The sequence below is a fragment of the Solea senegalensis genome, linkage group LG13 (assembly GCF_019176455.1).
Source record: "Solea senegalensis isolate Sse05_10M linkage group LG13, IFAPA_SoseM_1, whole genome shotgun sequence".
In the NCBI taxonomy this organism is placed as follows: Eukaryota; Metazoa; Chordata; class Actinopteri; order Pleuronectiformes; family Soleidae; genus Solea; species Solea senegalensis.
The window spans coordinates 13158485-13280380 of NC_058033.1; the positions used below are offsets into that span (position 1 = coordinate 13158485).

A 121896-nucleotide genomic window follows, 5' to 3' on the forward strand; every position below is an offset into this window, starting at 1 on the left:
ATTCAAAAACATATTCAAGTAAAAGTAAAATTACAATTTTTAAAAATGAGTTTAAAAAGTACACAAAACCTATCCAATTACAGTAACATGAGTAAATGTAATTTGTACTTTCCACCTCTGGTTTTGACCAACATGCCTGAATACATCAAGTAGCTGCAATGTGATTGGACAAGTGTATCTAATAAAGAGACTGGTGAGTGTATATAACACACACAGCTGTCCACCCTTCACTGGTGACAGAAAACTCATGTAATCCTTCCACTCAACATAAAATGAATGAAAATGTGTGTATATTTTAGGCCTCAACACACACACACACACACACACACTACAATCTGTGGTTTTACGTATTGATTCATCTTTATGTCATAGTCTCACACAACAATGATGGCGGCCACGGCTCGCCACACAGCCAGGCGAGCGTGCACCTCCTCGTCTCCTGCCACGCACGCCGAGCAATGCATTTTCTGGAGGGGAGAGAAAAAAACCTGAATATACAGATGTCTCCGTCCCTCACAGGCTCAGTGGAGCCTGCAGTGCACACAACACACACACACACACACACACACGGCTGCTGCTGGTGCTGCTGCTGAGGCCTGTCACACACACATCCATCAGCACAGACAGAGGTGGAGGAGTAAATAGCAGCCACTGTAGCTCCGTCTCATGGATGTGAGTGAGTGCAGAGGAAATACTTGTGTCAGAATTAGCAGCTACAACAGAGAGGACAGGAGCTGCTGTGTTCTTGCTGCGGTGAAGCAGTGAGTGGAGCAAAGTTCTCGTCTGACACAGACATGGAAATACTGCAGGACACGAGTTTGACATGTTTTCACAACACACGCAAGTGTCTTGTTCAAATTTTACTCAGCTTCATTTGATAAAAAAAACAAAAACACACGCACAAAAAAATAGAAATATGAGAGTAACAGTGTGCAGCAACATCCTCAGCTCTGGTAAACCACACTGTCTGCTGATTGGGTGAAAGAGCTGCACCGCTGTCTTGAAACCAGAGAGTGCTCTGGCGCCATCTTGTGGTGGACTTGAGCATATCAAGAGCTGAATAACATTTGTTTTGTTTCCTACGTGAGATGATTACTTTTAAAGAGACCAATTCCTGCAGGACTTAAACAAAACTGTTTGATTTCACAAGAAAAACACATTCATTTCGTTTTTAAAGGTGTTGTTAAATGTTTGTGTCACACTGCCAAAGGGTCTGCCAATTTCCTTTTAATTTGTTTAATGAATGAATTAAATTAATTAGTTTGTTTAACAGCCAAAAAACAAAGAAGATTCTCATGTGGTTTCTCGCTGAAAGTGGAGGTTGTTGAGTGACAGCCATCTTCATGTCATAGATGCAAGACAAGAGATTATAAAGGCAGTAATTAGGAGTTGCATAAAGATATTTAGGGCTGCAACTAATTAATCTTGATTAATTGAGTACTTAAAAGTGTTGATGAGTGTTTACCAAACCTGGAAATGATGATGATGATGTTCTCGAATGTCTTGTTTTGTCCACAAACCAAAATGATTCAGTTGTAATGATGCCAGGATATATTCACGTTTAAGAGGCTGTGAAACCAGAAAGCTTGTTTTAATTATTGACAAAACACTCAAACAATCAATTATCAAAATAGTTGATGGTAATTTTTTTACATTTTTTTAATTTTTTGCTTAAAGCGCTTTATAAATAAAGTTGAGTTGAGTTAATTTAGTAATTAATTAATTGAATAATAGTTGTTGCACAAAACTCCTTTCATCTCCACAAAAGCCTTTCTTTTTTCCTTCCTTCCTTTCTTTCTTTCTTTCTTTCTTTCTTTCTTTCTTTCTTTCTTTCCATTTTGACATGTTATAGTAACAATAGTACTATGAAGGACCATAAATGACAGTATAATAAATAAATTAACGAATAAATGAAAGAATGAAGATGAGATAAATAAATAAATACAGAAATAAATAAATGTATAAACAAATAAAATAATAAATACATACTTAAATACATTTACGAAACATCTGTATTTATTTATTCATTCCTTATATTTATTATGTCATTTATGGTCCTCCAGAGTGATCTTTAAAAATTGCTGCTGTTAAAATAGCCGCTGGGATGAAGAAGGACATGGCGCGCCCCCTTCAGGCCAAAGCAGATCATTGCACTCTACCTGAAGTCATCAGAAAGCTAAATTAGCAAAAAATCAGGAGTGAAATGTGGAGTCGCGTCACATTAGTGGACTAAGCGTCAAAGGAAACGTCTCTGCTCAGCTGGTAAGTCAAATAAACAGCTGTGTGTGATGTAAATACATAAATTGTATTGTCTTGTGGAGTTTAAATACGCACGTAAATACAGGTAAATACAGCGAGCTGGACTTCACTGACATTCACTTGTTTCTGCACAAACCCTGGACACGTCACTGACCAAAACTATATATTTTTTTATTATTATGTAGAAGGCATATTCTATATATGGCAGGACTAAGCACAAAGTTATTGCAATGGACTTGTTTACTTTATTTGTTTAGAACCCCATTAGCAGCCACTAAGTTAGCTAGCATCCACTCTTCCTGGGTTCCACATACTGAACATAAACTGTAAAACTTTTTAGTTAGTTAAGATTTAGTTTGATGTGTATGTGTAGTTAGTAGTCTTTAGAGTGCTTTCGTGGTCAGAATGTATAGATTACATATGTACACATGGCATCTATTGTGGATCTTTGTTAAACTCAGTAACAACAATTATGTGTCCATACTAGTCTTGTTTAAAGTACCTAAAAGAGAATTAGCTTTGGTAGAAGTTGAAGTCACTTTTGTATTCCTTAAATAAAAGTCTATACAGTATATGACATTTACTGTACTTAAGTATCACAAGTCATTTTCTGATTTAAAATGCACTTAAGTTTTAGAAGTAAAAGGAAAAAGTATTGAAAAAGTTTGTGATTGCGCCATAATGGTAGGGCGAGTAGTCTTTCAACTGGAAGGGTGTGGGTTCAATTCCTGGCTCTGCTTGTCTATATGTGTCCTTGAGCGAGACACTTAAACACATGTTGAAGATTGTGAATGGATGAATGGCAAAACTGTAGTGTAAAACAGCTCATCAAGACCAAAAAAGACCATTACCAGCTCTTGAAATACAAATAACAAAGTAAAGTACAGACACATGAATTTTGTACTTATGTACAGTAACAAAGTATTTGTACTTCACCTCATCCCACCATTAATAAAGCCCCGAACTTTCCCTTGCAGTGCAATTTTGAGTTCCTCCACTTGATAACTTCACCACACTACATTTCCAGGGGCATGGTTGTATTTTAGTCAACGGCAACATTCATTTTACAGCTATAATTAGATTACGATAATACAACACAGATTACATAAACACAAAATGAACAGGGTCTGTTTTGACTTGTGCTTTGAACCTTTAAGATGGGTTCGTTCAAGTAACACTCGAGGCCAAAAAAGTAGGTTAAAAATAATCCAACATTTTCCATTACAGCAAACATTCTGGCTAAAGTCCAAACCCAAAAGGATTTGGAAATGATTTTGTGCAGCAGAACTTTATTCTGATTGATTTTGTTTCCCTGAACTGCAATAAGTACTGTAGGAAAAGTACAGGTGACTCTTTTGGTCCCTTGTAATGATTATTTTGTGAGTACAATTACATGTATATACAATATGTGCGTGCTGGTTCTCTGTCCTGACAAACATGAAATGAACAGATCCAGGCTTCTGTTTTACTTTCACAGTCAACGGAGAACTTAAGACGTACTGTATAGCCACCATCTGCTTAGTGTTTACTGTAATCAGGGTTCCCACAGGGCCTTGAAATTGAAAAAAAACCTCACATTTAAAGGCCCTTGAAAGTTTTTGAAAATCACCCAAAATAGAAATAGGTAATTGAAAGTGCTTGAATATTGATAAGAAAGAAGTTAAGTTGATTTTTAGGTAAATGTTTGTTATGACACCACCTACTGTTTTATGCTTTATGTAAGTGGACTAGGCCTAGGCAGAACAAACGTGATGTCGAAAAGCGAGTTACTTTAAGAGATAGCAGATGGCGTGATGTCTGGGAAATGCAAATTCCAAGATCTCTGGCTCACACAAGAAAATCACAAAGACTGACTTTGACCAAAATCCCAAGGACAATCATTTGGCCAGATGTAGAGCGTGCTGCAAATCAATAAAAGAGGACGCCATGGGAGAAGCAACTCTTACAAGTTACCCTCCCATGTTAAGCTGTGTCAGCATGTTCAGTCCTTGAATTTGAGTTATGTGGGAACTCTGACAGGTGCGCTTTTCTTACTGGGACATAAAAAGTGTTTAGTGCAGGCTTTGTTGGCCGTTGCATGCCGACACCAAGCTTAACCAACATTATAAATATGATAAACTTAATTCATACAGAATCTTCCACAGCAAAGTTACCAGCTGCTTTACAGAGGTGATCAAGTTGGAGACATTTCAGTAAAAGAAGAGACAGGAAAATATGGAATAATTAACAATAAACACTTACAACTTTCGCAGACAATACAATTCAAAGTTGTAAACAGATAATAAAAAAAATAATAAAAAGATGTCAATCAAACACATTCTACACCCACACAAGCAGAATGACACAAGTATTCAGGTAATAATGAATCTCATTATTTGGTTGTTAGGACAGATGTTCTTTACTGTTGTTGCTGGGTCAGGTGGAGATAGTTTCAGCTCAATAGGCCGTTTTCACAGCAGACATTTTGACATTTGTTTTGGCAGGAAAAGCACGGGGCGACACTGATGACATTAACAATGTCAGGACAGGAGCTGCAGCGCATGACAAGATGAAGGATGCAGAAGTAAGTTTGTGCTACACAAATTCATTTCCAGTTCCTTTTCTGTTTGGACTTTAGCCCGAATGTCTGCTGTAATGGAAAATGTTGCATTGTTTTGAGCCTATTTTTGGCCTCGAATGTTATTTGAATGAACCCATCTTAAAGGCTTCAAGCACACATCAAAACAGACCCTGTTCATTTGTTTATGTAAATCTGTGTTGTATTATCTTAATCTAATTACAGCTGTAAAATGAATGTTGCAGATGACTACAATACAACAGTGCCCCTTGAGATGTAGTTTGGTAAAGATATCAAGTGGAAGGGAAACAGTGGAGGAACTTTGTACTGAAAGGGATAGTTCATGTTTTTTTGTTGTTTTTTATGGTTGGATGAGGTATCTTACATGTATCTCCCTGAGCTTAGAAGCAGCCAGGAACTAGCAGGCACACTCTCACTGAAAACGCCTCCAGGGATGCCATAAAAACACATTTTAGCCACTGGTCAAATGCTTCACTGAATAAAATAACAGTATGTTAATAACATGTCACGTTCTCTCACCATTAGACCGCCTTTTCTTACTGAAACCTTTGTAAAGCGGCCCCTCTCCCACTCCAAATCATATATTATAATCTGTGTTTGTTTGTGAGGTAAATCTGAATGGCTGTTTTAAAACACCACTGAAACAAGAGAACACATTTGAACTCACTGTTGGAGGCAACAGTGGATGAGCAACTCCAACGTGCCTTGAAGGCAACTCAGACAAAAGACTGATCTGCTCTACTGTTTTTGCTGTGGAGGCAGGAATGACACACAACGTGTCTCGAATACTTGCACAAACAAAGATAATACCATCTGTGTGTGGAGGTGAGGTGACGGCGTGTGTTAGTCCCCCGAATACTGTCAGTACTTCACAGACTGTCTGGTTTTTTTCTCCCTTTTTTATTCAATATTCATTATCATACAGCAAAAAACTTATTTTGTACTTGCCCTACAGGAAATGTACTTTACTTCATCTAAAGCAGCAGTGAGTGAACAATCGGGATGGAATTGTAACCAGCAGTGTAACCACAAAGCTGTGTTTCTTTTAAATGTTGAAGCTCAAACTTCAGTGGCAGCCAGTGCTGTCAGAATCAATTAATGACACTGCTCGTACCCACAGAGATCCACCAGTCGGTAACAGAGGCCTGATGCTGGGGTTGGGCAGTAATTCAATATTCTTCAATATAATAAAGGTTCAAAATCTATATATGGTTACGTAAACACTTTGAGACACACAACCTAATTGCAAAAACGTCACATGTTAAATGTGAAATGTTTCCATGTTTTGTGTCCACAGAGACGTTTTAAATTGGTTAATTAACTCACTAGTCTAAAGTACTTTTGGGCCGTATTATGCAGCCCTACCTGACAGGCTGCAGTGTTGTGAGAGTGTCACTGTAGATGTTTTTAGAGAGTTGCTTTTTAGGGCTGTAACGATAATTGATTACTAAATTTATCATTAATTCTTTTTTTTAATACTTTATTTTTCAAGTTTATGTCTTTGAAATAACTGGGCACAAATGTGTTGACCGTGCGTATTGCTGGCGACACATTTGGGCACGCTGTAATTACGTGCTGGTTTGTGCTATAGTAAACATTTCTGAAAGCTGAGAACTTGTCTGAGAGATCAGCGTCTTTCCACACACATATAGCATGAATTTTTCGAAAAATTCCATTGGAAGTATGTTTTATACTGGTCAAATTTCCCTGCAAAATCTCTTATTCATGTACAACTACAGTGTTTTTTTCTAAATAAGCTCATTTTTTTGTCTTTGAACTATTAATACACTCAATTCAATTGTAAGAAAACGTGGTATTTTCCCATTCCTACTATTTTCCTACAATTAATCCGTTTGAGTGTTTTTAAAATAATTAATAGAAGCTCTCTGATTTAGCTTCTTAAATTTGAGTATTTTCTGGTTTCTTTGCTCCATATAAGAAAGAAATCATTAAAGCTGAATCATCAATCATTTTGGTTTGTGGACACAATAAGGCCGTTTGAGAACATTGTTATTTCCAGGTTTGCAACATTTTCTGACACTTTACGGTCCAAACAAGTACTCTAGCTGCAGCCCTAGTTGCTTTATGTAAGAACGTTCAGCCTGATGAAGACGCAGCCCATTAACTTAGTGATCCATCATCACTGATGTCTTTTCTGAGAGCAGCCTCTACCAAGTCTGGTTCAGAATCAGCATGCGATCGTCAGCACAGGCCCAGTAAGAATGATGTGTGTTCCCGTTACTTCACACTGCCCCGAGTTTTCAGTGAAATGAGAAAGGACAAAGAGCTTTTCCAAGTTGAATCAATCAAGCACTCCAAGAAAGCGACAAAGGCTCAATACATCTGCAGTATATGTCTATAAAAACTGACTCCACAGCCTCTTTGCTGTAACATTTGTTAGGCACTAATGACGTGGCCCTATAGAGACTACAGCGTTTATTGAAATACTGCATCTGAAGGTAATTGGATTGTCACCAGAATTTCATATTTTATCGTGGCTTGATGATAAATTTGAAAGGGCTTTGGTGTCACGGAGAGAATGAAGAAAACTTAAATCCTGCTTCCATATATTGAAGGCCATCCATTTCACAACAATTTTAACAAACTGCTTCACTATTTGGTCTCGGCAATGACCAACATTTTCTTAATAACCATCGTAAAGTTAACAGATGTTTCTCAATCAATCAGTTTTTTTTTTATTTCAGACCCAAATGTGGACATCTCTTCCAAAAACATATTTAGCACATACTGATTAGATTGTAAAATTTGTACAAGATCCCTTACCATTAGACTTATAGACCATTAGACCTTTGTGATTTCACTTACTGCCAAGTTTCCAGTGTACACTATTGACACTAACATAGGAATTGTTAGTTTGCATATTAACATGTTGATATTATTTTTTGCAACCACCTGGAGTTTAAGGCTAGTGTTGCTGCCACACAGGTGAGTGATTATGTTAGTTTGACTTTATCTTTTCAGAGATGTCTACTTAAGTGAATAATTCATGTTTTGCATTTTTAGGTAAGAAGGGAAATATCACCAACTTTTTGTTTTTGTGTCGGTGTGGAGCAGTAGTTTAGCTTAGAATGGGAGAGGTGAAAGGTCAGACTGTAGGAATGTGGAGGATTAATTTTTATGAAATAAGTATGAAAGTTATTTGAAGGTATACAGGACTTTTCCACACTTTAATCCTGCTGAGGGCTGATGGGAATTCAGAGTAAAAGGCCAAGGTGTTAGTTTGAGTTATTTGAAAGTGTGTGTGTGTGTGTGTGTGTGTGTGTGTGTGTGGGGTTGTCTGATATCCAGCTCACTGGAAGAAGAGTGTACAGCTCAGCGCCCGGTCAGACATGTCATCATCAAAGTATTATAGTGGCAGTCCAGCTGGGAGATGATACTTGAAGCTACAACACCGAGGATCAAGTCGGAAGGTTTTATGACCTATTTCTCTTCTCTTTGGCTCAGGCTGTCTGCACAGCACCTGCTGATTTATATACACAACATAAAAGAAACAATAAAAAGAAAGGTGGGGTTGCTGGGGCATGGTTGCATCTAACAACACGCCATCATCTCTCTCTACAACCCCTGGCTCAGTTGGTCCTAAAACCTGGCTTTGCTGTGGCTGTCATATTTTTCAACGAGGCTCATATTTCTGACAAAGGGCCGGTTCAGACAGAAGCTGTAACATATTAGTCCGTTTTTTTATATACGTTTAAAAACCAGTGCTTTCATTTTTGCGGTTCGACACAGTTATGGGCAAACGGAGCAGGTGGAGGATCGAAGATACAGCAGCTCCTGCTGATGACAGGGGAGGAAGTGAGATGGCTGCAGTGGATTTATATTGAATAGTAATTCACGTATCTCAAAATCAGAGCTGTGTGAAGAAAAAAAATCTATGTGGCAGAATGTTGTGAGGTCCATCTGACCTATGATGTGGCACCAAATGCTGTGATGGTAGTTTTGTCGGGCTGCAAGTAATGATTATCTTTGGTCTGTAAATGTCAGAAAGTGTTGAAAAATGTTGATCCGTGTTTACCGAACCTGGTGACATGTTCTCACATGTCTTGTTTTGTCCACCAACCAAAATTATTCAGTTTTAATGATTTATTTGTTATATGAAGCAAAGAAACCATTCACATTTAAGAAGCTGAAAATTATGGGAAAAAACACTCTAAGGTGCAGTGTGGAATCAAGCCACTGGGTGGCAGCTGAGGTCACTTTATATTATGCTGCAGTGCATAATTGTTTCAAACATGCACTGCTGTTCAAAGTTTATAAAGCAGCTTTTATAGTACATTCTGAGAAATTTACTTTTTGCTTCTATAAACTAGAACTGTGGCCACTGCAAATGTTTACTCACTGTTTACTCATTCAAACCACTGATGCTGATTAGTGTGTTTTAAAGCAGCTCAAAGAAACTGGTCAGAGGAGTCGTGTTTTGTCTTTCCATAGACCACAATGTCGAGCTCTGTGAGTGCGATCAAGGGTAAAGGGTTAAGACACTCTAAACTAAACAGTCCCTGCCGGTTTCACACACCAGGCATCACTACTTCATGTCTCCTCGCTTGAGTACATGATTGTCTTGGAAATATTTTGATGATCACAGAATCGATGTGTTGTTGTCGTGGACCATGTATCACGTATCGTATCGTGAGGAACCCCGTGATTCCCACCCCTAATGCCTACAGACATCCAGCTAATATGAGGGTCTCCTCTAACTCTTCTCAGTGTTAAAACTACAATCAATGACAGTTGCATAAACGCTATGTAAAAAAAAAAGATGTAAAAGTATGCTGGACTACAGGAGGCAAACACAGAATGGAAATAAATTGATGTTTTATCAGTGGAACACTTAGGTATGTGTGACAGTAATACACTGAGGCAGTGGGTATTGCATGGATATTGGAGCAAAGTGTTCCACACGCATTTTCAAATATGTAAAGTATCCATCTGGCCAAGTCAATTTGAATTATATAAAAGCAGAGACAGCGAGAGCAGGAGGAAAGAGAACATAACTCAGTAATAACTATAATAATATTGATTGTAGCAGTGGGTGTTAAAAAGGAGCACAGCAGTCACAAATGCCGGAATGCCCGCAGAAAGTAATACATGGAGAGAGACGAGAAAGCACAAAACTACAGGAGAGTGCATTAGCGGTACGTGAGTGCATAGGAGGAGGAGGGGAGAATAGGAGTTTTCAGACAAGCCTCAGCCAGCCCTAAGGCTTTGTCAAAGAGGAAAAGTTTGGAGTTTTATCTGAAATGTGGAAACGATGTTTGAACTCAAACTGGAAGAATTATCTCACAGGAGATGACCACTCAGGGATTTTAAAAGATGGGGAGGATTCTAAATTCTGTTCAGGATTTTACAGAGAGCCAAAGCTGAGAAGCTAATAAAGTCGAAATATGATTTAAAAAGAAACGTTTCTGTCAGTACTGGTGCTGCAGCACTTTGGATCAACTGTTGTTGGCCCTAAAACCAGAGACATGTACAAGTTTACTGCATCTTTATGACACCGGGAGGATGATGACGATGGTGCAGTGTCTGTGAAAAAAAAAGGCTTTCCTCTAGTTTTATGTGGGAAAGACAAATGCTGATCCAAGATAATTCTAAACTATTGCTGCTGAAGGCAGTAACTAGCATTTATCAAGTGTTTCTGATAACTTCAGTTTTACACTGTGTTGTTAGGTTTTCATGGTACCACTGCAGTTTCTACAGGGTTATGGAATTAGGTTTGTGTCAATATTTTTTCAAACAACACTTTTCACGAAGGGCCACACGGTGGGGTAGTGGTTAGCACCCGGGTTCGAGCCCCGATTAGAACAAGGGCCTTTCTGCATGGAGTTTGCATGTTTTCCCCCGTGTGTGCGTGGGTTCTCTCCGGGTTCTCCGGCTTCCTCCCACAGTCCAAAAACATGCAATGTGGGGATTAGGCAAATTGAACACTCTAAATTGACCGTAGGAGTGAGTGTGAGAGTGAATGGTTGTTTGTCTCTAGTTGTGTGTGGCCCTGCGATGGACTGGCGAACTGTCCAGGGTGTACCCCGCCTATCGCCCGATGTAGCTGAGATTGGCACAGCACCCCCTGCGACCCTCTGGTGGAGGATAATTTGTGTATTTTGGTTTTGTGGTTCATATTTGTTGATATAAGTGTTGCTTGCTTTGTGAAACGTGTTGTTTGAAAATATTGACACAAATCTTAATTCCATATAGGGTGAGTAGTGAGTAGTCGGCACTGGAGTCAATTTAATAATCAAGTGAGGAGTCTCTGCCTCACGGTCGACCAACAGTCCTGTATTGATTACGCTAGCTCTAATTTGTCCCGGTGACACGGAGTTGACCTGCGTTGCCCTCGAGTTCATATGAATTCACAAGAAACAATAATTACAGTGGGAATATCACTTTAGTTTTAATGATCTCAGTGATGGAGCTGCTGGTCAACACGCACAGCAACATGTTTTTAATCTCTTTTCAGTGTTTGATTGCTTGCTTTTTTTTTCTAATTAAACTCCCAGGACGAAACGGAGGGACGTCACCTTCACATCTGACATATAATTACCATTCACTCTGCTTTGTGTGGTGAGAATTATGATTAACACTGAAGTTGATTACTGTCAAACAATACCATTGAATCAAACTGATGCTAGCAGAGGCAGTAATAGTTAAATATTGTAATATTAGTGATAGTAGTAGCTGATACAAGTGTTGTGATTATGATATTTGAAGCAGTTTCACAAATGTATGTTGAATAAAGTCGGTGTGATTCATGCTACATAGCACATATTGATCATCAATTCACACTAAATACCAGGGCTTCAACTGACAATTTTTTTTTTTACCATTGGTTATCAGTCATTTCCTTGATTAATTATAGACGTCTTTGACGTCTTTGAATGTTTAATTTTGTTCACAGACCAAAGATTAAAAAACGAAATTAAAAACTGTGTCCAAGTCGAGGGCCAGACGAGGTCAAATAATATAAAATTCCGAAGGAAACAAGCTTGTAGATTAAACAGAGAAACATTTTTGAAATTAAAGATGTGACAATATATTCCAAGATACCTTTTTCATAAAATAAAATTAATTGATTCACCCACTGAATAGCATCAGAGCGGCTAAATATCAACATTGGACGGCTGTTTCAAAGTCATATACACTCACCAAAGAACATTAATGTAGCAGAGCAGCAAATATTGTTGAAATGTATGTAAATGATTTTTACATTGAAATCAGCAGTATAATATTAATGCAATTTCCATTTGTCTTAAACTAATTTCCTCTGCTGTATTCCAGCATCTTCGTGGCCAAGGTAACTTAATGTGTGGCCCTAATAAGTGTGTCAATGGAGCAGGAAACATATCTCGCGGGTCCAAATACAATTGTATGGCGGGCTGGATTTGGCCCGCGGGCCTTGAGTTTGACACACATGGCGTAGACTGTAAAGCCTTTACAATGGAAACAGCTGCCTGCTGGAGCTAGTGCTCTAGCACACATACCTACTCCAACATTGAAGTCTTTTTTAACACGATGAAAGCGTTAAAAATTCCCTCTTCTACCATCCATTGTGAAAGAAAGTGAAAAATAAATTTCTATATCACTGGATCTGATCTAATTGGATCGGTTTCAAAAAGTTAAAAGGTTTCTCCTGTGGGCTGTAACCACCAAAAAAACCTAAACCGTTTCAGTAGCTTTTGGGTCATCAAAAAGATGTGACAAACTGGAAATTGTGAGCTTTGGAAGTACAAAACAGTTAAAAGATGCCAACATGGTCTAAAGACATGAGCAGAGCGGCTGAATTGGGTTTCGTTACCTTTCACACACCTGCATTATCTATCTATAATCTATAATCTATAAATGCAAGGACTGCCTGTCTGTTGATCGCACAACTGTCCAAAGACTCACTTCACAGGCTTCAAACTTGGCAGGTGACTTACTGAGGGCACCAGTGTGTGCAGTACTAAATTGACATAGTTAAAACGATGCACGAGTTAATCTAAAAACAGCTATGACAGTGTTGTGATGACCCTAACCCATTTATAAATGTGGTTGTTATTATTGAAGTCATCCTCTAATATCAGTCACAATTTTCAATTTTCTCCCCCTACTCATCATCACAAACTGGGAAAAGAAAACCCAGTTTCAAATGCAACCAAATGATAGTCAGGTTGTTGTGATCATTTGTAATCTTTGTTAATATAATTGTAAGAAAATATAGACGCTCTTTTAAGTGATGAAGTGCGAGAGCCCAGTTTGAAAAAACTGATTCCAAATTCCGTCTAGTCCTCATTAGAGACATCAGCAGCTGTTATCTGTTTTCTCCCAGCATGCACTGTGTTTGATTTTTCTGAGAGTGAAGGACTCCCAGGACTGATCACTCAGTTTCTCATTTTGCTGATTTAATTTGAGCTTGCAGTTTGAGGCAGAGCGGGCTGAAGTGACCGCATTTCATAAAACTGATGAATGCGGTTGCACTGACAGATGACCACATTAATTTCAAGCGCCACTGTCCACCTAATCACACATGAGGGACAGGCTGATTAATGTGTTGCACTAAATGATTACAAAACCTAAAAACGCCTGCAGGCTGTAGTTCAGTCTCTGCTCTGCAACAAAGCTGAATGAATCAGGTGTTAAAACACACACACTTTTTAGGCTTTTGTCACCAGACAAGTTCCGCTCTGAGTATTAGCTTAATTTGATGATGAGATGTGGGAAAACAAAAGAACAAAATAAAAATGTCGCAGTTCCTTTTTGCTGTTAATTGAGTTGTCATTTTTACGAATGTCTGTCTCCCTGTCCGTGTGTGTGTCTGTGTGTGTGGAGTGAAAATAACATGTTTTGATTACATGATATACCAGCTTTGATCACCGGGTGGCACTGTCACCTAGCAACCACTAGTTTGAGATGTAGCACCCTTAAATATAATAGAACACAGGTTGCTTATGACTTTGCATATTTTAAAATACTACATTTTACTAATAAAACTGTAGATTTTTTTTATATTATTTATTATAACTCCTGAGCCACGGAGGATGCAGGACGCCAATATCAATGCCCAATATCATTGGCTTTAATTTGAGATTCATCACTTTAGTTTCATTACACCTGCATTTCACATGGAGTTTTGCAGGGGTCAGAACAGATTACCTACTATAATCAAAGCCGCTATCCCCCCCACTCTTTATCCTCCCTTCAAAATGCAATGAAAGCCTTATTGGTATTGACATTGTGTGTCCTCTGAGATTTCCTATGAGCTGTCATTCAGGGAAGAAACACGATTTCTGTCCATGTGACAGACAGATAGAGTCTACCTGAACCATATCTGCAGTCTGGTGTCATCCTTCAATTCTGTACTAAACCTGTGTGTTCTCAGTAGAAGAGTCATTAGAATAAGAGGCCAGTAAAGCGTCATTCTGACATCACATCCTGTTGAAATAGATGGTGTCTGATAACCTAATATGTCCCAGACTCATATGTCCCAGAATTTAAGATTAAATATTGCATTTGTGTACTTATACACCCATCAACTAAAGGGCAACAGTATTGTTTATATGTAATCTTGTTTCTGTCCATCTGGCAAAGTGGTCATTTTCATTTTAGCTTGATTTTGGGAGGCAACAAGCCAACATATCTGTCTATGTGGAGGCCCCACAAAAGGCCCCACAAAACACCATCAATAAACAAATGCATTCTGTTCATCAAATACAAAACATACCAACAGGCTAACAGAATATGTTTTATTGTAGTTGAGCAGAGCTGTTTAAACAAACTCTGACAGTCACTTGACAAGAGAGTGTTATTTCAATGTTATTTCTAGCAAGTCCATAATGGCCGTTCAATTTGCTCCGCTTTGCTTAATCTACAGCAGGTGTCAATGGACTCATAGCGCAGCCTTTTGTTTGCGAAAGGGCAAGTTGCTGTTGGAAATTTGTCAGAAAATCCTCAGCGTAATAGGCATTTTTAATTGGTTTTCCGAATGGACTCGCAGTGAATACAGAACAATGGTGACAAGATGTAAAGCGTTGGTTGATAGAATGTCATATACATAAAAAAAATACCACAAACGAGTGTCATGTGTGGAGGTAATGTAGCCTATGTAAAGTGCAGTATATCGGGTATATGGGGGTGGCGGGTGCAATGTGTATAAAGTGAGATATGTAAATAGTTCCTTATTTTATTATCTGGCAATATAAGTTGGCAACCCTATGAGATTGACATGATATAATAAACTTTAACTCCATTTTTCGGTGTGTCTGCCAGCTAAATGAGTTGGCACTCTGTCCACCACCATCTTGTTCAACATGATTATTACGTTGGACCTTTGCTTTTGCAAGAATCATGTCCATGAGCATAGGTCTCTTGATTATAACACCAGTGGTGCAGCAGCACACTTGCATTGCATCTGACGCACATGTGTGTTTGTGTGTTTGTGTGTTATGAGAACCAGCTAAGGGTTAAGAATCCGCTCATCCATCCAGGAATCGCGTCCGCTTCTGGGGATTGAATTTTGGTTTGACATTAAATCTTGACATTTGTAGCTCGAGGAAGACATTAACCTTGTGGCTTGTAGCTGAAATCGCAGTTTTGTTGCATTTCTGTCACAGAATGTAATGAAAACCTGTTCAGTCTCGTACAAACAGCCTTGCAATGAATCCCACCTTTATGAAACTGTTCCTCTTTTTTTATTATTGATTTAGCTTTGGTTTGTTTACTATGTTGCGCTGCAATTTCTTCAAGCCTCCTTGATATTTTGTATAATATAACCTGATGTGCTGAAACTCTCTGAACCACAATTTGAAAATTGGTACTTAAAAGCATTATTATTGTCTGTTTGCACACCGCTGTTGACATTGAGTTTCTTTTTGTACTTACATGTTGCCATAGCACTCTTCTCTTTTGTTGTTTTTTTATTCGCTATCTTATTTAAGTATTATTGAGTCTTGACAAGTCATTAAGAATTTCAAATAATTCTGCCTTTTTCTTATGGTCTTGTCATCATATTTTTTCTTTCATTTATGGTGGATGAAATCAGATTAAAGAGTTGAAGTGTGTTTTACTGCAATATTTGCAATTCAGCATTGGGGGGCACTGTTATTCCTGTGAAGGAATCAATGTATTCTTTCTTAATTTTCGTGGCGAGTGAATGCAGCAAAAATCGCTAGAGACTAAAGGCTGAGACGGTGCTTTGTGCATTAGCTCGCCCCATAAAAGTGAAAAATCAACGCAAGTCAATGTAAATGTACTTCCTTTAATTCCAACTGAACTGGTTTAATAAAATAAGGAGGTCATAAATGAAACACCTTGGATCAGATCCACTGCAATCAACATATTTTTCCTCATGTACCGTTTGAATAGAGTCCAGACATAATTCCCGCTTTAAGGCTTTCATTCGTCACAACCATGACACGTAGCAAGCACTGGCCTCCTCCATAAACACTGTACCGTCAGAGTCATTCTTCTGTGTCCATCATCTGTGTTAGTATGACAGGTCGTTCTTATTAACACGCTCGTCTGCTAGAAACATAATATGTACTAAAGTGAATTTGTAAAGAGTCACAGGAAAAAAAAAAAAAACACCCTTCTTAACCAAAATGAGTCCAACCAGGATTCACACTCACATTTGTACAGTCAGACACTTTGCTGGATAATCCCGACGCTACAGTCCAACAAATCTTGTCAAATCCTGTCTGGGATATTTGTCATCTTTGCCGCTCGCAGAGAGGCAGTTCCCGGCCGCGAGGCTTTCATCACTGTTCGCCATTGGATCGCACAATGAATTGTCGTATTTTCTCCCGTGACCTCTGCCGCGTTTCCATGACACCACAGCCAAACACAGTGTGCCTGGCTTATCAAACAGTCAGGTGGTCCACTTTCCATCAGCCAGTGTGTGTGTGTGCGTGTGTGTGTGTCTGGTCCCCACAGAGCACTCACTAAAGAACTGTCCTGCTGAACCAGGCATGAGTAACCTTTTCAGATCATCATCTGGGGAGGTACTCCTGTGGAAGTCCACTCAAGTTCCTGTTCTGCAGAGCCTGGTCAACGCTATGGATAAAGGAGTCAATCATGTGTCTCATGTCAGGGGTGAAGGGGTCAAAGGAGGGCTGCTGGGTCCCCGAGCGTTTGAAATGCCCGTCCTGGTTGCTCTGGGCACAAAGCAGCCTCTCCTCCGTCATGGTGACATTTAGGAACGCAGTGATGAGACGGAGCTGAGGGAGAAGAGCTCTCTGCAGCTCCTCGTAGTGCACCACCAATAGACGGCGTCCAAATTTCAGCCAGCTCAGTGCGTGGGATGCCCACCAGGGGGCATAGCTGGAGACGAATTCTGGCCAGTCTGCAGGTGAAAGAGAGTAAATTGAGCCAATTGTGACACGGTGACTGTGATTATTTCTAGTAAACCTTGTGTATGGTTAATGTCAAAGATTTGTGTTTAAGTAAGAGTTCAAAATTCGATTTCTAGAACAGTTTTTTTTAATCTTATTTGTGGAAATCCTCTTCATATCCCCGTAGTTTAAAGTGGTGTTGGTGTCTGTATCTCTTGCAATACGTTTCCTTCTTTTTGGGGAGGGTCACCAATTGCGACATTTGTTTTTAAAGCCTTTTACTTGATATTTATTCAATAACACATGCATTAAATTCAGTCACAATTCATTCATCAGACACACAGTCTGCTGGAAATGTCATGTGTTACAGAAATGGCAGTACAACAAGCAATAAACTACCATAACTATGTTAATTTTTTAGTGTTTTCTACATGGATTCAGATATGATGATAGTAACACTGAAGCTGTCATCGCAGAATGAGGATTATGGACTGATATTACAACTTAAAGGGGCATAATAACTAATCTACAGCTGCTACATGAATAAAATCAACATAATATTCATCGGAAATGACTAGATTGATCTATAATCACATACAGTCAACAGTGTCACCAAAATAGTTCCCAAAGGAAGCTTTTATGATTGGTACTCTTTGTATTTCCGCTTAGCATTCGTGTTTCTGAACATATTTTGTCGTCTCCTTGTATCTTCAGGAGTTCAGATAAACTGTAAACCTCTGTTAAAGATGCTGATTTTAATGTTTTAAGAACCTACAGTGTATTTACCGTATGTTACAGCTCAGTGCAGGCTTCACATAAATACCCTAAGGTCCACTATAGCTGTAACATCAGGAGCAGGACATTATTCAGCAATAAGTACAGCATCTGTCTGCAGAGCCGTAAAGCACTGAACCATTATGTCTGCGCGTGGATAGCGGACTGCGTTACCTTTACTCTTCCACTGTGTGTCTGTGGCGTGTCCCAAGTGTCCGGCGCACTTGCGATTGAATTCGGCCATGAGGGAGCGATAAGGGTTTCGAATCAGCAGGATGCCAGAATCGAACATCTCAATCTCCTTCTGACCGCTCTCGTGGGTCTTTACGCAGATGCTGCGGCCGCTCTTCCAGTAATCCTTCTCACCTTTGAAGCCTGGCACCGATGAATAAATAAATGGACAGGGTCAGCTGCATGGCAACTCACTCAAACGAGGATTTCAGAGTTCCACTTTTGCATTTCTGCAAACCACATATACAGTATGTCTGAACCAGAATTATATGTTTGTTTGTTTTTTACAAATGTACAGACCTATATATCAACATGAGTTTAGCCACTTGTAGCTGAAATGAGGAAATGGAGATGATAGATTTAGCATCTCCTTGGGGCTACAAAAACATCTCCATTACAAACATGTTGTGTTGCTCCATGAAACACACCGACATCTTGCCTGGAACATACATTGTATGAACTCCTGTTGTGAAGATTCGCAAAAAATTTGAATGGCGTCATGTCAGTTTTTGAAACTGGAATTTCACCGATCCAGTCACACTGGTGTCCACTCATAAGTGCAGTGCTTTGTCATTTATTTTGAGGAGCTAAAACTCAGTTAATCAATTTATAAATGTATCATCAACTATTTTGATAATCGATTAATCGGTTTGAAGCTTTTTTCATGATTAAGACAAGATTTCTGATAGTTTCAGCTTCTTAAATGTGAATATTCTCTATTCTTTGCTCCATACAGCAAAGAAATCATTTAAAAAACTGAATCATTTTGGTTTGTGGACAATACAAGACATTTGAGAACATAATTTCCAAGTTTAACAAACATTTTTTTAACGATTTTTGACATTATATGGACCAAACGTATACTCGATGAATCGAGAAAACAATATCGACAGATTAATCGATTATGGGAATCATCGTTAGTTGCCGCTCTTTTGTAGAGATTAGCTCCTCTGGAAAAGGTTTACCGATGATATACAGTAAATCAAGGGAGAAGTAGGCTAATTCTCTTATAGATGATCAAACAACAACAAACAGCAGAGTCAGCCATGGTGGAAAACCGCAGGCTAATTCCATTTTTCTGTACAAAATATAGTCTGAAAACATCGTCTGCTGCTTTCTCGCAGATGTCTTGCTGTGTTACATGCCGCCGTAATCTATAGACGTGTGCATATGATACTTCTACTTCTAATTTTGCCAATACAAACATTTTATCTGTACTGGTTTGCAGAAAGGAATAATGGCAACGTTTTCATTCCTGTTAAACCAGGCTGCGCAGTGCCCTTCACAGCTCACCTCTGTTGTACAACATGCCATCGAAATAGAAGCTGCCAGTGTAGTAGCCGGTCACAAGCTCGATGAGATGCCGTACCCAGGTGTTGCCTGCACCAGGAAAACTCGACAGAGCCACCAGGGAGCTGGATCTCTGAGGCAGAAACATTCTCTCTTTGCACCTGGAGTCTAGAGGGACAGCGTTTTGTTTCCCTGTCAGTTTCAGTTACATATATTTACACAAGATCAGAATTACCACGGTGCGGATTACTTTTACGGACAAAGGTGACGCAGAACTAAGTGTAGAGGATCGGAGGATAAGAGTTGAGAAAGCTGCAGTCCGTTCTGAGTCTGAGATGAACACTGCTTACAAGGCAATTTCATCCTCAGTCATGCACTAAGTCCTCTTGCTCGCCAGAAAATGGCACGGGATTCACTGACGGTGTCGGGGAATGGAATCATTTAGAGTATGTTGTTTTTACAGGGCCATTTTACAGGAGACAAGAGAGGCTGCAACTTTAACTGCAGAGTGTGTGTGTGTGTGATCAGTAAAAAAATCCTGACAAAGCAGAAGGGGGATCTGATTAAAACAGAGGCACGGTCTGGTAATTATTACACTATCAGAACGGGACGCGGTTAGAATTTTAAACATGCGGACGATTGACACAAATTTCTCACCAAGCACGGGCGTGTGATACACCAGGTAGTGGTCGTGCTCGGTGGATGCACTGGGTGTGGAGTTGCTGGTGTCGTTGAGAGCTGAGTTGAGCGTGAACACCGGCGACATCCATGTACAGAAACAGTGAGGCTTCTTGAACACAGCCAGAGGAAGCTCCTGCAAAACCAAAAAAAACAAATATTGTTTATATAATTCACCTTGCTTTCCAAAATGTGTCCCCTCGCTTCTTTTTTTAATTTGTGCGCAACAATTTTTGTCCCTTTTCCAGTTTTTTTTTTAGAAGGTCACAACGCTCAATGTGAAAGCACAAGGACAAATACTGCAGTGGAAGGGAAAAAATGACTAAAAGTTATGCATAGTCACTCAGACATACAGCACACACAAACGCAAGGCAGTGTGCAAATTAATTACATTGCGGTTGCCACCATATGATGCAACATTCCTACTACCAGCCATTTCTCTTTTTAGATAGAGACACAGCTGCTTCAGTTAGGTCTGAGTGCAGCATCCGGACTACTTCTAATTAGAGGCACATTAAACCTTAAATATTCAGCAAAATTCAAGGAGCTCTGTGAACCCACATGTGATCTCCTGGGAGCGTGGAAGGAGAGCCACGAGATGATGTGCTCTGTAATTTCGGAGAAGTTATTCAAACCTTATCGGTGCAGGTCTCGATGCAGGACTGCGTCGTTGCGTTGGGCTGAGAGACGGAGACGGGGAAGGTGTCGACGGTGCTCTTTGGCAACTTGAAGCAGCCGCGATAGTGAACATTTCTGACTGGAGAGAGAGAAATTAACGAGGGAATAGCTGCATGAAAGATAGTAGAAAAGTAAATTTGTCAGTTTATTTGGTCAAAAATGACTTACTTGGAAATAAATAGTACAACCTGTACAATGGTTTCAGGGTCAAATTGAAATAACCAGCCAGTCTTAAGTGTTCCGGTCTGTAATATATTGATGCACTTGACTGAATTTGAGTATATAATACATTCAAAATTCAGCTGCAAACCTCCTGAGACACACACACAACCATCCAATCATGAATATTAATACCATATATGAAATAAAGTCCCTCCATAATAGATTTGACCTTGCCAACAACAAGAATGGAATGCATAATGCAAACATGTTCGTGGATCGTCGGCGTTTTCATGATGAAATCCAGAGAGAAAGTGAAATAATAATAAAAATGTATATCTGGAATTCAAATGGCACAGCAGTACATCTTTACCTGAAAAATACTTTCAGATAAACCATTATAGTATATTGAAACACGGCACATCACAACCTCTATGCTTCGTGCAAAATGAACAAGCGGGGCGTTGTGTGTATCCTCCGAAGAGCTCCACAGTCACTGCCTCAGATTATTCTTAACTGAGAAATGTTTCAGCAAATGTCATAAATCAAACCGAAGGCTACACTCAGCGCGGTTTTATGCAAATATATGCATTGCTTAGTCAATCAATAAACCATGTGTCCTCATTGCATAATTATTTTATATGTTTATATATCATATATGCAGTATACACACACACATACAGGATACATGGAATTATGGAGTTCCCACAATAAGGAAACTGCTGCAGCAGCCTGTTTTACCACATCTTCATTTCATTGTTATTAAACTGACGTGACATTTACACTGACTACATTTTCCAGTTACATTTATGATAAAAAAAAAAAAAAAAGAATCCCAGCTAATGTTGCAATTGTGCAGCAGTTGCTGTAAAAACCTGCTGACGCCATCTCACATTTTGTTTGACCTCTTCCTTTTCTGGAGTTTTTCAGATGCATGTCAGCCTGATATGGTGACTGTCAGCACGGATGGAAGAGTACTGGTTAAATCTGTTTTCTGGAAAATTAGGTTCTTAGCTCTTAGTTCTCCTCTGCATTTAACCCATTCTGTTTACACACAAACAAGCCATGGGGATTAGATGCCTTGCTAAGGGGCACCCCAGCCCTTGATCTGTCCCAGTATCTAAACCAAGCCAATCCCAGCTGACCGAGGCAGGTTCATACCCTGGACAGGTCACCAGTCCATCACAGGGCCAACACACAGAGACAATCCACCATTCACTCTCACATTCACACCTATGGTAAATTTCGAGTAGCGGTCTCAAACTCAGAAGGTCTGGGGGCCAGTGAGCATCTAGTCTGGACATTCGAGGGGTTTAGGTGAAAAAAATTGGAGGAAAAAAGCAACATTTGGGCAATATGAGCTTAAAATTATGGCATGATTTTTCCTTCATGATATATCGATGGCAATTTTTGTGGTGATAGTTCACAGAATTTCAAAATAAAAGCATTTTGTTGCTATGGAAATGATGCATAGTTTACAATAAGAAGGTATTTATGATCTTAATAGTGGCGGGCTGCATGTGGCAGTTTGAGAACTCTGATTTACAGTGTCCAATTCACCTCTGCATGTTTTTGTAAACTCCGCAGAGAAAGGCCCTCTTGGTCAAACGGGGATCCTAACCTGTGACCTTTTTGCTGTGAGGCAACAATTTCAGCTGCAAATATGCAGTATTTGGGAATGTTACCAATTTGGGAAACGCACACACACACAGAGTGTGTTTCTCATAAAAACAAAGAATAATAACTGTTGCTATGAATTAATAATAACAATAAGTGACAAAGGGATGCTATGTTTTTTTAATTGTTGGTAACACATGCTCTAGTGATTCTGGCAGCAGGACATAGGTTATGTATGCAGGACTGTGTCAGAATAAACTGCTTTGTCCTGGATCATGGTGATGAAAGAACACGACACTTAGTGCAACAGTGAAGCACAAATGATTTTGGTTTGACAGGTGATCTTTATGTGAGGGTAGAATGGAGTTGTGGATCTTATAAGCAATGCAGACTTGTTACTTTTTTAAGGGGCACAGAGCATTGAAGTTATTTCTCCAGAGAAAAACAATCTCATTTCTTCCCCTAGGGGAGGTTGACTTACATTTTCTGTGACCTGGCAGCTGCTCCTCCACCTTGTAAATGGAGAGTCGACCCACACCGCCACACGGTGACCCTCTCTCACCCCGACACACCAGACTACAATCCTCCTCGGGAGCCCGCGCACTACTGATGCGATTCCCGCAGTGGCATTCAGCTCCAAACTCCAGACCTGCAAACTGGTAACCACTAACACACACACACACACACACACACACACACACACACTGTTATTGATGTAGCCATGGGCAGTCCATAACCTGAAGCTATTGCCTCAGGCTAAACCATCCCTTTGGACATCGTTAACATTTCAATTTTTATCAATTAGCTCAAACTTCCAGGCATTTAATCAACAGAATGCTCAGTCTCCCTGTGATATTTGTCAGTACTTTACCCCCTGCACTCATCTGACCATGTAATGCCTTTTCCCAGCTGAACTGCAGTCACCTCTGATCTGTACTTTACATATCAAAGCTGTTGTGACTCATCCCTCTCTTCCCCTGCCTCTCCGGGAAAAGATAGAGACCTCATCAAAATTGACCTTTTCATATATGTCCTTTTGAAGCTTCCTCGTAAATTGCCTTGACTTTTAACTTTTTCTCATCGCTGTAATTGGCCCGCTCAGGTAACGAGCACGGTTGATTTTCATGTGGATGGCGGGGGTTGGGTATGTGGGAGGTTAATGCTCAGTGGGCTTGAGATGTAAGCACCGACTCTCAGTCTGACTGCGTCCATATGTGTGCTCTGCTGCGCTGCTTCAGTGGGGGCTACACTGCTTTCTTTCCGCCGCTAACATACAATAATTCAAGTGGATGAGTTTGCGCTCAAAAGTACCCCCTCCCCCCCCGCCCGCCCACCGGCCCGCCTGTCACATCTGGCAGGTTTAAGGAGTCACGTCAATGCTGCTAACTCAGCTCACACTGACCCAATAAGAGATTATCACACCGCAGCCACAGGGAAGCACACATTTAGCCACTGATTTATTCAGCAACTGCTGTAGTCAGCTCATTAGGCTTTCTGACACACACAAACCCACCTCTCCCTCCTTCCTTCTTCTGCAACAGATCAAGCCTTCTGTCCGGGCCTGCTCCTCACTCACTCTCCCCTTTCTCACTCCCCCTCATCTTTTACTGTCACCCAGCCACCTGGCTCTCCACTGCCTCCAAACACAGGAGGCATTCATGGAGGAGACCGAGATCCAAAGCATTTACTCAAACAGCAGGCCTTCTGTGGTCCCTTCACAGAGACATGCCACAAACGCATTACCTTTCTGAGCAGGTGTCCTGACACAGAGAACTGGTCATTTTGCGCAGGTCATAGAGCATGGTTCCTCCCAGGGCTCGATCACTGGCATTGTGCAGAAAGCAACCCATGTAGGTTCCTGCGTGTGTCATACAAAAAGAGAGAATGCAGTCGGTTTGAAAATATGTCTGACGTGTGACAGATTGCTTCATTTGTTTTTTACGGCTGTGAATGATCAAAAATGGAAGTAGTTATTGGTTGTGGCCCCATTACATGGTCACACCAAATAATACAGGTTTGCTCTTTAAAGGAATACTTCACCAATTTGCATTTAGCTTTGTATAATCTTCTTTCTTCTTCTTTCACATTCACAAATTAGCAGGTATGTTTGGATTTGTGAATCTGGCTAAACCCACTAAAAGATTCAATTAACACCAATCCCATTGCCAGTGGTTGTTCTGCCATGTGGTGCTTTTTTTTTCATCCCTGCGCGCCCCTGCATGAAATGTGACGGGACATGTGCGACAGAAACAAAATTGGTGTCGGAGAAGGAATAAAACAACAACACCGGGGGTCTCTGCATGTGACAGTGTCATTTATGGTGGTTACTTTTTATATCTTTGTGCTTTACTCCCTGTTTGTGAAGTTGTATGCTAAGTTGTAATAGTTTGCTACAAATATTTATTGCTATTTACATGCTAACTGCAGTATGATTGTAGTGTTGCGCCGGAAAGAAGAAGACATTTGCGTCTTCACCCAGGTCTTACTTTTCTTCCTATTCTGATGAGTCATTTGACCTGGGAGTGAATGCTTTTTAAGTGCATTTCTCATGGTTTTCTACGTTAACTACCTGTGGACATAAAACATCGTCCTCTGGCAGGGTCAAAGCGGTGCCTTTACATCATCACTTTCTCAATTTACATGACATATCATTCAACTTCGATAGTTTTTTATTCCCATGAATCTATTTACCTGCAGAAGAATAAAAAATCATGTTATGATTAACAGACTGTAATAGACTATGATGGGCTGACAAGATTAAGGCTCCCATGTAGAATGTCGCCTAAATTCAGTGTTTGATGTTATCCTGCTCTTTGCCACTCTGCCACATCAAAGCCTGCTCAGCTGTCACATAAAAGTCTCCTTTATACCCTTTATAAATACCTGTATGGAGAGGAGCATATGCATTTCTTTTGTATGCTGGCTTCATTTACATCTTTGCCCCTCGGGTCTGTGACTGGAATATTTTTAGGTCGCACTGTAAAGCTGCATTTTTCATTGTTAACGTTAATGTTTTTGCTCATGATGATGTGTCCGTGGCTAATATGTCAGTCTACGCTCTGAGGTTTATTTCCCAAAAACGCTGGGCAGTCATGGATGTCTTTGAAGGTCTCAAGGACACCGCGTGTTCAAAACGCTTAAAAAGCTTTAAAAATAGACCGATACCAACAGGTCAAAGAGAAGATTTAAAGGGGGGTCGTAAGGGACTGAAAAGCTGTGTCAGCAAATGCTCACAAACATGTAACAGGTCAAGCATCACCATATTGAATTCACGATTCAATGAGTCTGCTTTGTCTCGTGAAGCTCATCCAGCCTGTTGTGCTGAGACGAGGCTCGTCTTCACAAGACCGATGCCGGAGAGCGTCGGCGGGCTCCACCCGAACGCTGCGAGAGGTCAGCTCTGTCAAATATGTAGCCTCTCAAGAGGCATCACTGACACAGATCCCCTTCCCCCCTTTACGGAGCAAGGCAGGTCATTGCTTTAATCAAAGTGAAAGAGAAGCTCCAGGCAGGTGCGGCTGAGTGTTAATGGAAGGAAGGAGCTTGAATTCCCATGTGTGGTAGAAATGAGTGCGCTGAGGTTTGACACTGTGGCGTTCTTTAACACTGAGACATATGACTTTGCTGGAGCTCATTCTTCCTCACAGGAGTGGATGGAGGAGTCTAATGATGGAGAGGGCATGAGGACATGTGTCACTGCCACAGTCGAGATATTCACTCTGTGTGTGGTTGTGTGTGTGTGTCCATTAAAAATGGGCCGAGAAAGGTTGATGTGCTGTGTCCTAATCGAGGAGCCGCTTCCTCTGAGAAGGTGTTGTTTACATGACGTACACAGATGGCACTTTTCGTTCCGGCACGGCACAGTGTGGTTATTTTGCTTTTCCATTGGCTCTGGCGAGGTTCCAAGCGTGCTGAGCCGATACTATGCGTGACGTTGTCAGACTACCGGGCCACTGATTGGTCCGAGTGCCGTCATTGGAAGGAAATATCTAAAATCTCATCATTTTTAGCGACCGCACTGCCGAAAAGCCGGCGATCACCAGCCGCAACACAAGCCCTGGTCATGCAGGAAGTACTGAACGAATCTTTTTAATTAAAGGATTCTAATCATTCAGTTACACTGAAAACAACTACTTTACAAGTCACTAGTTTGTGTGTGTCGCATAAACAAAGTCACAGGCGGTACTGTGTAGTGGAATAGCGCCATTAGACTGTGATGTTGCAACAAAAACATTGGCACTGTCTCTTACTAACAGAACTGCAGCTTGAATTGCGATTATTTTGACTGAAATTGCGGATGCAATATGATTCACGATATGAGAGGTAATTTTTACATTGTTATTCTCATTTTCATTTGAGTAACATATTTCAAACAATTACTGTGTATATATTTGTGCAAATGTGTGATGTCTCTTCAGTCTGTAGAATAAGATGTTTATAGATCAGGACAATATTTAATCTAAAATGCTAATTTAAATATTGCACCTCCTGCGAATTTTAAAAGTAGTAGATTAAATTTCGATTGATTGTTCAGCCTTGATTTTAACACTAGTTGAGTTCAAGCCATGGTGCTTGTATTTAAATGCTCTGTATGTGATTTTGTTGGCTCGGGGTCACATGCTGCTGTGATGACGGAGCTGTGGTGTGAACTAGTTGTAGTTGTGTTGAGGGGCACATTTGACTCAAGACGAAAAAGGCAGCGTTTAAGTGTTGCAAATTTTGTTTAGTCTAAAAAGTAGCAGACTTATCGATGGTTGTTCAGCTCTGATTAAAATGTTGAGCCACATCAGATCCACCCTAATTGAAACATTTGTGTGCCATAAAATCACACGGAATTAATCATTTTTTATCCTGTTAAGAGGGAGCCACGGGGGAGACACCGCAGCTTGATACTGAGTATTTACTATACGAGATCCATCATGTGTCAGTTAGAATTAAGACTGAGAGAAAGGACAGAAAATAAGTAATGATTAAATCCAGAGGAAGGTGTTAGTGCAACCATACAGACACCAAACTGCTGCTAAAACAGCAACAACCGTGTATCATCCGCACGATTAAATCACCTGTAATATAACTTACTTACTGCAACTGACACAAATGATTATGCATCCTTTATTATAACATTTTAAAATGGCAAGTTCTTGTTACAACGTAAAGATACTGACCCTCTGTGTAAGAGATAAATCGGTGACTAAAGACGGACTGAAGATCACGAAAAATGAAATGGCGAAAAATAAAGATTTAATGACAAACTGTAGACGACGCCAAGATATTACAAGGCCAGTGAAGATGACTAAAATCTATCCATGTAAAGTGATGATACATAAAATTTGCATCAGCCAAATTAACTATTGCGTAAAGGTAATTTAGAAACATCGTTGCCATAAATTTATTAGCTCTGACAAGTTTATTTTTACACAGTAAAATGTGGGACATGTTTTTAAAAAAATTCAAATATCACAAGTGTATCTGCCTCAAACATCTGGTTTCTGTTGGACTCCACTCAGAGGCGAAGTTGTGTCGGATTAATTAGCGCTGTTTCGCGGCTGCGGTGCCATTATGTTGTCCTGATCGTCCCGTTTTCTCCCCATCGCTCCACCTTTGTTCCACCAAGTGAGAAAGAGCTTTTTTTTTTCCAGAAATGAGTGAAATATGTGACATTAGTGTGACATTGAAACTGTGGCTGCAGCCAAAGATAGTTTCATTAAACTCATTCATCCAAAACACAAGGCAGTTCATTTTACAATTACGTAAATCGCCGAATGGGAAGAGGAATACGCTCAAGTTTGAGACGCTGTGGCCAATAGATTGAGTCATTTAGTGAATTGGAACCAAAATAATGGTTTGACATTTCGGGGGGGGAAATATAATTATTCTCAATTCTGAGATGATTTGATGTGATGATTCTCATCTTTATCTTAGTGGAGCATAAAAACTTCAAACGAGGAACCAAGGGAAATTGAAAAGCTCAAAAAATGTTTCTTTTCTCTGAAAACCTTAATTTCTTTCTCCGGTACACGTGATTCAACAGAGCTGGGAGTTTCAATTCGGTGTCTTGGCTAATACTTTTCGACAGGAACCTTTGCCAGATGGCTGCGACTGAAACTGATCCCATTCCTGGCTCCAACATTTTTCATCTTTATTACCCTGCTTAGTGACTGAGTGGTTATGTAGTGTCTGTTTAAAAAAGGGATTAAGAGCTCTTATAGGATGCTTTTCAAAAAAAAAACGAGCTGCAAGAACAAATGTCCCACTGAAGGTGATTCCACTGTATTTATTATTTCAACAAAATAGCAAAAGAACAGGCTCCGTTATACAACTAAGTACGTCTCCGGGGAAATTGCCACGCACTCAAGTCATGATAAGGGCTCTTGAAAGGAGAATACACATCAGGGATTGTATTATTTCTATCTTCATGATAATTTATTTTCTAGAAACTTCTTCTTTGTATACCCGCCTTTTTTTTAACTCCCTGGTTTTGAGAAGATCAGCAAGCGCTCTCTCCCTCACCTGCAAAATCTGAAGCACTCACTCGTAAAATGTCATATAAATGTGTAATGAAGCCCCTCTGAATATGCGAAGGTCATGCTCGTTGGTTTGTAAAAGTAGGATAAAACCCTGATGTGAACGTGCTGCTGCGTTACCTCACCTCCAGGCCTGTTTTTCGAGCAAAAAACACAGAATAGAAAATAAACTTTGCATATTTGCTTCTTCATATATTATTAACCCGGAGAGCCACAGCCCCACATCTTCAGTGGGATATTTCTGTCTCGCAGATCGGCTTCCACAGGTCTGTTACAGAGACGGCAGGATAGTGTCAGCACTGAGAGCGGTTTCATTGACTCTGCAGTGATATCTGCTGCAGTTTAATGGCAAGACAGGTGCCCAACCTTGGCTGCAGACACACCGAGGCAGTTCATTATTAGCAAAGCCACGTTAGTTGCTGTTCAGAACTCGTTCAGATTATCGGAACTTTGTTTGTTTTTGTGCAGTTTTTGAATAATAGTTTGGTTTATCACCCAGTCGGCCTGAATATTTGGGAATTGATTTGATTTGCAGTATATCATACACAGAACCTCATGAACAACATGTAGTATGTTGCACCTGCACCCATTATAAATTGCCGTGGCAATAATACACAACTCCTTATGTGGACATCCTGGGGTGTGTGGTCACATAAGTCACATATTCCGGCTTTAAAAAATTTGTTTTTTTTCGTTGTTGATTGACAGTTATGATTAATTTTATATCGCAATTTTTAGTTGCGATATAAAGTACCGATAATTGTGCAGAAGTCACAAAACTGATTTTGTGAACTTTATTTCTGTTCATTAAAACGAGCAAAGCAAGCTGAGCTGTGACGTATTTCCAAATTTCAGAAATTTAATACAATTTGTGTACATTTTGCTCAGGTGAGTTTATATAGTTGCATTTTTTGTGCTGAAAAAAGCATATAAGACACTCTCTTATTACAATATTCTTATAGCCTCTGTATATACTGTACATTTTAACATAGTCATGGAAAAAAAAAAGCAGCTGAAATGCTCAGTGTTCGAAGGGTTAACTTGTCGTCGAACAATAACAAAACAGAAAGACTGAAATGCAGCATTTGCTATGTGCACAATGCATTGTTTCAATTAGTAAGTAAAAGTAATTGCTAAGCCCTAGTGCCCAGTTAACTATCACATCCATGTTGTTACCACCTAACTCCGACTCTAATTAATGTAATTAGGACACTCTGTGCCCAGTGGTCACATGTTACGTTAGCACTTGTGGCTGTGCTTTGTTTTGCCTGCTGGCTGGCTGTTTGTCAGGGAAGCTCCAGCAGTGCTTATGAAACCACAGCCCTGAATAATTGAGAGTCGAGAGCGCAGGACTAAACATACTGAACATTTGTTTTACGTGTAAAAAATCAAATATATCAAATATCAAATGTAAGGAAACACCGCTACACTAAAACATTGTGAGATTTCGTGGCGTGATACTGTATCGGATATGGAAATATTCTTCACAGTGGTTTCTAAATGGTTTAGTGTCGTGTTTTGGTCACTGACCACTATTTGGAGCAGGCTTTCGTACAGTGATTAAAAAATTGATTAGACCACCACCAGCTGCCTGAAATTAGCATAATTGGTAATAATCAAAATCAACAGTTATATACCAGTATGTAGAAGCTCTTTAAGTGAAAATTATATTTTTAATGCTAAAATATATTTTTTTTCTACAGAAAACTATACAAATTATAATGCACATTATTATTTCCTTATTAAGACGTCATAATTATAGTTATTTACTGGCATTCCTGAATAGAAACATTAGTTTTGGTTGAATGTTAACGCTTGATTCATTTCTGACTCAAATGTTGGGTATAAAAAGGGTGAAATAAATAACAATAACATCACAATTTCTAAAATATTAAAGTTTTCTTGTTTTTGTGACAGGTGCTCTAATATGTTTGTTAAACTTTATCATCATTATGACGCCGCCGTGTTTGTTTAATTCACATTCTATTACTTTTTACTCATAAACCTTGACAGAAACACAGAAAAGCAGAGTAGGGCTTTAATTTTCTTTGAAGGAAATGACTTTGACGTCGACTTTTGTCAATGTCGTTGTGGGAATGAGACACGTATCTCAGATCCACTGTCTGATGATCAAATAACACATTTATCTCTCGAAAAAATATGTATATCTTTTGGGTGAGGTGGCCCTTTAAGCACAATATAGCACCTTGCTAATAGTATTGTGATCAATCCCAATATATTGTATCGTCACTCCTGTGTGGGATATGTATCGTATCATACAAAAAAATGTATAGACTTAATGTATTCGCGGAACAGCAAAAGCTCATCTGTATAAATATTTACCCTTGTGCCTGCTGCTCCTGTGGAGGGAGACTCTCTGCTCTGGACTCTCTGGCAGTAGACTGTGAAACCAGCGGCGATGCAAGTGTTGGACCCCCGGGCTCCGGGAAGCGGGCCATTGTCGCCCTGCCTTGGCTCCGCCACCGGAGACGGACTGAATGGTGGCCCATCTGGAGCGCGCCCTCACGGCCAGCCCTGCGGTCCTGAGGGCTGTGGGAGGCGCGGGGAGGGACAGCATGGGCGGCAGGCTGCCAGCGAGGTGTGACTGGGTGAGTCTGATGCTGGACCGCTGCAGGAGCAGGATGCTGCCCGCCATCAGATAAGCGATGCCCAGGCAGAGCAGCAGCACCTGGGCTCGCTTCAAGAGACATTGCAGCCTGTAGAGTGGCGCCACCATCATTCCCCACGCTGTGTGCGCTCGCTGACCTCAGTGGAAGGCCTTTTCATAAGGATTAGGAGCAAGGAGATGGACATGTAACCTACTTACAACATGGTTTTTGTGAAGTCTGGCAGCGTCTGGTAATAATGTAGACTCTAAGTCGAGATCCTTCATTGCCACGTAACCAATAGCAGCAGAGAAAGGATGAATATGTTAGGACAGAGAGGGGGTGGAGTGTCCAGTTCTGTGGTCACTGGCGTCAGGATGATCCGTGAGGAAAAGCTGAAGCACAAAATCAGAGAGAGACAACAGCTGGATTTAAAGCACAGTAATACTCGGAAAGAGAGTCATATAAATGCCTGGCATTTTAGATGCACAGCTCATGTTAATATACAAGCTTGTGTGTTTGTCTTTCAAGTGGTTCTGCTTCATTGCTTTCATCTGAGTTTGTGTTCAGCAACTCCTGTTTATACACTGTGATGCAGTTGTGTTTTCGAAATTAATAAATGACCTTAACTTTTATCAAAAAGTGAATAAAAAAGGAGAAAATAGTCCCCCACTTCTCAGATTTCATTTGGGCCTAATTCCTGCACTGTTGGATAATATTTGATTCAACACTGGCAATATCTCACAGCTTCACAATTTGAATCTCACTTATCGCACCAAAATGACATGATGTGATAAAACAAATTGTCTGGGGATCGCATTAGGGCTGCTTATGAAATGGGGATTATCGTAGCAGCAGCATGGAGATTCATCTGTGCAGAGATGGATGTGTGGTGGATGAAATACTAAAAAAAACATGCAAGGATTTCAGAATAATTAGGGTGTAAAGCTTCCTGATGATCAGTGAGACATGGGAGCCTGACAGAGGGGCAGCAAAGTGTAGCTGTGTCTTTGCCTGTCTTCTTTAATGTCATGGTCTGACCCTGATACAGCTGGTTGCAATTCTCCAGAATATACAAGTTCCCATGTATCACCAGTCTATACAGTATATGTACATCCTTCATTAGATGCCTCACACACACACACACACACACACTCTCTCTCTCTCTCTCTCCACTGGTGCCTCTGTTGTGTCGGTGGTCGTCACACGCAGTCTTTGCCCTTCAGCACTACTTCCATCAGGCCTGTCTTGGCAAATGGACTATAATGTACATTTCAACTCCCTCACCCTTTTAAAAAACTAAAAGTAAGGGTGCGGTATAGTGCTCGGGAGGATCGGAGCAACAGTTTGCACAATGGTCAAGTCCGAGTGCTCAAGTTATTCTCAACTCCAAACATCTTTACGCACGGAATTACTAAAATATCCCGCGACGGTGTGACGACGGCGAGGTCGTAAGGAGACGCGCAACAAAAGCGGCGAGATTAAACATATGCTTCACCTATAATGCAAGAAGCCGAGGTCTTCCATCTTAAACACCCCCACTCTCACCTCCACCATTTACAGTGGAGAGAGGAGGAGGAGGAGGCAGCAGGAGCGGGAGGCTCTTACCTTCAGCGGCGGAGAAGCGAGCACCGCATCCTGGCGTCCGTGCACTCCTCGGGTTGTGGCCGAACGTGAGCCCTGTTTTCCTCGCTTGTTATCCGGCAAACGTGTCGCCCCCGGTTCTTCAGCGTTTTTTCCCAGGGCTGCAGTTATATAAGCTCGCTCTCTCTCTCTCTCTGCCAGTGTCGTCGCTCTGAAAGACTGGCACGACCGTATAAAGAGCGCAGACTGTGTTTTGTGTGCGTGTGTGTGTGTGTGTGAAAGAGAGAGAGAGAGGGGAGAGAGAGATGTGGGGGCGGGGAGAGGGGCGTCAGTCTCATTTGCATTGGTGATCTTAACGCGTCACAGCTCCTCCTCAGTGCAGACGCGAGAACGGTGACCACCGCCGGGTCCGCTGCTTTTTCCACTGCCTCACAATAAACACAAGCGCCATTAAAAACATGAACATGGGCTCAAATATGATTTATCTTTTATTTTTTTAAAAGGACAAATAAACAAACAAAAGCATTAACATCATGACACGACATGTACTGTAGCTCTGACTGAGCCCATCATTCACAGCTCAAACTGTATGTCATTGGTTGTTGCTGCTGCTTTGACGTCCCCTGCGTTTTCAGCACCACGAACAGCTCCTCACTTGCGCGCACGCTCCCTTTTGTGCAATGTAAAAAAAAATTGCTACTACATTTTAGCCTAATTTCCTGTGTATCGAGACAGAAATGAATGTGCAACATGTGTGTAACATGTTATATTTTAGGGATAGCATGAAACCACTTTTTTTGTGTCCGATACCGATATCACAATCTCGAGTATCTGCTGATACTGATACCAGTCCAATATCATTTTAGGCAGTGTCATTTCATATAATTTGAAAGACATAATTCTCAAACTGTGTAACTTGGGGGTGACGGAAGCTCAGTGGTGGAGTCTTGCATTGTCTTGCAACTCAAAGGTTGTGGGTTTCATTCCCAACTCTGTGAGTCTACATGCCGATGTGTCCTTGGGCAAGACGCTTAACCCCACATTGCTCCTGACGGCTGTGCCGGTAGCGAGACTGATTTTTATTTTCAATGCTATATGAATTATTTGGAGCTATCAGATTTTAAATTTGTATCTGTCCTATATCCGGTCATTTTGACCAGTATCTGACCAATACCAATACTGAGTATCATATTGTATCGTACCGCAGAGTATCGGCTCATCCCTATTATATATAACTATTGTTAATGGACAATAGAAAAATAATATTAAATACTAAATCCAAATGTCAAATATACATTTTAAATCTAAATCCAAATGTTAAATCTACATGCTTGTTTAATTTAAATCTAGATGTCAACACTAAGTGTTCAGTCCACATCAGTTGCCAAGTGTAAAGCTAAATGTTTTTTAAAAAAAGTTGCAAATCAGCGATGCCACCCCTTTAGACCACACCCTTTAAAGTACACTCAGCTCACACGGTAGATTTAGAAATGTATACATGTATATTTAGATAAAGATTTTAAAATTCACATGCTTTTTGAAACAAATCACAGGAAAATAAGCAAAATAGTTAACAATTAGTAGCAAAGAAACTAGACCCAGATTGCGCCATCTGGCATCCCATATCCTGATACCTTTTTGAAGCAAATGTAACGACATGCAACAAAGCAAATGGACCAAAGCGCTGGTGTTTTCAAGGGTTCCACGGATTCTTTTTTATTTTGTTAAATCTGAATCTCAAAGTAAACAAAAAAACACAACAAAAAACAGATGTTCTGTTTCATTAAACATCAGAAGGAAATCTGGGAGATCTTTTGAAACACACTCACTCTTTTATTCTAGCACCAGTGACGTGTCTAATGATACATAAAACATACAGTGCATGAATGGATGTGACAGAATTGTCTTCATCCTTTTTTTGGGTCTTAACCTCCATGTAAATGTCCTCCAGTTCTTCATCGAACTGGGACACGAGTGCGTCACAGGGCATTGAAGTATGGTATGTACTTTTTTTATGTTACGAGTGGTTTAATTGTAGATGCAAAGGAGAAGTGCGGAGAAATGTGCAACCTGCTGCTCCAACAAGTAGAGCATATCAAATGTTTACTTTGAGCAATGTCATGGATGTGATCCTCAAAATATTGCAGCCAGTTTGACCTTAATAATTTCAAATTGAATAACCTAAGATATTTTTTGCCACATTTTCATTTATGTACTACCCTCTAACTCTCTCCCACCAGTTGCTAATTCACCGTGACTGAGATGTCTTGTTGTCAGTGTTGAAGGACAGATGAGGATAAGATGAGTTAGCCATTCCACATTTATAAAAATGTTGATATTTTTTCTCTTCCCCCTTCTGTGCTCACTCGCTCATCTCTTCTGCTTGGTTGTGCTCGACTGTGCTGTGATTCCGCCCGCAGGCGCTGAATCTAAGTGCACTGAAAGACCAGATTTGGGTTCGCTCTTTATTCAAACAGGAATCTGCCAACACAGACGTGGTGTTTCTGCATAATCACTCATGCGAGGAAACATCTGGGACTTGGGGGGCTGAAGTAGACGGTGTCCTGTGAACGGTGCACGGCAGGCCAGGCACCTCAGGAGTGGCCACCGCTCACTACTGTGATCCAGCAAACCAAGGTGGCGTGAGGACACGGTCCCTCAGGTTTGTAAGAATTGCGGGTTGGCCTATAGATAATGATTGTTGGTGTGATTAGGTGTGCTGTGACGGACATGTCAACAGCAGTTCTTGTACTGCTGTAGAATCTAAGGTTCTTGCCCTGTTATTTCTAATTCTGTGTTAGCTGCAATGTTATGTATAACTGTCTATATACTGCCTGTTTTACAGTTGTAACAACTAGGGAATCTCAATAACTGAAAAGATAGAGTGAGAGAGTGTACAAGGAGCACCAAGAGGTACAAAAAATAAAGTAAAGGTTAACTCACTATTTCAGTTACAAGTCAATGAAAAGAGAATACACAGAAAAATAATAACAATACAACAAATGATCTGCATAGTGATATGACATTCTGTTGTTTAACATTTGCTTAAAGGACACTTTTATTATGAGTGCCACAGTATATAGTTGCCTAATGAGTCTAATAGAAAAAATAAACAAACACATATGTAATAACAAAAAGAGTAGGGCGAATGATTTTATATAAAAATCAAATTGTGATTATTTTGACTCAAATTGCAATCATAATTATTAAAAAATGTTCTCCTCTCTCCTGCTGAGGTCAATGATGTGTTTTTTAGGTCCATTTGTTTATTTTTAGTCCCCTGATTAACATTTCAAACGTCGGACAAAACCTTTGCCTGCGTTCTTCTCACCTCTGTTAGGTCACTCTAAACAAACGACAGGAAGCCTCGGGATCATACATAATGCAGCGTCTTCATAAACCCTGGCAGAAACCAACACATTAGTCCACTTCTTAAATCACGCTATTGTCTGCAAGTGTAATACGCTTCTACTTATAGCCTTTAATTACCGAATGGGTTGGCTTCCCACTGCACATCTGTACTGCACAATGATGACATCCTCTTACTTTCTCCCTGCAGTCATCCATGCTGTTCCCATATTTGATAAGTGTTGGCAAAAAAGGATCTCCCGCAGCAGATGCCCACAGAGCACAGCACTTTTTTACTCCTGTATTACACAGATAATTAACAGAAAGCAATGTTATTGTCGCTGTAACACACACACTAAAGGTCAGCAATTTATCTTTAATTTGGAGGAATTGTAGGAGCCATGTTTCCACCACATATGAGCAAATTACAGATTCCCCCTGACCAGTATTTCCACAGTAACCATCACGACACCTGCTGACTGGTATTTCCATGGTAACAAGCAGTGACACCTGCTGTCCAGTGACACCTCTTAGCTAGCGGCTTGCTTACAATGTTGTGGAGTGAGTAATGAGTGAGCAAAGTGGAGTAACCTGTCAGTGGTTTTCATGGTCTGATCTGACTGGTGTGTTTGCAGAAGCACAGGCAGAGTTTCTGCTGCAGGTCTGCACTGCACTGTGATTCTGGAAGAGCTTTGTTTTGTCACTTGTTACTGGATTCCTGGGTAAAAATTGTTCTGCTGCTGTCGAATTCTGCCAAGAGGAAAGTCGGGTTTGAAGTCACACCTCAGTGTGATTGATTGATTTATTGTCGGGCTGTCAGCATTAACACATGAATTGCAAATTGTAGATATCTCTAATCCCAGTTTCAAATATCTGCAAAGTCATTATGACTAGTCATTATTCAAGTTTGAGATATCTTTATAATTGAAGATATTCACATCGTCCTTTTTAGATGTCTTGAGCTAACCGTTTAACACAAAGTGCACTTACACGGGGGTTTGTGCTATCGGAAAAATTCCAACGATTTCTGACAATTCTCACCCCTGCTGTTTCAGGAAGCCGATGAATCAGCGCCTTTGTCGCTGTAGTCAAAAGTAGTAGTCAAAACTAAATCGCAGATATCTGAAACTTAAAGTTTTGACTCGTAAGAATGACATCACAGATATCTGCCATTCACACTAGACACAATGAAATTGTAATGAAATTACAACGGATATCTGCAATGGTAATTCCAGACAGTCAAACTCAGTGATTAAATTCTCCTCCTTAGACAGCTCAGTTGTCAAAAGTAACATACACCTTCTGTAAAATGTAATTAAATTGTCAGACTACCGACAAGCTAAGCGTACAAGTGGATGGCAAGTTCCTCAGTTTTTCAACTAAACTCAAAGAAAACTGAGCGTCTGCTTTTGCAGCCTTTCTTTCTGTTAAACGCAAGCTATAGTTCAGAAGTAGACACTGGGAAATATAGGAGGGAAAAAAAAGGATAATAGCATTGTGCAAGAGATGAATTTCAACAATTAACCAAAACCGTGTTCTGTAGGTTTTTAAAATATTCCTTTTTTTCCCTTGAATTGTTTTTGACATAGCACACTTGCTCCTCTGACGCAAAGCACAGTGCATTTCCCCCCTCTAATGAAATGTGCCATAGAAATAAAATTTCCTTCTCCTTGCTTAAAAAAATATTGCGAGAGCTGCCTGGGCTCCGTGTGCTGCCACGTGGGAGTAAGCTGCAATTGGCTGTTACCTTGCTGTCATCCTCGCTTGACAGATGCCGCGCTATAGGTTTGTTTCGCATTCAGTTTATAAAGAGTGACTTTGCCGTCGCCGCTAAATTTAAGACCTCTCTTATTAATACACTCAGCGTCTTTTTGGGGGCTTTTGTGTGAAATGGCCTCTTTGCACATGAATAACACTGCAGCTAATCCAGTGGAGTCCTCTGAGAGAGAGGGAGAGAGAGAGAGAGAGCGAGAGAGAGGACGGAGTAGATCCACACCACTCTGACTATTTGCTTTTATTACTTTTCCTTCACAGCAGCCTCATCTGTCTTTCCCTCTCAACCTTTGCTTGCCTTTTTGGATAGACATGGGAGTGGAGTGGGGGCGGGGGGCAGTTCTGTCCCCCAACAAAATCATCACTTCTACCTTTTAGGCCTGGCGTGCACTCTGAGACCATAGAGACAGGATGCTGGAGGATCGGTGGGGATGTGTTTACAAATGGCTGCAAAGCATGTGGCTTTTTATTGGCTTTTGCTTCGATTGACATTAGTGTGAGCACAAGGGGAACATGCTAATTTCTTAGATATCGCAACCTGGTGCTGGACTCGGTAGCGTTTATTTCATCAATTGAATGATCGATTGAGAAAGAGACAAAATGTTCACCACCACGACATTGTCAATGAGCTCGATATACAGTCGTTTTTTTGTTCTATCTTTTGAAGTATTTTGTTTGTGATGATTCACAAACAGGTGACGCAGGTTTAAATAAACAACAACAGCACAAGGTAGAGCAACCACAGAACAAGCAAGCTAAATGTTACAGCCAGGCCTAGGGGAAAACTTGATCGCAACATGAGTAAGGACACTACCTCTTCCCAACTCAAGTAAAACAAACAAAAAGGTTTATATTAAACAGAGACATGGACAGTGCGGCTAATTATATTAACGCCTGACAGGCCCAGTGGACAGAACAACCACATGATATTAAGTTAAAACATATCAAATTAATTTTATTATTACATTTAATTAAAAATTCAAATATAATTTGAATATTAAAAATAATAAGGAATGGGATTATAGAGGAAAATTGACAGCCCTCCATAAACAGCTTATCTGTCACTTTGGTTTTTTGTTATTTAAAATGATATCTTTGAAATAAAATCTGCAAGATGAAGTGGCGCAGGATACTAACATTAATAGATAAATCGCCTCACATACTGATTTATCAATCCTACCTCACTTTAGTGTTTCAAAGCTACAATTCCATCCCATACTGCTTTGGAGAAAATGTCATTTGAAAGGACGACAGAAAAAAATCAATAGACATCTGTCCATTGTGGAAGAGGCACCTGTGCTGAAGCGACCCATATCTGCGATGTTTGCTCATTAAAGTGTGATTCGTCGCTTAAGTCATCCCCTTACACTGTCACTTACGCTACGTTCCCACTGCTGCTCCTTCACTCTGTCTCGCTACCTAAACTTTTTCTCCGATCGACACACACACATCTCTGCTGAGATGACATCTGTAGCTGCTTTTTCTTTCCCGCCCCATCGATCTCAGCATTTTTCCCCTTCTTCGGCTGCCTTTAGTGGAAGCCCTTTGGTCTCACTGACAACACCACGCTGCCTGTGCTGCTCATGCTACGAAAGAATCTTGATGCAAATGCACACAGCGCAACCACCTGCTCCTCTTTTCTTGTCCAAATTCTTAGTCGTCTCTTTCTCTCTGTACTACCACGACTCTCTCCTGGCTGGACTCCCAGCGGACCTTTCTCTCGCCTCCACTACTCATACAGGAGGCCTGTCTCATTTTCATCCACACTAAATTCTTCTGTTTCATCCCCTGCTCACCAGCTTTCCAGCACCTCATTTTGAATTCAACGCCTCGGCTCTGCACTCCCCGCTTTCCCAGTGGTGCGCTGACCTCCCCACGCCCGACAGGACTTACGCAGTCTTTCTCTGTCTCCAAGGCTGAACCAAAAACTCTATCCAATCAAAACATTTCACATCCACATTTCCCACATCCTTTGTCACTTCATCTGATCTCACTCCTCCGACTTCAAAAACTCTTCATGTTGGACTTTTTCCTCTCCCACGTTTCTTTGCCAAGTCTCTACATGAGAACAGTGTGCACGTATGAATATCGCTGCATGTCTTGAGCTTTAGTGCTGTACATAATACATCTCGTTTCTCTGAGGAGTCAGACGCTTTAGGACAACAATGGCACTTAAGTAAATGTTGTATGGATCTGTTGCAACAGCTTTTTAACTCCGATCTAAGACAAACAATGCCTGTAATGTTTGTCCCTGTGCTCTCATGCAAGTCATTCAGCGGAAATAAAGCTGTTGTTCTTCATCGACATCGTCCACAATATGCAGTCTGCAGTTATGACGTTAAATGCATGATAACTTATAAGTTATTTGCCAGATTCTATATATAAATACTCTAAATTAAATCTCACATTTTGAAATTCTAGTGACTAAATTAAGACAGTGTGTTTCAGACTCCATTGGTTAATTGTAGCTTTCTTTTTAAACACAGAACTACACGTAGAACTATGTGGTTTCAAAGAGACTTGGGCCTACCATCTTAAAATAAAGGCCAACAAGGATGACTGCCATCCTGCAATTAGTCGCGCATGTGTCTTTTTTTGACAGTCAAAGAAGGCAAAGGATCGCAACTTCCAGTCATTGTCAATAAATTGTGCCGTCACTTAATTGTGTCACACATCTTTAAATCCTGTAATCCTGCGTTTAAAAGAGCGAGCCAAAGTTTATCATCGTAGAATTTACACCCTTTTAAACCTGGGTGTAACTTCATATGAGTCAACAGTGGAGAGAATGTATTGATCAAAGGCAAAAACCATTTTGTTCATATCATTTCTGCTTTAATGCGCACACAGTGCTGTGTGATGGGACCAGCATTCATTTACTGGATGTTTGGTGGGGCCTAGTTTATTCTGGGTTACATCCATCCATCCTCCTCCCCTTTAGGGGCCTCACACTTGTTGCAGCAGGGATTAAAAGGCAGTGAAGCCTGAAATGACAAGAGGTAATGAATAGTGGAGGCCCGTGCTCTTAAAGCTGTCGACTAATTGTAGAAAAAAGTATCCCTTAGCGATGCCTCAGCAAGCAAACGCTGTGTTTAAATGACATACTGTATACCCAAGAAAAGACGCCGTTTATTTCATGGACTCTGCATGAAATGACAATAATTGTTTTGCTCTTTTCTTATGGTAAACACACAAGCTCATGTATAGAGATGGTTTGTTCTCTCGTTGTATCAGAAAAGACAGTCTCACAACTCTTATTAGAGTGCAGACAGAGCAATAAACCTGCAGTGGCAATGAATTTTATGTCCCCACCCATTTGCCACCTCATTTGAACCTCTCTGCTCGCAACTCGCTTTGGCATTCCCGTGTGTGGGCAGAATGTGCCTCTGTAAAGCAAAAGCAGCTTTGGCAAGTGCTCCATGCAGATGGCTCCCCCATCTTCACACTGTTCACCGTGCCGTTAAATATTCCAAGAGCTTTTTTCTTTCCTTTGACTTAGAACTGGTCACCAAAGAGGGGATGCATTTTCATTCTCTCACCGTTGTGTTTCAAAATATTTGACCAAGTATGCATCGGGTGGTGATTTGAACGTACTTGGGAAAGCCACGTATCCCAGAGAAAACACATAAAAACCTCAAATAAATGTTTTTTCTCTGTCCCGGAATGCAGTTTTAAGATCATTTGAGGTGAGAAACGAGTCATTTAGAATTCAAAAATGTGTTTTTTTTTAATTAAGGTATGACGTATTTATAGTTTGGCAGCAACACTGTTGGAGATAAACAGCTCAGCATTTTATTAAAAGCTTTCTACTTGTTCATTTATCAACACTCTGTAGGTGGCGGTAATGAGGCTTTAGTGCCATTCAAACAGTAGAATAAAGAAGTATGTATACTAGTACTCCATTCCCACTGAAAAAGAAATGTCTTTATTCCACGTGTATCTGATCTAACCCAGCATGACTGGGGACTCTCGAAGCCTCTGCATTTTATCAGTGTCACAAATAACCCCGGCACAGAACTGTGAATAATTCAGAAGCCAATTTCGATGCGCCGACACACTTCACGTTAAGTGCGATGTGAGTAAGCAAGTGAATTGTACGTTTGGTCACTCTTATAAAGCTGCATATGTAGCGAGATAGCAGCGAGGATACAGATGCTTTTCCCCCGAGTCGGTGATGTGTTGTTTAATAATCAGCAAATACCAGGTGGACACTATTGTCTGCAGTGTTCTGGATTTATGGAATAACACGGTTCCTTTATGATGACTCGGGGGAACCGTGGAAAACATAGTCAAATTAATGGTAAAGGAAAATGTCAATACATTATATTATTTTTGATATTTCATAGGATAATAATACTGAATCGATTCTTGGAAGCACTATATTGATCAGGAAACATTATAATGGTTTGTGTTGTATTTAAGTCCTGACTGTTTGTTGGTAGCAGGATTCCGGCCATTTGAATCCTTCCACTCCTCTCACTCGATCAGGGGTCTGCAAGCTGCGGCTCTAGAGCCACATGTGGCACATGTTCAACACCTATGCATTGGCTCCCTGTAGCTATGAAAAAAAACTATCCAATCCAACTGTATTTATAAAGCACATCAGCTAAAACAAAGTGAGAATCAGAATCAGAGATAAATAAAACAAATACACTGTGAAAACATAACACACAATAGACCTAAGAACAGTAAAAAGTATAAATGCAACGTATCCTAAATTATGTTTATCTTTCTTTCTTTCATTATTTCTTTCAAAATGAACACTTATTTTTTATGGATCAGGCGATAAATGAAAGTGGTATTCATATTTCGTCCACTGAAATATGCGTCACATTGAAAACGTCCCAGAACCCGACAAACTTGTGTTTGAAATGTAGAGAGACACTTCCCAGCACTTAAATGAAGACATTTGGACATGAAGAAGTACACAGTAAGAGTCCTGTCCATCGTTAGATCCACACAATTACGCCAGCAGGTTTTCTCAAGCATGAACTACTATATATAATACAAAACAAGAGGTTTCTTTTTCTTACTTTCATTAATGCAACAAACTTTGTTTTTTACATAAAGTATAGATATATATAAAAATGATATGCGACGTAATGTTCATGTTATGGATCAAATAAGTTTTGCAGCTCCAGATTACAATCATTTGGGTGGAGAAGGGACAAAAATGGTCCTTTTTAATACTGAGGGTTGCAGACCCCTGCGCTAGAAAAAGACTGCTTTGTATCCCAAAATGCTGCAGTATGTCATATCATCGCCCCTGTCTTTGGATTTGTGTAATATCTCCAGATTCTTGCCAATACTCTGAAAAGACAACAGTGTGTAAACGGAACCACTACAAAAGTGGTTGGTTTTTATCGCCATCGAAAATGTGCAACCAAAAAGTCTTCTAGCCTTAAGACACTGTTTCAAACATACATTATAGTTATATGTTCTGCTGTTAATAATTGACTGCTGTTGGTTTTATTTTTTTTATCCCTCTGTATCCAGCAAAGCACTGCAGTCAGGCTGCTCCTCTCTGTCCACCTCCAGATTTAATCTGAAGGTTTTACTTTTAATCAGGGAATCGTTTTTTTCTCTCTTCTCCATAGGTGGCCATCTCTTTGACCTGGCTCTGCCAAACAATGGTCTGAGCTAACCAGGCACTCTGATTATGTGCTTGCTCAAGGTCACCCAACAATCAAGAGATTGCCTATGAGCAAGCTTGCTGTCTCTGACTCAGAGGGATAAACTGGATTATGGCATCGGGAGGGCTGCACAGTTAAAGCCACAGAGATGGCAAACACAATCAGAATGCCCCTACATGCCTCGCCTCTTTTAATCATTCACAAGCAATCGCAGCACGGATAGAAACCCACGTCCTCTTTGCGTATCGTGACATCGAGACAACAGCAGAAGATAATATGATTCCTGTATTAAGGCCTCATGTGCATCTGTGTAATAGATACATGTATGCACATTCAAGTGAGTGGAAAACACCAACCATCTGACACTATAGTATTCTAAAATCCCGTTTTCATTCAAATTTGTAGCAAAATTACTTGGGATTCTGTGCTATGGAGTTGTTTTCTCAGTTTTGTTTACGGCCTCTCCATGACCGCATGCACAGGCAAACAAACACCACAGGGCAGAACAGGCACTGGCAATGGGAATGGTGTTAATTGCCTTTTTTCAGTTTCTTCACCTGCTAATTTTTGTGTGGAAGAGGCTTAAATAGCTTAAACCTTATTAACTGCAAAAAAAGAAAAGAGACTAAAAATCCTCGCTCTCGTTGCTGTCTTCAGGTTTTACAGCACATCACGCTGTGGGATATTAAAAGGGTAAAAATGGAATTATATTGCTTTTAACTTCTTCTCAACTCCTTCCTAAAAAAGACATATTTCACTCGGAGGGATATGTTTTCAATCCAAATGAGATGCGTGATGGTAATTGAGTTACACGTTTAATGAAAACATGTCCGAGCTGTTAAAATCCTATTTGAATTTCATTTTCATCACGATAGATGCTGTTGCAGTATTTACATCTACGATATGGGGGCAACACACCCAATTCCATGGCCTGGAGTAGCCTTATGCAACTCTAAATGTCTAAATGTAATTAGCTTGTAATTTCCCAGGGGGAAATCCACTTTGGTGTGCTCACCAAGTATAAAACATCAAAGTGCAGATCGAACCAGAGGCAGGTCCACGAGCAAAAGAGAGAACTGTTGAAACCCAGCGCAGGCGAGTGAAGCCATCCACACAGCCGCCACAACAACTCACCGGTTGGATTGTATAAGCAGTTATCAGTGGTCTTTTCATTATACTGATGAGTGTTGGTGATAACTCATAAGGTGTGCATCTGTGTGTGCATGTCTTCATGGGACTGGCAGTCGCTTCTGCTCGGAGGTAACGATAGCTTTTGGCGTTTGCCATAACCATAAATAAAATCGAACAACCGCCGCTTCAGTTTACTCTAATGGCGTTTTTTTCACTACATAGTACCGCCACGTCTTCGTCATCTTTGCGGTTGTCACAGGATCTTTTTCATTAACGCCACTTGTTTTTGTGTGTAGATCAAAGGCTAATTAGCAAATGTCAGCGCTAATGCATAAACTAAGTTGAGGGACATGACATTAAATGTAAATTCTAGTTTCATATTGTTGTTTCGACCTTGATATTGTACTTTTTTCTTTTTTAAATAAATGTCTTTCTTTATTTGGTCCCTTCAGGCAGACATGTTATAATTGTGCTGTCATCTCCCATTCAATATTTTTAATTTCAAATGAACACACACACACACACACACACAAAATATTGTTTTATAAGATTTAGCCTTTAGAAATAAAAGAATCTAGAGCCGTGGACCCACTTAAAAAGCAAAACTTTTTTTAGTTTTGCCTTCAGGGCAGAGTTTCAACAGTAGTTTTCTGCTTCACTAGTTTGATTATTCCCATTTTGAATGGGAATATTGATACTTGTGCAGAGGGATCGTCTGCACCAAACCAAACCTGGGGTTGTAATCTCCCTGTAATAGATCTTAAACACTGCGGATAAAAATAAACAGGAAGCGCTTATAGACGTGGGCCTCAGTGAGCCGCAGCATTTTAATTTTGAGTTTCATTATCTTTATTATCCCTGAAGGAAGCAGTTCATGGACAATCTCGGCAGATTGTAGGGATAATTGATTATGCTACAAGAAGCACATCAGTCCGTTCTTGCTTCACAGAGTGTTGGCAGCGTACAGAACTTATTTATCCCACCAAGTCTTGAAACGGCCTTCTTTTTTTGGGATGATGACAGAGCGACCTGTTTGGCTTTCAGAGTCATGCTTTCACCTCTTGAGATAAATCCAAAGGGACATGTTTTGAAGCATGAAGTTTCATCTCTCTGTAAGGCCTTTGCTCTTTTATCTTTGCCGCGCACTCCTCCTCAGCGCGCGCCGCAACGACAGCCTCCAGTGTTTACGAATCATACCGCATGACTTATACATGAAGAAGCCGCTCTTTATTCATCTTCAGGACTCCCACTGTGTGCGGGGCTCCTCGCCGTCTGTATCATTTCAGCTCTTCTGTCTGTCTGTTCTCTTGCACCTCTTGGACTTTGTACTTTGTCTGTGTACTTGTGAGATGAGTTTAAATAAAAAAAGAAAAAGAAAATGAAATATGTGCTCAAAATGACGTTTCGTTCCGCACTGCATTGTTTGGACTGAACCTCTCCGAGCCAGACTAATTGTCAGTTGGATTGTCAAGGTCCTTAGACGATGAATCCTAGTCCCTGACTTTTTTTTCTCTGCTCTAAATGACATGATGACGAAAAAGGACATTTGTGTCAACTTTTTTGATCTTATCACTTTTTTTTTTTAATCTCAGGCCATCGTCTTCATCTCTTGTTCGTGACTGAATATTTGGATAGTTAATATCACTTTGTGTCTCGGCATGCTAATATGCTAAATTAAAGCCATTTTCAGGCGTGAATATATGGATAATGTCTGCCGAATTAGGTCTAGACCAGCGGACTTAAACTTGAGGTGTGGCCCACCAATCGAGTACAGAGCAATAAATTCAGTTACAAAATAAATAAAAGACATAAGGGAAAAGACCTCTGTGAAATACTACCTCAGATATTGTTATTGCAATATCATGATGGCATATTGTTATCGTTTTAAGCCCTTTTCTACTGAACAGTTGTTAGGCATTTTTTTCCACTTGAGCGACCCTTTACTGACCAGAGTTAACACTCAGTGGCCCCCAGGTCATTTGAATTTGAGACCCTTGGTCTACATTAAGAACAGGAGTTATGCTATGTTCTTACAGAGGCTCACTCAGTCTCTATCAGGACATTCAACTTGGGAAATGGCAGATGGAGAATTTGGGAGAATGTATACACGTGGATCTGTGGACATTTGTTTTCTCACATAGAGGATGCCCTCGGGACAATCCCTGGACTGGAGTGTGTGTATGAAAGTAAACTTGACCACAATCAATAGTAGACTGAACTCACAATGTAAACTTTTGAACGTGAATAATTATTTTCACATCATTGTCTGTCTCCTCCGCGGGCACTTTGCTATAATTGATCCGTCTATACTACATCAAATAATAAATATCCAACGCACTGTACACAGAAGTGATTTTCACTTAGAGCCACCAGCCTTCCATGATAAAGGACTTCAGACTCGCGATGAAGAGAGCATTTTGAAAACCTCTTTCCCTCGGACCATTAACTCAGTTCGGTTCTTTTATCATGAAGCCATTGCAGTAATTTGCCTCCAATCTAATTCTGCATTTCTGTGCAAACTTGATTAACACTGAAGTTCTAAATCTTAACTTGTGAGATTGTATGTCACTTATCCTGCCTTCTGGGATGAAATAAGAGCAGTACAGAAATGGGATGCATTGTCGTTTTCATACAATTTTTGTTCCCATTCTTCCATTTTTTTGCTCCAATACGCTCATGCAATTGTGCGTATGTGCAAGAATATACTGATAGTTTAGGCTTGAAAGTATGCATGGATGTGATTCTTGGTACTTTGGTGCCGATTCAATTTGAGATTCCATTTTATTGTGATTCTATAAATTGAGATTAATATGGATAATTGCAGTTTTCTTTTTCTCCTTCATCCAAAATCAGTCATCAGTCTGGCCTTTATCTAAAATGAATGGGACAGTGAAAGACTACTTTACTGCTACATTTAAACTAGATAAAATCAGGCCAAGTTGAAAATAATAATTGAATAAAGTGTTGGGTTGTTTTTTTAAGTTTTCCTTCTCAGTGTTCACTGAGCTACTGCTGTGAGAACATGAAATAAAATGCTGGACCCAAACCTGGCGCAGCACAACTTCAGTCTTCAAATGAAACTGCAAAATGTCTCTTCAAATACAAAATACACTACTTTTCTTCCTCTACTTTTTAGGTAGGTAAGCTGGCAACTGCTAGTTTTAGTACTGCAGGTACGATTCATAACATTAGTTCCATCCGTCTTGTGTTTTACTGGTAGAGGAGGAAGAAGAGGAAACCTGGCTCCATGGCCGATCTGAAGTAAATCGGAGTAATCTACACCATTCTTGCTTGTCTTTGACGTGGCTGGTTTGGTTTGAACCACCAGCGTCCCACTCCAGAGGTGACCGTGTCGTTTTTGTCAGGCTTCCTTCTTCTTATGAACGATAGATGATGAGTTGATGATGCAGGAAAAGACCCCACTGACACAGGACTTGTACATACATTTAAGTATTAAACATTAGCTGTGTTAAAGTGTTCTTCTTAGTTCATATACTTCAACCGCTCCAACCACCAAGCCTTCTGGGTACAATGTGGAGCCCTGTCTTCCTTTTCTCCTTCGTTGCATGAGCTCCTTTCTCTGGTCGTAACTTTCTGCACACCTCAAGACAGTTTATTGTCTCACTGAAGCTGATGAGATTGAGAAGTTTGCACGCGTATCGGTTTGACAACGAGCCCGATCTGCAGGAAGCATCACTCTTTAACATCTAGAGATGTTGTAGTTAGAGTAAAATGCTGCGTGAGGGAGTAGAAAATTGTCACAAAATGACATATACATACAGTTTAGGTTTTAGTTTTAGATAATGAGAAAGCATCGGCCCTGATTTACATAATCAATTTCAGCCATTAAGACGACAAACAAGCACTGTGATCACAGTTCAGCGCCGCCCCAATGCAGCGAGCATTAGAGCTGAGATAGAGTCAGTGCAGCTTCGTATACGGGTGCAACGATTAGTCCCGGTCAGGGTGTCGTCACCCTGTTTAATTAAAAAGCCGCCTCTGGCAAACATGGAGTGGAGGGCACATGGAGTGTGTTTTGTTTTTATTGTCGGCCGTGATTAATTGAAATTTGTACTGAAAATGTGCGGAAAAAAATGAAGCACATCGTTATGAAAGCCTGTGTGTTTTTAATTGCAGTTACAGGTCGAGTATGGGCGGGTGCGATATTGCATTACACATTATGACAATTAACGGTCAGTGCTGTTACGGAGCTTCACTCTGAATGTCACGATTGACCAGTCACAATCAAGTATTCAATGTTTTTCTTTGTGTCAATAACGTTGTTTATTCTGAATAAACAGAAATCATCGCGACTAATCGGAAAAAAATAATCGTCCGATTACTTGCCGTGCCAAAATAGTTGTGCGTTGCAGCCCTAGCTTTGATATTAAAGAGCAAATATCCAGGTGCAAAAAAAACCTGCATTTTTACCCCAGAATCTCATTTCCTGAACATCTGCAGTTATTTGTGATAAAGTGACAGCACTGTCAGTGCTTTGTGCTGAGCTTGAGAAGTCTCGTCCCAGCCCGGTAAGACGATAGCTCTGTGTTATTGTGCCCATGGAAAAGCACAGACTGAGTTTTTCTTGATGTGTAGGGAGCAACTGGGCTCAAGATGTACTCCATTTTTATGTCACTTTTATGACTATTTGTCATTAGGTGTCCTCATGTGAATTGCTTCCACACCTGTGTGTGTGTGGAACTCATGCATGATGTGAGCGTGGCTATTTTTATCTGCAGGTTTTTCCTGTAATGAGTGCCATGATGTTGAAGGCTGAGCGTGTGTGTGTGTATGTGGGGGGGGTGGGGGGGAGGGCTCTTCGGTAAGAAGCACAGAGATGATGATAACGATTTTAATTTGTTTTTCATTTGCAATTGTAACTGTAACATATCAATTTTAAAGACAAACCAACATCAGTTACCGTCAAATGAGTTCATACAGTGCTGATTAAGCCCATCAGCTGCACTCTGCGGTGTCGAGGTCTCATGTTGCTCGGCAACATTCCCGCGCTGCACGCAGGAAGTGATTTGTTTTATGTCGAGACAGACAGATCGGCAACAAAGTGCTCGGAAAGCGAGACAAACGTTTGATTGAGCCCTCGATTGATTGCCCACAAACACTCCCTCAGATGGTAGTATTGCTTGACAGAGCTTGTTTTCAGATGAAGGACGCAACATGTAAATAAAGTTACATCTTCTATACAAATAGAGGCAGAATGATATACAGTATATATATATATATATATATATATATATATATATATATATATATATGTGTGTGTGTATGTATGTGTATATATATATATATATATATATATATATATACATACATATATACATATATACACATATAGTCCAATTATGTCCTACTGTAATAGATAATACCAGCTAAAATAATATCCCCATACCTTGCCCACAATCCCCTGTATATTTCCTGGTCAAAAAGAACAGCTGCTCATTATAGCTGATGTTGACTGTCACTCTTATCAAAAACTACTGGTGGTAAGCCACATCAGCAGCTGCTCATTAATGTGAGTTTCTTTCCTTCATGACAGAACAGAAAGAAATATGTGTGTGCGTGTTGTTTGGATGGTGTTCCCATTTTTGAGAGAAAACTCAAACTTTTTTTTTCAAATTTTTAAACTATGCCCCTAATGTTTGCAGGAGGAGAAGCAGATGTTGAACAAATTCGTTTTAAAACAAAGATGAACACAACTGGGTTGTGTCGTTGACACGATTGAAATGAAACGTCTGACGGTGACGCTCATCAGCTCCGATGAGAGCACCTTTTTTTTTCCACCTTTTGTTTTGACACCATGGGAAACTTTTATGTTCAAAGGCAAATACGCCAGCAAAGCTTAAAGAGGAACAGTAACTGTAACTGCCACAGGGAGAGGAAAATGGCAATGTGAAGGAGTCAGGAACACAAAAGTATATTTATTTCCTGTCTGCTTTTATGACCCAAGCAAGATTTTATAACTGTTGCTAAATCAGCCTATCATCTGGGGCTACAGCAGCTTTTTACTCCAATAGACATTTCAATTAATCAGCCAGGCTCCAGTGCACAGAGCAGTGTAGAGTGAGGTGCTCACTGTGTAAGTACTTTTGTTAAGTACTTCTGAGTATCACATATGAACTAGTAGCCCACTGAATTGCCACCTGGTGTAGGTTTGCTGTACTTTCGTCACATGATCACATCAAACCTGATGCCAGATTCCAGTGATGCGACTGTATGGAGGCTGAGTAATTTAATTTTGGTGGGTCCATTCTTGTTACTGTGGGCAATGTCGGGAAGAAAAGACCTTGATGGTATTCACAGGCACCTCTTTCATCTATTCAACCGGTGTTTTCTCCATCCTTGGGCTGAAGCCGCCTGTGCAAAGACATTGTATTACTTGTCATTCAAGGGGGCAATGACTCACCATCCATTGTTCCTGCAGGCAGCATCAAAGGTCACCCCCCCACCATCATTACCAACATCACACTCACTTATTGGAATACAAAGAGTTCAGAAAAAACCTGCCTTGTCTGTTCTCTCTGGCACCTTTAAAGAGTTTTCATTTTAAAGCTCTAACATTAGTGCCTGTGCCCACAGTCTTTGGCCACTGAACCACAATTACCAGTCCAAACCAGGGCTCAGTGTGCCATACTCTAGGACACTCTGACAATCTTTTTTGAATGCTTCCTATGTCCTTCCTCTGTACGCAAAACATGGCGAAGATTCAGTTAATAGGATTTAATGGAATCTGGTGAAAAGAATACCCCTCTCCAAACACATGGAAGAATCTGTATGGTAAGAAAATAGAGACAGTGTTTGTTTTGAAATGTAGAAGTGCCTGAAAACTATATTCTGTTGAATGGCCATCAGACGGTGTCTCATGCCTAATTTTTGTCTCAATCATTTGTTCAGAGCATTCAGTTTCCATTTTGTAAACGACAATCCCGTTTCTAGTGAAATTAAGTCACAGCATGTATGAACGTGAGTAGCTGGGTTTGCGCAAAACCTAAATATCGCAATAAAAAGCTGGTGATGGAAACACCTACATTGAGAAAAACCTTTCAAATATTGCTAAAAAAAATAATGCACCCCCCTGAGGTGGATTTTTACATGTGCCGATATGAAAGTTATCGCAAAGGTGTAATAGAAACACTATTTTTGCATTTACATATCACTGGACATGACGTGGGGGGGGTCACATGATCAGTTCAGACAAGGTGGTGCAGTATGTAGTTCACCCGCTACCTTCGTCTTCTGTTGAAAACAATCATAGCTGCAGCAGGAAGCGGCAATCAAGTCTGCAAAATGATTTTGGTCGCCTTCCTCAAAGTGGAGTCTTGCGGGACGAGATTTTATGAGAAAAATGGGATGTTGCAAGACTAGATATACAGTATAGCTCACTCGCAAAACACTTCAGTGGAAACACCTCCAAGTAGTATTGTACTAAAAAAATTGTAGAAATATCACTTTTATGTTGCGAAATACTGTAATGGAAACACAACTAGTGAAAGTGAGTCCAGTCCAGTAGTTGTCCGATTGTAGGACTAGGGGGACGGGCAGTGGACAAGCTCTCAGTCAGAGCCACTCCCTCTTTTGTCAAATATGCTTTCTTCTGTTTTAAAAAACTAAAATGGCTCTGGACAAATGACCGAATCCCACGGAGTTCATAAGACAATGAGTGATGTCACAGTGGGTTGCCATTTGAAAAATGGTAGCTCTCCTTGTTTTGCAACTACGTCAGGAACACGCTGGTATTATGAATTTTACTGGATTCTAAGAGGGCACACCAGAGATCTCAGACTGCAGATCTACCACATTTGCATAACGTAAAAAATGGTGGCACATAGCTGCAGTAATATGTTGTGGTCATTGAGAGCTTGGGTGACTGATAACTGGTAGACAATAAAATGACATTGGCACGGTCCCCATCTTCCAACGTGCATCATAGTTTAAGACTTGTTCCCATTCATTTCTGCATGTTTGCACATCAGTGTTCTAATGTAACGCTCGTCTACTCGTCACTAGCTGTTTTAACAAGTGTCTGTCACCACGTTGTGTCAGTGACGGTTGCTTATTAGCGTAACTGCCTCTGAATCTGTTCATGCATAATGTGTGCCATGATGCAGCGTTCATTTCCACGTCTTAATTTACTGTATGCCTTCATTTTGTTTCACACAGTGGATGCAGGATACACAAGACAACCACAATTTGGAATCTCCAACCTAAAGTCTAAGGAAATGTGATTGGCACTGATTAAAACATCATTATGAATATAATAGTCAACTCCTGCCCCATAGATCCTCTTAAATCCTACACTCTGATCCTAATACATTGTTAGTAAGGAAGCATTAACTCTGTGAATTAATTCCTGAGTCATTCTATTTCCAGTTTGCAGTTATTGATGTTCTGATATGTGGAGGGGGGAAAAAAGCCAGATTGCTGGTGGTAATGGCAGATCTCTGAGGCAGGCAATTTGGAGGTTGACTGCTCTTGAACCATGATGGAAGTGTGGGTGCTTCAAAGTGATGTTTTTAACACAGTGAAATATGGCTGGACTAAACCAACAATCGCCTCTTTCGAACTCATTATTAAATGTTTTACACTTTAATCCAGGAATATAATTTGCTTTTACATCCCCTGTCTTAAACGCTCCGTGCCGGCCTGTGTCAATACTTGTGTATCATATAGCAATGTCAGTGAATGCAACATTGCACTGCTGAATCTGCCTTTCCACCTGCCAGCAACAAAGACGAGTCACAGAGGGCCAGTTCCGGCGATGGAGTCCCACAGGCTGTATATGTATCTGTTTGAGTGCTTTCAACTCCAAATTACACAATAGGCTCATCTCTCCCTCCCAGTCCCACCCTGCCTTCTGTGCTGTCATACAAGATGGCCAAACACTACACACACAATCTGTCGTCTTTGTTCCTTGGCACAGACATTAGAAAAGAAACACACTGATTTCTGTACTTTTAAGCAGCAGTCGTGCGTTAGAACACCTTCTCTAGATCCCGTGTTTATTTGCACTCTCCCACTTCCACAGTTTTGTAATGTCTTGTTTCATTCCGACATCAATCACTCAGCTCTCCTCTCCTTTGGCATCGCCTACAGATTGATTACCTCTCTGGAGTTCAGTGTAATGACAGGGGGCCAAGCTAATTTCTGAAGTGATAAATGGTGAGCTAAGTGAGTGCAATCCACTGGGAGGCAAATGGTCCCGAGCCTGCTCTGTGGCCTCAGCCATGTTTTAATGGAATTTCCCGACAATGTTAAACATATGGAAAGACAAAGACGGTCACTGACTATACATCCAAGAAACAAAGAGATTAAATCAGCCTGAATCTAATTACTGCCACTTATCTTTTCAAGGTTTACTTTTTATCGAGCCTGTAAGTCCCGATGTATAATGGCAGAGCAGTGAATGCTAATGTACCACCAGGCCTATAGTTAGAAACTTAATGAGGAAGAGAATCTATGAAACTCCACATTACTGTATAGTCTTTTCAGGCTGAGAAGTCATTGAGGTTGGAGCTCATGCTAGGTCATGATATATTATTGTCATTATATTATGGACAAGGGGCAATGCATTCTGTTCACCAACAAACTGGAACCTGAATCATTTGAGGAACGGCATGTTTTTTTTGGCAGTTTGAAAGATTTTGTTGGGATTTACCCAAGTCACACAAACTTAGCAATTGTCAATGACCAACAACTACTGCTTACTGCATGCTAAAACCACTGTTAGCTGTTGGAAAATGCTATCTAACAGCAAAGTACTGAACACATATAATGATTCCGTTACACTGAAAACAACTGTTTTACAAGTCACTAGTCACTCGTGTAAAATTAAGTCACTGCAGTTTTGTGCATTGATGACTCTGCCCATGTTGAGTAGGTACTATTTTTGTAATGGAAAACAAACCTAAGCCGTGCTGTGCCGTGCCAAGGCAAGCTGGGACCATAGTGGAAAAGGGCCAATAGTGTGCAATCACACCAGCCCTTCTTAATCAAACCCTAGTTTGTTTGTTTGGAAAGTCTGGTTCGTTTGCGCACCAAAGAAGCGAACTCTGGTCTGCCTAAAAACGTAAGTCTAGGTTCACTTTAAAGGCGACATAGACCGGAAGCTCCAATTAACACTGTGTTTGTGTGTGTATCTGTGTCATTACCTCGTTTATGAAACCCTAAAGTTTCAGAACAACAGTTCAGCCACTGCTGAGAAAATAGTGTTGTATTGTTTTCCTGGGCTCTGCGAAGCGGATCGGCACTTCCTTAATTTAATATCGTCATCAGAAATCCTCACCACTCCTCTCACCACCGTAGCGCCTCCTGGTGCGGGCACTAGTCCGGGCACATCCGGTTGCGTTCATTCAACCGCAGAAGAAGAAGAAGAACTACTCTCGTTGTAGCTGCTGAGATGCAGAGCTGTGAATCTGAGAGCTGGCCTATCTATTACGTCACTTCCAGGTACCTGGCCAATCACAGGACAGTAGGAAAGCTCACGTTGGCTGGCCAATCACAACACAGTCCACGGCTCGTTTGCAGCGATTAGTAGGTTTTTAACCATGAAAACAAGTTAATATATGTGAGTAGACCTCCATAACTAACATATATGTGTGATACAAGCATTCTATGTCGCCTTTAAGTGAACTAAATGCAGGAAGCGGACTACAATGCCGGGCATTGGGGGTATAACACAGGGCGTTGTGGGTAAACCAAAAACATACGTGCGTGTAGAACAATAGCTGGGAGAAACGGCTGTGTAGTATATTCTCATAAAACAAAATAAAAAACCCAAGACCGATTTGATGCAGCTCCATGTTTTGTTCTTATGTGGCAGAAACAGAAGTTGCCCTGCATTAGCCAATAAGTGAGTGATTTTTCTTGTTTCCTGATGCAGTGCTGCCTCAGGCAAGGAGGGTAATACGTTATTCAAAAAGCTGGCTCTGGTTTTTGTTAGGTGAGCCTTTTGTTAAAGATCCAGTGTGTAACATCAAGAAGGGCTTATTAGCAGAAAATAAATATGCAACCCACAAGCATGTTTGTACAGCTGTATAATCTTCTCAGAAAGCCTTGAATAGGCCTTTTCTTAGACAAGGGTTATGCTTTAATGAAGTCAGCCTGAATGAACAGACCAGCCGTAGCATGCATGCATTGAGGTGGAAGTTCATACATTTATTCATTCATTCATCTTCTACCGCTTTATCGTACACATGAGGGTCACAGGGAAGCACTGGTGCCAATCCCAGCTGACATAGGGCCAAAGGCAGGGTACATTCCGGACAGGGCTCTAGTCCCATCACAGGGCCTGAGGTGGAACATGGTAAGTGTATACTAATACTCGCTGTCTTACATGACTGTGACCTGAAGTTATACAAACTAAATAATTCACTGAAACATCTGTATCTAGAAGCTACAACTAGAAGTGCACATGCAGGAACTTTGTGCTGTGGCTGCAGGTTAAAATACCCTCTAGCATACTTCTTATCCCAGAATTCCACACTTAACTATCCACAGAGCCTCACATTGCCCAGCCTTCACCAGGGATGGGTAATGAAACCTGGTACTAAACAAGCCCCTTGGCTAAAATGTAGAATTCTGTAGACCCTGAATGCGTCAATAACTGCCCTCGGTTATAATCTGTGACTAAGGTCAGATTATTCAGGCTGTACTACCTCAGGCTCTGCTGTGCATGAGGCCAAATTTAGCTTTTATTTTTTAGTGATGGTTATTTAAGGCATAAGAGCTGTTCACTTTTTATACTTTTTATATTTTTATTTTTTAATTTGGTGATTAGACACATTGGACACTCTAAACTGACGATGTGGACCTGTGATGGACTGGTGACCTGTCCAGGGTGTACCCTCCCCGCGAGCCCCATGTGTAGGATAAAGTAGTAGAAGATGAATGAATGAATGAATGAAACAGTTAAATGCTTCTGTTAACTTTGCAAATTGATACAGAAACACTAAATAATCTGTTTAAAATGACCATAGTCAATAAAAAAATGGCCATTGATTCTCACCTTTCCATCTCTTTCTATTCTGTGTATGACATCACTTTGGTTAAAGTGCTAAAGTGACAGACATTTTGCAAGACATCGGTAATTAATTGATGATGGAAATAAATATTGCATTTCTGCAGTTGTCATTATTTATGCATAGCAGTTCACTCACTTGAACCATGAACGTAAAATTGAGTCCTATATTGTTGTTGTTTTTTACTCACAAATACAATTACAACACTTGCAAATGTCAAAGCTTTCATGAAGTATAAATAGCCCAAATTACATCTTGCCGAGAGGGAGCACAGAGGCATGACATTTCTATTAAAATGTATTGTTTGAAGAGTGAAGCAGGCAAATGTCTCATTCATAAACAAGAGTGTGACCTGAATAAAAAAAGGGATTTTTATCTATATTGATGCTTAAAGCTGTTGTCATGGAGAACTTCCATCAATGATACTCCGTTCCAGTGAAAGCATAAGTGCATTTGTGGCAAATTAAATACATTAGCTGCAGGTTCCACCCACTTTATATGCTGTGCCTCTGCCTCTGCTCCCTGATAAGAATCACCAGATAGGGTAACATGCCCAATTTTCCAGCGAGCAATCAATTATGAAGCCTGCGCTCTAATGAAGGTTGTTGTTTGGCTTAACTAAATTAATGTGCAGGCTCTTAGACGGCACTCCGCACGGGCCCCACAGTCAGTTAGAAAACAGGCAATGACGGCAGGACCAGAGCTTATTCTCCGTGTCCTCAGCACGCAAACTTAGGTCTCTTTAAATGTTGTCATCAGTAACATTAACAGTTCCCGTGTGGTATTTAATAAAACACATCTGATTATGTAGGAAGGAGAGTTCATTAAAGCTGTATTTCTCCCCCTCCCCACACACTTTGTGACTTTGATGTGCACCTTCTTGCAGGATGTGAGACGGATGCCATTATGCCTTCTCCCGCTCTCGCCCACCCAGCCATTTTCCACTTCTCAAAACCACGAGGGCGTTCCGGCATATTTTCTCTCCCAACGTTGCCTTGTTTGAATAGAGGACACGTAAGAGGACAGACTCGGTATAAGATTATGATTATTGTGTTTCAATCGCTTTGAGAGGAGCCGCAGCCTCCGTTAAATATGACAGTAAAAGCACGTGGCGAGCCCACGGTGTGATAAATGTAAATGTCGACCTCGGAGTGTTTTTGCGTCGTTGGTGAACATGGATCATTTTAGATATCATACTGTGTTCCACAGAACACAAAACAATGCTCAATATATGTGTATATGTATATATATATATATATATATATATGTGTGTATATATGTATATATATATATATATGTGTATATACATATATATGTGTGTATATATATATGTATATACATATATACACACACTGACTCAGCTCATTCAACTGTCAACGAGTGAGTCACTTTGAACAATGCTTTGGATGCTGAAGCAGTTCGATGCGTCAGTCTGATTAATCTGCAAAGGATTTAAATATCCTCTAAGTCACATTCGTCGGTCAAAGTCGCGGTAAAACCTTGAGACGTTTCCGAATTTCCTCACCTTTTATGAGAAATGAAGACAAGTTTTCAGTACTGATGAGTGTGTGTCAGTATCATTAAACCCTATTCAATTTTATCTAGGGAAGCATTTTATCAGAAGTGTCTTATTCTATTACATGTGTCTCCTTCCATTGATTAACATCAATCAGTCCATTGAGCTTTTTTCTCAATCGTTTCATGTTTTATTGGTGATCGAAATATTACAAAGACCGAGGCCTCTGACCACAGGTTTTGTATGAGTGAGCAGAGCAAGAGGGCATTGAAGTAATCATATGTTGAGGTTGGGCAGTGTGAGTGCGTATAACCTTGGTTGAACCCCATGGTGTGAAGTCTGTGGGTCGTGATACGTGTCATGTGAAGAAATGTATACAGGGTTTATACAGAATTAGATGTTAGTTGGGGGCTACCAGTCCCTTTCCATTTAGCTCGGCAATGCTTTCAATAATGAAATATACCCCGAAAATGAATAAGACAAAAATGTTGGTGTATTTGTGAATGCATTGTTCTGTACAGAATGAATATTTTAATTCAATAGTGGGTGAGATATACTAGAAAGAAAATTGCATCCAGAAATACAAAATGCACTTGAATTAGATATTGTTTTTGTTATGTTTAATGCGGAATGTGAGATGTGGACGTCAATATTTTGTAAATGTTCAGGCAAAACCAGCTTTTACAGTTTGTTTGGGTTGTAGCTCTCGGCCATTTTCATTTTGTCAAAGTAGCTCTCCGAAGAACAAAGGTTGGAGACAACAACCGGAAGTTCTGAGACAGTACCAGCGGTCAGTCACATGGTGTCATGGTTTCCTCTGAATGGGATCGTGTTTTTAAAAATGGACATCATGCCCAATTGAAGGAGACCTAAAGCTGTCAATGGAGAGTGACTTAGAAATATATTCATTTTCTCATAGACCTCCATTTGAATGTAGTTCTTTTTCAGGTATCGCCCAATGGCTAAGTTCTGGTCTGACCAGGTTCTCTGTATTTGTGATTTGTCCTTGGAGACAGTGTTCTGTAACTGAATGCTCTGAGCTTGTTTATTTCAGATTAAGGATGACTCAATACCACTTTTTTATGTAAGATTACTGATTCCCATATCAACCTTTATATCTACTGATACCAGTATCAGTGTGATACAGTCTTTTTTTTTTACCCCTTTTTAAACAATTGAGTTGTTTGTTTGTTTGTTGCATGCATTCACCTCCCGGGCCTTAACCAGCTAAATAAATAGTCGCCAACATTAAGCAAAACTGCGGCTGCTGCTGCTTTTAAATATGAACATTTTCTCCAACAACATTACACTCTTTCAGCTCATAATGAGTCAACACAGCTGACATGATTACAGCAGCCCGGATCAACAGCACACATCTCTCTTTACTTGATATTTAGGGTTTACAGATCGTATCTTTTTCAGATTTTTTTTCCAGTTTGAATCGTTCTAATTTAAAATACAGGGTGAGGCTGTAATTGTTGACATTTCTGAGATGTTATTCCTCATGATGTCTCTTAAGGATGGGGAATTCTTTTTTGATTTTAGTGCAAGGTTCAGAAGGAACAGGCCGTCATTGAGCTGTCCCAGACTGGTTACCACTCTCCCCATCCAGGCTAAGAAATGAATGGGTGTATTATTGATCAAAAACCTTTTCTGGGGAGTAGGAGTAGGAGAGGGCAGTAATTCCATCTGATTTCCACCAGCCAGTTAAAGTATAATGTTGTTGTTTTTGTGCAGGTGTGCAGGTTTTTTATGGATTTTTTCTAATAATAGGAGGAGGTGATTTTGATGCTCAGCCTACGAGATATTTTCAATTTATAACAGTGGTGGATTGATGTCTTTTTTTCCCAGTGATGGATGGACAATAATTGTGGTGCATGGAAGTGCTTTTTTCTTTTTGTGGAGGGTGGATAGTTTGGGGTTTTTTTTTTCCCCACCAGAGCAAGCCTCCACACTTGTTCTATTTATATACCAGGACCTCCTGTGGTAACTCGCAGTCATGCTGTTCACTGACTGCAATCAGCGCTGTATTCACATGTGGCGCCACACATTCCACTGTATTTTAAATGTCTGTTTAATTAAAACCCTTAGTAGTATTTGTGTCAAGCAGTGCAACGCAAATGACATAGCAAGCCTGTCTCAGATTTTTGGAAAGAGAGAGAAAACAGAAACCATGTTTTTGGCCAAATTTGTATTTTGAGCGGGGAGAAAAATGCAAATCAATGTCTGTTTTCATCCTCTGATCTTGTAAATATTTGAAGTTGGTTCACGGGGGCAAACAGTTCTTAATACTTGTATTCTACTGGGAAGTCATTAAAGCACGAGATGAGGACACGCTGGGATGACTTCATAAAAGATCTGCATTCAAAGTTCAAATGTTGAATAACTTCACCACACACACATCTGATGGTTTTATGTGTTGCTGTTTGTCATCTCATCGGGGGAGTGAGAGCCTCGGTCGATGTTTAAGTCACACATGGCATGTTTTACTCATTCAGCTGTTTCCACTGCACTTTTTGCCGTATTTTGTAAAAAGCATGTCGTTTCTCTATAGTTGCTGTCAGAGCAGCCAGATTGTGAGAATGAAATGACCATAAACCTGTTTTAAATTATTAGTATGCAATGCCATGTGTATATAACAAATCATGTTGCTTATATGATATGATTATTTTCATAATCGATTAATCTGTCAGTTATTTTCTCATTTAATTGATTAATCATTTGGTCCATAAAATATCAGACAACCTTAAAAAATGTTGATCTGTGTCAAACCTGGTGATGACGTTCTCAGATGTCTTGTTTTGTCCACAAACCAAAACGATTAACTTTTAATGATTTCTTTTTTCTGCGGAGCAAGGAAATTAAGAAAATATTCAGATTTAAGAAGCTTAAACAATCGGAAATCTTGTTTTAATCATGACAAAAGCTTTGTACCGATTAATCGATTATGAAATTAATTTAGAAATGGATTAATAATCGATTAATAATAGACTCCTGCCTTTGCAGCAAGAAGACCTGGGTTCGAGCCAGGTCAGAACAAGGGCCTTTCTGCATTGAGTTTGCATGTCCTTCCTGTGTTTTCTCCGGCTTCCTCCCACAGTCCAAAAACATGCAATATGGGGATTAGGCAAATTGGACACTCTAAATTGACCGTAGGTGTGACTATGAGTGTGAATGGTTGTTTGTCTCTATATGTGGCTCTGCGATGGACTGGCAAAATTAGTCTTTTTTTTTTTTTTTCCAGGTCTGCTTAAACAACATTTGCAAATGACTGGTTGTTAATTTTCTAAGGGAAACGTTCTCCTATACAAATGTTCTTCAGTTCTGAAACTAGAATACACATCGCTGCTTTATGCCACTGTAACATTCAGAGCTGATTCTGACTGTGGCCATTTCAGTGGACTGAAATACTGAAGTACTCATTCAGTCGGCAACTGAGTGGATTCATTGTTGTCGGTTCACTTGGTGAAGCATTTTTTGCTTTGTGCGTTGAACAGTGATTCAGTGGTGGGTTTTTACATTTCCTGGTGTAGTTAGGTATTGACCTTATTGACAGTATCCGTTGAATGAAAAGACAGTATATTACCCAGAACATCGAGATTTATCATGTCATTGTAACTCCATCTTTTGTATATTTTGCTTGCAAGGCCAATGGTTTAACTACTGCTAGCAGTATTAATTTACTAAATTCATTGTCAACTATTTTCGTTATAAGATAATCAGTTCTGCTGTTTTGTCTTTGTCAAGGTCTGTGATTTCAGCGTGTTGTCTTCTGGTTTCTTTGCTCCTCTATGACAGTAAACTGAATCATTTTTAGCTTGTGGGCAAAACAAGACGCCCTCTGTGTTTTTTTGTTGTGGTCCAAACAACGATTAACCACGAAAGTAATCGAAAAAACATTTTGACAATGAAGATAATTGCTTGTAGCAGCCTTATAGCTGCTCGGTGTGAGGAGAGGGATCAGTGTGTGCTGCTGCTGCTGAAAAAAAACTAATGTCTCAGGTTTTCTTCATAAACATATCAGGCCCTGTCCAATCGTTTGTTTACTTGGCGCTAAAGTGAACAGAATGCCTGCTAAAATTATATGCTGGACGCTCTATAAATAGCTTAAACCTAACAAATTTACTTGTGAAAACCTTCTGAAGGACTTACTTCTTGACAATGCAAAACTGCAGCCATCCATAACTAATGGATTAAAAAAACTTTAATTTTATCTGTGACTGTATCAGTCAAATTCAGTTAGTAATGATGGATAATTGTAAGGATTTCTCCGTGGTCTCGTTGATAATATTCTTATTGTGATTGTTTTTTTCTTCTTTGGCTCTTTCAACCATAAATTAGAATCATTCTGTCTAACATTATACGGCAATATTGTAGAATAGGATTGGACACTTTGTTGGGCATGAGAAGACAAGTGTTCTGAAGAGTGGGTTCATTAAAAAGTCTGTTTTTCCCTCAGCCAGCACCTCAGAGGTTCTGCCCACATTTTTAATTTATAGCAGGCTTTTTAAAAGGGTACTTGAGTTGTGCAGGCCTGTGGGGGTTGGCAGTTACTTTAGCATGGCAGGTTCGGTCCCTTCTGGCTCTGCCCGCGAGGGCCTTCACTGAGTGCAATGACTTGTGTGTCATGGCTTTTACCATGTGCCACATTAGCCTGCAGTTTTTCTGTCTGCATATTAAGCAGCAATAATGGAGCTTGGAGGACATTCACATTAAGACAGGCCTTTGGGTCCATTCATCTTTGAAGAAGAATCCATCCCCCCCCCACCCTCCCTGCTGCTATTCTGCAGCAGCTCCACTAAGACCAACTGCCTCACACCTCCACCGCTACATAGTTAAATGTATCAGCTGATGGAGGCCATCTTCACCCTCTGGCAGCTGATCAGACTCTGTAGGCTTTGAAGGCTATCTTGTACTGGCCCTAAAATGACAACAAATCCTTCTTCCAAGCTGCTGGGGCTGTCTGTTTCACTTTGGCCAACATCCTTAAAACAGGACACCTCCAGGGGGTCAGACTTTAAGGATGACATTTAGTCCATAGCCGGGACATTCGGAAGTCTTTAGGGAACTGCAGTTTGAGCCGCAGCTGTGAAACTCTTGAAAGAGTTGCTCCTTTTAAAATGAATTTTTAATCTGTTTACTAGCCATGGGACACACCATAATTTAAAAGCCATGACTAATTATTTATTAATTATTATTGTTAATTGCAGTCTGAGGGGAAGAAGGGGAAGAAGGGGGGGGTGGGGGGTGGCATAGCTAAATTCTGGTTCGAGATCACCTCAAGCTTCACACTATAAATGAGGTTTTATCTCCAAGCTATTTGCTTTGCTCAAATATGGCACATAGTGTAGTTGATCATTTCAAAACACTTCAAAGAGCGATCACTGGAATTACGAGTCCCATTTCTCACCTTAAAAGAACCGCAGTGAAGTTTTACAGGCGTAAGAAAGTTATATGTTCCAACTTAAGGGAATGACCCGAAACACTATTGTTTTATGGCCTGGAGTTACAAAGTCAACTGAAGGTCAGGGTTTTCTTGACGACCAGAGTTGTTTCACAAAGTGAGATTGGGCCGCTTTTCCATTATAGAGTTCTAGTACTACTCGGTTTGGTATCAGGCACACTATTTCCCATTATTGCAGTATATCAACATGGGCGGGTCGTTATAGCATGGCTGCACGAAACTGCTGTGACGTTATTTTGTACGTGACACAAACACGCACATTAAAAAGATTATTTCAGTACTTCCTCCATAGCCAGAGCTCAGACTCTGCCTGAAACAGTCACTGAACTAAAATAGGGTGGAATGGGTTGTGATTTGTGATGTCCTTGATAAATGTTAGAGATTAATGCATATTTTTAGAATTTTTAAATCCTTTTTAACTGACCTACAGTTCGACCAACAGTCTGTTGACGTCACATTTTAGCATCGGCTCAGGAACTTGGAACCTCGCCAGTGTCGGGCTTGTAGAGCCAAGTTAAAGCAGAACAACAAAGACTGAGTTTAGATAATGGAGAGGTATGATATTTCCAGGTTGATGATTGTTCACAGATAAATCCAGAAAGGATATTCATGTCAGGAAGTTAAATCATCCACTGGTTGTACTTGGAGGTTGCTAGAGCTGTAGGAGGGTGAGCAGGCAGGCACGAGAGAAATCCACATGATGTCATATGCAGGAACAGGTTCAAATGAGGTTGGCAGTTCAGGAGCACAGAACTAGCCGTCACTTCCAGAACAAGGAATTAACTAGGAAGCACCAGGTAAGACTGGTAAATACAAGTAGCAACGCAACTTAGGAGCTGACAATGAGTAACCTGATTACCACATCGAAAACCTGGCAGAGACAGATTCCTCCTGCATCTGCGTCGTTAAGAGCAGCTTCCTTAATGAGGCTTGATGAGATGCAGGTGTGTCATTAGCTTTGCCTTGGTCTGGCTAGCTCAGTGTTTCAGACTAGCTTCCTACCAGACTTGTCAGAACTGAATGAGTAGTTGTTGACATACATGCTTTTTTGTGTTTGTGGAAAAGTTTGATCTGGACACAGTTTTTTTTGGCCCATTTAAAGGTACAGTAGGCATGACGTGTTGCCAGTATGGATCAGCAATCCCTTGATAATCTTTTAGTGTGATGTAATGTGACCTGCGTGAAGGAACGACACTTCTGTACCTCGTCTGGCCCGTCACTGCAGAGATTGACCAATCTCGGTAGTTCAGAGAGACTGAGTGGGCACTCCTATTGAGTCTTCTACTAAAGAGCCTTAAATAGGGTCAAACGGTAAATCCAGTTAGAGGTGTCAACATCAACAGGGTGTTTCAGGGATGGAGAGATCGCCCTGAGTCATTTGTCGTGTATGAGGCAAGTGAGTCGGAGAGGAGCTCAGGAGCTGCAATAACAAAACATGAGTATTTTAATAACCTGCCGATGAAATGCAGTGCTAAACTAGTTTTCTTCCTAGTGCAGCTCCAAGACGGGCTTTTCATAATAAGCTGTTTCACTCTCAGCCATGTGTATGAAGTACCACTCTGGTTTTCTGGGGTCTGGTAATGTAATGTAATTTGGAGCAGTGAAGGCAAACTCCATGAGGTATTCATATACTTTGGTCTGATGCTGCTTGAGGAGCCACAACTCCAACTGCTTCCTCAGTTCCACAGATGTCTTAATGCTGTGAAAGTGTCTGCCTGTTGAAATCGGACCTGCACTGATTGTTGTTTGAAAAGCTTATCAGTGTTTGTATGACTGACTTGTCATGTTTATTCATACACAAAAGTATGAATAATTAATCAAAGTCGCTGCCTGCTCCCTGGTTTGTTCTTCTCTCGTCAAACAAGCCAGTCATGATATTGCAGCAGCATGTGTACTTGATATCTGACATTTCATTTATTGGACTAACTACGAGATTAATCTCCTCAAAGTTTTTTTTCATCTGCAGCTAGAAAACAACAGAGAGAGAGAAAAGTCTGAATGAGTTGACCTTTTTGATATGCTATTCATGTGAAGCGTTTGTGCATGCACTATAGTTTCAATGGGACCCAGACTATTACGACGTGTTTGCCCTAGTAGATTTAACATGGCGTTTTGTCGTCTTTACTTTCATAATGCTCTGGTTCAAACGGAAAAGGCTGGACTGATGACTTGTTTGTGTTGCTTTGAGTCGAGAATATAAAAGCCCAAGGCCACTGCAACCATCTTACATCACTACCCAGACTGACCTGTGACGCAGATTTAAGATTGGTTATGTCTGTACTGATTGATTTTCTCAATACAATCCCAATGCTTTTTTAAAAAAAGATGATTTTGTTCAAACATTATTACAATAAAAAAAATGATCAAAATTCATACAATGGAAAGAGGGAAATCATGATTTTTATGCATCTGGTGACAACAGGTTGCGATTCGGCTCACGATCGCCGGCTTTCGGCAGTGCGGTCGCTAAATACACCAGACTCCTTTTTAACTGATCTACAGTTCGGGAGTGGTCGGCTTGATTCTTGTGTCGGACGTTGCGCTCATGATTCTTCCAGTAACGACACTCTCTGACCAATCAGTGAACGGCAGTCTGTTTACGTCACATTTTAGTATCGGGTCAGCTCGCTTGGAACAGGTACTAAAAAAAAACCACCAGGTACCATGTACTATCTACCTAATGAAAAAGCAAAAAGACCAAGTCGAGTTGTATTGAGCAGAGTAATACTAGAAGTGTATAATGGAAACGCGAGTTCTTTTATTTTGTCTTGATATTTCATAATTATCGTCACAGTATAATATATAACAACTGCCGTATCTTAGTCATATAAAAGGCTATTGACTAATTCTTCAAATGTGATTAGCAGCTCCATGTAAGAAAGGGTTAATGCTTTTTTAAATCTTACTAAGTGCAGAGTCAAACATTCCCTGTCATCAGGTATTAAATTCCAGCAGCACTCTGACACCACCAAATGTCTTGTGTCATCTCTGGCATGATCCAGACTCCTTGTCCCCGGGTCCTTCCTCCTGAATCATTGAGCAATCCATCTAAATATTGATCACCTCGTTTGCAAATCTATCTAAAATAGCTTGTTCTCCCATCTTGACATTTGACATATTCCTCAGCACATGCAGCTGGCTGGCGTGTTGACCTGTGAAAGTAACGCACCTCACAGTGATTCAGTTTTAGACATTTATCAACGTGTCACTTTGCTGACAGAGTTAATGTGCTATTATAAGCTAGATGGAGCTTGCAGAAGCCAATAAGATAGTAAATTGCCCTTGTCTTAATGAGCCAGTTATGCACTTTATTGTCAAGAACAATCTGTTATCTAAGAAAGGTTCATCTTTCTAATTAGTGTGTCCTCCTTTGTGTAGCATTAGTCAGACTGAATATACACATAGCAGTAGGTATAACAGAGTTAATGCAGGAGCTTCCTCATTAGTAACAGTAAAAGTGTGTGTGTAGCCATAGACTCTATATAAAAATGAATCTGTCCATTTCTTTTTCGATGAATCGACTTTTAAACGGATAAAATTGACTTACCACGAACTTACCGTGCCTTACCGTGAATCTCCTTCACCCATGGCTGGGGTTATATTTATAAGTCTATGAGAAAACTTCTCACTTTACTCTTATAGTCGGTGATCATTTTACTGAGTTTATGGTCTCAATCACTGGTTTTAAGTTTTCTCCAATACAACATGATGTCAATTTTGCATTTATTGGCACATTAAGGCCACGTCCAGACCGAAACGAAACCTAAACAATCTTTGTCGTTTTCAAGAAGGTCACCGTCGTATGACAGGACTGGAAGTTGCTCTGTCTACACATAAACAGAGTCACAGACGAGCTGTGGGTGTGCAGTGCAGCCAACTCTATGTGGAACAATCACCGTCCTGTCTTTATTTCTCTAAAAACAGGACGTTTTCTAGCCTTTTCAGGCTGACTTTAGTTACTTTTCTTTGACAGCAGTTGGTAACGCTGTCAAACAAACTCCAAGCACAAGATAATGAATGCCAGCGCAAGAGAGAGCTGGGAATGTGATGTCATCTTTTTCCTAAAGTATCATATTCGCTGTCTACATGGAAACGAGAGGCTGGTATTTTGAGTTTTCAGTCCCCCTTCTCCGTGTATGCGTATTCACCTAAACACAGGTGCATGGTTGCAGGTTGTATAAGCTCTCAGTCAGGCCCTCCCTCACTTTTCCAAATATGGTTTCTTTGATTCACAAAAATAAAGTGCTACTGTCACATTAAACTCAAACTGACTACTAAAATCAAAGCTTCAACACTGGACTTCACACAATAAATGATGCCACAGTGGGTTGCCACTTGCTACCAGGCTATGAGAGGACACTTTATGCACATGCTGGTGTTTTTATTTGTTATTATACTGTGCACTTCAAAACTGTGCAACTGGGGTGCACCACTGGTCATAAAAGCCTGCCACTGGTTTAAAACTAAATGAACATTTTCACTATCCAAACCGACCTCTGCTCTGTTGTAAATGTCTTTTCTTTTTCTTTTTTTTAATTTAGTTGACTCCAGTTGTCATACACAGGTTCTAAGAGGCTAATTGCCCTCTGGGTGAGCGCGCTTCAGTTCTATGGTAACATTCAAGCATTATAATTACTCCGGCGCTTTTGTTCAGACAATGATTATTGAGTTTCCTGTTTAAAATGTGTCACATTATTATTTGTCAATAGAATTTTTTTAATATCCTGCAGCTCTACTTTTACTCGTCTGATTCACCATTCAGCGTCACTGACACGTTGAGAGAGCCGTTTTGTGAAGGAAACACATTTAAGTCGAACCAAGCGAGCAAAGCACATTAGCTCTGCAGCGTGTTTGCGTTCAAAAACAATTACGCAATGACAGAGGTGGGGGGGAAAAAAAGTCAAGCGACAGAGCAGGTAATCTTTTTTCCATTTGAAGTGTGATGTATCGTTCGAGGTTGGCCGCTCGGCGACTTGAGCGAATCTGATGTCAACTTAAAGCACACGCAGTGATTACCACGTCGCTTTATCTCGGAGCAAAGTTTGAATTCAGCAGGAGAAGAAATGCCCCCGAGTGCAGTCGTGCTTTGTCCGCTTCCGTCGTCTTAGCAGACATGTGGAAGTGCCACAGCAGGAACAGCACACTTGTAATTACATTAATGATGGGTCTGCTCCATTTAAATATCCCAGCAGGACAACACTGGCACACCTGAATGGAATTTGGCCATTAATCATGTGCAGCTGTTTTTGACAGGTCAAGATGACTGTTGAGGGAGAGAGAGAGAGAGAGACAGAGACAGAGACAGAGAGAGAGAGAGAGAGAGAGGTCTATAAACAGATCGTCGTGATGAATCGAAGGTGCAGCTCAGATAAGTAACACATTATAATCTGACAGATAATTCACGTTCCAATTTCCACAGAAGATATTTTGACTCTTCATGGCGCAGGTGTAATTTACATGAATATGAATGATGACTGAGTGTCACTCAGCTGTTTCAGCTTCAGGGTCCTTCGGAGAAGTTTGGACTTGTTTTAGTGGGAGACGTGTAGACATTTCATATACAGTAACGTTTACAATGGCTGTGTTCCAGTTAGGCCTTGCCAGTAAGCCAGGATGCACAACAAGACAAGGACCTTGAACTTGCACACCTCCATGGAATACAATTTTATTAATGTTATTAGTAGAACTCGTGCTTTTCCTACTAAAACTTTCAAAATGGAGTGAGAAATGAAAAGACCACTACATATATATGATGTTTTACATGATTTGACTACTACATTCTGTTGAATTCAAGCTTGAGTCCAAGTGTAAAAGCATTACATTGAGTTCTTGACATAACACTGAGCTGAAACAATTACTCAATTAATCGATTATTAATTACTAAATGAATCGTCAACTATTTTGTTAATCGATTAATCGGTTTGAAGCTTTTTCCATGATTAAAAAAAGATTTCTGATTGTTTCTGCTTCATAAATGTGAATAATTTCTTAATTTCTTTGCTCCATATAACAAAGAAATGATTAAAAGTGAATCATTTTGGTTTGTGGACAAAACGAGACATTTAAGAACCTCATCATTTCCAGGTTTTGACGAACAATGATCAACATTTCTTAACGTTTTCTGACATTTTAGTTAGTTGGTTCCATAGGTTGTTTTTATTTGCATTTGCACATTAAAAAAAATGTCACCAAATAGAAAAAGATACTACTGCTACCTACTGCTTATCTCTGTGCACTAATTCTGAACCATCTGCACCATATACTGCTTAACAGCCGTCGATGGAACCCCAGACAAACTTGCATTTTCTTGAACTAAAACAACATTTTCATGAATTACAGATCTAAGAGTGAGAAAATACTACTTTAGTGTTTTTTTTGTACATGCTATAGAATTTGAATAAAGTTGATACATGCAGGAATTCAAAATGAGGCACATCTGTCTGAAAATAAAATGACTGGTCATGTATATTTTAGTATTGCTTATATCATATTAGCTGAGTTATCATTTTTGTTTTGCATCATGAGCTTATTATGTTTGATGCATCTCTATATCTGCAAATTACTGTTCCTCAATGTTTCTAAAAGTAAGATTTCTCTCTTGTCTTACATTAATGCTTAAATAGACAACTTTTTGATGATGGAACTGATCAGTGCGCAGTGTAATTGTGATAAGAAAATAACACCATCCATGTTCATATTGATCCCTCATAGGCACTGTTATTGGTTTCTGTGGGAAAAATGGCGCCTTGATTTATGGCCTTGAGGGATTTCGTTTAGTTAATAATCAACAGGGTGAGGGAGAGCTGTGTTTTGACTGTGTTTTTCCATACAGGGCTGCTCATTATGAAACAACACAACACATTCTCTGAGGGAAAACTAACAGTGTCTTTACTGGCGCCTTGTTACTACGGCGCCTTCACAACAGTAACCAAACAGAAACTGCTTGAGACATGAGAAAATTGTCTGTTGTCTCTTTTAAGATAATTAAAAGAAATGAGGGGGAAAAAAGCAAGTCAGGTCAAAAATGAACAACAAATAAATGTTTTAACGGTAGCAACTTAGCTGGAATTGCTTTCATTTGGCAGAAACTAAAGATAAACTACTTGAATTGTTATTTTTCATATTTGATTATCTAGAGCTTCGGTGCTAACTGAAGGCCACGTATATTCTCCAACATACTTGGAAGTGAAGGTTGAAGTGAGGGACATTCAGCTACACCAGTAAATGTTGCAACATGATTACACGCTGCACTTTAAATCTAAATCAAGTGACACTCACGGGGTCTTGTTGAAAATTCCATTATTATGTGGTCCTGTATTATAATCCAGGTGACTTCACATTCACTCTGTGTGAAAGTTTCTATATTTATATTTATACAGCCCATATTGGCTCACACACAATCATGGACCAGTTCCCTGTCGAGTGCTGCAGCTCTGCGCATTTAGGCAAAGTCAACGCTTGGCGTGATGATGTTTGGACTTCATATCCACGCGCCACGCTGTAAATATAAAGCCTGTGTGACTCACTTAACAAAACAAACGTAATCCGTCTTCTTTTTGACAGTCGGGGTTCAATTCTTTACTTGTAACGCGTTTTCCTCTCCAGTAATAGCCTTTTCTTTGTGTGTCTCGGGCTCAAGAAAAGGAATTGATTAAATTGGGAGTCTGCAGCTGCATGGGAACAAAACCCTGGTTGGAGAAAAATACAGTACAGCCCCAGAGGCCAAGTGAGCTTTGCTGGCATGTCATGTATCTTTATCTGTGACTAATGACACAACTTCTTTGGTATTCTCATTACAGCTGCGCCCTTTTGCCATCTTTCCCAGAGGACGCTGATTTGAATGAGATTAACTGTGTATGAAAATATATGTTACCCTGGAAGACATCAGTTCAGGTCTCATATTCATGTGACCCCGGGGGCTGCCCAAGTTCAATCACTAATGTTCATTTTCTTTCTTGCGACTGATGAAAAGCTTTCAAATGAATGGTTAGAGGGGGGACCCGTGGAATACAAGCAGCTGTAATTGCTTGGTGAGCCTGTGAAGGCACAAACATGAATTTCCGCTCTCCACTCTTCACTGGCTCGTCTCCTCAAAAACTCTCCACTCTGCGGCTACACCAGCCCTCTCACCGGGACGCTCCTCACACTCGGAGGTTTTAGAAACCAATTTCCCTAGGAAACAAAATCAATCCATTAGACTTGTACCCTAAGAAGAGGAAGGGAAAATTAAATAAGTGTAGTGCAGCAGTGAAAATAGCTGCTGAAATGAGCCTGTCCAATCACTTAACAAGGTGTTGTTTTATATTCCTGAGAGGTGGCCCTGTGTCGGAGTGCAGATAACCCTCTAAAAGACCAATTTACTTTTCACAATTAGTTAGACCCACTCTATTAACTAAATTACCAACTTTAAGTGATCGAAACTCTACACTCTTCAGACTAAAAGCTGCGCAGCATACCAATGGATTTGCCGTTGAGTGGATATATTGGGAAAGTGTCCCGCCATTTGCGCTTAATACGCTCCAACTTATATATATTTTTTGAAATAAAATCTACTCTCATAAATTTCACTAAATCAAGAAAGTAAACAAACACAGCACAGTGACATCTGTCGTAGAAAAAAAAATATTTATCTTCGTTAAACCTGAGGATAGTTTATTGAAAATGCCAGCGGCTGACAGCAACTGTGGGAGTGGATTTATTGACCTTAACTGGCAGTGGGCTGCATGAGAAAGAGACAAAAGTGTCCGTGGAGGAGGTTTGTTTGCAAAATGGAAGCGCTTCTCAGTTTGCTCCGTTCTTATTAAATCCCATGTAACCTTCTGTTCACGCCATAACATTTGAAAACACAATCATTAGAGGGAGCAGGCACAGGGGACCGCGTTGAAATAGAAGTCACAGCTCAATGTCCTGATCTAAGGAACTTTTCTTTACTCAGCTGTCAGACGAGTTACCCGAGACGGCGTCGTTGCTGACGACCCGTCGTCTCTGCCTGGAATCTTTACTTATGATCTTACCGACTGTCTGGAAAAAAATGGCTTGGAATTTTCAGGGTGAGGCGGAAAAGAAGATCTGAAATCATTCTGCCTTTTTGTTTAATGTGTGTTTGGATGTGTCTGCACACCAAGTGCCAAAATCAACAACATACCCATATACTACTACCACAGCTCCTGCTACTATATTATAACAATAATCAATTCTAATAAGAATCAAGTACACTGTAATACAATAATAGTACAAAGGAAATTGTTATATAACTGTGGGTGCAAATGATTGCAAAGAAAAATGTAAATACTAATTTCCTCTGCCACTGTACAACTACTACTACTACTACTACTAGTACTACTTGTGCTGCTACCTCCAGTTGTACTAGTACTAGTACAACTATGACTACTTCTGCAACTACTTCTAGCACTACCATTAGTACTGCCACCACGACTGGTGCTACTAGGATTACTTCTTCTATGACTACTAGTCATAATAGCTCTACTAGTACCAGGACTGCTACTACCATGACTACAACTTTTACTACTGTATGACTACCACTACTGTTATAATTACTATACATGAGGTGTATTACAAAAATAGTACAAAGAAAATTGTAGGAGGCTACTAGTACTGCTACTTGTGCTACTACCTCCAGTTGCACTAGTACTAGTACTACTACTACTGCTGACTACTTTTGCTGCTACTACTGCTACCACTGGCATTAGCACTGCCACCACGATTACAACAGGATACTTCTTCTATGACTACTAGCAGTTCTGCTACTATTACTACAGCTACGACTACTACAAATACTTACTAATTGTAATATATATATATATATATATATATATATATATATACATATGTATATATGTATAGATCCTTTTTGTACTTATTTGAAGCCATGCAAGTGAACATGAGCAGTGACGGCACGCCACCAGCACTGTGTTCAGAGTCCGACAAGTGAGAATTTATTTTTCACCAACAAAGTCACACACACACACACACACACACAACCAGCAACAACAACAAGCTTCTCTCGCTTCCAGAACAGCGATCACTCAGTAGAACCAATCGGGGAGTTTTCAGTCACAGGCCCACAGGCTGTCTCCCTCTGATATGTGACTGCCAGAGAAACTGCATTTCCACACAGGCGCGCCACACTCGCCGTGAACAGCACAGATACTGTGTTGTGCGTTGGGCCCTTTAAAACTAAACAGACTGTAACTCGGAGACAAAATGAAGCACAATCAACGAGGAACACATAGTCACTTATTTGTCACCAAAATACTGAGTGCAACATAACAACACAACTCTATGCAAATGCGGACGGCGACAACCAAACACACGAACGTGGAGGAAAATACAAGCAAACAGAGAAGACGCAGGGCAACACACAAACCCTGCAGTTCTTCTGTAGACAGCGACAGCTATATTAAGCTTTATTTTCCCTCATTTGCTGTGTTTGTTTCTCACGCTGCACACTGTGTGTGTCCATTACGCTGACTTCTGTGAAGAGCACATTTCTTTCTCCTACAGTGTAAGCAGTTACTGCTTTTGCTGATAGAGCTGAACACAGAGATCTGAGAAGCTTCAGCCTGGATGCAGGCATTTTGAAAGATGCCACAGACGTAGTAGTTTTTTGTTGTTTAGTTTGGGTTTTGGTTTTTTTGTCAGGTACTCTGCTGCCATTTATGACACAGGCTTAATTAGAACAGACTGTCCTCAGAGCTGAATTTGAAGAGAAATCAATGGGGGAGTGAAGGACGGAGCGAAAATAGTTGTTTTCATGCTGCCTGGAAATACACCGCCAGCTGTAAATAAGTACAGACCCAACATGATGACACCTCTCTATATCTCTATGTGTGTGTGCATGAGAAAGAGAGAGCAAGCGATATAGAGGAGTTGTCACTAAAATAGCAAATAATAATGGGGTTTTTTTTTTCCATCTCAGATGACATGTCAACACTCTCTCCTATATGTCCTACAATACCACTCCATGTCAAAAATGGCTTCTGTGTTATGCCGGGTTTATTTAAGGCATTCTTTATTTAAGGCATTCTGCATCCACATACAGTATTGTATGAGTTTGACTCATTGGAAGCTTGTTAGCCCTTAGAACACAGAGCATTTAGGCTGTTTTTTTTCCCCATTACTATGTTAAAACGTACAGTATACAGAGCCTATAAGAATACAGAGTGTCTTATGTCCTATTTTAATTTCTTTTTTTTTATTTTCACCAACTAGATAAACACACCTGAACAAAAAGTACACAAAAAGTTTAAAATCAGATTGAATTTGTGAAATTAGGTAACTTTTCACAGTTCAAACTTCACTCGTTTTCATCAACAAAAATAAAATATTCTGCACACTCATCACTACTTTATATCACTACCTAAAAATGAGATATAAAATGAATCATAACTTTGACACAACAACACATAAGAAGACGAAAAAGCACATTTTGTAAAGCCTGAATATATGACCTAAAACTGACCTATGTGTGTGAATCATAATAAAAGATCCATGCCGCATGAGCACCAAGGGTTAACGCGATGCACTTTCAATCACATTATTCCATTCAAAGATCACACAATGTGATAGACATAACCTTATAGTTTTGCATCAGTAAGGCCACTCTCAAAGGGAAATACAACTTTTCAAATCTATGCTTCTTTACCCTGATGCTAAATTCAGCCTCTCAAATCCTAGCCCCAGCTCTGCCACCCTCTATCCTGAGCTTATTCCTGTATCTATAACCTCAGTGTCAGCCATGCAGGTTATCCACAGTGGAGTGGGAGATGTGTCATCTTGTCAGAGTGTCACCTTTTGTGCTCTCCTGCCACAGTCTGCTGAGGCTCAAATGCACAGTGGCTCTAGTTCTCTTTGAGGCGGACTCAGGTCATCATGGCCGTGACTCCTCCATTTTTTTATTATTCCCTTTTTTTCGTCAAGGTTTTTAAGCTATCATGACATAATCACTTTTCATCGTGACAGAGTCTGTGTGATAATACAGTGGACTGACAATGGGGGCGACACTTCTTTTTTTTTACATTAAAACTTCACTTCAAAGTCACTGTAATCCTTCAGTTCTTTCACATGAACCTTAGAACCCAGCAAGTCGCCTATAATGAACCACAGTCTCAGAAGTTAGTATCAAAAACCGCTGCAGCCCCCGGTTGTCTTTTACTTTATTATGCCCCATTATCTCCAACACATCTAGAAATAGGTAGTCGTCCTGCTCTCTCGCTCCCTCTTTTTCAGAGTAACCCTTTTTTGAAGTTGCGGCACAGGAGGATATTTTGGTCAATATTTAATTTAACTTCATGTTTTAAACATGCGCGTCGATGTAAATCTCATTACCAAATATGACTCTCCTGTCTGCCTGCAACCCAGTAGGCAAGGTCATACGGTATGTTGCTGTTATGCATCTCTGCAAACCGCAGCTATGTTTTATTTACACATCTACACTCATGCATATCACAGTGACTGTTTTAACGATTTGTGGTGCTTTTTGCTGAAGTCAGAAAATAAGGGTGTTAACCCATCTGTGCCGCAGGTGCACCCATTGTAATTTGCCGTGGGAATAATACACAACTCCTTATATGGACATCCTGGGGGTGTGTATATATAGGCCACATATTCAGGCTTTAAAAAATTTGTTTTTTGTTGTCTTATGTGTATATGTGTCATTTTATATCGCATTTTTAGTTGTGATATAAAGTAGCAATAATTGTGCAGAGGCCGCGTTTTTCTTAACTTGCTGTTCATGAGCGAACTTTGAACTGTGACGTATTTCCAAATATCACAAATTCAATTCACTTTTAAACATTGTGAGTAGTTTTTGCTCCGGTGTGTTTATATAGTTGGTGAAAATTAATGTTTTTTTCACCAGATTGCACATTCTTATAGCCTTGTACTGTATGTTTAAACATAGTAATGGGAAAAAAACAGCCAAAATGCTCTGTGTTTTAAGGGTTAATAAGCATTTCCTCGTCTATGCACGAAAAAAACACCTGGTTATGGCTGGAAAAGTATCACGGTGTTTCCTCATGGCATCACAACCATGTTGCAAGTTTATATGTCCTCAAAACATCTACAAATACATACTTTACTGCAATATAAATCCACAACTGACTTGTGTATCCTCCACGTGAGATATTAGTCTCACATTTTTGAGAACGATGTCACCTTAGAAATGTTGATGAAGCAAAACACATTCTGCACAAAATGTACAAATGGAATTTTGCCCCGTTGTTGCAGAAAAGAGACAGGGCTGCTAACTGACTGACGTGTCCTTTTTCCTTCTCACAGATGCATAGAAGCAGCACTATTATGCAGGTACTGTGCACATTTTTTAAAGGTTGGAGGGCCTGTTCAGTCAACCAGGGCTGTGCTTGGTCAGTAAGAGTGGAGGATGGTGGGTGTAGCTTCAGCATTCAGTGAAGCTGTGCAGGCTGAGAGACAACACTATAGCCTTCTGTGGGAAATATGACTATAAACCACACAGACTTTATGTCCACGAAATAATTAGTTTGTTCCACAGAGACAATGTGGCATCAGACTGCCTCAGGGTGTAGCGTTGACAGCAGTTAACGGAAACATTAAGTGATAATTAAATAATGGATTTGGACTTTTCAAAAAAAAAAATTCTTTTTTTTGACCGCGATTAATGTGATAATTGTCAAATGTTTTAATGAGCAAAGTAGCAGAAAGGTGGCGAGAGCCCAGGTTTCCTTCATAGACCTTGAACACTTCAAAGGACAACATTTTGTTTAAACGTCAAACGGGGTAAACTCTGTTCAGGGTGAACCCTGCCTCACCCTGCGTCGTCTGGACGGGCTCCAGCCCCCCCGCGGGGAGGTACAAAATTAATGGATGAACGTGTTTTGTACTTGTTTTTTTTACATACATACTGTATATGGAGTGTATATATACATATATATATGTATATGTATATGTATATATATATATATATATATATATATATATGTGTGTGTGTGTGTATATTATCATCATACACTATGATCTTAGTGTTTTTCTTTTTCATCATTTTTGAAGTTTTCAGTCCGTGACAGACGGAGAGCGGTTCACCCATCGAGTGAATGATGTAACGTGTACCATCGCAGGAATCCTGGGAGAATAAAAACCCCGAAGCCCCTGAAACTAAACAGGGATGTGAGTAATAGGCAGTGGTGGTGTTGTCACATACCCACTATCAGTATTGCGCCATCAAATAAGCTTTTGAAACCTTGAGCACTTAAATCTCAGCAGGAGACACATTTATTTGCAACCCAACATAAAGCTGAGGGATGCATTCACTCACGGCGTCTTATTTATGGCAACGAATTCACCCACACAACACCCAGATCTTTATAATCTTCATAATGACGTGACATAAATTCTACTCTTTTTTTTTTTTCCTCTGTCTTTTGGTTAAATTCAAAGGTTTTCTCTCTGTTCCTGTTATTTATTCAGTGTCTTCTGGAGCTCAAAGTCCCCCCCGATCGTGAAGGTAGAGAGTGCAGCGGTAGCCTGTAGTCCTGTCTCCATCTAGTGGTCACTGGCGGGAGCTGCGCATTGCTCTGCTGCCGGGCCAAACAAATCAATAAAACAAGCTGTAGCTTGTCCCATTTGTCACAAGATAAGAGTAGAGATAACACTTCCTGAATGGGTAAGAGTTTTAAACAAGAACAAGAGTCTGATAAATAATGAAGCACTGGGTGTTTATTCATGTCAAATGTCAAAAGATCAAAGTTACTGGGAGACATCATTTGAACACAAACATGTGTATAATTTTGCATTCTCTGGAATCACTATCAAATGATATTTTTGTAATACTGCAGCTAAATCACAGGCTTATCACTCAGATTGTTGGTTCTGTTGGTTGGTATTTATCATTTCTTGACCTTCAGCTGTAATCAATATAACGAGACCATTGTGTTTTATTTGCTCTTTGTGACGAGATAAAAACGATGCACGATTGATTTTATTCTTAATACACATACCGCTTGGCTGTAACTCATGTCAAATGACAATTGTGTTTTGTCACTAGACGACGTTTGTCAGAATAAACCACAGTGAGTGACTCAACTGCCACCACATTTCACACAAAGTGTGTAGTAAAAACACTCTACAATGTGTTTGTGCATGTTACGGGAACAACTCGGGCACAACATGCCCTCTGGCACCTGCGTTAGTGATGTCATTTCACTGTAGTGTGTGTGTGTGTGTGTGTGTGTGTGGACATAGTATATGTAGAGCATCAACAGGCCTCTCGAGTCTGAAGGGCTGACTCATGCCGATATATCAACCGAACACACCCTCATGTCTGAGCATCATTTCTCTCATGTTTTCTTGTTTTCTTTTTCCATCAGCTTGGCAGCAGAGAGTGTCGGGGAGGCGGAGCGATCTGAAGGAATGCATCACTGACAGACTCGCATATCGGTGAAGTGAGGTAAATCCTAAAGGTGAGTCACAACTGAACATAAAAAAGAAGGAAAAAAAGTTGGCTCGTTGAAGCACTTTCTGCTCGGAGACTAGACACAGTTTCTCTATCGTCTCTCATTATAATTTATGATGCAGATAAATAAACATTCGGATTAATCGATTCCTAATCAATATCTAATCACATTTCAAACAAAAATGTGAAAATACCTTTGTCCATAGTGTCCATGCAGAGTTAACCCTTTAACACCTAAGCCTCAAAATGTCTGTCTGGGCTGGTCTTCTTGCTTATTTTATCCATAAGATGGCCAGAAAATGTCCTGAGAGTAAGTGCTTTTGCCCATTTTTCTTTCAAGATCTGGCAGTTTTTTACAATTTACTGCATTAAAATAGTGTATTAACAATTAAATCCAAAAAAAACACAGTAGTAGTACATGAACACCAGATTTTGTGTGTGAAATGTGACATTTGTCACCTCTCTGGTTTGTCACAGAGACAAACAACCATTCACTTTCACACCTAGGGTCAATTTAGAGTGTCCAGTTTACCTAATCCCCAAATCTGCATGTTTTTGGACTGTGGGAGGAAACCGGAGAAAACCCATGCCTACAAGAGCCGGAATATGCAAACTCCATGTAGAAAGGCCCTTAATCTCACTGGGTCAAATTCAGATTTAAAGCTTTCTAATACAAGATAAGCTCATTGTGGGTCGCTGTGGCTCAGGAGGTGTGGAATTGGGCCATCCTCTAACAAGAAACTTGGTGGTTAGATCCCCAGGTGTGTGTGCATAAGTGACTTTGGGCAAAACGCTGACCCCAAAAAAAGCTACTGTGCTTCATACAGATGCGTTCTGTTAATGGAAAAACTGTGTTAAGTGCTTAGAGTGACCACCAAGACTTAAACCTCATCTTTTCATTGACTAGAATAGAATAGAATAGAATAGAATAGAAACCCTTTATGCCATTATACAAGACAACAAAATAAAAAAAAATTACAGGACGTATTGCACTTAATAATTGACTAGATCATAGTCATATTTGGGAATTTGTGTTCGAGTTCTGAGTTCTTGTTGCAAATGGAAGGAAGCCGCATGATGGTCTGTTTGTGTGAATCCTCATGCTCCTGTACCACTTTAATGGGGGCAACAGATAGAAAAGACCAGAGTGAGACGGATCTTTTATTATTTTTCCTGCTCTACTGAGGCTCTGAGATGTTGTAATGTCATTCAGAGAGAACAGGGAGCAGGCAGTGATCCCCTCAGCTCTACTAATGACTCTCTGCACGGTGTTTTTTTTTGGTCTGCTGCTGAGCAGTTGGCAAGCGACACCGTGATGTTATACACCAGGACACTCTCAATTGTGGAGCTGTAGAAGGTCACCAGGAGCTCTTTCTGCAGGTCTGATAGGAGATGGAGGCTCTGCTGTGCCCTTTTTGACAGTCTCTGTATGGTGTTAGCTGGCCTGGAGAGCTTTTCTGACACATGAGTCCAAGGAAATTAAAAGCAGAGACCCTCACCACAGAGCTCCCGGTGATGGAAAGTGGGACTGGGTCCATTCTGTGTCTATGTGTCCGATTTGTCCGACACCAGCAACAAGAACCAGAAAAATGACGTAGTGCGAGTATCACCTGTCCACTTTCACTCAGGAGTCTGTAGAGGAGTCGAAAAACTGGTGAGCGGAGGTCTGTGTTTGTGCCAGAAGGGGAGGAGAGAGAGACATGCCGTCACTGAGCGCTGTCAGCCACACTCGCTGGTGAGTCAAGGTTTTCCACTGATTCACGTCTGTGCAGAAGCCGAACGACGACCGGCTCAAAGCAAACTCCTATAAACCTCCTCCTATTATTTCACTCTTCCTCTCTTTTTATCACTTTTGTCTGTATCCCTTTTTCCACCCTACCCGCTAATTGTCTCCACTATGCCTGCAGTGCTTCTCCCCAGGCCCGGCTCTTTTCTGTAGCATCTTCAGGCCCTGTGTTGGTAGACCTCCAGGATGTTCAAAAAAAAAAAAACCTCTCCCACACCCAATTGCACCTGCGGGCCAGTGCAGCCCAACAGGGGATTTCACCGCGTTGATGACGGGGCACACTCTTCCTTCCTGAGCCCACATAAATCTGTCGGTGGGGTCTGTCCTATAGTCTGATATTAAAACTGTTTTCAATTACACGCCGCTCAGCGGGGGATGGAAAGCTGTTGTTGACTAAAATGAGCCGGTAGGAGGAGTGGTTGTGGTTAGAATTGACTGACTCTTTATTGATTGCCATCTGACCCATTTACCCTCTGGTGATGTTGTTGCAAGAGCAGTGATTTTCACTTCTATGAAGTAAAGCAGGAAAATGCAGGAATGCGTCGTGTGCACGGTTCACTATGTGCGCTTGTCATACTCGGCATTGCTGGCGATTTTTTGGAAAAAAAAGTCTTCTATTCTGTGTCGAGTTGACTGATCTTCTTCTCCTGAAACAATGACAAGAATGGACTTGTAAGGACGTTTTTACAATGAGCGAAGGACCTCTGTCATCTCATACTCAGAGCGGTTGAGGCCACCGACCTCAGGCTACAACCGAACACATAGATTTCGTGAAAGGAAACGTAAAAACAGTAATGGTACCTTTTTTTTTATCATTTAATCCAGAAGTTTACAAAATAGTATGATTTTACAAACAGCCATGACTTTTTTAATCCTGCACAGAGAATAAATACATTTACAAATGTACAAATGTCACTTCTTTTTTTTTAAATCCACTACTTGAAAACATAGTGTAGGGAACGTGTCCCATGTTTGTTTGTTAGCATTTGCACCATTCACAAACAGAACAGCACGGAGTGGGAGAATTATTCAAAGCAAGTCATGGAACATTCTCAAAGTTTAACGTTTTGAAATGCAAAATCAAAACACGTGTTCCACTATTTACAACATTCTGCAGTCTATATTGCCATTGCACTTTTATTTTCATTAGTCGTCTCGTGTTTTTGTAATACTGAGTCACTTAACAGCAGGAAACACAAATCCTCATGTCAGTTTTCTTCTCCCTGAGATCGTTGACCGGTCCACTGGTGTTGTCAGCGGTCCTCAGGGGTCACAGTGGTCAAATGTACCTGTTACAGTATGTCAGAGCACAGAGACAGGCTGTGCGCTGGCTCTTGCTTGTAGCCCACTTGCCACGGGAGCCCCAGAGCTGGAGGCGGCTCTGCAAAAGTGTCCATGTATCCCTGAGTACAGGAGGCCCACATCCCTGGCTGGTACCCCAACCCCTCTGCCACCTGAGGGTATCGCAACGGACTGGGTGGGTGGTTTTGTGGGCTGCTGCAGTGTCCATGTGAGGCATAAAGCTGTCCCTCGGTGGGGTAACAAGGATAGTGCGGGGACGGGGGACACGACGACATGGTGTTGTCCATGTAGACGTTCGGCTCTGCGGGCAGTCTGTGCACATGGCGAGGTTGTTGTGGCTGCATCTGGTGAGGGATGGACGCCTGCCAAGGGAGGTAACTCTGATGCTCCATGTGAGGAACCGGCACTCTGGTTTGGTCGGGTCGAGGTGTTCCTGTCCCCGGCGGCCCCACAGACGCTCTGTTGCACTCCCGGTGGGTGCACGGTTTGCTCGGCGGGTTTGTGCTCAGGAACACTGAGAGAGCAGAGATGCGGTTGATGGCCCTCTGCAGTGTGGCGATCTTGGACAGCCTTTTCCCACTGAGGTCATGGTTCAGAGCAACGCGTAGGGCATTGAAGGCCTGGTTGTAGTCCATGATGCGCTTTCGCTCTCTGACATTTGCAGCCATTCGTCGGGCCTTGGAGCGGACTGGCCGGTTGCGTTTCTTGGTCTGACCTTCCTCTGGGTCACTCGGGCTGCTGGTTGCGCTCTCGCTGTCTTGGAAAGGCTTGGGACTCCCCTCATCCTCCTCTTGGCCCAGAACACCAAGTTCCTCCAGCTCTTCCTCTGAGAATTCGGAACCTGTAACACTGCTGCAGCTCATTGTGCCAACAACGGCGGAGTCTGAGTGAAGTCTGGGTAGTTGTAGTGGATGCAGTCACTGTGTGTTCAGCTTCGTGGGGCTGTCGGTGTTTGCTGCTGTGCCGACAGCCCAGGTATCCTCCTCCTCTGACTCCTCTGGTGCCTTGTGATTACTCGTACCTCGACAAGACAGGTTGGCCTGCTTTTAAAAGCTCCTGAAGTCACATGGCCCAGTCACCTTTGAGGAATGGAGCACTCTCTCCATTCTCTCTCTCTCTCTCTCTCTCTCTCTGTCTCTCTCTCCTTCTACAGGTTTATGGGCACCCTGGAGGCAAATGGCACTGTCACCTCCTCCTCCTCCTCTGACTCCCCCTCACATCTCTTACAGGATCTTACAAAACTTTTTAACACTCCACATCAGTGTAAAAACACATGAGCAAAACATACCAATTATTAGGGGGGGGAAGCAGCAATTTTACACTTCCTTTGTAAAGAATTTCATTTGTGGAATAATTCACCAGTGGAATAATTACTCAGACCATCGTATATCATTGTCATTTCTCTCTTTAGAAAGATAAACACGGCATTAGACTTAACAACCAACACCATTCATTCTTCTGTATGTTTCGTTCCCTCGATCATGGCAAGTAACGAAGGAACATTTGTCTACGTAGGTGTAACGAGAAAGTGTACTTTGACAAATTGCATCATCCAAGTGTATGCTGTTACATATGTTTCCCCTTTTCTTAGACACAGGAAAAGAGGAGCCTCCGTATCCACCATAGGTCAGATTTGTCCTTGCAATTAGGTGTCTCTGGAGTGGCGATTCTCCCTTCTCTCTCTCCCTCCATCTCTCCTCAGGTTTAAGGGCCATGTAATTTAGAGTAGCTTCCCTCGAACCCGTCCCCATAAATCAGGCCTGGGCAGCACCTGAGGACAAGAGCAGAATGAGCTTTAGACTTCAAAGAGGGAGAAAAAACAAGGGCAAAAATTTTACAATTAGAGCCTGCAATTAGTTCTGACTGAGGCTATCGATCTTCCATAGTCTTTTGCTAGTAAAGTAAAATATAGTTCCTTTTCTTAAAGAATACTTTTAAGTTGTTCTTTTTGTTAATGACCCTACAAGTAAATAAGATGCATGTAGCTTTCTTAACCTTTTTTTAGTTGCAGAATAGAATAAAATAAATAGCTTGTCCTGTGGTTTATTTAAGCTCCATGGTCGTCAGTGTGGAATACTGGAATGAGAAGTGGAAAACCTACGTCTATAGGCAAACGTCTCTGTATCACATATTGGAGTGGTCAGTGAAAGGTGACTGTACTGACCTTTAGCTAAGCTCCTGGCCAAGTGCAACGGGTCAGGTAACTAAAGGGTACGGCCTCAGACGCTGAACTGGGGGTCGTTGAGGAGCATTGCTTCCTTCCTGCTCTCTTGGTTTTATTGTGAGTGTTGCGGCTCTGAGACGCCAACCTTTAAAACAATTACAGCCCAGGATTTCAGTTCCTAACGCGCAGCCACTGATTTGAGGTGGGAACGTTCAGTTCAGGCTGTTTTACTGTTGTGTCCAGGACACTGGCTTCTTTTCTCATAATATCTCAGGATATGTGCACAATTTATAATTGCACTAAATAAACCGCAGGATTTGCATATTTTAATGACCGCTGAGATTTGCATTATATTTGCAGCCGCGCCGATAATTAGATAACCCACTTTATTACGTAGCAAACGAGAGCTATCGCCTCTTTGAAACTTGAAGACTTGACCCCAAAGTCATTCATAAGTCAAACTTGCATACCATACAATGTTTGTGGTTTCTGTAGTTCAAAACTGTTAACACCATGAAAGCCTAAGAGGTTTCTGACACAAGCAGTTTGGATTTTAAACTGTTTAATCTGTGTATTAATCTTGCATAGTATCGTCACATTGTGGTTAAAGTAGTCGAAGCACAAGGATGACGTTTCACTCATTTTTGTGCGTGTGTTGTTACCTCACCTTTTCGAGTAACCCCGCTGATCTGCTGCATACCTTTATTGCTAAAACAGTCTGAAAATGTTCGGCCCGCGCTGCTCAGATCTGAGGATTACGCAGGCTTTATCACAGGGTCGTGATTTACGGCTTCACAAACATGTCAGATTTACTGCCGCGGTGTAAAGAGCATGAAGACTACAGCCTCGGACTCTCCCTGTCCATTCATTTTTGACAGGTGACAAGACACCAGTAATTATCAGCCGCCAGGAATAAATCACGAGATTTTATCACACCGCTGGCCTTGCCCTTGATGGAATAACCATTTTCAAGTGGGGGGAACTTGTCCAACACCCCCGAACCTTAGATTTGTAAATCTCCTGCTCAAGCCCCCATAATGACTGGTTGTTAGTCGTTTGTTATTAGAGGTCTGTGTGCCAAACATTATAGATATTTCCAAAGAGGTTGTTAGGGGTAATAAGTGAGTAAGGTCCAGGTTCGCTAACCTTGGCTTTGCAATGGTATGTTAATGCATGTTTTTGGTGTCTGTCATGGAATTTTCTCACCTTAATAAAAAGCCTCCGGTCAGAAAAAAAAGAAAGAGTTGCGGTTGTCGGTGTCCCACCGTTGTCTGCTGGACCACAATCCCTTAGGAATAGTTCATGTCTGAATGTCTGTCGTTTCATGGCAGTTGTGTTCTGCGTCATAGTCTAATCGGTTTTAATGCAAAGGCATCGCTTCCCTCTAGTCAAGTGTTCACATGGATCGTCTTAAAATATTTTATTTTATTTTATTTGCATTTCCATGCACTGTAGCAGGAATGTCACACCCTTTCTAGATCTTTGTGAACTGCATGCATGTTGAGTTCACTAGATAATCAGTTTTATTTATAAAATTTATAAAAAAAAATTACTTTGTAAAATTAAAGTTCTAACTTCTTCTTCTTCTTCAGTGAAAGATGGGCATAGTACCAAGAAATTAAAACTACATTTTTGAGAAGAAAGGTAAAATGTGCCCAGAAAACAATATTAGAAGTCAATTCTACTGTTCAAAACCTTCGGTCAGCAGTTTGTCTTCTTGTCCCCGCCCACTCCTGCACTGCTGCTGTATACACACCAATGCTCCCTCAGTTAGACTCATAAGAATTTGAACTCCTGTTGAAACAAATTTGCAATATGTTGATGTTTTGCAGTCAACCCAAGGTGTGATAGTATTGCTTGACAGAGTCCATTTTCAGATGGAATAGTTTCATCATTTCTGTTTGGAAGATCAACCAGACCTAGAATAACAACAACAATCACAAGTTACTCACTGCAGCTTTAAGCACTTTAATATTCTTTTCACATTTGTCCCTCTGTACACATGCTCCCCACAGCCTGTGGAAATACAGGGGCTTCATGAGTGGGTTGTGGGGTTTGCAGCAGGCTGTGAGACACCTCTCTGTCCATCCATCATTTTTTTTTCAGAACAAGCCTTCAGTGAAGGAGATTCGGCGGCCTCTCCGAGTCACACCTCACTACTCTGTGATAAGACATGAAACTCTTATGTAAAACCAAACAAAAAATAAAGTTGTCAAATCGCCCTGAGTTATAGTCGGCTGTCATGGGAGCGGTTGTAATCGCTGTCTGTCAGCATGTGCTGCAGAGACATACTTGAGAGAAGCACACCACTTCAGTCTTGGTGAGAGAGTGTCTGCGTCGCAGATCTCGTCCCGCATTAAAAAACAAAACTCGCTGAGAGCAATTCCACTGACACAACAATTGTGAATCATTCTGTCTGAAATTACTGGCTCTTACGTGTAGCTGGCTGCTGTCATCAGATCTCAGAGTGCACGGCAGCTATAAAACCTCGGTTGTTGTCTTGAAACGACGCCCCAGGTCTTTCAGCAGGCGCAGCTCGGCATCGAAAGTGTTATTCACAGAATGTCTGTCACTATTAATCACGCCGGTGTGTGGAGTGAAGGTGTATTCTGCAGCGTCGGGGAGGTTTCCAATGCTGAGACTTGTACAAGGACAAAATAGTGAAATGTATGTTTGCTTATGAGAAGTAGAGTATTTTATTAAGCCTAAATAAATTAGTGCTGTCAAATGATTAAAATATTTGATCACGATTGATAGCTTTAATGTCCTAGTTAACACAAGTAATCGCAATTAATCTATTCTTTTTGTCCCATTATTTTTTCTCATTTTAATGCTCTTATTAACGTAGAAAAGTGGATCGGCTTGCTTTGTGCAAATGTTTTTTTTTTTATCAAGACAATATCTCTGTCACCCAATAATAAGAGAGGCTGTGTATCAGCCTGCAGTGTCGGTTTAATGTGTTGTTGCCGTAACGAGCTAATCCAAGCTAAAGGAGCTAGTGGTCGTCATTTTATTTCTTGACAATTATAACACTGATAGTTGCATATTGCACCTGAAAGACATATGACATTTAGAAACATGGCAGTGTGTCTATAAAGTTTTCTGTCCTAGTCTTTTGTTCTTGTGTCTCATACAGTGACCATCTGTACTTTTGCTTTTAAAACAAACAAAAAAAAACATAGTTTGAAGATTTTAACTCTCTCTTTAGTCGCAACCAGTTGATTAATGGGACTTTTTTCTCTGTTAGGCCATAAAGGAGAGTCGGTTGCTATGTAGAGATCGAGCAACGCTGTTTGGGTCACTCGAAAATCCTGTGCTCTCTAATTTAGAACATTACTATAACCTGGTGATTTACACCTTGTAAGAACAACCATGCAAATCTGTCAGTCCTGATTTCATGACATGTCTGGCAGTTTTCCTCCGCGTAGGAATGCCGGTACATTTCCCTCCCATGTCCCAAAATACTTTGAATCTGAATATGAATCACTGTTTTTACAGGATTTACCGTAAAAAAAATCACACTAAAGTGTTTCTTTTAAATCATCTCGGACACGCTGAGATGAATACATGTCATTTTCTGCACATGACAGAAATATGTTTTGGGTTTAAAAAAAAAAGAAAAAAAAGTTGCATGTTGAAGTGCATTCCTGCCGAGGAGAAGTCAGTCATTACTCTGGGTTGTCATTAGTTGGTCCATTTGTGGAGTGTTGGAACATGTGGTCAAGGTTAACAGTCCGTAGGCTAGTTCCCACACAACCCACAGCAGTTAAAGCGATGCTCTCTGACCACAGGAGTGGTAACGCCGCATTACACCAGTGCTTTGGCCTAAATTAATCAAAATAGTTTTAAGTACTCCCTTTAATTGGTGTGTGTGAAATATTTCCTCCCCGGAATAGAGATTGATTGACGGTGAAGTTAGCGGTTTTTGTAGCGTCAATGAGAGAGCACAAAGCCTCCAAAAAGTCGCTCGTATTTCCCGTGACGATACACTCCCTTATCTGTTGTTTAACTAAGTCCACCTTTTACTTTTACAAACATAACCTCCACACACCTTTAAATGAAACTGTGTGATAGCTGGCTGCTTCACAGTGACCATATTTTTTTTCAGTACAAAGGAAAGTTAGAATCAGATTTAGGAGTCTTGCTAATTGCGGCTTTGTGCTTTATGTCGGTCATAACCTTGTTTTGCCTCTGGCCTTTAACCTCAATGGGGAAAAAAATGCCAATTTCATTCAATGGGAGTGAAAGTCTCTGTAATTAGGGGTGAGCAATGTGGCCATGTTTCATGATAGAAACTTTCAAATCAGTTGGCAGTGATTGCAGTGAATGCAAGTTAATTAAAGATTAAATCTGTGTTAAAATCTATAATACACAACATTTAAATATGAACAGATGTTAATATGAAACCGTTGTCTCATGCAGGGGTGTCCAAATTAAAAAACACACACTGTGTCCAAGGGTCACACGGTGGTGTAGTGGTTAGCGCTCTCGCCTTGCAGCGAGAAGACCCGGGTTCGAGCCCCGGTTGGAACAAGGGCCTTTCTGCATGGAGTTTGCATGTTCTCCCCGTGTGTGCGTGGGTTCTCTCCGGGTTCTCCGAAAACATGCAATGTGGGGATTAGGTGAATTGGACACTCTAAATTGACCATAGGAATGAGTGTGAGAGTGAATGGTTGTTTGTCTCTAGCTGTGTGTGGCCCTGCGATGGACTGGCGAACTGTCCAGGGTGTACCCCGCCTATCGCCCGATGTAGCTGAGATTGGCACAGCACCCCCCACGACCCTCTGGTGGAGGATAAAGCGGTTAGATGATGACTGACTGACTGACACTGTATCCAATTCAAGGTCCTAGGACAAAGAATATAAAATTCAGAACTAACCAAGCTTGTAGATTAAATCAAGAATCAAATCTGAAGTTAAAGATGTGTCATGTAAAGATCTATTACTGAACCCAGTGGATACTTTTTTCATAAAATAAAATGAATTGATTAACCCATGGAATATTCTCAGAGGGGCTAAATATCAACATTGGACCACAAAGTTACATCAGTTGTAATATTCACAAAAGAACATAAATGTAGAAGAGCGTTTAATACGGTTGAAATGAATGAATCATTTTCCATTGAAATGGATTAATTTAGTTATGCAATTTCCAATCCGTCTTACCTTTTTTCTTAAGCTGTATTTCAGTGGAACAGCACACACAGGCTTGTCGTCACATGTATTTTAGCTAATAATTTGCTTTATTCAATAAAGTATGAAGCTAAAAGAGATTCCTTTATGGGCTTGGTAACTTCCAAATAAATAAGTGTGTCAATGGAGGAGCAGGAAAGACGTGACATATTATCTCACGCTGTCTCTCAGCTCCACACAACTCTTCCTGTGTGTCTCAGTACAGTCGTGTTTGAATCTTGTGTCACCCAGTGACATTCCTGTTGTGTTGTGATTAAAGAGAAGACAGAAGGCAACAGCAACATGTATCAATGAAAACAAGAAGTGTTTTCTAGTGCTCAAAAAACCTGGCCATTCAGCAGTTTGTCATCTTGTTCCCATCTGCTGCTGCATACATGCAAAAGTTCCCAACTGAGGCAACTGAGCTTCTTGTTTTGAAGCTTCCAGATTTGCGGTTTATCAGGTGCCATGTTGACGTTCTGCAGACGGTAGTTCACAGGCATTACCTGCAACAGGGCAAACCGAATTCTTTTATTTAATTATATTGATACTTCCTCATGGATTGACTGAGGAAACAAGAAGACTTTGTCAATTTTATTTTAATATACAGTTCATGGTCTATGCCGTAGACATGTCCAAAGTCTGGCCTGTGGGCCAATCACAGTAAAATGGTAAATGTGGCAATTATATATATCGATAAAAAAAGATTATAAAACAGAGCATTTGTTTGTAACTTTTACTGTTAAAAAGGGTCTGAAGGGACCATTGGCCCCGGGGAATCTTCACATTATCAAATCTGGAACTCGTTAAATAAAAGTTTGGACAGCTGTGGTCTATGGTCAGGTCTGATAGAATTGCTTTGTAAAGCCTTTTAACAGGTGACGGACATCATTTTTGTTACCAAACATAGGCAAAATAATAACATCAACAAGAACAACATTCACCCACAGTAGCTTTAAACAGCTGTACTTTTTCTGTATCACTGATCTAGAGCATGACTCAGTCTCAGGTCTCTGACAGTCAATCTGGGACACACACTACCACAACACTTTATCCAATCACGATTCATGAACAAACATCGAGATGATGCTCCTTTACATGTGAGGTTTGGCTGTTTGTGGGTGAATTAAGGGTCAGAGGTGATGTTGGGATGAGGGAGTGGAATACTAAGGGCTGCAAAGAACAAGATGTTGTTAAACTAAGCCAAAAAGCCACTGACAGCAGATTTAACCTTTTTTAAGAAACCATTTATTCATTTATTGGTTCATTCATCTTCTAGTGCTTTATCCTCCACATGAGGGATTGTGCAAAACCAAACATTAAATGGTGTTTTGCACCTTGTAAGATGTGATATGTGTATTGTTGGTGCAAACATCTATTCATTTGTACTTGCAAAGCTAACATGACACTTTGAAATGGGACTTTTTATTATTCTTGTCACTTAGTTACTATGAAAAGGCTTTAAGGGGGATCTTCTACACTCAGTATAAACAGTGGGAATAATTGGAATGATTAGAGCAGGAAGAGTCTGTTTCAGATTCTTATTTGCACCTGGTTGTTGTTGTTCTAAATCTGGCTTCTTTTTTTTTTCTTAATTTAAATCCATTGTGTCTGCTTCATTACACTGAATTACTGGAAATGATCTATGCAATAACTATAACTTCAACAATTTACATAGATAATGGAGGTTATCTTCTCTTCCAATCATGTAGGAGAAACTACGGTGGCCTTCAGGTGTCATTAAAACTCAAAAGGTCCTAAAAGATCCAATAAAATCATATATTTATATTGATTTATGATTTTATATTGATTGTTTTCCAAATGGAAATGATTTTATCTAAATCTTACACACTGGACCTTTTAAAAAAACAACAATCAAATACATTACACGTATTTGTATTTAATGTAACTGGACTACCCTCTGATTATTACATCATTCGCTGCCGTGGAAAAGAGAGACAGTGAATCATGTGGGGAGTATTGTTGCTCATGGACGTGACGACAACCGATGTCAATCAAACACGTGGCGCTCATTTCTTCCCGGCACTGGTAATAAAAGGGAGCACATTTATTTAGACAAGACATAACCCTTTAGTTCCCAAATAATTAATGATCAGCTATTCAGACAGTGGACCAAATAAAAAAAAAACACATAGAATTAAACTTTCCATTTTTACATTACAAAACAAAATCAGTAAATAGAGTAAAAAAAAAAATCAGTTCCATCGCAGAGGACAGTAATAGTTTAATGCAAGCATTTGTTCATCATTTGTATACAGTTTATATATTAAGAAGACTTCTATAATTCTATTAATAACACTGAGAGCCCGGTAAATAACACAGTGTTGCCCTCTAGTGGTATTAAGATCTATGGTCTCTTTGGATTATTGGATTTACTAGATTGGACAGCCTTTTCCCACTTATCTTACAGTCAGAGCAGTGAATTAAAGATTTTAATGTTACACACAATGTTACATTGTAGAATTATAGGTACTAATCGGTATTAATCGGAAATAATCTCAGAAATGTTTTTTGTTATTCAGAAAAGGCTAAAACCTTTTGACTAAAGCTTGACTAAGATACCTTGAGTTCCCTTTTGACTAAAACTAGACTAAAATGACGAGACTTATAGTCAAATAAAACTTGTATAGGGACAAATAAGGACATTTGAAAGACTTGAATTAAAAAAGTTGGTGACAAAATGAAGACAATGTGACAGAAGGCCAGCAGCAGAAATGAAAGGGAAGGTCTACAAGACCAGCTCTGATCTAAGGCTTAGAGAGAGTGGAGACAGGAGGCGGATCTGGAGATGCTGGGATTATAGTTAGGAGTGACCAGGATGGAAAGGATTGGGAATGAGAATATTTGAAGGACAGCTCAGGTTGAACACTTTGGAAATAAAGTAAGCGAGTCAAGGTTGGATGTTGTGAAACCCCTAAAAGGGAGAAACGGAGAAAGAAGAAGAAAAAAGATAATGTACAGTATATGTTTTTAAATCTGTATTCAACACAGGTGGATTTAATACAACATTGAGTCTGTGCCACAGGCCGGCCATTAATCACATCAAATTGATTTAATACGAGTGATTAAAGGTTAATTCAACAGCTGTTACCAGTTGGTTCTGATGTAGTTTTTGCTTTACCTATGTTTTCCTGCATAACCGTAAACAGCTTGCTGTATGATTGGGTTTTAACAAAGATTCAGATATGATTCAACAAGCCTTTTAACATAAATGTGATGTTTTTGTATAACGTGGAACACTTCTGTAAAAATATGTGGACTATTTTAACCAAGTTATGTGTTTTATAGAAATGAATTAAGTGATACTTAATCTAGGGTCATGTGAGATAAAGGAATATACAGTACATTCATATACTATACACGTTTTATTACACTACCCATGAATGTAGTTATTACAGGCAACTGACAAGTAAACGTGGCGTGAGAGGTCAGAAAAGGGTTGAAAATGGTTGTGTTTTTGTCCAAGGGTTGGTGGAGATGTTCTCTCTTCCCTGTAGGTGGTGTGAGTAGGCTGTGTTTGCCTTCTGTGAGACTTCACTTGTTCTTTAAGATGAGGGAGTTGATTGTCAGGGCATGAGTGGCAAATGTAACGATGCACACGAAGTACACAAATTAAAGCTTTTACAACATACAGCAGCCATGCTTTATGCCTGGCAGGTTCTATTCATTAGCTTCTGTGAAAATGGAAATTCATTTTATAGTGTTATATAAGCCTTGTTTCAGGCTCAAATCATCCATTTAACATATGGGCGCTAATATTAGCTATTAGTTAATTTGATGTTGTTATTGATTTCTCACCCGTATGACAAACAACTTTCGTTTCAACTTTCTGGTTGTTGTGTTCCTGACGCAACCTACTGGGGTCAATTTATGTCACTTTTCCTTTTTGTAGTTGGAGCACTACTCGGCTCTACTCAGTTTGGTATGAGGCATGTCGTTTTCCATTACTTCATAGTACCTCCTCAACCCGTGTCCAAGTGGAAAGGGAACTTGACTTGTAACCGGAGGGTCACTGTTTCAAATCCCCACCCGGCCAAAAAGGGCAGGGGTACCACTGAGCAACTTGCCCAACCCCCAACGCTCCCCGGGCGCTACTCAGTGTGGCAGCCCACTGCTCCTAATTCTAGGATGGGTCAAATGCAGAGGAATACTTTCCCCAAGGGGATTAATTAAATTAAATTCTAAATGTTGGAGATTAACGTATGTTTCGGCATTTTAAAGTCTTTTTAACTGATCTACAGTAAGGCATTGTTTGGTTTGATTCTTGTGTCGGACGTCGCGATCATCTCCTGAATTTCAGGGGAATTAACAGAAAGAAAGCTCAGTGCAGTGTGCCATGTTGCCTCTTCTGTATTTACCCTTACATTGAGTAATGCCCGCTGTCAATGATGAACTTTGGTTCCAGTGTGAATGCGGGCTGGTTCATTTAAAGTGCTGAGGTTCTGAGGCCGTGGCTTTACAGTATGTGTTGCCTGAGACACCTGAGTTTTGAAGTTCCTTCTCCATCTATCTGCCTATGACCTCATTGAGACCTGGTTTTAACTGCTGTAAATTATCCCAGCACAAATGAACAGTGTGCTGAACACGCCCATGTGTGTCCTTTACACATTTAATATTTGTTATTCATTTGGTTTGAGTTAGTTCTGATGGGAACTCGGGCTGAACAGTTTTGAATAAATATCTAATTGCGTTTATTTTGATAGGAATTGCGATATGACTCATGATATCAGAGTGAATGGTTAGATTTTCCAGGCCACACGGTTGGTGTAGTGGTTAGCACTCTTGCCTTTGCTGCAAGAAGACCCAGGTTAGAGCCCCAGTTGGAACAAGGGTCTTTCTGCATAGAGTTTGCATGTTCTCCCTGTGTGTATGTGGCTTTTCTCCGGGTTCTCTGGCTTCCTCCCACAGTCCAAAAACATGTTGGGGATTAGGTAAATTGGACACTCTCAACTGACCGTAGGTGTGACCGTGAGAGTGAATGGTTGTTTGTCTCTATATGTGGCCCTGCGATTACTGTGTCATATTTGTGCAGATCTGTAAGAAATAAAGGTGTCTGAAGATTAAGATGTGTGTAGATCAAGACAATATTTCAACTTAAATGATATTTTGACACACATTTCGGCTTTAACAAATATTGCAACTCCTGTTGTTTGATAAAATTGTTTCCTGTTTTTAATGCAATGGTGTATAATGTTAAAAGTAATGAATGTAAAAGAAATCTCCATTATAAGCCATATTATTAACAAAGATGGATTACAGTTCTGAACGAGACATGTAAAACAAAATACACAATCAGTCTGAAGAAAACAACAGAACTTGCTCTTGTCTTCTCATGAAACTTTTAATCATTGCTTAGAAAAAAAAAACCAAAAAACTGAGCAATATATAAATAAAAAATGTTTTCAGTGCTGCAGCATGAAGATGGACAAAAATACCACAACCAAATCCAGAGCTTGTGTTTTTTCCATGACATAAAATCTTCCTCTTTCTGTGTTTCAGATTCCATGAAGCTGAATTAGCCCCGAAACACACGCAGACCCTGCATGCAGACATATTTTCAGCAGGAGAATCACGTGCGGGTCGCCTTAAAGACGGTGAGTGCACAGTAATTCAGTCAGCTGCACTGTGGACCACTGTGTGCATGCATCCTTCCTTCTCTCTCATTCAGCTGTTTTAAAAAAACGACAACCCCCCCCCTTCCCAAATCCTTCTCCCGCTCCGAGTGCAGTCATTTCTAGTGCAGAGAAATGTCCCTGGTGACACTGAAGGATGACGCAGGCTCTCTCTTCCTTTCTCTGTTCCTCTACCCCCCACCCTACCATCTTTTTTTTTTTTTTTTTACTTGCACTCCCCTTCTTCTTTTGCTCTGATGCTCCCCCTTTTTCTCCTTTCCCTCTCCCCTTCTACTCTTGCTGTCTCCCTCCCTTCTCCCCTCCTTCTCTCTCTCCTCCTCTCTCTCTCTCTCTCCTTGCTCTAGCACTGCAGTGCTGATTGTGATTGCACACACACTCACACACACACTCACACAAGCGCACACACACACGCACACACAGGAGCATAGCTGAGCGGCAAGGACTGCAGCAGCATGCACCAACCGCGGCTGAGCTGTGCAGGGACATGAGGAAGGGGAACTGAGGAGAGAAGAGAATCTGCTATTTTGGCACCAGCACACAGGCTGCTGTGCATCTGGTGTGAGCATCTTTGCAGCAGTGGGGATGATGCATTTCAAGAGCGGATAGCTTATGTTATCCGGCCTGCTCTGCACTCTGCATCCCATTCACCCTGCTCCTCCCACTCCAACTCTTCCTCCTCCTCCTGTCTAAAGCGTCGTTAGACAGGACTACTGATTGACCAGGAGTGGAGAGCGTTGGATGGTCAGGTTTTTTTTTTGCTCTGGCTGAAAGATTGCTCTGTGGTTTATGCTACATCTACACCTCCACTGATGGCTGGATTGTAATTGACATTTGGAGCTTCAAAGACACCCACAGCCCTCAAGGAATCTTGGATGTGTGTCATTCTTTACCACTGTTGTCACTGGCGCATTTCCTCTCTTTTTGCTGGTTGCCTTTGCTTTTCTGTGAGACTGGCTAGCAGGCACTGCAGCATCAGGACTGCAAGACCCATGAAGTAGTAGGGCATAAGGACCCAGGGGTGACCCAGCGGAAGGGTTTGAGTGCTTCCATTGCTACCACTGCTGCTGAGGTGCTTATCTTGATTTTTTTTTTTTTCCTCCAGAAAAGGGTGTCTGGTGGGGGTTGGGGAGGGTGGTGACAGCACAGGTACCCAGGCCCCTGCAGAGCAGAGCGGGTGGCTCTTGCGTAGAGGAGGCAGGCAGGACGTCCTGTGGGAAAGAAGGGCTGGCTCAAGCCTTGGGCTCCTGATGGTGGCTATTTTTGTCTCCCCTAGCTGAGTGATTGGGACAGCGGGTGGAAGAGAAGATGCTGATGGCCCGAGACACAGCGCGGGATGAGGCTCAGAAGCTACACAGGAAGTGGCTGAAGCACCAGGCCTTTATGGCAGAACTGGCCCGCAATAAGGAATGGCTGGCCAAGATAGAACAGGTGAGTGGAGGGGGATCAGGGCAGTGATGATGGAGGGAGGGAGGGAGGGTGAGAGGGAGGAGAAGGGTGAGCACAGATGGGCAGAGCAGGTGAGTTTGGGGGGTATGGACCATGCGAAAGAGATCACATGACTGAGAAACAGTGCTGATGTTGGGTGTGGTGGCAGTGAAACAGAATACATGAAAGTGGGAAAGATGTCATCACCTAGTTTTCACTTCATCCCTTTGCTTGGGGACATCCTGAATTACACTCTCAAGGTTATATTGTTGTAGTGGCTGTTGTTGTTGTCAGGTACAAAGGTGCTGTGGTCCCCATGGTTCCTTTGGTGTTTTTGCTCTATTTACTCCATCTGAATTCCCTGTTCCAGTTACTGAGGTGGCAGTGAATCATATAGACTAGAGGACACGTGAACCGATGCAGTAACGAAGGCCTAACATGCACAGATTACAACATGCCTCTTCTTTTCCTTTACGTGCCAAAAGGTGCACTGAAAGCACAGCTGATGTAAAGTCACTCAGTCACATGTGTTTTTTTATTTGCTCTGAATTCCCTGCATGCTTTGCTACCCCGATAGAGCAACATCCCATCCACACAGAATGTTCTCCGTGCCCTCTGCCTCTGTGAAGCTCAGGTGGCCTCTTGAGATGTAAATGAGTCAATGAGACTCCTTTGCTGCTAATGGCACGTTGCATTTGAATGGTTTGAGTCACAAATATGTTGCTGTCAGGATAAAATGGGATTCTGAGCTTAGGCACATGTCAAGCTGCAGGTGATGACACATGTAGAGAACATACAGTGGATACACGTAGTGCCTGGATTAAATCTAAAATCAATCAAATGATACGTGTAAAGCCCAATGGAAACATGCTCATGTTTTTAAACAGAATTGCTTTCTTTAGTTTGTGATCATGATTCATAATGATGCAAATAACTGATGTGGTTAATCCAGGAAGTGCTCTTTTGAATTTGGCTCCAGGCATCATAATAACATTTGAAAATGTCCGACAGAAGCCACTTACTGTGCTGCAAGGTGAATTCGGCTTTTGATTAGTTTTCACTCTCTATACTGATATCAGTCAAGTCAAAAGCGGTGAATGAAAACACAACCTGGTCCATTATAGTTTCATTTCTGTATCGGTTTCACTCGTCTTTGGCCTCACCGAAATGTATTTACATCTCTGCTGATGTCCTGAGAGGTTTTGTTGACATTGTTTTAATTATTCATTTTCATTGAATACATTAACAAATTCATTAGACTGTATAGATTTAGCACGGCTGTATATCACCTGAGAAAGAAACCTTCGTGGAGGAGCCATCCATGTGTGAAATGCATTTCGAGGCTTATGGTGCCACAGTCGAGAACCAGCAGACACCTCCATTTAGTTCAGTCACGATGCAAAACAGCCAAAACATGACTTCTGCCAGGACCGTGTTGCATACCAATCAGTGTGTGCAGATAGTTTTTTTTGCTTTACTTTAACTAGTGTCAGTTCTTACATTTCCTTTTTTTTTTTTTTTTTTATTCACAGGTTTCATGACTGAATGTCTTGTTCTGTTCTCCACAGTGTGATGTCTGTGGCTCTTAGAGCAGGAGAGTACACTTGTTCCACTACTGCCAGTTAAACAGCAACATTCCAGAGTGTTTTATTCATGAAGTGAACACCTGAGAAGTTATTCAGCAACGTTAAATGCACATAAGCGTATGTATGGGAACGTTAATAATCAAATAAGCTGCACTGCAGCAACAGAGCTCACGTAAACACGGAAATATTTGATACTGTCAAACCGAAACATGGTACTTCAACATTAATGCCAGTTCATTGATGTGCAGTGTGTACTCTGTGTTGTCACACAGCGGAGCAGTGGCTTGCATTGTTGCCTCACCGCAGCACTGCACTTCGAACATGGACCTTTCTGTGTGGAGTTTGCATGTTCTCTCCGTGTGTATCTGGGATTTTTTTCCGGGTCAATTGACCATAGGTGTGAATGTGAGTGAATGGCTGTTTGTCTCTGTACGTTTGTCCTGCAGTGGACCTGTCCAGGGTGTACCCTACCTTATGCCTTATGCCATATGTCAGATGGCTCCAACCCTCATGTGAAGGGGCGGACAATGAGTGTGTTGTTCATCTCTGTGTGTTTGTCCTGTGATGGACCTGCTATGGACCGGCGATCTGTCCAGGGTGTACTCCGCCTTTTTCGCCCCACGTCAGCTGGGATTGGCTCCAGCGCCTCCCGTGATCATCATGTGGAGGATAAAGTGGTAGAAAATGAATGAATGAATGAATGTGCTATAGGTTCAAGTACAGTCAGTTTGTATGATCGTAAATGATGTGTAAAACAGATGCAACATTTCTCAGTTTGGTTGTTTTTAAATCTTAAAGCAAAACTCCAAACACACACATTTATTTATTTTTTTACATGTGAGGATTTGCTGCTCATCTTGTTGAAAGCTGAGTTTTCCACTGTTGCTGAACACATTTTGATTTAGAAAAACGCAACATGTTTATATCAACTAGGGCTGCAACTATCGATTAATCTGTCGATTATTTTTTCTGATTAATCAAAAAATGTCAGAAAATGTTGATCAGTGTTTCTCAAACCTGGAAAGGATGATGTCCTTAAATGTCTTGTTTTGTCCAAGAAACAAAAATTCAGATTCAAGGAGCAAAGAAACCATGAAATATTCACATTAAAGAAGCTGGAAAATCAGGAAACTTGTTTTAATTCTTTAAAAACACTGAAATCCATTAATTGATTATCAAATTTGATTTAGTAAACGAATTATAATCGATTAATCGAGTTTTGGACACTGTTTTCTTGTCGGATTTTCAATGTACTATCCAAACACACCCCAAATCATTGCAAGTGATCAACTACAGTAATACTTTAGTCACATTGTGATTAAAACTCTTCTCCAAGTGTGACTTAGCCAAGACATGGTCAGTTAGGACAGCTAGAGGTACAAAAGTTGCTGCTTTAAAAACATATAGTTATTTATAGTTATATTGTATTGTATTGTTCATCAATATCGCCAACAAAGGTGAAACAAAACAAACCTGCTCACTCAAAAGAAGTTGGGGAAACATGGGGACAAACGGTGCACACATATAAGTCTCATTACTTCTATTTAATAATATATTTTACTGTATATACACAACTTGGTGTGTATTTAAAATGATTAATTTTTTCTTTATGATATTGGAAAATACATTGCTTTACACTGATGTAACCATAATTATGTTCATATTATTATATATTATACAGCAGTCATACAGACTGGAGAAAGGGGCAGTCATTTCACAATGGATACCAACATTGTATATATATCACATGGCAACCGTGGCACGTTGTAACACTTAAATAGAAAATTTCAATATTCAAATTTTGCTTCATTTAAAAGAATGCAGCTGCTGTGACTCAACCTAGAAGGACGTCTCAGCTTTGAGTGGAAACGGACTGAAACAGGACACTGCTTTCCTCTAATTCATCAGCACATTTGTACGAACTTTGATGGCAAATACGGAGAAATAAGCAGAAAGGACTGACACAGAGTGCAGAAGATGGCTGCTCCACAGTGGATGTCTCCCCTGTGCTGTTTGGCATGATTTCCTAAAGCCTGTGTCTGTAGCCCTGTACACACACACTTCCAAGAGACCATGTGTCCTCAAAGCTCTGCTGGCATTACTTAATCTACCCCCACCTCTCTATCTGTCGTTACCTGAGAGACTGAGAGAAAAGATGACTCCGCGTCCTGCCACAATTGGAGAACTCGGCGTCCTTTTGGAAGGGTTCCCGCTCCGGGGCCCTCACCTCTCCTCTCTCGCAGTACTTACTCAGCACATGGAGCCAACCACACAGCTCCAGACCGGCTCGTGCTTGTGGAGGATCTGTGGACGCGTCTCTGTTACAGTGGGAGGACTCGCGGCTGACCTTGTGCCAGGACTCACCATCAGCTCAGTGTGGCTTTGAAAAGCCACAGATGGATCGCACATAGATCCGTGACAAGCTATCGGACCCTGTGCCACTCGTCGTCAGTTTGTCACGTCTGTGCCGGACCTCGAGCGTTTTTCACGATGATCCCGGATCAACATGTTTCAGTCAGTTCACACTGGCTCGTCTCTCTCTCTTTATCACGTTGTGTGTGTGATTGATTAGACTGTAGTAAAAGAAGATCAGGTGCAAATGATGAGATTACTTCTCCACTCACCTGTCTCTTTACCAAATCTTTGCCTTGGCATACCAGAAAGATGATTCTGTTCTGTTCTTGCTCAATACACTTTCATTTCAAAATGCAAAACCCGTCTGGCAGAACAAGATGGCGTCTCCATCCATCCATCCATCCATCCATCCATCTTCTGCTGCTTTATCCTCCACATGAGGGTCACAGGGGGTGCTGTGCCAATCTCTGCTGACATAGGGTGATAGGCGGGGTCACACCCTGGACAGTTCGCCAGTCCATCACACGGCCACACATAGAGACAAACAACCATTCACTGTCACTCTCACACCTCCAGTCAATTTAGAGTGTCCAATTTAAGATGGCGTCCAAATGTAAATACAAAGTATATTTACATTTCTCCTTCAGTGGCTACAAACTCTTATTTTTGAAGCAAGTACACACTTTTGCAGACATACCCATTATAAATTTCTGCTAATAAATCCTCCAAAATGTTCCATACTGGACCTTTAAAGTTACATAATCCACCAAATCCCAATAGACTAAGATAAAACTAAGAATGTGTGTTCTTCTGTGGCTGCATTCCACTCTGCTGCTTGCTTCAACGCGAGGGTTCTGCGTGTTCTCCCTGGCTTCCTGTTCCCCTCGCCATTGTCATCATGCGTTATCAGGGACACCTACAGTATTTTCCTTCCATGATAAAAGAGGCATACGCTTCCTGACAGCTCTACCCCGACTGTGACCCTAACAAACCCGTCAACAGCATAGTAGACTGCAGGTGCGGTGCAGTTAGTTAACTTTTTAAGGTTGAAGTCGTTTACTCAAATAACTTTGCAGTTTTACTCATGAGACGAAGAGCTAACGCGGTTATTTTTAGCGGTAGAATAACGTATTGGATGGTGTTTTTCAAAATTCTTTATTTACTATTCTATCATTTACTTAAACACATTTTATTGTGATACTTCAGTAAGAAAACAATAAAAGTTATTCAATCGTCTCAAATTATTACATCACTATATCCTGTCATTTATTTATTTGCTACCAATACATTAAGAGGCAACATGCTGATACATGATCAATAAAGACTCATGATCTATTTCTCTGAACATTTAACTTGTCCAGGTTCAAGTATGGAAACACAACACAAGTGAGTGAGAGAGTAACACAGGTACAATGTCACACTTGCCCCATACTTTTATATCTGTGATTGAATGTTCTCTTGTTTAAAATAGCAGTAATTGTCTGTCTTTTAAATAGTGTGATAGATTTTGGAGTAGCCAAACAATGTCCTGGTTGGACTAAAAATAGGCGTGCATCTGTGATCCATGTAACCTGCGTCATTTACAAACTAGACCAATGAATAAAAGAAAAGAAAAGAAACCTGATGTTTAATTTTCCTCAGTCTCAAGATGTGTAGGCTGGTACTTTAATAAAAAAAAGCAATATACAGTACATATGCAACGTTGTTATTATGCTGGCTGAACTGTGTAGCCCCAGCACTACTGCTTGTTATATTTGGGATTAAAAAAGAAAGAGAGTACCTGGCTGCAGCTACAGGTAACCTTCTTCTTACTAACTTATTACTTATTACTTACTAATTAAATGTTATATTGTCCTGATGCTCCCAACAAGGCAAGAAAACCTGAATTTTCACTTACAGTTCACACACTGTTCCTCCTTTCTCTGTTAAATCATCATCCAAGTCACAACACTGCCATGTATGAGCAGTTTATATGACATGTGCTTTGTTTGACTCACTTCATTGGGCTTTAGTTTTATTTATGAAGGTAGGTAGAACCATGGTGTGAGGGCACTATTATGACTGCTCTGATTATACTGCACATCATCATTGTTATCTTTTGCTTTCACTTACTCTTTGATTGCACTTGTGAGGGCCTTTTCATGCTCCCCAAACCGGATGTGCAGATTAGGAGTGAAAATTGCGATCCTTTTTTATTGGTTATAGATTTTTGGTTCATATTTTATCTTCACACTAGGGGCCACACGGTTGTTGTAGTGGTCTGCACTCTTGCTTTTGCAGCAAGAAGACCCAGTCAGAACAAGGGCCTTTCTGCATGGAGTTTGCATGTTCTCCTTGCGTGTGCGTGGGTTTTCTCCCAGTTCTGCAGGTTCTCCGGTTACCTCCCACAGTCCAAAAACGTGCAGATTTGGGGATTAGGTAAATTGGACACTTGTAATTGGCCTTCCCTCATGTGGAGGATAAAGCAGGTTACCGCAGCAACCATGGTAGTGGTCAGAAGTGTGTTTGCAACAGCCTGCCTGAATTTACTAGTAGTAGAAGAAGAAGAAGAAGAAGAAGGAAGGAATAGCATGCAGCTTGCTTCCACCTCATCTCTATTCTTTTTATCGTCTTTCTTAGGGCCAACCTATCCGTGATTATAACTCGCAAAGCCACCAGTCACTGCGCCACCTACTAGCAATGGGAAGTAAACCTTCAGTAAAAAACAACATTTCATTTAAGCTTTCAGGGTGTGATCTACGTTTACAATACTCTCACCTATCAAATTGTTGGTGGCCTCTCTTGCAGTGTGAGGTGCAAGGAGCCATTCAGTGCTGCTAGCAGCCCTAGTTTTCACTTGTTTCTCCTTGTTAACTATTCTAAATCTAAATCTGAATCATTTTGTCCATACAGTTGCCCAGATCTAGTACGGTCCCATCATGTAAAATTAGTAAATGAATCCAGTCAGCTGTTTTCAGGACTTTGCTCCACATTTTTTTTAAAAGAACAAATGACAACAGCGTATTCCATCAAAACAGATGCTTGAGTCATGACTTTCATGCTTCATTGTCAAAGCAGATACTGTATGAGCTGAGCTGTTTATGAAATTCTCAGAGGACAGATGCTCATCTCAGTGTTGCATCGCGTGGCGGGCTGCAGTTGAAGTCCACTCGGCGATGGGGTGTGTTTTCCTCTTTTTACGCATCGGTCTCACAGATGTTACTTTCGTGTGTGCGGTAAGTGTAAAAATGTGATTTTTTCTTTGTCACACCGCCGCCACCACCCACTGTCTCACTATGCTGCTGTATCAGCAGTGGCAGGCAGGCAGCTCAGGAAAGCCTGCAGAATTTTTCGGCACAACAATGCTGCCACAAGAGCACGGATCCTACGTGGTGGACATTAAAATATCACACCATGTCGGCCATGAGTTGCCCGGAAAATTCACGTCACAGATGCCCTTTGAATCCAACTGTGTCCAGGCTGTAGCACAGCACTGCACACCTGCAGCCTCGTCCCTGCTCTACAAACCTTTGATTCTTTCTCTTTTTTTTTCTCCCCCTACTCTGCCTTTCTCCTCTCCTCTCCTCTCCTCTCCTCTCCTCTCCACCCCCTCTCTGATTCCTTCTCCCTTTGCTCCACTCTGAGTCAGTAAAGGAGAGAGAGAGGGAGGTAGAGAGAGACCTGTTTTCTGCTGGCTCTGCATTATGAGACGGAGAGCGAGGCTGAGGAAAGATAGGAGTGAGAAAGAGGGATGTGAGAGTGAGCACTAGCAGCAGTTAAGCAGTGAGCCTGTGCCAAGAGGAGGAATGCAGCACTGCATTATGAAAGCCATCGGATATACTGTGGGTCCAGCGCTGTGTGAAAGATGAGGGGAAGAAGCGGGATTTAGACAATAAAAATCCATCATCTACACGCTTATCATTATTATTATTATTATTTTTATTATTAATAATAATAATAATAATAATAATAATAATAATAATAATAATAAAACACAAGCTGAGTAAATGATTTCACAGTACATGTCAGGAGAATGTAAAAAAAAAAGAAAATGCATGTTTAAGTAAGACCACACTGCAACATTAAAAGGGGCTTTAAGGCCTTTTTTTTTTTAATCCTGATGCAAAAAAAAACAACAAATCTTCTCATAATAATCATCCTTCAGTTTGAGTGTTTGTGCAGCTGTGTCTCTGAATCTCCTGCAGCATGATCGAAAACTTAATTCCTTTGCATCACTTGGTAATTTCAGGCTTTTACTCTAATGACCTGCTGCTGTTTTAGACGTCCGATGTTTTTATAAGACTGTTAATCATCCGTTCGCCTCAATGTTCGCTCGATGTCTGTTTGTTTAACCCACATCATTGGAGTCTTAGCTATCTGTGGATTGATTTCTGAGTTTTTTTAATAAAGGTTAAGTGAAATAAAAGGGGAAAACCTCCTCTCTCTGTCTATCTCTCTCTTTCTCTCTCTGTCGTTTATGGGAGGAGACTGGTGTTAATCCCATTTAGGGGAGATCTTCATTGACACAAAATGCCGCAAGCTTTGATCTCTCTGCGTCGTGGACAGACTCTAACATTGAGGAGCACATGCACAGGACGGAGCGGTGCCGTGTTCGAGTCATCATTCGTGTTTTTTGGGTCAGCCCGGAGCTAAACTTCGCTCCACACACCTGCCTCTCTGCAAGCGGGAGGCTCCGGGCCTTTGGCATGGAGCTGTGTTGTCCTGAGCTATTCTGGGGACAGCACCGGATTTAGCCACTCACTTTTTTTTTTTTTAGTCCCGTGTAGTATTCCTTTCACACTGCTGATGTGAAATATCGGAATAAACACAGAGTGTTTGAATTCAGTTTAGAATCAGATGATGTAGTGTGGAGACAATAAAGCTCTGTGAATGGCAAGTTCCTTTTGATCACCGTTGTGAATGCAAAAATAGATTTATATCATTTAAGAGATGAAATGTTGCATTATATTGACTGTTGGTATGCATCGTTTTAGATCTGTACTAGTATATGGTATTGATTTGTGTAACTTAAAGTCTTACGTCTATGCATTTGTCATAGTGAGTCCTATTTAAGATTAATTTAAACTGTTTAATAAATTAGAATTCCTTATATTTGCACAAATCAGTGATAGTGCACTGGAATAAGCACGCCTGCACCCTCATGGGCACCTCAGCCCTTGACCTGCCCTAAGATTCTAACTGGCAACCTTTTGGTTGCAAGCCAAATTTGTGCTTCATGAACATTATTCTTGTTTGGAGTTTGAATCCTGTCTCTTTTTGTCTTACAAACCAAATCTTAACATCTAAAATGGTTCTGTAATAAAGTTGTGCAGTGCACAGATTTCAAATGAGGCAATAATGATCCCAGCATATAAGAATTGTCCCTCGAAGAAAGAGCTGACATTTAAGAAAGGAGAAGCAAAATAAATCCCTCAGCCTGGAAATGTGTAGGTTTTAAATTGGATATGTTTAACGTGTGAATCTGTGTTGTTTATTTAGCAGTCAGATCATGGTGACAGTTTTTTTTATTCTCTTCTTCAGGAGGGTCAGGAGCTGATCCAGGAGAAGCCAGAGCTGCGTTCCGTCGTTCAGCAGAAGCTCGAGGAGATCCGAGAGTGCTGGTCCGACCTGGAGAGCACCACCAAGGCCAAGGCCCGCCAGCTCTTTGAAAACAACAAGCCTGAGCCGGCAGTGAAGAGCTACTCCGACCTCGACCACCAGCTCTCCCACCTGGAGCGGCAGCCGCCTCAGCTGGAGCAGGCTCATCATCTGCCCACCTTCAATGAGCAGCTCCAGAAATTCCAGGCAAGTCTCAAAGCTCCACGGCAGCTCTGTGAACGCACTGTGTAAAAAAAGAAAAAAAAGAAATACTATCGTTCAGTGTCTGACCTCTGATTATCCTCTGCTTTATCGAGCAGTGTGTCACATTCTGCCCTCTTCAACTGCATGTTTGCATTCAAGTGCCCACATCTTTTATTCTACAGCTCACCGTAAACTGTTGCTTTATAAAACTAAAAATTGCTCAGCTCCTACACACCAGGGAGATATCGAATGCCATTGCATACATTTATATGTTTTTAAAGTATATATTTGTCCTTTGGCCTTAATTTAAAATGAAAAGAAAGAAAGAAAAGAGGGAGTGCAGGGGAGTAAAGAGTTCAGTTGGATGACAAACTGGGGACAAGGGGGCGGAACGCTGCCCTGACCACTTATTAATTAATTGTTCCAGTTAAATTTCTGATGCAGTCTTGTCTTTCAGCGCAGCCCCTGGAGTTCATACAAAACCTGCATATTTTATGAGCACATTTGAACCTTAAAACAATTATTAAATGCCTTTCAAAAATCTTTTTGGGAGCTCACAAGTGTTCATCACCCAGTGTGACCTCTGTGGTTTTTAGCGGCTATTATATTGTTCACTGGGCCTCAGGAGTGGTGGTCCTCGCTCTGCAAAATGGCTCCATTCTGCATCACGTCTTCACTATATCACTGGAATGTTATTACTCTTGCATTATACTGATCATTTAGGTGATAGACACAATGGAAAAATATATATTTGAGCCACTTCACTAAAGGTTTGCCTCATAAAATGTGCACCTGCTTAAGTATTTATCACCTTATTTTGCAGGTAAACAATCACATATTACTAGAAACTGACCAAGTGCCCACTCCTCATACCAAAGTCCATAGAGAAAATCCGCCATTTTACATTATAGCACACAGGAGTTGTTGATTCTGTGCTCTTTCCATTAATAAGTTCAAATGTCTTATTTTGTGACGTCAGTGTTTAAAATCCTTAATTCGTATTGACCTTAGTGACACACACTAATCAAACGAGACAGCAGTTGACTGGCGTCTCCTGTGTCCCCACAAGCTAGAAATCCTAATTTTGTCAAGAGACTTTGGTTTGGGAATTTGCTTTACAAACAGTTTGTAATAGAAAAAAGGCATTTAACAACAAGATAAAGTGGTGAATATATTCTTAAGATAGTCTACGCCAGTCAAGGTCAATGGATATTTGTCAAATAGTTTTACCCTAGAAAGGGGCACCAGACAGGGCTGTGCATGGTCATCACTACTCTTCGCATTATATTTGGAACCACTAGCTCAGTACATCAGACAAAAAGAAGATATTAAGGGAATTATTATTAAAGGGACGGAATATAAATTGGCCTGTTATGCAGACGATATTTTGATATACCTTGCGCAACCAACTCACTCTCTGCCTAAATTGATGCAAGCATTTGAACAATATGGCCAATTATCTGGGTACAAAATCAACATGAGTAAAACCCAAATACTCTCATATAACTACTGCCCACCAAGAGAAATCAAAAGTAGCTACCCCTTGACATGGCAAACAGAGTCCTTTAAATACTTAGGCATCAACCTACCAAGAGATCTTACAAAATTATCGGAATATAACTATTCACCCATACATAAAAAAATAAAGGATGATATAGCAAGATGGAACTTAGTTCCCTTCTTTAGCTTTAGTTCAAGAATTGACTCTATTAAAATTATTATATTGCCAAGACTTTTATATTTATTTCAAACATTGCCAATAGAGATTAACCAAAACCAATTTAACAAGTGGGACAAACTGCTATCCAGGTATATGGCAAGGTAAAAGACCAAGAGTTCACCTCAAAACCTTACAGCTGGTTAAACAAAAGGGAGGATGGGGCTTGCCTTATTTTAGATGTTATTATTTTGCAGCGCAAATGAGAGCAGTGGTATGCTGGTGCAACCCGTCATATACAGCTCAATGGAAAAGCATTGAGGAAAATATGCCCTCCATCCCCATACAGGCACTTTTAGCTGATAATAACTTGCAAACCCACATAAATAACATTGATAATCCATGGGTGGCGTGGACCCTTAAAGTATGGAAAATTATTATAAAAGAACATAAACTTGAAAATGTTATTTTGGCTCTTAAATGGTGTGCTTATGATTCAGATTTTAGACCTAATAAATTGGATTCTAGATTTAAGGACTGGAGAGCTAATGGTATAACAGCCTTATGTACAGTAATGAAAGATGGAAAGTTACTCAGTTTTGAAACGCTTAAAAGGACACATGTTTTAGAAAAACAAGACTTTTATAGATACCTGTAGTTACGGCATTACGTCAATACAAAGATGAAAAATCTAACAAAGATAAACACATGTCTAATTCAAATATTTACAAAAGCCTACGATTCGGAAGCTATTAATAAAACTGTGTCATGCTTATATAACGGTCTGTCTAATTTGAAATCTCACTCTACTTCATATATTAAAATAAAATGGGAGAAGGAAGGAGGGATAGATATATCTGAGAAAGAAAGGACAACAATTTGGTACCTCCAAATTGTTGGAGATGGAAAAGCTTGATTAGGTACTTTATTACACCTTCTCAAAAGTCTCACTATGATGATAATTCCCCTGTCTGCTGGAGGAACTGTGGAAATCAAAATGCTGACCACTACCATGTTTTCTGGGACCTCCTGTCATTAAGGACTACTGGAGAGGGATACATAATGCTCTACAGGAGATCTTTACCTGCGAAATACCCCTCGAGAGTAAGGCTATGTTTTTTGGACACATACCTGAGGAATGGCTGAAAGGGGATAAACATCTACTAAATATCTTGCTGGTGGCCTGCAAAAAGGGTATAACCAGAAAATGGTTGTCACAGGAGAGTCCAACTTTAAATTTATGGATGGACATTACAATGGACATCTATAAAATAGAGAGGATAACTGCATTTGTTAACCATCAAATGGAGAAATGTGCTGGGTCAAATATGTCACACTCCATAGACCTGATTTTATTTTTACAAACCAATGACTGTACTATAGGAAAAGGATCACTCCCTAACTTGTACATAGTTGCTAATGTGTGTTTTTCCTTTTTTCATTGTTTGGTTTTGGTTTTGTTTGTCTAGGCATTTAGAGCAGACAACAGATGTGAGATGTATGCATGTATGTTTTGCCAGGATGTGAATGTCTGTTTCACAAATATATATAGTCTACGCCTTAGTAAGTGGTTTCAGTTATAGCGTGCCTCCATATCTCAGGCTGGTTCTCGGTTCACGTTATTATTCCTGTCACATACATGCCGAATTTTGTAAAATGTTATTAATGTGAGAGTGTGGATAGTTGTATTAACTGTACTGCTGTATAGTTGGTTTATGGCCTCATCATTTATTCATATTATTTCCATGAAGAGTCTTTATCTCAAAGGAATGTACCTGTGAAATAGTTGCACAGTAAATAAATGTACACTCGAGTAAATAGAGTGTACATTTGTACAAATAGAATTTGAAAATCTGCTTTTTTGACTCAAATCTTTTGGTATTTAATGCTGACATTACAAATGTTTGTATAACTGGAAGACTGTAATCAGGGTTTTTGACCCACGATAGTATAGTTCAGCTCATTGTAGTGGATATAATGTTCCACAAAGGCCACCGATGTATGTTCTTAAACATGTGGTTCAGTGGCATTAAAAAAAATGCAACATATGCTTTTTTTTCCCCTTCAAGTGAGGCCTCCCATTACATAACCCTGAAATGTTCTGATAGGAAAAAGCTGATGTGCCGTGTTTGTCCATGCCTGTAACATGACCTTCGTCTTCCCTCTCCGTGCAGGCTATGGAGTCTCAGATAGGGGACTTTTACAAGGATGTGGGAGAGCTGGGCAGCTTGCAGGGGGTCTGCCTTCCTCAGCGGGGCCTGATGGCAGGTGAGAAGGAAAGCAGCGAGCAGTCGGGCATGGTCGAGACGCGCATCGTCCGCCTCATTGAGCCCCTGAAGGAGAGGCGCCGCATCCTGTTGGCTTCCAAAGAAATGCACCAAGTCGCTCAGGACCTGGAAGATGAGATAGTGAGTGGAACAAGGCCTACATACATACAACCCTCATTCAACCAACTGTGGTTGTAAAATAAATGTTGATTTGTGACGTTATAAAGTCGATGCGACATTGTAAGTAATTGGTTTTGATGTGCATGCACTCATTAAACAAAAATGGCCTATTTTAGTATTGAAAAATACAAATATTTGGTCATTATTTTATTTTGACATACAGTATGTATCAGTTCTGCTCATCATAAGCCATGAAACAGATACACTGTTACTATTTTAAGCTAAAATTGGTACATGTGCATGTTTATAGATGTACATATGTAAAGTATCACAGTATATGAAGCCAATTAAGCATTTTATATAATATTGTGTGTTGTAAGTGGGTTTTTTTGTGCTTATTAATAATTTCCAGGATGTGTCGAATTTTCTTTTGTAAACTGCTTGTATTGTATTTCAGAAATCAGAATACATTCACGCCTACAGCTTCTGACAAAGATCTGACCTGACTTTTGTTTCTTTATAGCTGTGGATTCAGGAGAGGCTTCCCTTGGCTTACTGTAAGGACTATGGGAATAACCTCCAGGGTGTACAGCAGCATGTAAAAAAGAACCAGGTAAGTGTCCAAAAATGTCTCCTGGAATGGGACCTCATCTGTAAGTCTGGGTACTGACCTCTGATTGGTCCCTCAGACCCTCCAGAGGGAGCTGACAGGGCGGCGGGCTCGTGTTGAAGAGGTTCTGGACCGGGCGGGTATTATCGCTTCACTGAGGACTCCCGAAGTGGAGTTTGTGCGTGAAGGGGCGGGACACGTGCGCCAGCTGTGGGAGGTTTTGCAGCTAGAGACGGAACGGAGGTCTGTGATGCTGGATGCTACGCTACAGGCTCAGCAGTACTACAGTGAGGCAGCTAAAGTGGAAACCTGGCTGTCGGGTCAGAAGCTCCAACTTGCCAGTGAAGAAAAAGGCACGGTATGGACAGTCCTGTGTAATGCATGCCAATATTTCGGTGTCGTCAACACCGACGTTTCAACATCGTTGTCATATTTTTCAGGATGAGTCGAGCACTCTGCAGCTGCTGAAGGCCCACGTGGCTCTGGAGCAAACGGTGGAAACGTACGCCGAGACAGTTGGCATGTTATCCCAGCAATGCCAGCACCTGCTGGAAATGGGTCACCCAGAAAGGTGTGGCATCAACCCAAACTCACACAAAACCTGTGAAATGTTTGATTATTACCCCTTTTTATCCGATAGAGGACTTGCTTGAGTTTTCCTGAAGATAAAAATAAAAGAAGCCTCTTGGAAGAGAAATTAAATGTCTTCAAGAAATCTTGAGCAAGTCCAGTTCCCTGTATCTGCAATCCTCAAGATGCAGTGACCTGAATGACTAAGAACCTTCACAGCAGAAATGATTCCTGTGTTTGCTGTCACATTTTCCTCAACAGTGAGCAGCTCACCAAGCAGCAGTCACACATAGACCGGCTGTATGTGTCCCTCAAGGACATGGTGGAGCACAGGAAGACCAAGCTGGAGCAGCAGTACTGGCTCTATCAGCTCAACAAGGAGGTGGAGGAGTTGGAGAAGTGGATCACGGAGCGCGAGACTGTGGCCAGTTCCACCGAGCTGGGTCAGGACCTTGAGGATGTCACGGTCAGTCCATCGACTTGGTTTAAGCAGATAAAATACTCTGACCACAAAATAGAGGCTGAACCTTCAAAGTGTGGTTTTATGAGATATCCTGTAACTGCACTTAACAAATAGTCAGTGTCAGGGACAGGGACAGACAGGCACATGTCTGCCAGTGGAGACATCAGAAAAAGTCATTTCAGCCACTTAACGCAAGGATAAAATGATCAGCCGTATGTTAGATGTTGATTATACTTATAATACTTCATACAAGTACACTCGGTTGGTTTTTCAGCTTCATGATAAGAAAAAGATTAGCAGTAATTATTTCACTGGCCATGTGATAATTGGCATGTTAATGTTAAAAATGACAATAATAGTTTTAATCAAAGCATAATTAAGTCAAGTGAATATGCTCAATGACGATCTACTCTGGGTGATATTCGGATCTTAAGCTGGACCACAGACGGTCCCGTCTATTACAAGCAAAATGGAACGTTCCATTGCCTGAAAAAAGTTATTATTATAAGCTTAATAAGGTTGTTTAATTGCGGTATAAGAGTGCATTAGTTCACAGTTGTGTGGCCGGTCCCTGTAGTGTTGTGAAGTTCATGTGTTTCAGGTGCTTCAAGAGAGGTTCACAAAGTTTGCCTCAGAGACCAACAACGTTGGCCAGCAACGTATGGAGCAGGTGAACAAAATGGTGAACGAGATGATCGACTGCGGCCACACCGACGCGGCCACCATCGCCGAGTGGAAGGACGGCCTGAATGAGTCGTGGGCTGACCTCCTGGAGCTGATGGAGACTCGCAGGCAGATGCTGGCGGCGTCACACCAGCTGCACAGGTTCTTCACCGACTGCAAAGAGGTACAGTCAAAACAAGTATCAGTCTCTGACTCAGGTGTGCTGTGCTCTTCGTCACTTCAAAGGTAGACTGGCTGTGACACATGCACCTTCTATTTTTAAAGCGGTCATGATGACGGCACAGTCCTGTGTTGCAGGTCTTGGCTCAGATCGCAGGGAAGATGAAGCAGCTGCCAGAGGTGAGAGCGTGCCAGGCCAACATCACCAATCCAGCCACCCTGCAGAGACTCATGCACTCCTTTGAGCATGCCCTTCAACTGCTCGTTGCACAGGCAAGTGATATGATTATTTTTGAACCCATGAGTCATACAATGTCATTTTTCTCTCTTTTTTTTAACACCATATGAGTGACCCAAACCCTTGGGTTAGAAAGTATAACTCCAGTATGTTCACATGGACACTTTTGTTCCTTGAAATTGCTTATCTTGTTTTTGTTCATTTTAATTCTCATGAATTCAACTTCCAAACTGGATGCACTGACATGGATTTACTTTGTGGGGTCTCTCTATTGTGTAGGTGTGAATGTGAGAATGGATGGTTGGGGACCTGTCTAGGGTGTACCCCGCTTTTCACCCTATGTCAGCTGAGATTGGCACCAGTGCCTCCCGTGATCCTCATGTGGAGGATAAAGCAGTAGAAGATGAGTGAGTGAATGAACTGTCTTTGTTCTGTTTTGGTGCAGGTGAGGCAGCTGCAGGAGAACGCTGCCCAGCTGAGGACCATCTACGCTGGCGAGAAGGCCGAGGCCATCATGGTCAAAGAGCAGGAGGTGATGGAGGCGTGGAAAGCGCTGCTGAGCTCCTGCGAGTCCAGTCGCATCCAGGTTACTTCAGTGACCGACAAGGTGCAGTTCTTCTCGGTGGTGCGTGAAAACCTGATGTGGATGGAAGGCATCATGGGCCAGATAGGCTGGGATGAGCCAAGGTAAGACCTGATCTTGCCATGGTCTTGTTTGGCTGTGTTGAAATGTACAACGTGTGATGTTTAAGTCATTTCATTATTTAGTGTTCCTCTGAGAGGTGATGTTCAACTGCAGTCCCAGTAGACAGAAGTTCATTACCATGTGGTGTCAAATGAAGCCGCTGTACTTCTTTGACCTAATGTCAAACATCATCTGTTTATGAAAATTTCACAGGATGTAGTGAAGAGCCCCAAATGTTCATTATTTGTCATTTGTAACACCTTGTTCTTGCAGATGTTATATGATATATCAACAAATACATTGTGAACATGCAGCACAATTAATTGAAACAGACAAAATTGCTAGTTGAAGCAGGGCTGCAACTTACTTTACTTACTAACTTTTATCGTGTCTTTGTTGAGTCTTTGAAATGTCAGAGAAAAAAAAACGCCATCAGCAAAAAGAAAACAACAATAAAGCTGAAGTCAGTGAGTGCTCCACATCTTAGTGAAACACTCAAATGATTATCTTCAGATCAAAACTGCGAGATACACGCTAGTCGCTCAAATCTCTCCTTAACCGCAGCGCATTTTACACTGTGCAGGTGCAAGAGTTCCCTAAAAGTATGTGTCACTTAATACAATGTGTATTATCTAAACCGTCTTTCCTCAGGGATTTGACAGCTCTGGAGGTGATGATGAGGCAACATCAAGAGATGAAAGCCAAAATAGATGGCCGCAACAAGACCATACAGCAATGTGCAGATCTGGGCAAGATCCTGATTGCTGCAGGAAACCCTGCATCCGAAGAGGTGAGGGAAATGTATTATGCAAGACAGTCATTTGTATGTTATGTTAATAAAAATACCATAAAATCCATGCAGTATGTTGACACTGTGACTGCAATGTGTCTGTCAACACAGATTAAAGAGAAGCTGGACAGCCTTCTGTCTAAGCAGAAGGATCTGGTCGAAAAATGGGACAAACACCAGGAAAGGTTGCAACGCAGTGAGTACATGCCTTTATCAGAGGAGGAGCAGCATAAAACAAAACTAAATGTTTAACATCAAATCAATTCAAATGATTTGTTCCACTGTTACCACACTGCAAATACAAGCATGTAAATGACAGCGCTCTACTGTAATATTGAAATGTGGTGTATAGGTAACCGTGCCACTGTTGGTCTGCCGTTGCTTCCAGAGCAGGAACAGTTCCAGTTTGCCCAGGAGACAGTCAAGGCAGAGGCCTGGCTGAAAGCCAAGGAGCCACTGATCACCTCCAAGGAGCCAGAAGGAGGGGGGGCCCGGGCCCAAACAGACGAGGCAGAGCAGCTCATCCTTCGCCACGAGGCCTTCCGCAAGGCTGCCGTAACCTGGAAAGAACGTTTCAGCTCCCTCCGTCAGCTTTCCGCAGTAAGCTTGACTGCAGATAAATGTTTAATCAGTTCAGTGGAGTCAGAATTTAATGCTGCTATAGTAAAACAAAAAAATTGACCTTGTTTTGCTTGGCGTAGGCATGATGCATTCATTGTTTTGTGTTTATATCTGTCTAATTACATTTTCTGCATGTGGTTTATGTAGTGCTACAATTTACCTGAAATTTCTCTTTTCAGGCTGAGAAGAAAAAAGAGGAGGAGAAGAAAACAACCCCACTCTCCAGTCGAAGGATGTTCCCATTATCTTGTTTGACTCCAAGCGTTGCCTCAACCAGTGCTACCTCACCTTTCTTGAGGCAGACAATAAAGGGGCATATAGAAAACAAACCATCACAGACCTGTCTGGATCTGGGTGCCACCCCTGCTTCCCAGAGATTGTCCTCAGCCCTTGCCAGCTACAATCCAGTTATAAATGGATCGGGCTACCACGGACTGGAACAGCAAAGCAGTGGAAAGTTAATGAGCTCCTCATACCTTGGGATGAACCACCAGGCGGCTGGAGGTGGAAGTGACTCTGGTTACTCAGCGTTGACCTCTCAGAGTGGTGGAGCAGATACTTCGACTTACCTTGGGATAAACCATCAAACTGTTGGTAGTGCAGAAAGTTCTGGGTACTTTGGACTAACTTCTGGGTGTGTGGGGAATATGCAAAACCATCTAAGTAGTGGCAGATTAGGAAGTTCGGGTAACATAGCGCAACAGACAAGCAGTGGTGGTTTGGGAAATCCTAGCTTTCTCCCTCAACAGAATATGGGCAGTTCGGGATATTTGGCACAACAGCCTAATATTGGGAGTTCTGGGTATTTGGCACAGCAGTGTAACATGGGGAGTTCTGGGTATTTGGCACAACAGTCTAACATGGGAAGCTCTGGGTATTTGGCACAACAGCCTAATATGGGGAGTTCTGGTTACCTGGCACAACAGCCTAATACAGGGAGTTCTGGGTATTTGGCACAACAGCCTAATATGGGAGTTCTGGGTATCTGGCACAACAGCCTAATACGGGGAGTTCTGGGTATCTGGCACAACAGCCTAATACGGGGAGTTCTGGGTATCTGGCACAACAGCCTAATATGGGAAGTTCTGGGTATTTGGCACAGCAGCCTAACATGGGGAGTTCTGGATACCTAGCACAGAATTATCAGAGCACTGGGGGATTAGGTAGCTCAGGCTTTCTAGCACAAAATAATTACAGCAGTGGAAGTCTGGGTAGTTCTGGTTTCTTAGCTCAGAGTGGTGGCATCATGGACCCTAAAATGGCATATGCATGGCAGCACCTAAAAGCTGACTTCATGCAGCCCAGGATCAACCACATCCACAAGGCCGTAAATCCTCTCCTTGAAGCCAGCAGAGTGCAACGGGAACAGTATGGTGACATCCCAATGGCAGACATGATGGGGCCAGAGTCTGGGCTGGAGCTCCTTCACGGTAGACTCCAAAGGGATCCCCGCGGCAGCCGCTCTGACCCTCAGATGGACCATCTGAGGCGAGAGAGGGAGTACAAGCTGGGTAGACAGACCTCCAGTGAGCAGGAGATCCAGGCCAGGCTGAACGAGCTGCCAATGATTGTGCGTCAGGAGCGTTACCGGAGACGCCTGGAGAGGCAGTCGTCCAGTGAACAGGAGGCGCAAACAGGAAGCGGCAAACAGAGGCTACAGAGACAGGACTCGAGTGACTTAGAGGGCTCCGTTAAAGAGGGCTCTGACAAACGCTCAGGGTATGTGAATGAGTCTTGCTGTAGACTGTGAAATTCAAACAATGTGAAAACTTTGGCTTTACAAGTAACGCCTCATCAGAGCTAATTTTTATGGTCACATGATGATGTGTGTCCTGCTTTGGTGACTCATCTGTGTTGTCATTGCAGGGAGAAGAGATCTACCATGGCAGAGATTGTAGAACAAGTCCAGGAGAGAGAGGCAGCACATGTGAGTTAGCAGTACACCGTGTTTTCAATGCAACGCATTTCCTTTGTGTTATTGCATCAAATTTATATTTATTTATATTTTTCTCTGCTATTTCAGGCACGAGGCGAGCCTTATCGCCCTCCCAGCAGCCTCTCGGCACCTGTGACTCGTTTCGACGGACGGCCCCGTGCCCGAGACCGTCCAAAACCAAGAAGGAGGCCCCGTCCAAAAGAGCCTGAGGAGACACGGCGCTCTCGCTCAGCCCCAGCCACTGGAGCCCCAACGACTCCCCAGCCGCCTTCCCTCACTGCCCATAATGAAGGATTCCTCTACCGCAAAAAGGCCACCAGTGCTGACCTAGATGGTCAACAGAAGAGCCCCAACAGGTACAGCCATCACTGACAAATGATACCACTGAATGTTAGCTAAACCCATTCTCTAAACAAAGATTTTCCATTTGTAGCTAGCACAGGATAATATGAAAATAGTTTGGACAGTGCCAGGAGTCATATAAGAAATGGTGTAAAAGCCAAGGAGCATATTGTCATATCAATTCAGACATGTATAAGGCTGCGTTTACACCAAACGTGAATTTTCGCCTTGGCACCATTCGCGTCTATCACTTCAGTGTGTTTTTGTATATTCCGGAAGTCAGTGTATTTGAGCCGTAAGAGAAGACAGATTTCTTTTCACTATCAACCATGGCTGATATCAGAGGCATTGTTGCACTCGTCTGCAGAGAAGAAACCACCGTCATGCGTGGTGTTTCACCATTTACTTCGGGAGCTCCGTATGGATGAGAACTGCTTCCAGCGATACTTTCACATGATGAGTAGATGCTCCATAGCTGGGAAATCCTGGCCTGGCCTCGGTACGAGCTAGCACGTCGTCAAATTAGCTCCCTGTCATGCGACGGTAGCGCTGAAAGCATTTCTCATCCATATGGAATTCCCAAAGTAAATGGGGAAACTCGCAAAACCACACACGGTGGCAGTTTGTTCTCTGCAGATGTTTCCACGAGAGACAGAGTGCATTATAGCAACTCGAGTTTTTTCTTCCACTTCATGAAATCAAGTTGAGTCGTGAATCTTCAATTTTTCCATTATTTCATGTAATGCAATTGCAGTAGTGCATATACACTGTTAAATAAGAAGTTGACATGCAACAGATTTGAAACTGACAGGGCATGTCTGAACAACAGTGAGTTTATGGCTTCAACTAACAAATGTTTTTATAATCAATTAATCTGTTGATTTTTTTTCTCAATTAATCGAAAATCTTTGATGATTATGTTCTCAAAATTCTCCAAAAATGTGTCCGCAAACCAAAATGATTCAGTTTTTAATGATTGCTTTGAGCAATGTCTGTCTTTAATGTAATGATGAAATGAAATGAAAATGTATAAAAGTATAATCCAAATGATAACCATATGTCATTTTGCTCTACATTACAGTAAGTCGTGGGTCAATGTATACTGTGTGCTGAAAGAGGGAACGCTGACCTTCTACAAGGACGCCAGGAACCACAAGACGACGTACAACGAAGAGCCATCTGTTGAACTCCGTGACTGCTCATTTGATCCTTCACTGGGATACAAGAAGAAGAAAAATGTTTTTATTCTCCAGTAAGAACTATTTTATACTCCTGTGGTTTAAATAGGGATGTACCAATTGTGATATTGTGTTTGAGAATCTTAACGTATCTCTTATTTTTCTTGCCACAGAATAAACGATGGAAACTTCTTTGTATTCCATGCGAAAGATGAGGTAAGAACTTTTATATTTCCGAGATGTGTGTCGTTGTGTGGCCGTGCTGAAATAATCTGCTCTTATTAAAAAAAAGAGGTCAAGTAATGATTATATAGTGTAAGTGTATTTTCTTACATTTTATGTTCCTTTTATCGCAGATTCTTTCCCATATAAATTTTCCAAACTCACATATTTTTCAATCTATTCGTACAAATTGTAGTAGTGTTTCAGCCTAGGCAATGACCCAAGCAATCTCTCCAACTTTAAGCCTCATTTTGTGGGTTTCTTTGCAGCATTGAGATTGTTGATAGCACCTGTGCACAGACAGGTGTAGAGGCACAGCCAATAGGAGTGCTCGCTCTCTTTCAGTGCAAACTGCGAATCATGTCATGATGCTGCACGTTTTGTTATGTGGCCGTAAACATCCTGGAGGAGGTGCAGAAGTACTCTCTCTCTGATCATTTGGTTTGCATTATTCTGAATGTTGTAATGGAATCACTGTCAAATATCATCTTGATGACCATCTTTGATTTATCGTGTGAATCTTTTGGACGTAGAAAAAATCTTCCTTGATGAGTTATAGTCATGGAATAATGTAGTCATGTCGATGTAGACATTTTGACAATCCAATAATATCACATATATAATCTGTTACCAGCCATCGGGACTTTTACTTATTGTGGAGCAGGATCATTTTCCATCTCTCATCAGTGATGATAACAGAGTCTGAGTGAGTGAGTGAGTGAGTGAGTGAGTGAGTGAGTGAGTGAGTGAGTGAGTGAGTGTGTGTGTGTGTGTGTGTGTGTGTGTGTGTGTGTGTGTGTGTGTGTGTGTGTGTGTGTGTGTGTGTGTGTGGTGTAGAAAAGTGAAGCCTAAAACCACAAATGACTAATGTAGTAAATGAGAGGTCCAGTGCTCTGTCGAGTCAATTCACTTTTCTCTGAATTGAAAGCTTTCCTTCTTTCAAGAACGTAACTGGCACCGGAAATCAGTTTACTGTGAAAAACAACATGAAAAAGAGACTCTCTAAGTTCCCTGTCTTCTGCTGGTGTCTGTAGGAAGACCTGAAGGCCTGGACTTCAAACATCTCCACCTGTATATCCGAGTATGACGACATGGCCAAGTGGGACAAGCCTGGGACCTCGTCCATGGACCCTGACCACTCGGAGAGGAAGGAGAAGTCGGAGGGCGACGCGGACGCCAGGTCAGAGAGGTCTGAGCTGGCCGAAGGGGAGGAGAGGTCTGAGAAGGAGAGGTCAGAGAAAGGGGATGGCTCTGAGAAGCTAGACACATCAGAAATCGCAGACAAGATGGAGGGCGGGGCAGGGGGCTCCAGCACGTCTGGAAAAAGCAAATGAGGAGCCCCCTTTGTCGTTTTAAATTTACTCACTGACAGAGGGCTTGGGAGGCAGTAGGTGGGAGGGAGAGAGGGAGGGAGGGAGGGATGTACGGATGGATGGATGGATGAATGGATGATAGATGGATGGATGATGGATGAATGGAGAGCATGTGCAGCTAGGTTTGCAGATCATCAGTCACAGAGCCGGAACACACTGAGGCCACAGTCCTTGGACTGACTACTGTAACTGTGACAGACTAATCTCTCAGCCCCTCCCCTTCACCCAGGCAATACATCAGTGCTTGCATTGTGCCACCTACTGGTAGACAGGAGGTTGGCCCAGACAGACAGACAAACAGACAGACAGACGGAATGACTGACTCCAACAAGTGGCCACAGGATTTAGTCACTGTCATGTCCCATCGTTGATCGTTTAATCTCTTGGATTCACAGCATCCTTCTGTATGTATCTATGACTGATAATGTAATGCTCTGTCTATCTAGACAAACCCAAGAAGTGGTGAATGAAATGTTCCACAATATTAAAAGAAAAAAAAAAGAAGAAGAAGAAAAAAAAAGGAAAAATGTTTTTTTGAAGCAATATACTTTTTTTATTTCTTCTCTTTGGTCGAGATAGCAAGAGAGAGAGAGAGAGAAAAAAAAGGGGGGAAAGGAAACAAGAAATAGTTGCAACTCTATTGATTTGTCTCTTCCACGTAAGCTTATGCCGGGCAGTTGTGCACCTTAGACATCTGACACATCTGTATACTAAACATAGTGACATTTAATCCCATCACATGGCTAGCTTTCAACCATGTTAATATAATGGAATGCTGGTGTTACCCACCTGATTTCATCAGTGTCAATTACTACACATTTCTACAGTTTTCATTTCGGGTTATTATTACTGCTATTCTTCTTATTGAGTTTGTCAAGAAAAGAGCTCTCCGTCCAGTTTGAACCCATTAACACAAAGGTGTGTGGTTTCAAAGTGACAATGCTCAAAGTAACACTTAAGCCCGTGTGGCACAATGCCTTTTTATACATGACGAAAATCATTGCATGAAATAATCTGTTAGTGCACCTGTTAAACTTGCCTTTTCTTTTTATGTTCTTGTAATAGGTTGGGCAGTACTGGAATTGTGGAATTGCAATAAGTCAGCGTGAGTGTGGGG

At 41.0% G+C, this 121896-nt stretch overlaps 4 protein-coding genes across 5 annotated transcripts; 2 read left to right on the forward strand and 2 right to left on the reverse strand.

Moving 5' to 3' along the window:
- Positions 1-16071: 16071 nt before the first annotated feature.
- wscd1b (WSC domain containing 1b) lies at positions 16072-33428 on the reverse strand. The gene is made up of 9 exons (XM_044042833.1): positions 33323-33428; positions 31452-32109; positions 24328-24442; positions 23066-23250; positions 20766-20887; positions 20110-20266; positions 19456-19620; positions 18106-18306; positions 16072-17168 (listed from the first exon to the last, which is right to left on the reverse strand). Exons 2-9 carry the CDS (start codon positions 31846-31848, stop codon positions 16816-16818), a joined length of 1695 nt encoding a protein of 564 aa, XP_043898768.1. The 5' UTR covers positions 31849-32109; positions 33323-33428; the 3' UTR covers positions 16072-16815.
- A 46154-nt stretch (positions 33429-79582) lies between these two features.
- LOC122779944 (spectrin beta chain, non-erythrocytic 4-like) lies at positions 79583-117038 on the forward strand. 2 transcript variants are annotated; one of them, XM_044042649.1, is made up of 15 exons: positions 79583-79647; positions 95584-95678; positions 106604-106867; positions 110696-110929; positions 111432-111521; positions 111598-111876; positions 111959-112089; positions 112350-112554; positions 113153-113398; positions 113533-113667; positions 114078-114319; positions 114969-115107; positions 115219-115303; positions 115496-115707; positions 115908-117038. In XM_044042649.1, exons 2-15 carry the CDS (start codon positions 95628-95630, stop codon positions 116859-116861), a joined length of 3267 nt encoding a protein of 1088 aa, XP_043898584.1. In that variant the 5' UTR covers positions 79583-79647; positions 95584-95627; the 3' UTR covers positions 116862-117038. The 2 variants fall into 2 exon arrangements, with proteins under 2 accessions (XP_043898584.1, XP_043898582.1); XM_044042647.1 differs by lacking the exons at positions 79583-79647; positions 95584-95678 and adding an exon at positions 96093-97145.
- Positions 82356-83728, reverse strand: bhlha9 (basic helix-loop-helix family, member a9). The gene has a single exon (XM_044042650.1). The coding sequence runs from the start codon at positions 83589-83591 to the stop codon at positions 82719-82721; it is 873 nt and encodes a 290-aa protein (XP_043898585.1). The 5' UTR covers positions 83592-83728; the 3' UTR covers positions 82356-82718.
- Positions 116975-120813, forward strand: LOC122779714 (spectrin beta chain, non-erythrocytic 4-like). Its single transcript, XM_044042301.1, has 6 exons — positions 116975-117447; positions 117595-117655; positions 117752-118020; positions 119088-119258; positions 119358-119400; positions 120441-120813. The coding sequence occupies exons 1-6, from the start codon at positions 116975-116977 to the stop codon at positions 120738-120740; spliced, it is 1317 nt and encodes a 438-aa protein (XP_043898236.1). The 3' UTR covers positions 120741-120813.
- The last annotated feature ends 1083 nt before the right edge of the window (positions 120814-121896 follow it).

Excerpts from the sequence above, each read along its gene's own strand:
- wscd1b (XM_044042833.1), bottom strand. The coding sequence starts at position 31,848 with ATGATGGTGGCGCCACTCTACAGGCTGCAATGTCTCTTGAAGCGAGCC. Across the intron at positions 18,307-19,455 it reads TGGCATGTTGTACAACAGAG|GCTTCAAAGGTGAGAAGGAT; the intron begins GTGAGCTGTGAA and ends CATCGGTGCCAG. Across the intron at positions 17,169-18,105 it reads CACACAGTGGAAGAGTAAAG|ACTGGCCAGAATTCGTCTCC; the intron begins GTAACGCAGTCC and ends TTTCACCTGCAG.
- bhlha9 (XM_044042650.1), bottom strand. The coding sequence starts at position 83,591 with ATGAGCTGCAGCAGTGTTACAGGTTCCGAATTCTCAGAGGAAGAGCTG.
- LOC122779944 (XM_044042647.1), top strand. The coding sequence starts at position 97,023 with ATGCTGATGGCCCGAGACACAGCGCGGGATGAGGCTCAGAAGCTACAC. Across the intron at positions 106,868-110,695 it reads AGCAGCTCCAGAAATTCCAG|GCTATGGAGTCTCAGATAGG; the intron begins GCAAGTCTCAAA and ends CTCTCCGTGCAG. Across the intron at positions 110,930-111,431 it reads AGGACCTGGAAGATGAGATA|CTGTGGATTCAGGAGAGGCT; the intron begins GTGAGTGGAACA and ends GTTTCTTTATAG.
- LOC122779714 (XM_044042301.1), top strand. The coding sequence starts at position 116,975 with ATGGACCCTAAAATGGCATATGCATGGCAGCACCTAAAAGCTGACTTC. Across the intron at positions 117,656-117,751 it reads AGGAGAGAGAGGCAGCACAT|GCACGAGGCGAGCCTTATCG; the intron begins GTGAGTTAGCAG and ends CTGCTATTTCAG. Across the intron at positions 118,021-119,087 it reads CAACAGAAGAGCCCCAACAG|TAAGTCGTGGGTCAATGTAT; the intron begins GTACAGCCATCA and ends TCTACATTACAG.